Raw genomic sequence first — 144,179 nt, 5'->3', positions numbered from 1 at the left:
AACTGGCATATCACGCTTTTTTCCTTCTTTTCCTGTAGCACAGCACAATCTGACAACCCTTTGAAACCACCCTGTTTGTCGGGCCCTCTCTGGATTGTATGTGAGGACTTGGCATACAGTCAGTGGGGTGGGCCTCAAAGCTGGAAACTCAAAAAATGAACTTGAGGAGCATAAGGCTGGAAACCTCTCAGGTCATTAGGAAGTTGTCTTTAAAAACATCTCAATCTATTTGGACTTGATTCTGACTATCAATATAATGATTGATGGGAAAGGAAGTGCATACATTTTTATTTTAAAAAAATATTTTTCTACATCTTAACTGATTTTTCTAATTTAGTCAGAATTGAACTTACTGAGATAGGAATGTTTCTTCTCAGTACAAGTTTTCTAAGCAATATATAAGAAAACTTCCCTCTGAGTCAGTTTCCCTTGCACAGTAGTTTTGCTTTAGAAATGGGAACCCATGGCTATGTTTCTAGGTGATCTGTAACTGCACTTCAAAATTATTTGAATAAAAGAAAGAAAAAACTAGAAGCACAAGAAACCAAACTACTCTTTGACTGCCTTGTGGAGGAAATGGAATTTCATGTGCTAACTTCATTCAAAATATCACCAGAACTCACGAATAAAATATCGTTGTTTATAAAGTTGTACCACTACCACGAGAGTCATTTCTTGTTTCCTCCATCATCCAATAAGGAGAAAACAAGCTACTCAGCTTAATTTTCAACTGCCTATAAAATACTAACAGTCATGATCTAACATGAGAAATCCCCAGCAGTTTAATCTCTTAGAAGTTCCTCCCCTGTAAATCCCTCCCTCTCTCAACCCTTCAATTAGAGATTTGTGAAAACAAACAATCTATGTGTTTTCTGCATCTCCCAGGGAGGTGTAATGTTGTGAAGCAGTGGCTATCAGCTTCAGCAATGGTAAGGGATGATGATGGAGTTTTATAAACAAGGGCTTTTAATGAGTGTAAATTTTAAAAAGGAAGGGAAAATCATCATGTACACAGTAGTGTTAAACTGTGTGCATCTAAATTGGCTGAATAAGAGTAATTATTCTTAAGAAATTTCATAAAAGGCAAAGTCAAGGTAAAAACAAATACTTTTAAAAAAATATTTTTATGAGTTGTTAATGGACCTTTATTTTATTTACTTATTTATATGTGATGCTGAGAATCAAACCCAGTGCCTTACACATGCTAGGCAAGTGCTCTACCACTAAGCCACAACCCCAGACTCCCAAATGAATAATTTTTGGCAGTGATTTCTTATTGAAATATTGACATCAAGGCATAAACCAAGCAAAACATGTAGTAACGTATATTATAGCAATAGAAAGATTTGAGGTTAAAATGAGTGTACACATGTTTATATGAAGAAAAATTTCTGTTAAATATTCTCACCTCCAAAGTTGGAGACAATGCTCTATTGATGAATTTGCATCTTTTTTGCAGAGTCAGCATAATTTTATCTATCATGGAATATCTGAAGAATTACATTGTTTAACATTCTTATCCTCATTACAAATCACTTACTTCTACAATCATTAGAACACCATGAGCAATCATCATTGAAATGTTTCTGAATCTATCCATCTAACCAAGAAAACTAAAAACTTATCTTTTGTCACTAGATTCTCCAAAATAGAGGTCCAAAATAAGGAGGTCTTGATTTTACAGTCAGTATCTTTGAAGTAAATTCTACCACTCAGCCAAAGAATAATAACAGATATTCAACCATTTCTGTTCCTACATAGGATTAGAGATAATTCAAGCATAGCATCAAGCTCTCATATAGGAAGAGAGTCTCCACTCATATATATACATAAAAAAAGAGTCATATCTCAATCTTTTGTGCAGATCTAGAAGTAAAAAGGCTTCATTTTACAAGTTTTGTGCTCTTCCTCCAGTGAGACAGGAATTTTCTACAAAGACATTTAAAATGCATTGCCACTTCTCTCAATCTGATTAGATATTTCTCTCCCTTTCTGGTCATTTCTTTATCCTTTATATCAATATTTCAGCCTACAAGAATATAATGTTTAACTAAGTAGACCGCATATACCAGAAAAAAAGGAAATTGTAAAAGACAGAGTATAAGGTAAAGGATCTCCTCCCCCTATGAAATTAGAAACTCCTTGAGGACATCAAACCCATCATCTTTCTTTACAATTCCATGGCTCCAACTAGAAAGCTATTATTGAACATCTTTAAGTTTTAGCCAGTGTACCAGGTGCTATAAATAAAAGGCTAATAAGGTTTAATGCCCACATAGAATAAAGGAGAATGAGCTGCAAGTAATATTTAAAGTATTACCTAGTAAGTTCAATGTGTCCTGTGGTTCTATTAAAGTTAGGTTTTCAGTTTGTTCAGCTCATTATGATCACCCGAATGCACAGCCATACAGCCATGCAGCCACATATGGTTACCTAATCAATGTCCAGTCAAAAAAGAAAAAAAAGAAAGGCCATCGTCACTTAAGGTATTTCTAAGACAAGAGACTTTAATGCCAGGAGCTCATTACAAAGAAGTTACAAGACTGTCAAAGCCAAAGAAAGAAAGAAGTGACCAGTGAAACAATATGAAGTCCAATCACTCAGAGCCCAGGAAGTTGCTCTTGCCAGGGTCTGAAATCAGCAACCACTATTGGTCTGGTGGGGGGAGTGAGGATGAGGTGCTGTGGGAATAGCACCCTGCTGAGCTGGAGAGATCAAGGAGCATATACTTGTGCTAATCTCACTGGAAGTGCTGCTGCTGCTGCTGCTGTTAGAACACTACTGCCTGAGCAGGAGCTTGGATCCCCTGCTGCTGCAGCCTCTGTGGGAAGCAGCTCCTGAAGCTGGGGACTGGGAAGGAGCAGCTGCCCCCCCCCTTTGTCTTCCAACTCCTACTAGTGCATCCCATTGGCAGAACCTAACTAGAAGCCAGCTGACAGGGAAGTCTAGAAAACTAGTTTGCAGGCTTTCAACCTTCTGAGATACTAAGAAGAACAATGAAAGGTGGAAATAGAGCTGAGAGACAATAGACAAATAACCAGCCAAGTAGCTTTTCAAATAACATGTGTTGAATAAGCAATAGAATCTACAAACTTTACAGAGAAGGAATTGGTAACTCCGCCTGGAACCGCATGTTAAACTGCAGTGATTTCCTAATATTTTGGGCAGCAAAATTAATATTTTTTTCAAGTGAAATTGTAATAAGAAGCTCTAATATATATAGTGACAAGAGCAGGCACTGAAATTTTAAGTTGAAATGCATTTTGGTACAGGTTACAGGTTATTATGGAGTTATTTAGAATAAATAAAGCTGTTTTGAAAATTAAAACATAATATATTAGGGATTCTACCTGATAATTGCAGTCAGAGTTCATAAAATTCCAAATGAATTTTAGGGGTTTTCCTAATGAAGTGTTTTTTTTTTCCCACAAACCTGTTCTAATAAATTTCTGTTCTAATAAAAACAGTGCATTTGACAATTATTCTCAAATTATTATTAAAGATATCAAAAGGGCCATAATAATAGCAGTATTTCACTATAGCAAGTCTTATTTTAATATAATTAATTATAATATAAATTTATGTATATCCAGGCAACAGTTTACCAAAACTTAACTGTATATAGTTAAATCTTTGAAACACAAAGTCACATTTTTAAAAAAAATCAATAAATAATACTTACCTACAACATTTAGGATACTCCTTCTCCCTTTTTAAGACCTGACTTGACAAAGAGTCTGGCTGTGCCCATATAGCTCCTCTGCTCAAATAATCTTAATATTTCTCCACAGCCCACAAGATAAGCAGTCAATGCCTAGCTGGCCTAGAATTCAAAGACTTTTAATGTTTGAAATGTAAATAATATTCCAATCATGTATTTCAAGATTTATTTACACGAACCCTCTGCTTCGACTCATTTGTCCCTGCACATTATTCATATTTTTCTGCCTTTTCACTTTCAATCAACTCATTCCCTGTATGAAATTATTTTCCTTATTCTATTCCCAGAAACTCCTCCAAATACCTACACCTCATGCACTTTGGTTGTCTTCTTGGTATCTGCCTGTGTGTGTGTGTGTGTGTGTGTGTGTGTGTGTGTGTATGAGAGAGAGAGAGATTTGAGAGTAAAACTTCCATAATTCAACTTTTGAATAAAGCATTCCAAAGATGAAAAACCCATGAGACAATCATGTTGCACGGTTTGCTCACAAGCAACCATTATGAACCTTGATTCTCAGAATTTGTGGAATATGTAAAATGAAAAAATAAAAATCTTAAGCTACAGATATCTCAAGTATTCTCACATGTGCTGGCAGGCCTGTACCGAACTCCCCTCACCCAAGGGCAGATAGCAAAAAAAAAAAAAAAAAAAAAAAAAAAAATGAGGCATTTATTTATTGAGCCCAAGTTTACTTTCAAGATCCTTCTCAACACTGTGCTCTTGAAGCCATTATTCATCACTCAGGATGGAACGGGAGATAGCTCTTAGCCATCCATGATGCTCGATCAGTGTTTTAAATATGGTAATTAGTATTTTCATTTAACATTAAATGTTATTTCAAAATTTTGTCCCGTCAATTGGACTATAATTCAGATGTTGACAGGGACAAAATGTAAACGCTGGCCTAAGCAAGTCTCAACACATAATGGGCACTAAATAAATATTTGTTCAATATGATAAAATTTATATAGAGACAGACTTGTAGTTCTAGTGTATTTGGATTCATTTATATACATTGAACCCACACCAAGGAGTGTAGCTCAGGAGAAGCTAGAAATTTCCATAAAACGTGTTTCCTTTACTGAATGTTTGGCTTCAATAGAGCATGTTCGGTTGAAATTCCTGACACAAATCTCCTGAGGATCACAGCCAAACATAAACCCATTTGAAATGGTCATAAACTCTTCTGCCACCTCCTAGTTAGAATGCCTCTTTATCAACTCTGGACTCAATCACACAGCTACTACCCACATCCAGGGTATCAGTGCCTATACTAGAGTCTGAATCATTTCCTAGTTCTAAACTTGCCTCTCTTCAATCATCCTTAACATGGACATATAAAGTTGTCTATTGAAAATCCAAATATGATAATGCCACAACTCAACTCAAAATTTTCTTATATATAAACTTGGAATAAAATGTCTTTCATAAACTGGTCCTAGTTAGACCCTCCAATGTTGTCATTTCTATTTATTTATTTATTTGTTTGTTTATTTATTTATTTATTTATTTAGTGTGGTGCTGGAGATTGTGCATGTGAGGCAAGCACTCTGCCAACTGAGATATACCCCCAGCCCTCAACATTGTCATTTTTAATTGTGGTACTTCCTATGAATATAGCTGAGGAAACCATGTGTTTATCAAAACCCATTTATTTTTTTAACTGTTCCCATAACTACACTGCATTTCCCAGCATCACTTGCCATTAGGAGTGTTCAGATGACAAAATTCTGAGCGATGGAATGTGGTCAAGAATGATACGTGTCATTTCTGAGTCAGAGTGGTTAAGAGATGGGTATGTCTTTCCCGAGATGTCTTTTTCTATCTATCTGCCTGCCAAATATACAGGACTTCCAGTAACTAGAAAAAAGATCCACAGGATTGGGTATGTAGCTCAATGGTAAAATCTATGCCTAGCATACACAAGGCCCTGGGTTGGAACCCCACCACTAAAAAAAGTTTAAAAAGAGATATATTATGCTATTCAGTATGGACCCCTGATTTATTATGTGAGATGCTACCCCACCTGAAATACTGGCAGTAGAATACAATTTATGACTGGGGGTCGGGGATGTAGCTCAATTGGTAGAGCTCTTGCCTTGCACATACAAGGCCCTGGGTTCAATTCCCAGCACTAAAAAAAAAAAAAAAAAAAAAAGCATGACCCCAGAATACAATTTATGACTTATATTTAATAGAAATTATCATCTCTGCACCTTATATATGATCCTTACCCTAGCTATCTACTTTTCCTGCAATGATTCAGATGTTTTCTCAGTTCTAAGTTTGGCACATGATATTGACAGTCTAGAATGCTCTTCATTCCCTGTTACTTTCATTTCTCTCATTCCCAATCATCTGTCAGATTTCAGGTTAAACTCAATTCTTTCCAAAGTTATCCTGATCATCCTAACCTTTCCCTAAGACCAGATATGAGCTCTTTTTATGTGGTTTTATAACACTGTGTACCTACCTTATCCCAGTGCTTATCACACATACATTGTATTAAAATTTCCTATTGATCTGTCTTTTCCAGCACTCAAAAAGTGGGATCATGACCTCATATGGTTATTAAGTAGCAGCTTGCACAAGTACTGGCACATAGTAAACATCTCAACCCTGTTTTGAAATACTTCTGTAAATCTACCTTCATCTATTCTTTAAAGGAAAAATTTCCATTATTTACTCTTGTAGTCCTTTATACATAAGGAACTAATATCTCTTGATCTGTGTTTGTATTTTTATTGGTATTTTATTGATTCTTGTTTGCTCATTGATTACAAACTTTGAAGTTATATAATTTCATGAAACTGTGAAAATTGCAAGTGATCTGTCCGAAACCTCTCCTCTGATATGCCCTGTTATTCTGTAAACTTTCTGGGATAAAAGAAACCTGCATTTCATGTTATTATAGAAACTCCTATTTGTCTGATCCTGCTTATCCTTGTTAAACTGCCTCCATGGAGTTTCCTCTGAAAATTAATAGATGCCCTGCTCTTCTTGCCAAACACCAAATCATGGGCATGTCATTTGGTTACATCTGTGCACAGAAAACCTGTCCAAAAACTACTCATCTAACTGCGAACTTAGCCACTCCACCCAACTTGGCAAGAGTTTTCTGCACAAGGCATTTCAAACTGTATGTACTGTCACTAACAGAAATGAAATGTGGAGAAGACAATTCACTTATCATCTTGCAGTGACAGAGCTCTTTTCCTTGGTTTCTTTGTCACACTAGGTAATGCCACTATATCAGCAGCCAGCCACATAGGAAATCTTGGAGTAATTGTCAACTCATCACTGTCCTTTGTTCTACAGATCTACTTTCCTCAACTCTAGCTGTAATTGTTCTGATACTTTCCAAATATGGCCCTTCATTAGGCTTTCACTTTAGGACCTTCTCACATATATCATGTTAAAATCCTCTCATCACAAGACTTTCTGTGCCCAGTAATACTGTAACATAGGAAAATGCATGACTTTGGGGGCCAGAAAGATATGCATCAAAATCTTTGCTTTGCTGAGACCTAGTACAGATTAGTCAACCTGTCTGAATCTCTGGGTTTTTTTTCCATTGGCAAAATGGTAATAATAATGTTAACGTGTTCAGTTGCAATGACTTTTTAACAATTACATATACATCAAAATAATCTATCCAAAGCTCAAATAATCAAACTAATAAATAAACTATTGTATAAATATCTAATGAAAGCCTGAAAATGTCAATATTATATTTTAAAGATTTTGCAAGCTATTAAAATAGACTGAAAGCCAAGCACAGAAAATAGATCACTGCAATCTGTACATCTGATAAAGGGTTATTATCCAAAATAACAAGCTATTCAAACAACTCAACAGCAGGACAATTTGTAACCCAATTAAAATATAGGTAAAGGGCCTAAATAGACATTTTCTCAAAGAACAACAACAAAAAGTGACCAGCAGGTGTATGAAAAAAATGCACAATGTCCCTGGTCACCAGGAGAATTCAATCAATTTTGATTGAAATATCTCCTTACATCTATTAGAATCCTTATCTTCAAAAAGACAAAAGATAATAAGTGTTGGTATGAATATGGAGAAAAGGGAACACTTGCACACTGTTACTGAGAATATAAATTTGTATAGCCATACAGAAAACTGTATGAAGGTTCCTCAAAAACATTAAAAATTGAACTACCATGTGACCCAGCAAGCATATTACCTTGGATATATGCACAAGAAGTGAAATTGGTATATGAAAGAAGCACCTGCACTACCCTATTTACTGCAGTATTATATACAGTAGCCAATATATGGTATCAAACTAAGTGTTGATCAGTAGATGAGTGGATTAAAAAAATGTAGTACATACATACAATGGAATACTATTCAGCCATAAAACAGAAGAAAACCCTGTAATTTTTTATAAGATGAATGAACCCAGAGGACATTAAGTGAAATAAGATCAACACAGAAAGACAAATGTAGTATAACGTCACTCCACCCAAAATGGAGTGGAATACAAAAGAATTAATCTCATAGATATAAAGAGCAAAACAATGATTACCAGGGCTAAGAGAGTTGGGTGAAGTGAGGAGGTTGGCAAGCTTTTGGTTAAAGGATACAAAATCCCAGCAGAAATCAGGACTAGAGATGTATGTGCATTGTGACGATAGCTAATAACATCAAATTGCACTCTCAAAATATGCTAAGAGTGACTGTAAAGGGTTTTTTTACCATTAAAAATGATAATTATGTGAGATAACGCCTATGTTAGTTAGATTTAGTCATTCCACAATGTGCATATATTTCAGAACACCATGCTATATGTGATAAATGTGTTTATGTCAATTTTAAAAAGAGAAAACTACAGCCTGCTGGGTATATTTCTTTTCCTTGAGAAATTTTACATTTGACAGTTAAATGGAAATATTTTTGTAGGCCAAAAAATTATTACTCAGAACAATTGTTGAATAAACAAAAATGGAAGAAGGAAGAAGTCTCACTTGATTGTTACCTTTGTCACATCTGCAAAGACTATTAAACCTTGGATTTTCTGTAACAGGCTTTACCCAATCTGATGGATCCTCCTTGGAGTGGGCAGACTTCATGGAAGGACCCCTGGCTCTACAGGTGGAGTACCTTCACTAACACTCAACTTTATTACTAGTTATTGATCTTAGTCAAGTACTGAACTTTTTGAGTTCAATATATAAATTGCAAAAAAAATTAATTTTCAGGATTACTTAAGCAGGGTAATCACAAACAGCAAGGCAGTTTGTAATTACACATTCACATGAGAGAATAAGTAGACTTAAAAGAGTCTATTGGTCAGATTGTGAGTGCTGGTGTAGGGTTCCCTTCACCATGAGAAAAGAGGGTGTTTCCTTTCCAAAATTTCTTTTACTTATTAAACTCTCAGGGGGGTATATCTACAAAGAGAATGTAGTTTCCTAATTTATCCAAAGTTATAATGATAGGCTTGCTGAGGTCCTGGTTGTAAAAACAAAAACAAGAAAGAAAATTTAACTAAAGAATTCTACACAGGTGAAAAGTATTATTAATTAAGAGAAAAATACAAAATGGACCAAAGAAATAATATATGTGACAAACTATATGATACTAAAATCATGGAAATACTTAATCATACTAGTAATCAGACAAATGCCAATTAAAGTAACTGAAATACTCTTTTCTCATAAAAATAGTGAATAACAAATTAATAATACTCAACAGTGAGATGAAGATGTACTGAACAGAGACTATTTGAGCTTAATTGACACAGACTGTCTTATAATCCTTTTCACACACACACACACACACACACACACACACACACACACACACAAAATTATCAGAGCCTTTTAAAAATAATCCAACTTAGGAAATTTCCAGAAAGCCTATACCACTTACAGTCTTCAATTTCTCTTTTTGTAGGAAACCAAATAAAATATATTGCAAAGAAATTATGACAAGTAATTGTGAAGAAATTGGTATTAACAAAGTCAGAAAGCTTTCTACCTAGCACCCTTCAAAAATAAGAGCAATGTAAATAGAGATGTCACATGGTTTGGTGCCTTTGTAAGTGACAGGTTTACTACATACAAATCAACTAGAATCTGTGAAAACTGAAAAAAAAAAAAAAAAAGCTCTTTTTTTTTCAAATATTTACTTTAACCTGTCTAGTAAAAGAAGAAAATATCCCATATGTCTATGTCCATTCCCTTTTGTTACATACAATACTCAGATAAAGTATGAACAGCAAGAATATTTGCTCTTCTGCTTTTTTCTAGTATAAATTCTTGTTTTGTAGCTTTAAAATCTGTGATCCTTTTCTAATCTTTCTCATTTGCTAGGGAAGTCCCATAGCAATGACTCTTTGAATTCATCACCTATGGAATCCATTGACCCTTTCTATTTTTACTTTTCACGATATCTTCATATTCTCTTTTCCCTTTCCCAGTTTAAACTCCACATCACATCATCATAGCCACCACATTACACAAACAGCTTCTTTGCCCCTCTGTCTTCCCACAGTTCTTTCCCCTTAAACCGGTTTGTTTACATTAGTTCACACTCCTGTTGGTGAACATGGATGGAGAACAAGTCACAGCCCTGTTGACAGGTTTGGCTTTTTAATCAATGACCACAAACTTCAAGGTGCTCTTACCCCACCCCACCCTGATAAGCTTAGCACACACACTTGCCCTGTTCTCTTCAACTTCTATTTATTTGCATAATAAATAGAAGAATAAATAGAAGAATCCTTTCCCCTTTCATGGTTAATACCTTCTCACAGCCCCCGCAACTCAGTTAATGACCTTTTCTATTTCATTAAGAAAGAATTGGAAAAAAAGAGCTCTGTATCCTCTGCCACCAAACTGTCAAAAGCTATGTCTAATTTGGTGATGAGGCATTCTGTGTGATTCATTTCTTCTCTTCTGAACAGTGAATCAGGTCCACATGATAGGTATTTTTTTTACTCAGTCTGTCTTTGAATCTAACATTAGGGTCTCAGCAAGTTACTCAGAAATTGGCATTGGAGTTTGTGTAAGGGTTTTTCTGACAAACTCTTTAGTAAGTCATGAATCTATCCAATGATTCTTCTGAACATCAGCATAAATTATTATATGGTGATATTTATTTTAAAAGAATATTCTAGTTTATGTGTTATATTGCATAATGTACAGCATTAACATTAATCTAAGAACTCTTATTTTTGCATTTTTCTTCACAAGGCATTTCTGATTCATAGCCTTGGATTACAATTCAGGAAACCACTACAGAAGTATGAAGCAGAAACCTGGTACAATTGCCCTTTCCTATTTCCAAATTGGTTTTAAGATCTATATCTGTGTGAAATACTATAAGTGAAAATTGTGGCAATTCCAAAAGAAAGATGTGCCAGTCTTCAGAGCCCTAATTCTTTTAACTCATTGATAATGAGTTTTTATATGAAAGATAGTCAAATGATAGTGAGGAAATGCTATGGTGGTCAGGATGAGTGGAGAAAGGATAAAGTAGGTTTATTAAAACATCACATTGTGATGATAATTATTTGTAAACAAAATGAAATAAAAGTTTCAAAAAATGAAAATAATTAAAAATTAAATCTGTACTTAAATCTCAACCTGGAGGGGAAAAAAAAACATAAAAAGATAAATGAATGGAATCTGAAGCCCAGTTTCTAAGCTTGTAAAATAAATAAGATTGCATTTTTCAAAATAAAATTTGTTAACTAGTGACACATTTTTGAGTATGGGCAAGCATTGCTATCACTGAAGAAATTTCTTATGGAGCACAAGCATCCTTTGTCTATATTTTTGCCTAATTCTTTATTCCTTGTCCTAGTATATAAATACTGTTAAAATAAGGAGCCAATATGATATACTGAAAAAGAGTTAAAAGGTATGAATTCTAATCTCATTATTACTAATTTGTGGTGGTGTGAACTTTGCTCACCTAAGTCAGTTTCATTTGTGAGATTAAAAACATTATATGCTTACAACCTGAGGATATGATAAAAATCTAATAAGTGTATGAGTGATTATTGAAATGCCAAGAATAGTTTTTTTTATTTGATCACTATTTATTTATAGTTTTTTGGTACCAGGGATTAAACTCTGGGGCAGTTGACCACTGAGCCACATGACCAGCCCTTTTTTATATTTTATTTAGAGGCAGGGTCTCACTGAGTTGCCTAGGGCTTTGCTTTTTGCTGAGGCTGGCTTTGAATTCATGCCTTAGCCTTCTTCAGCATCCCCAGCTGCTGGGATTACAGGCATGCACCATCACCATCGCGCCCAGCTGATGACTATTTATTTCTAAATTATTTTTTAATTTTGGTGGAATTATCCTTGTCTTTCGTATTGAGTAAATATTCTTCCTGAGAAATTCCACTTATTTCGACAGCAGCTACATGTATTCAGGGGTGATGCTCAAATCTATACCATTAGTCCAGAACTTTCTTCTGACCTTCTGTATATGAGTGTTCCCCCAAAATTGGGACCCCAAACTGAACTACCATTTTTCCCCCATTTTACTTAAAACCGATTGTTCCCTGGTACTGTAGGTTTCACGAAAATATGCTACCAATCACCAAGCCAGAAAGCTGGGATCACTGTAGGGTTCTTTTTCTTTCATTTCTAATAGATGGACAAGTTTTATCAGTTCTACCTTCGTAAAGTCCCTCTATATCACCATTGCTTTAACAAGCTTCTACTTTCCTGTTTCTTTGTCCTTCTCCCTTCCCCATATCTCCCTTCTTTTTCTTTCAAATTCCTCGTCAACACAGCAATTTGTTTAAAGACTTATTTTTCTACTTTTCAGAATACAATCTTCTGTGTCCCCAGGGCATATAGTAAAACATATTTAACCTTCTAGGATCCAAAGACTTTTCTTTTCTGGACTTGTATGTCCCTTTTTTTGCAGGGTGGGGGGCAGGTACTAGGAATTAAACCTAAGAGTTTTACCACTGAGCCATCTTGCCAGCCCTTTTAACTTTTATTTTCAGACTAGGTCTCAGTTGTTAGGCCTCACTAAGTTGCTGAGGCTGGCTTTGAACTTTGATCCTCCTGCCTCAGCATCCCTAGCCACTGGTATTTCAGATGTGGGCAACCACACCCAGCCTCATCTGTCCCTTCTTCAACTGTGAACTCTGGCTATTATGAATCGCAGTTGTCTACACATGTGATAATGTCTCATGTTTTCTTGCTTCGCCAGTTCTTCCCTCATCCCAGAATTCCTCTCTGCCCTAGGCAAAGCCTAGTCTTTTCACCAATCGGTTGATAACCAGTTCCTTTCTAAGCATCATTCAAGTATTACTCTAAGAAGCCCTCTCTTACACCCTCTTCCCCATGAAACCAATCACCTTCTTTTGTGTGGCCCCTCTGTACCTTATATCTGATTTTATCACAGGTTCTATAACCTCCAATTCATTTATGAGTTTACATGGTTGACTTCATTCCTACAGCGCAAGGTCCTTAAAGGCAATGACTGTATCTAATCCCTCCTGGTGCACTCAGTTTCAGCATCAGTCAGTTCAGGTGATAATTCAAACTTTATCATCTGAGAAGTATTCAATAACAAGACCTATTTCAAAGAGTATGGGCAGAATTTGGGCAAACCAATAGGGGATACATCAAGATTTGGGAAAATACCATAGAAAAACACAATACTGAAGCATAAGGGGAGAAGTAATTTCACAATCCTAAAAGGGTGGATGTATGGAAATTTTTGTGTGGCCTAAGACCTGTGACCAGCATAAATCAAAAATCACAGTGGCGGGGGGGAAATTACTATTATTTTACTTTGGAGTCCTCCCACTCTGCTACTACTATCCATATTCTGAACCCAACTCAGAAACCAGATGAAAATGCACACAGGCCATCGATTTTAGTCCATTGCAGTTAGCTTTGGGAGTCCCAAAGTACCTTGGAACCACACTGAAAAACACATAGTGCAGAATCTAAAGGAGCTGAGAGATGCTAATTACTTAAAAGATGTATGTTGAGTGAAAATTCCTTGAAAAATTATTTGTGAGTCTTGGGAACCTGTACAAAATGGACAGTAAAGAGTTAACCACAAACGCTCTGAAATAGCATTTCTGCCAGCTTTATACAGGATTATGTTGTGCAGCCACTTAGCTGCTTCAGCAGAGAAATGCTTTAAAGAGAAAGAACAGGAAGCACTGAAGAGAAAGGTTTTGTCATATTTCCTGGGGGAGAAATGTATTCCTGGTGGTGTTACTCAGAAGGTGGTCTTTTTCCCCCAAAATGGTGATGTCTATAGAGGATGAATGCAAAAAAAAAAAATTTAGGAAGACCTGCATACAACACAAATAAATAGGCAGATATAACAAGAGTGATGTCTAAGTGAGAATGCCAAGAGCACAGGGAGAAAGGGAAGTGAGTTTCAGTGATAGGTAGAGAGAAGGAGCAGCAGCATGACTAGAAAGGACAGAGAAAACGAAGAAATAAAGTGAGATAATAAGGATTTACTGCAAGGAAAGCAAGCAGTAGCATCAGCAGGAAAATGAGATATCTGCAGAAGGAATCTGTAAATCTCCCACAAAACTCATAACAACTGTGAGAGCCTTGGAATAGTGTGTCTGCCAGCTTGGAAAGATTGTCCAGGAAATGACAGCCTGCTCAGCCAGCAGGATGTGCAAGGACGATGTAGGCTCTTAAGGAAGCAAGGAAATAAGACCCAAAGATGAGAAGAAATGGCTTGGGACCCACACCATCCAAATTGAGACTAATGAATTCCTAACAATTAGATAGAGATGTCTTTCATTAACTGTAAATGTACAAATTAATTCTTTGCTAAACTGATTATCATTTGAACATTCTGTGTATGTGGAACTAGTTACAAGTAAATCAAAGAGTTGATTAAGCTTCTAATCATGGGGTGTCAAAATATCATAGCCAGTTATTGTCTATAAAGGAAATACATGACTTCAGAGAAGCTAGTGAGGAAGAATTGGGTAAAATAGTATGACACAGAGCTCAAGAATGTGGACTTCAGTATCAGACATACCTTTATGTCAATTCCTGCTCTATCGCCCAACAGTTACATTAACCAGTCTTCAGTCTTAGTTCCTTCCTCTGTAAAATAAGTTAAAGCTGGTCCTTTCTTCAGAGGCCTCTTATGAGAATTAGAAAAGCTTAGACATTTGGGAATGGGAAGTACCAGGGACTGAACCTAGAGGCACTCAACCAGTAAATCTCACCCCCAATTCTTTTTTTTATTATTATTTTTACTTTGTGATAGGGTCTCCCTAAATTGCTTAGGACCTTGCTAAGCTGCTGAGGCTTGCTTGGAACTTGTGATTCTCCTGCCTCAGCCTTCCCAGCTGCTGGGAATACAGGCATGTGTCGCTGTGCTCTGCAAGACATTTTAAATTATAAGTAGTTAACGTATGTTAACACAGTGCCTGGCACACATTATGAGCTCAAATTCTAAACATTTCTTTCTACTAGAACCTACTTTTTTATTTTTACATTTGCATGAGGTTGAAAGAAAACATGAAAATTATTTTTAATTTTTTTCAATTTTATACAGATTAAGATATAATTATTACATAAATTTATTAAAAAGTAGTTTGAAAATGCAAGTTTTAATGCTTCAAGAAACCCTACCTACCTCGGATGGTTGGATCATCGCATAATTAGAATGATGGACAAATGAAGGGTATTATTTATTCATTAAGCATATATTAGTCAAAAAATTATAATGTCATAAATTGTCCAGATATTTCAGCTTTTAAATTATATTTTCTCAAGTTTCATAGTTTCAAAAATATAATACAAAGAAGACTACCACATTTGTATAACCTAAATCATAATTTCAAGAGTTATTTCAATTTATAAACAAAGTTGCTTTAAAGTCTTGAATACATAGTGGGTACTTAATGAATATTGACATTTTCTGATTAAATAGGTGAGACTTGTTTTGATCAAATTTATGGTATAAGGAACAAACCCATGGAAATAAAATCTTGATGATTAATCATTTTTAACTAGATGAAGATCTTTGCAAATGTAACTGATGCACCTACCTAAAAAAAAAAAATGCTCAGGTTTTAAATATTGAGTTAATGAGTTTGAGCCAAGAAAAAAATTATTACATGTTTCATGTTTGCATACCATGCTACTTCCCAACTACCTACAACAAATGAAAATTAAAATTAAGCCAAAATCTATTCTTGCATAAAGTAGTACTAACTTCTGTGGAATTTCTTTGCTTTAACTTTTAAAAGTATCATTTCTGACTCAGAACATTGAATATTTTTTCTATTCCTTATGTCTATTTTCTCTAGTCATTGTAGAAAAACATCTGAGAAATACCTCCTTTTCATCTGAAAGAGAGAGAGAGAGAGAGAGAGAGAGAGAGAGAGAGAGAGAGAGCGAGAGAGAGAGAGAGAGAGAGAGCGAGAGAGAGCGCATAGGATTGAATTGATTCTGAAACACCTAACAGGAGCTGCAGTGTGTTCAGGAAATCAGATGTGACGCATTGGTGATTTTCCTACTCTTTGCAACAATACAAACAATAAAATTATATAAAGAGACAGAGGTCAAATATTTGAGCTATTTTAATCTGGAGCTAAAGTTTCTCTATTATTATCTAGAGCATTCTTAAAACTGAATTCAAAGCCATTCTTCTACCCCAGCGTCCCTGTATAAAGTGGCCTAAAGTAGTTTCCCTTCACTAGCAGTTTCTAATGATGGCAGCGACAGTACTTTTAATATTGAGGTGTAAGAGGAAAGTCAACAGAATAAGAAATTCAATGATTCTACTGAGTCATCCTAGAAGGATAGACATTTCTTCCTACTGTCTCCCTTCTGAGAGTCTCAAATAAGGATCTCAAAAATGTTAAGTGGAAAATATTTGTGAAAAGTAAAAAACCCAACTTAATATATAAATTTTTAAAAAGGAAAAAAAATTACATTCAATCTTCACAAACTAAAATTACTGATAAAATTCCTTCATTAAACATAATTTTGAACACTTTGAATGTGTTGCCTCATTGAGCTTCAAAACAACACTATGAGGTATGATTTCCAAATTTTCAAACTATTATTGCCTTAAAAACTATGGTTTCTTTACAAATTAAAGAAACAAACAAATAAACCATAGTTTCTTAAGCTAAGAGAAAGTAAAATATTCCTCTAACACTGTAGAAAAAGTAGAATTCTAGGATGGAAGTACAACCTAGACTGTCTGACTTAGGAGCATGCATTCCAAATCATATTGTTAGGTTGCTCAGAAAATGCATTTTAGTTAAAATATAAACAAATCTGATTTTTAACATAAAATATACAATTTTGCGGTTTTATACCACTAATTTCTTGCTTCTGCTGCCAAACTTATCCTACTTTTTCTTTCCTTGCTTGACTCGTATCCATCCCCCAAGACCTATCCTATTCATAGCCTACCTCACAACTTCTATGAGATAAACAAAAGGAATCTCTACTCCCAAGTGAAGCCAAGCCTCACTCCATCAGAGTCCTTTATCCACTCCTCCTCCAGAGTGATCTCAGCTACCATGTGCCAGGCTTTGCACTAGGCCTACACATCACTTAAATTGATCCCCGTCTTTGAAGGTGAACATAATTCAATCTTATATATCCCGAGTCTAGCCAAATGGCAGACACATAGCAAGCTTAATATTTTTAACTTCAGTAAAGGGTAATATGCTATCTCTTGTTACACCAATGTTAGTTTTCTATAGTAATAGATAAACCCTGATCAAAAGACCAAGAAAACGTAGTTAGAGATTCTTACAGAACTGGAATCCTCTTCCATCCCCAGTTTCCTCTGTCACTGTTAGGCACTGAAGGGTATATAGGTTCTAAAAACAAAATAGTTCATCTCCAGCCTACAAGGAACAGATAGACGAGTGGGGAAAAAATAGGGCAGTAAAATCCATTTTAAGGCTATTGAAAATGAATGTGATAAGGACCATCATAATAAAGTTTGAAAAAGAAAGCACTTTGGACTGGAATGATTGAACACTACCAAGAAGAGGAGGCACCTGAATTTCTGCTTGAATATACAGGACTCTGTCAAAAATAATTTCAGGAATACAGTGGAGCCTGAACAGAAACATTGCACAGAAATAATATTTTGAGATATTAGCTAAGATGTGACTCCTGTAACATTATTTCTATTACTCTGTCTCCTGTCCTACTCTCCTTCTCACATGAGGGAGAGATACCATATCACAACATGCAAAGAAAAACATTTTGATTTTCAAAAAGTATTTAAAATCTTAAAAGGCCAAGCTTTTCTTTTTTCTTCTTTTCAGTGAATGAAGGGAAGCCCTCAAACATTTGAGGCAAAAAGTTTATGTTATAAACAAGGAATAAACCACCAGATCTCCCTACTCAGACCACACAAAGATTCCACTGACTAAGGGAAATGGAAAATAACCCAGGAGGAAGCTAGGGCTTAGATGCTGTGAAGTTCCTAAAAAGAATTCTGTATTCTGCTCCTCCCTAAATTTGAAAGGTATAATTAATTAAAACCTTAGGTAAGACTGAGATTCCACAAACAGGATGAGACCTATTCAAACCCCAGGACAAGAACATTAAGAGCTATCCTCCATCAAGTACTTAAGTGGGCCAGGCATTATTCTTACCAAATTTTATTTGAGTAATAACCAGATTATGAGAGACTAACTTTGATAGTATCACCATTTTATACATGACAAAACTAGGTCACAGAGAAGTTAAGTAATGCATCCGAAGGCATTCAATTAGAAGTGGCAGTTGGTATTTGAATCCCAGTTGGCTGATTATAGATAGTGTTCATAATCATTGTGCTGCTCAAGGAAGACTCAGAATTGCCTAAGACTTAGTGTCTAAGGCAAAAGATATGGAGATAGAACCAAGGATCAACATGTAAACAACAAATTCAGTTATAGAAAGAAGAAGTTACAATTTTTTTTCCAGTGGTGACCTGTGGATATGATTATTAATAACAAATAGCTCTAATGTGTATGATTTCTATTAATCCCTCTAAGCTGTTCTGTAACCAAAAATATGTTTTAAAATGAAAAAGTTCATAAAGGAAGGTCACAGATATGTTTACTTGTCCAAGATTCCATAGTTAATAGGTGGCCTGACAGTATTTGAACCCAGGAAATTGAACTCCCAAGTGATGATTCTAATCATTCATATTCCAAATTTATTATGCCACTCACAGTTTCTGGTAATGACAGAACTGCACTGTCTGTCCATGAAGATGCACAGCTTCAATCTTCTGCTCTAAGGAATCATTTTGACTAATGTCCCCCAATGCCCCTGGGTCCTCCTTTACACTCACTCTAGTATTACGGTTTCTACTAGTTGCCTCTCAATCACTGAGTGTGGCAAGGCAACACGTGGGACTCCTCCAATGTGGACTTTGACCCAAGGAGGCTTCCCATTGGCCCAAATCCCTATCAGACTGTTTTGAAATCCAAGGTTCTTCCTACCCAGGTTCCCTTCCTTCTCTCTTTCCTACCATATCTATCAAATTATAGGTTGGAGCCTGCTTTCAACTTCTGCCACTTCTCTCCCCAATAAATCTCTTGCATATCTGAGCACCCCCCACCTTTTTTCTCCCCTTCGCTCTTTGGTTCTTTGTGGGCCCCAACTAATGGGAGTGTGTGAGTGTTATGAGCGATAAGAGTGGTCTAAGAAATCAAGTGGTAGATGGGGATTTGGTTATGGCTCACAAACCACCCTTTCTTTACTTGCTTTCTTTTGTTTTGTAGATGGGGGGATACTGGGGATTGAATTCAGCATTCAACCACTGAGGCACATTGCCAGCCCAATTTTGTATTTTATTAGAAATAGGGTCTCACTGAGTTGCTGAGCACCTCGCCGTTGTTGAGGCTGGCAGTGAACTTGTGAACCTACTCTCTGAGCCTCCCCAGTCTCTTTCTTTCTTTTTCCTGTATTGGATTGAACTAAGGGCCTCAATCATGCTACACAAGTGCTCTTACTACTGAGCCATACTCTCCACCCTATAAACCACCTATTCTGAGTAGGGATTATGCTGTAAAGAATCCCTGGCACAAGGTCCAATTGCTATGTTTTCAGTGTTGATGACCTACTTTTCAAGTATCATGGTTTAGGCATTTGAAAGACAGAAGAATTGGCTGATTAATGATAAATTGTATTGATATTGACCCTGCAGAGGGTGAGAAACAGAACCTGCAGCAAGCAGTGAGGTGTGAGAACCAGGACCCTTGGTAGTCTATAAAAAAGTGTTCATCGCCCAGAAAGAACTGCAGAACTAAGTAGTAGACCAAAGATCTGATGCAGACCCAGAGCTCTATAGATTTTAGGATACCCAGCAATGTCATGTTTGTCATGCTAAACTAAGGGACCTGATATGGAAAACATGGGATCCTGAAATATGAGGGAAAAGCAAATGGCTGGCTCTAAGGTGGTTGGCTCTACAAAAATTCCCCGTCCCTCACAAGGAGGCCTACAACACTCTGCCATGTTGGAACATGTTACAGAGAACACCACTCTGCAGGGCAACAGGGGTCCCCCTCAGGACCTATTGGCACTTTCTCTCCTGACTTCTAGGACCATGACTATTTTATATATATATTTTTAAATTTTTATTATTGGTTGTTCAAAACATTACAAAGCTCTTGACATATCGTATTTCATACATTTGATTCAAGTGGGTTATGAACTCCCATTTTTACCCCAAATACAGATTACAGCATCACATTGGTTACATATCCACTTTTTTACATATTGCCATACTAGTGTCTGTTGTGTTCTGCTGCCTTTCCTATCCTCTACTATCCCCCTCCCCTCCCCTCCCCTCTTCTCTCTCTACCCCATCTACTGTACTTCATTTCTCCCCTTTGTTTTTTTTCCCTTTCCCCTAACTTCCTCTTATATGTAATTTTCTATAACAATGAGGGTCTCCTTCCATTTCCATGCAATTTCCCTTCTCTCTCCCTTTTCCTCCCACCTCTCAAAGGACCATGACTACTTTAGTCACCTTTTTTGCCGCTGCAACCAAAAGTTCCACCCCAAACGACCATAGAGAAGGAAAAGTTTTTTTGAGGGCTCACAATTTCAGAGGTCTTAGTCCATAGAAAGCTGGCTGCATTGTTCAGGGCTTAAGGTCAGGTGGAACATCATGGTGGAAGAGTGTGGCAGAAGGAAGGGGTTCACATGATACATGATGATCAGGAAGCAGAGGGAGAGACTCCACTTGCCAGGTACTAATATATACCCCAAATCCACACCCCAAATGCCTTACTTCCTCCAGCCACACCCCAGCTGCCTCTAGTTCCCAATCAGTTAATCCCATCAGAGATTAATCCACTGATTAGTTTAAGGCTCTCACAACCCAATCATTTCTTCTCTGAACTTTCTTGCATTGTCTCACACATGAGCTTTTGGCGGACACCTCAGACCCAAACCACAACAATAACTAAGTCAAATTTCACCATTATCCAGTTAAATATTGTTGGGCTGGATAAAAGAAGGAAAAGATTGCTGGGGATATAGCTCAGTTGGTTGAGTGCCTGCCTTGCATGCACAAGGTCCTGGGTTCAATCCCCAACAACAACAACCAAAAAAAAAAAAAAAAAGGAAAAGACTATATTCCAATTGCAAGAATTAGTAAGCACAAATCAGCAAGAACATGGAAAAGTAGTCCTGGGGTTAATTTAGAAAGTGCTTAATTAAGATAGCCAGAAAATAAGACTAGAAAAGGAATAATTGATTTGGGAGCATCTCCTTCAGATTTTTTTCCGGATTTAACATGCTGACAAAGGCTCTTATGTAATAGGCAAGCTTGCATGGATCAGCCTAGGCAGTTCTTTCTTAAAACCCTGCTACTATGTCTGACAGTCATCCTACCCAACCTTCCACCCTGAATGCTTTCCTTACACAGGTGTGGAACATCTATCTTGTTCTGAAGATTCTTCCCACCTCCTGCTACTTCCTATAAGATTTCTCTTGCATCTCGAATCCTGTTATATTGTATTGTCTGCTTGTAGCTGCATCTACACAAACACAAAAAGTAAACATAGCCATAAGTTTTATAGTAACAAAAAGAGTAACTGAAGCTGAAACTAAGATCTGGATATGATCACATTTCTTAAAAGCTGGAGGAAGAAATCTCATCTTAACCAGTGAGAAAACTGATGAAGATATATGTATCATTAGTTTTTAATATAAACAATGTTCTTTGTCAGTAAAATTATTTAGGGCTGGAAGTAGGAAAAAAAAAAGATTAGGTGTCTAACATTTGAATGTTTGTGTAAAAGTTCAGAAATCTGAAGTACTAATCATTCCTTAAGTGGATGTATGCAAGTTATATGAAAAGACAAAGCAATGATGCATATAAATGCTCAACAACTCTCTCTCTCTCTCTCTCTCTTTCTCTTTTTTTTTTTTTTTTCATTTTGTCTTGGAGCAGTCTGAGAAATCTGAAGGCCCAGTTAGAAGACTCTGTGACTTATCCATGTTAGCAGTGCTCTGGTAAAATGGGAGAGACTAGAGTTGCCTGATTACATGGAAATGGTTGATGCATTAGCAAATGAATGCTCTTAACAGCACCAAGCTGTTGATGCCTGGTGAAATGTCATTAAGTAACAATTAAAGAAGAACTACTTGCTCCTGGAAGAGAGAGTATTTCTAGTGCCAAATTCTAGGTGGCAGTGGAGGGAAGGAGCAGGGTAGGTTTCTTTGAGAGTTGATAAAATTTGTTTAAATTCCCCCCTCATCCCCAGTACATTCTTTTTCTTGAAATATCTTCTCACTTAAAAAATAGAAAATGTATAAGGATATCAATCATTCTATTATAAAAGCAAAATAAACTAAAATTAAGTTATGCCAATATGAAAACATCTAATATAGAGCAGTTTTTTCAAATATGTGTTTTGAGTCTACTTTTTTGAGGGAGTTCTTTTAAGAAATATAATGCTTTATGTAAGTGCCTAAGTTTGCAAACTACCTAAGTTAGTTAGCTCTAAGGAATTACCTTTTAATGAATAGAACAGTCAACCCACTTAACTGATTTTCTCATCCTAAAAAAGAGTCATGCAAATGAATGACTGAAGGTGAAATTATGCTAAATGTTATGGACCAGTAAAAAATAGTTGTACCTAAACCAGATGTGTTGCAGCCTGTAATCCCAGCCCCTCTGGAGCCTGAGGCAGGAGCATCGAAAGTTCAAACCTAGCCTCAGCAATTTAGCAAGGTCCCAAGAAACTCAGTGAGGTCCTGACTCTAAATGAAATAACAGAAGGGGGGCGGGGCTAGGAATGTGGCACAGGGTTTAAGTGCCTCTGCATTCAATCCCTGGTACCCCAATAAAAAAATACCTGTACCTGTATTTGAACTATCTGATCTCAAATATTATCAGAATGTTTTTTGTCAATTAATCAGGCTTTTAAATGTGATTTTTATCATTGTTACAAATGCTTTGTAAATGCAAAAGTCTTGATTTTGGATTAATACCATTTCTTTTTAAAACCAATGTTCCTATGGGTATATTTGTATGCAGGTATTTTACTAACAACTCAGGAATGATAAATAATTTGAAAAATAACAAATATGGATATAGACACTAGTATGTCTAACAACTTATTTCAAATAAGATGTGCCATTTAAATTGAAAAAAAACTATTTGTGACAAATAAATAAAAGCATAAATTTTCTACAAGCATATTTATGTGCCAAATAAAACAATAAATCAAAATATCACATCTTAGATTTCATAGTAATATCCCAGGGTCAACCTTTTCACATAAATATAGATAATAAACTCTGCCTATTTTAATCACCCAAATTGTCTCTACTATTCAAATATACAAAGAGAATCTTAATTCAGGATTTTGTAAATTATTCTTTCTTAGCATTATGTGTTCATGATATTTTATTTTTATACATATATATATACCTCAATCCCTCTATATGTCTATTTTAATACAAAATGCCAAATTATCTAAAATTTTATAGTTCTTTTCTTCTAAATTGGAGAATAAGAAGAAAAAAATATTTTTATGTACATAAGAGCCAAATATAAATCATAGCTTCATAAAGCAAATTCATACATTAGTTACTTAAATCATATTTTTCATGTTGACTATTTTCTCCCTTGGGCAACAGAGTATGAATTCAAACAATTGAGAATGTTACTTTGTTTCTGTAACAATATCTCAGGCCCTTCTTACTGTGCACTTACTTCCTCCTTCTCTACTGAAGAGTTTTAAGTGCTGGCAACCTTGTGAGTTTCCATTTCCCCATGGAGTTGACAGGTACCTTGTCTGCTGGCTCTGCCTCTCCACTTTGCTCTAGACATTGACCTTCTTTCTTCTCCTTTCAAGCCCCAGGATTCAGATGGCTGACTGCACACCCATAGGTCTGTGTGTGTATGTGTGTGTGTGTGTGTGGGGGGTCCTTTTCATTCACCTGTCCTAAGGTATCTCATCTTCTTGGATGAGTGTTTCAGGGATAGGTGCAAGATCACTGCTGAGCCAAACCAGGACTTCCCCACTCCCTCAGAAATCACTGGAATATGGGAGCTGGGGATATAGCTCAGTTGGTAGAGTTTGTGCCTCACATGCACAAGGTCCTGGGTTCAATCCCACCGCCCCCCCAAAAAAAAAATCACTGGAAAAAGAAAAACTGCTGAGTTGCCAAAATGCAATTTGGTTTGACAAAAACTACTCCCAACCAAGTTGCCACTAAAATTGAGAACTGATCTGAAAATGAACCTCAAGAGAGTAAAGTTAGAGGAAAAACAGAGGGAAGGACACTCCATCACCTAACCTGAACATCCAGACTCAACCATGCCTATCACTGAGATGTTTTTGGTTACACGGGCCAATAAAATCCTATGATTTAGTAAGCCAAATTAGGCTGAAGTTTGTCATTTGCCACTAAATGAGTTAATTTCAATTAGATTATCCTATAGAGAAACAGGGGGAAAGACAAGGAAATGATATCTAAACAAACTTTAGTGGAACCACAGGTATCTGCTAAAGCTCTTCAAGCCATGGGTTTACTCATATTGTAAGGGAGCATGAATTCAAATACTTCCCTTGCTTCTTTATGGCTCAGTGGAAGTTGATAGCTGTCAGTCAAATAAACCATACATACCTGAATGACCACACATTAAGTAAAATCGACCTGAACTAAAGAAATTCATGTTTTTATTTTTTAAGGAGATTCTGACTTCTGTCTTATAAGTTAGAGGCAGAGCATTCAAATATCTGAATATGGTCTTTCATTTTACATAAGTGAGGTTGTTGCACCCATTCTTGCATATCAAATATATACTATTACCTAAAAACATATTTTGTATATGGAATTTCTCAGACCCCCCACTTCTTACTTCAGTTTGTGTAATTTTTATAGACTTATATTCATTTTATGGATTCTTCTTTTCTAAGCTGTCAAATCTACTTATGACCCTACTGAAGGCATTCTTAATCTGTGACTCTGTGTTTTATTTCTGGGATTTGTATCTGATCCTTTCTTATGGCTTCTGTCACTAGTCAGATGTTGTAGGTCACCCACCTTTTCAATTACAACCAGTGTTCAGTTACAGCTTGTCTTGGTAAATTGTGGTGTGTATCTCTTCCCTCTGTAGGTGGCTCTCCTTAAATTTGGGGCCAATTAGTTGTCATGTGACATCTCTGATCGATTTAAGAAATATCATGAGCTTGCTGCTTGTCCAAGTTCTTTTGATTTAAACATGAGAGTAATACTCATTCTGGCTCTCTGGATCCCTAAATGAAAAACAGAAATTTTATGTGCAAAATTTAGATTTTGACCTTTTCAACAAAGATCAAACATTAACCAGCTGGCACTACCTGCCAACCATGATTCAGCTTCTTTAATTTTGCCATCTCTTTGTCTTACACTGATATTGATAAACTAATTTAAGTATTGCATTACATGTGGTTTTGTTATTTGATAAAATAATAGCATAAAATGTGAAAAATGGCTTTGCTGTTCCAGAAATAATAAATAAGGATTTTCTCATAAGCATAAAGTAATTGAGTTCAAGATGAAAAGCACAAAGTGTACCCAAACTAGTAAGCCTTTGGCTTCGATTCTACTCATTGGGCTGAGTCAAATGAACCAGAGGTTCAATGATGAGGCAACAAACAATAAAAGACTCTATATAAAATGCATGTTAAAGTTGGTGGCTGAAGTCTAACTTTTATTTTGGGATTTAGAGACCTTCTCTTAGTTTTCCGAAAATAAAGCAAGCATGTTTCTGATATGAGCCTATTGCTCATCTTCTACACAATCAATATTTGCACATATTTCTGTAAGGCAATTGTGTGAATATAAAAGATAGAATTTTGCTATAAATCTATCAAACACGTTGTTAATCATTTTGTTAATCTCATAAACAGTGCTGTTCGTTTTCATGCAGACCCAGTTCCAGGTAAAAAGGTGTTGTATATGCCTGTGGTTGTATGTGTGTTTATGCCTATACGTGACTCATTAATAAAAATAGATCTTCCAAGTTAACCAAATAGAGTTATCACACAATTATATGGAATTAATGATCCTATTAGAATTCCAGCTAAGATCTCAGTTTCCCTGCTTCTCTCCTCCTCCTGGTTTCTTATCCATTAACCCCTTAGTAAAATATACTGCAAGAGCTGTTCATTATCATTTCTCCTTCCTCTTCCCCCTTTCCTTCCTTCCCCTTATTCTTTCTTTCTCTCCTTTTTCCCTTTGTTAATCCATTATTTCTCCTTTTCCTCTTTTCATACTTTTTTCTGCCCTCCATCAATTTTTAATAATTATTCCCTATTTTTCCCCTGAAGAATTTCTTCATTCTCACGAAATGAGACATACCGCAACTCTGATCTTGGGGTAGGCTAAGATTAACCAAAACCTTGCTCAACCTTCTTTACAGCTGTTTAAATATTGGGCATATGATCCAGGTCAACTGGATCTACCAAGAATTAATTCTGGGATTTTCATTGAACTTATCTGGAAATAACATGTTTGCTGGTTCAGGAATTCCTAGCAATGGAAAATAAACATTAGAGATGCTAGAGGGCACAACTAGAAAGTTCAAGTCTCAGGATGACGCCAGCTGAGGGAACTGTAGAGACAATGACAGCAAGACAAAAAACAGCCTTAGCCTTTCATCAGGACTTTTCAGTCATATGAGATAAAAATTATATAATTTGTGGTCAGAATTTATACTTCCTAGTTTTCTGTTTTGTTTTTGTTACTGGGGGTTGAACCCAGAGGTGCTTAACCACTCAGCCACATCCCTAGCCCTTTTTTCTTATATTTTATTTAGATACAGGGTCTCACTGAGTTGCTAAGTCATCTCTAAGTTGCTGAGGCTGGCTTCAGATCCTGATCCCCTGCCTCAGGCTCCCTAGCTGCTAGCCTTATTGGCATTTTTCACAGTACCCAGCTCTTTCTACATTTTTTTACAGAGTAACTAACTGAAATAAAAGATTCAAAACTGTTGAGGATGGGACTGGTTATGTAGCTCAGTCGCAGAGTGCTTGCCTAGCATGTGCAAGGCACTGGATGTAATCCTTAGCACCACATAAAAATAAACAAATAAAATAAAGGCATTCTGTCCATCTACAATTACGAAAAAATAAAAAATAAAATTACAAACTACTCTATTTTCATAGAAAGCATTTACTCTTTTAGAAAGCAAGAAGGCTAATTACATTGAATTAATGATATATGATTTGGAGGTTCCATTTTAGCAACTCAAGAAATGATTGGTAAAGTTGCAAGAATAAAGATAAGATCATTTTTATATTATCTGTTACTTTTTTTTTCATTCATTCACTGTGCAACTCTTTTGGAAATTGTAATTTGACCATAGGCATCAAAGTTAGGAGAGATGCATTTTATTTCCGTTTAAATACTTTTAAAACTACTAATGAAATGCTCTCTCGAACTACAGCCTGTCATTTAAAAACCTATTTACTTCACTATTCCTGGAACAAATCATAAGAAATTTACTAAGTTAGGCTCACCTAGAAGTCAATTGTTACTTCTCTCTCCTTCTTTTTTCCCAAGTAATAAGAAGAGATAGTCAACTACAATATAAGTACCAACGTTATCAAAAAATGACTATTCAAAGACACTCCAGCAGCATTATTCAACTATGCTACTGAAAATGCTATGGCATAGTCTCACTGTCTTAAAGTTCATAAAGTAAGACATATTAACTTCATGCCAAGAATCCAATGCAAATTTGTCTTCCAATTACAGTTGATATTTTAGAGTTTACTATGGGTGGCAGCTTTAGGCACAATTAAAGAATTCTAATTAAAGCTACTTGAAGCAGATGAAGACTATAGAAGGCTCCCCAATGTAGTGCAGATTCCATCTTTTAAAGACAGAAGAGGAGGATCAACAGTTATCTCTATCTAAATCAAGAACAGGTTTATTTACCTATTACATGCTATTTCCACTAATGACATAAGGAATGTATACATAGATTATGAATTGGAGGATATAAATGCACAACATTGGCAGTGTGTGTGATGATTACCGACAAGAATTAATCAGCATTCCTCATGCCATACACAATGCAGTGAGAATAGAAACAGCAAATCTGTTCAAGCAATGCAAACAAGCCGCATAAAAGGCTAAACAAGTAAAAGTATATCATCAGCCATGACTCAAATTACATCTTTAAATTGTTTGCCAGCTTCCTTGAAATTAGCCATTTTAAGAACTCCGTCTTCGATAGACTTTATAAACTGGAGCATCCTACATCTTCTCACGCTCACAATTTTGTTACAGCATCAGTGTGGGAATGCATTTAATAATTTAGCTTATAAATTGACCCTTACTTGATGGAACTGATATGTTGCCTGTGGATATTTATGTGACATTTTTCTTAATGGTGGAATCTGTTGATGAGCCTCAGAAGTTTTACAACCAACTACAACGATGCTATTGCCTCAGAAAAGTATAGATTTTAGTTTTATTGTTAAGTTCTTTCCAACTCAGCATTTTTTATTCTTGACAGTTTCATAAGATGCTCAACAATTTTCTACCAAATTGTTAAATTAAGCATTTTAGGGTTTTTTTGTTATTGTTGTGCTTGGCTCATTGTTCTAAATATATTGGGGTCCTTAGGATTTAAAAGAACTTTAGTAGTTACCATTCAGTTCTTTCAGATTTGGAGTATGTCGTCTTTTAGTCCCCAGAATCCTGGTGGTAAGGATTCCAGTGAGATGCTGTGGTATGTAAAGAGTTCTGCCAGATGGTATGTTTGAGACTGAAGAGTCTCAAACTGAGGAAGAGTCTCAAACCTGAAGAAGGTCTAAGGAAATTTTGGTTTAAAACGCTTTCTCTTTTTCATTCAAAACATAAGAAACACTTCTATACTAACTGCTCTCTGGATCGCATTTTAGCTATTAGTAAAAACATTTTTTGATTAACATAAATGAAGGACAGAGGAACGAAATGACAATTAATGAAAATCCCCACTCTAATATTTAGTCACAAGCCAATTTCTCCTCTTGGGATGGATAGTTGATGTGAATATGAAAATTGTATCCCTTTTTTGTGAGTAGGAATCAAACAAAATTAATCTTGATTCTCAATACCTACCCAGTTATCTGTGAGCAGCCTTGTACCCAGAGATGTCAAATAAACAATAACAATCATATCTCCCTTAAGGAATTGCCAACAAAGAAAAGACAATCAAATTGTTAAACTGAGTTCAACAGGATTGTGCTTAATTTTTTTTTAATACACTAGTTATGATCATCATTAAACTATTAATTCAACATATTTTTATGTGTGCCAAGGGGAAATATTGTCATATACAATTATTGCATTAGACTGTTGTGTGAGAATAAAAATGACTAATATTGTGAACTCATGTATGCAGTGGAAAAGGGATAAGTTGATGGGGAGGAATAGCTACCACCTGTGAATGGAGAATAAGGATTGGGGAAACTGAAGAGCCAAAATATAAGGGAAGAGAAGAACTGGAAGAGTTCACTTACACAAATCTTCCTTAGGTTTCTATTTATTCTCTATCTTGGTCAGTGTGAGAAATGAGTACCAATTAAAAAATGGTTACAATGAAGGTAAATGTATAGTTCTTATGGGCAAGTCACAGATCTCAGTATTGGAATCTCCTCTCCCGTATCTATCCACACATGCTCCTTTAATGATCTCATCCAGACTCATTACTTTTAAATAGCATGTATCCCAGCAATAAATCTGCTTCTGTATTCCTGCCCATAAATCTGTAATCACATGCATCCAATTGTAAAAATGCCACATTTCACTAGGATGTTAGAGAAGCAGCTTAAAGTTACTATTTCCAAAAGTAAAATTCAGTTCTCCACATCTCTGTAAATGACAACGTCATTTTTCTAATTATTTACCTTGAAAACTCTGGAATAATTACTAATTCTTCTTCCTAGATGTCTACAAAAACACTGCCTTTATTTTACAGTATATGCTGAATTCAACCTATATTAGCAACTTTTACTACCAGTCTGGCTCCACTTGGACTACAACAATGGCCTCCCCAAACTGGTCTGCCTTTCTTCATCCTTGATCTTCTCTAGTCTATTCTTAACACAGTGTCCGAAGCAGTTGTTTTATGATATACACTGGATCATGTCTTCTTCCAATCAAACCCTCTAAGGATTCCCTTTTTCACACCGATTAAAAGTCCAAGTCCTTAACACACTACACAATCTTCTCTCTCTCTTCTCTGACCATGTTTTTATGATTCTCTTAACTGCACTCTAGACACAATAGGTGTCTTGCTGGTCTTCAACGACATCAAGCTTATTTTTGTCCCAAGGTTATTTACTTCCTGTTTTATTTGCCCAGGAGGGCTATTTCCAAGACACCAAGTGGCTTATTTCCTAGACTCTTTGGAATGTTAGCTCCACCAACTGTTAGGTTTCCCCTAACTACTCATTTAAAATGTCAGTACTCTTTCTCATTTTCTTATCTCACAGAGATTTCAAATCTCAGTTCTCCTCCTAAAGTTTATTCATAGCATATACAATATAATCATATATAAATATATCACGTATAAATGTAGCATTTTTATATATGTTTACTTCTTTGTTAATCACCTCTTTCCTTCTGCTAGAGAACATGCTCTGTGAGGGCAGGGATATATTGTAGTTGCTTAGATGAGTGGAGAGTGCATAGGAAATATTTATTGAATGAAATAATTTATCACTAAGTGCAATGAAAAGTTACAGGTCCTTGAGAACCTATAATACATAAATGTGACACAGTCACGGAAGTTAGGGAGGACTTCCTTCAGAAAATTGCATCTTTATTTCTGAAGAATAAAGATGAATTGTGCAGGAGAATAGAAAAGGAAAGGGGTAGTAAGAACAAATGAATGTAACAGGGGAGTTGAGCAGAAAAACACACCTGAGGTGTGTAAGAACTGTAAGAAAGTCTAAGTGGCTGGAGCTTAGAATAAAAGGTTGACTTGATCTGTCATGAGATTGAAGGATCCAGCTGCAAAGGACCTTGCATATCACACTTTGAAGTTCTTACCAAGAGACATTAGAAGGGATTGATCATAAGCATGGAATCACACAAATTCTCTCTCTCTTTCTCTCTCTCTCTCTCTCTCTCTCTCTCTCTCTTCTCTCTCTCTCTCTCTCTCTCTCTCTCTCTCTCTCTCTCTCTCTCTCTCTCTGTGTGTGTGTGTGTGTGTTTTAGGACTATCCATGTTGTAGAACATAAACTGTATTGAAGGCAGTCATGAATGAAGGAGAATATTGTGGTGTCTACTAAAACCATCTCCACAACGTGGTTTTAGCTGGACTAGAGTGGTAGTCTATCTCAGCTGTTGGAACCCATCCTCCTTCTCTTTCCTGCCACCCCAATCTGTTTGCTTTCACTACTTTAATCTCAGGCTTTATATCCTAGGAGTAATCAAGTCTTGTCCTCTTCCCTCAGCTGGGAAGAATTTGAAATGAAAGTGTTTCACCCTACCATCTTCAGCCACTCTGCCACATGATGACAGGTACTTTCACACCAAACTTTGTCTATGGTTTTTATCTATTTGAATATTTATTTCAGCCACTTGATTAAGTTCCAAGGTGATGATGAATGTCAGGAGCCATGTTTTCTCATTTTGATATCCCTAGTAGCTGGCACCTTGAAGATACACAAGAACACTTGTTGAATAAATGAGAAATTAAATCAATTGTTTCTGCCAATGCAAAAATATTGACAATGTCTTTCCATTGCTGCTCTGCATACACCAGGTATTCTTTTGACATGAAACTTTTTTCTGTATAGTCCAAGCGTATAAGCTACAGAACAAGTCATCTATTACTGGTTGTGTATTTAAATTTCAAATATATAAATAGCCCAATAGAATATAAATATACATGAAATGTTCAAACTGTATGAAGATAAATAATGCATTTGGGTAACAAATTGAATACATAATTTGCAACATATTTTCTTAAGTGACTGAAAGTAGGACATAGTGAATTGAAGTGGGAACTCGTTAAAGAACACTTAAAAAGTCCCCAAAGAGCCCATGTAGATTCCAAAATTTTACTGATTCTCAAAGAATAGGTTAACTATTATAAGTTGTTGAATCATCAAATTCAATTACAACTGTATAATATTTAAGAGAATCCTTTCCAATAGATTCGTAATAGCCTACACTTTCTGGGGCACAACCTAAAATATTGTACCAAAAAACATGTATGCATACATATATTGATCTATCTATACACACATACATGCATATAAAAATAAATACATACATTAATTCAATATTAATGTTATAAAATTATAGTATCAAAGGTTAACTAGTAAAATTTAAGTGTTTCACTTTCCAGCCACCCTTCCAACTGTGCAGTTTTCCCAAAGCCATAGAATTTTAAATAGAAGATCACTTTTCAGAAAAACTGTAAACAGAAGATCATAATTCAAACCAGGCAACCAGATTTCTCCTACAATCTAACTATTAAAGAAGTCATTTAATTTTCTTGTATATTCTTTACACTTAGATATAAAAGAGTAATTTTAAAGGTAATGTTTTAGAAGGAAGTATGTACACTGCTTCCAATTTGTGAAATTTTTAACATCTGTAAATGAGAATTACATTTGCCATAATACACTTGTAAACAAGGCAAAGACTTGACTAAAAGATAATTTGGCGGATAAATATATACACACATTTATGTGTGTGTATATATGTGTGTGTTTATGTATATGTATATATATATGTGTGTGTATGTGTATATATATATGTATATATATACATATATATTATATATCTATATAAAAATTAAGAAACACTGATTTTAAAACAGACTAAAATATCTGAATTTTAAAGAACACAACAATGGCTCTATATTAGAATAATAGATCAGAAGCAAAACTTTCAAATCAGCAAGACTTTCATGTTATTTATGTAGTATATGCAAATAAAATATTAAGTTTGTTTTCTTAAAATAACATTTTTTTTTCATAAAATCGACATGAAACAAAGAGAAGAGTTGAGGGGAAAGAAAGTAGTTTTTTCATAAAGTACAGAAATAAGAACCTTTCCCAATGAAAATACTTGGGAAGCATAGGCTATAAGTGTAAAAACTATAAAACTAGTATTTGAACTCAATGTCTAAGTAAGTTACAGATATTCCACTAATTTATCCCCTTGCCCTCTAAATTTTTGGTTTATTTAGGCTCTCTTAAAGAATTATTCTTATACTACATATAAACCTCCAGATCTTTGCATTCTTGGCAATTTCAAGGAAAGAAAGAATTGTTGGTAACAATCTAGTTACATATATTTAGCATATTTTTGTTGAAATAGTATCAAAATATAATAAAGAAGCATAGCAACTTACCTGAGAAATTGCTGAGTATTTTGGAGTTCTCATTAACTGAAATTATTAAATTCTTCTTTCTGACCCTGTGTCATCCAATTTGTTTGCCCTCACCCAGATATTTTATATTTGCAGTGGAGGAACACATGTTAATGTTTAATACATTTATAAAAGTCTTCTAGTATATTCTGTGGATATGAACTCTTTCAATTGTATGAATTCCCATGTTTGTAATCATATTAAGGATTTTCAAGTTTTAAAACCATGTTCTACATTTTCTTGCATTTCATAAGGCATCCAAAAATTAGAACTTTGTTGAGAAGCAGTGAAATGAGGGTTAAGAACATTCACTACCAACTAATAAGCAGCATAGATGAACCACAATATTCCATAATAAGAAAAAATAAAAATTTCATCTCAGAGTATTTCTGTGGAGTGACTGACGACAGAATTCCAGGTAGCCTGCTACTTCATGCACATTCAGGTTTTCAAGTACTATTGCCAGGACTTTTCATTTATGATACAAAGAATGCCTGGGATGCTTTCTCCTGGCACACTTATGATGGAGAAGGAAGGAAGAAAAATTGGGGTCTATAGATATTATAAAATTTTCAACAAAAACATCTTTTTGAGAAATGTACAAAGATCATGTCTTTTTTTCCTTTCTTCACTCAAAAAGGAAATAATATATTAAAAAAGCAAAAAAAATGAACATCACTGGCATATCTTATAAAAGACTTATACACAGCATTCATTTCACTGACATAAGAGCAAGTGTAGAATTATGAACTTTTTTGTCATAAACAAAAACTAGATCTTCAAGATCGTATGTTCATTGCTTAAAATCCCACAAATAAAAATTTGTTCATGGAAAATAGAGATATTTTGAATACTAAAGTCCTTTATTCAACAACACAGAAATTTCACAAAAACAACTTTACTGGGCAAATTGAAGTGATTTTTTTAAGTCTTTTTTTTTTTTTTACAGTTTTGTACATGCCCCATAAGTGATTTTCTTTAATAAATACACTGTTTTCCAAAACTGCTTTTTAAATAATTGCACAAGCATACATACACCTTACACAAATATCTATTAGAAAATTTAATAGATAACTGCACAGTTCAGAATAGGAGAACACTGTGAAAGGAGTACATTTTGTGGCCCATGTTCCTGAAATATCTATTTTGCAATTGTGAAAATGGAATCCCTCCTAACACAGTAGCTGTCTTTTATTCACTAGGAATACAGATCTCAGTGTGAAATGCCAAATTTAATAAAAACAAAATCTGAAACATTTAGCTGTTACATGAGAACCAACTGTTTGATATCACTATGAATCTAACCATGATCAAAGACCCACTACAGCTTTTTGCTGAACATATTTGACCCTGAATAGTGAGTTCATTTAACTGCTTTCCTTTTTTCATTATTTGATTACAGATACTTTCAGCTTAAAGACTTTATATGCTTTAGCATTAATTGCACAACTTGCATGCCGGGGTTCTCAAAGAAAAGAAGGGAATATTCTATTCTTTTAGTGATTACTTAATTCATAATAAGCCCATCATCTCTTACTCCCTATGAACGTGTTTAGAAGAAGAAAGTTGAGTGTTAGAGATTAGGCAACCAGGAGATATTTTTATATATGCTTACACTGGGGTTAAAGGCTACTACTATTTTGTCTCCCAAGGATGGCTATATTACTGCTTTCTGAATATGCCACCACTTGTACACAGACAAGCAGAGTCCCTTAGAAACTGTCACTTTGGCCTGAAGGTCTGGGATAAGAGAGGTTCACATTATGACATTCTCGGATATTTGGTTACCCAGTGACAGTTGAAAAGGACATCTGCTCACTACACCATGTACCCAAGTATTTTCCATGATCCCCCAGGATGCTGCCAGGGTATGGCATCTCCTTAAGAAGACAAGACCCTGTGTCTGTGTACCTCTCTTACAAAGTGTTTTTAGCTTTATCTGATATGTTATTTTAAAGTTTTATAATCTACACAATCTATATTCTGATTGCAATGTTCTGAATTTTCTTGATACTGAATAGGAAACACAGAGTGAGAAAATTTTAAAAGTTACATTTCATTGGTATTTTAGGATAATGAAAAGTGTAAACCTTCAAGTCACTGCCTTAAGATTATAATGATATGTTCTACAAGTTCTTGGTATGTGGACACAGGGAGAGGAATGCTAGAGGGAGTCCAGAGAATAATACCTTTTCTTCAACATCACCAATGAGAACTTTATATGCATCCTACATCATATAAATAGAGATTACAAAAAACAGAAAGTAGGTGATTGAAAGAACAATATCAAGAATAAAAATATAAAGAAATTAAAGAAAAGCTACACTGTTCCATTTCAGTAATCAACAGATTTTCTTTCATTAAAAAAGTGAACTGACATGTAAAACACCACACTTTACGATATACAGATTCATTAGTTCTTTAAAAAAGCAGACAAATAAAAACACATCAGGACATGCAATACAGAATGTATTTTAGACTGTTATTACATTGCTATGAGATCTTTATGTTATTGTATGCCTAATAAAACCTGAATAGAAGTTTGTTTCATTTTTATAATAGTCATTTTACAAAAAACAAGGCAAGTTTCCCTTCAAGTGTGAAAGTAAGTTCTTACTTACTTGTAGTTAATTAGCAAATTGGTAAACAAAAATACTGTAAAAGAAAATAACATAAAAATGGAACAAGAAAGAACTCATATAGCTCCCATTGGTCCTACAGCAGAAATATAAATTCTAACTAGAAACCATCAAAGGAATATACATTAAGTAGAAAGTTATCGTGAAATTAATATACAGCATATTTTAGCTTGTGATTATTTAATTCTCTTCTCTAAACATAAGTGGGTGTAACACATAATGAATTGTCCTCAAAAAGGCATTGTGGCCACAACTGCAGACCATGTATTGGTACTCTAGGCAAGTTAAGTCACATTTGTTTTTCACATTGGCATTTGTATGTGCCTTAGCCACTCTTCCTCAAAGTGTTCTAATAGTGAAGTGCTCCTTCTGCTTTTTTAAAAACATCTTCTCTGTGTTATCTTTTCCCATTCAAAACTACAACTAGATTTTTAAAAATATTCACCTGCTAGTCCTTCCAACACTTTACACGTTAAACTCCTTACTTCTCCATTACTCTCTCAAGTTATTTTTCTTCTTCTGATTCATTTTCTAACATGTTTCAACAGGCTCATGGATATAGTGGGCTAAAATAACCAGCTAGTGTGTGAAGAACAAAGAAGTTGCAATAACATGGCAATTACATATTCTATATATTTTTACTAAACTAAGTTTTATTCCTGAAAATGAAAATAACTTTTGCTGTCTAGCCAAAAAAGTAAAATGCAAATAATGTTTGTCCTAATGAGACAGCCATAAGAAGTCTGTCACAAGAAAACCAAATCTTACATTCAAAGGTAGCCCAGATATTAGGAAGCATTCAATCTTTTTGATGGGAGTTGTAGGGGCTGGCTTGCATTTATGAAATTCCCCAGACCCTGCCATCTCAGGAATGAAAGGATCCAGTAACAGGAATGGGAATGGTAGCAATGAAGCATTCCACTGTGTGACCAGAGAAAGACCACTGGTCCAACTGGGAGACTATGAGACAGGAAGATAGAGACAAAATGCCTCATTTCATAAATGTGTCTCTTTCTAACTTAAACCCAGCTATGCCTCAAGGCTGGCCTCAATGTATTCGACTGTTAAGACAAAACTCCCCGTTCGGTATCACACATGGACTTAAAACATGTGGGTATTCTTTATTAAGTTTTTTATTTTTCCTAGCATTTTTTTTTAAAGAGCAAAAAATAAACAAGGACAAAAACATACACAGCCCATGTTAGGCTGGTTAAAAATATCAGTCATGGATTTCTCCACCTAAGATCTGACACTTTGTACTTTAGCCTAGAAAACACTGGGTGTTCTTTTTTTTTAATAAAAAAATTATACAACTGATTCTGCATTTTTCCAACTACTCTGAGTACTCCGCTTTACAGTGCAACCCAAGACAAGTCAACTACACTAAGTATTTGGGAGGTATACCCTTCTGTACAGCTCGTTTGTAAGCAATGCAAGTGCATAACCACTACTCTAATATAGTGCTCAAAAGATTAATTGAAACTTTCATAACATCTTCCCCTCTTAACAACAATACAACTGAAGGTCATTGCTGGATGCATCGTTCTCTTAGTCTTGTAAAACTTGGCATCGAGTCTCTACGGAAAGATGCATGGCAAAACAGTGCCAGTGATGTTGCTGCTTCTAGAAACAACTGGCAAAAAATATTTAAAGCTAAAATTTATTGCTCCAGATTTAACTTGCAGAACCATACTGTTGTGTACAAACTGTTAATCTCCATAGATGCTCAGACATGATTGTCTCCTTGTGTCTAAACACACAAAATACAAGCTGCTATCTGTACAGTTTACAGTACTGAAACACATATATTTGAAAATGAAGTATAGATATGTACTTTGCAAAGATACATGATTTTACAGCAGGGGTTTACCCAAACTTATTTTTTACAGCCACTTTCAAAATAGACAACAACTTCACTAGTATATCTAAATTACATCAAAGAAAGAATCAGTGTATTGAAAGGAAATAAACTGGCCAATTCCCCAAGCTCCCACATTATTTTTATGTCTTTTTTTTCTTTTTCTTTTCCTCTTTTTTATTTTTTGAAGAAACCCCTATACATAAAATGAAAATAATTTCTGGATATTTTCTTCAATGATGGACTAAGCAGTTTCTTAAAACAAGACATTAGTTTGCCCTTCATTTCCAAATGCCTTGAAAATAAGATATACTACTGCTTTAAAAGAACCATCGGAATGCTTCAGCGCTGGGAACAGGTGTTCTCTATAAAAAAAAGAGCAAGAAAACAAGTTAAGCTTTCTTTCTATGCCAATATAAAATTAGATTTTTCTCCTTTACACTCCAGCAATATTTTTAGTCAGCAATATACACAACATAATGACTTGTATATTTCAACATCTAATAAAAAAGAAATGTTCAATCTTAGCACATTAGGAAAATCAGAATATTAAACTTAATGCTAATTAACTGAAATAATGATTAAAACATGTTGGTCTTTAGAAATATAGGAAATAATGCCTGGAATACGTATAGCAATTAAAATAAAGGGAAAGTTCAAGCTATTAACCAATAATAGAAAGACTGGCCAACACATGTACTTAAAATCTTCATCTACCTTGCAGGATTCCTATATAATTTTGAGTGGATCATCCTAGTGTCAGGATAACATACATGCAGATGGCACAAACCCATCATGGAATAGGAAAGGATTCATTTTTGTTAGTTAACCTTTGACATTAATCATTTTTCTTGATGGCTCTTCATTTAATTATTTTTCTATTTCAAAAGATAATCAGCTGTGCATGTGGTCTTTAATGTGTGACAAATACACATTAAAAGCAGATAAAATGACTATAATTGAATTACTCTACCTTTAACCATACTAGTAAAGATGTGACCAAAAATTTAAATTTAAATCACTGTTTTTTTTAATGTACAAAATCACAATATATACATATGTATGCAATCTATATAAGGCTAATGTCAGAATTCAGTGAAGTAACTCTTTATTCTGGATAATTTCTTTTACAGTTGGATAACAAAAATTATCACAACAGTATTACCTGTATCATTATCAATTACTAAATGCTAAAAATATATCTGTAAATAATCTAATGATAACTATACTGACATATCACTGAAGTGAGTGAGTCTATACTTTCAACAAATTAATGTATATGAAGCAAACAGATACTGACCAATGATACTCACTGGAACTTGACTACACTTTTGTACCATAAAAAAAAAAGAAAAAAACAAGAATAGATTGTGCAAAAGAATAACAATCTTGCACTGAAAGTATAAACAATCCTTCCAACCAAAGATTATCTGTAATATGAGTTGTGGGTTTTTTTGTTAAATAAATGGGTAGTTGAACCTAGTTTTCTTCTGCATGTTAATATTTCCATAATTAATCTTTAAAATGCCTTAACCTATTCTATTTGCATGCATTCTAATGATATACATAAAATAATCACATTAGTAATGAAGGTATATAAGGAACAAGCCAAGGGTATATTTTCCTATAGAGGCAAATGAAACAGTTGGTTTATTCCTCAGACCAGTCTGACAAGTCTATAAAAAATTATAAGATGGCTGTTAAAAAGAAGAATATAAACTGATATATTAAATGTTGCCAAATATTGAGAGAATATATAAACTATTGAGAGAATATATATAAAATCATGACAATACACACATATACACACCTTGCAGAGACATCTTAATGTTAATAGCACTTGATCTTGTATTTCAGAAACTACATGAAAAATTCTACTACAAATGCTTTGATAATTGCTTTTATTTACTGTCTCATATGAGTTGCTTGGTTAACATTTGCCTATTGTAATAATGTCATCTAAAACTAAAGTATATTAATTAAGATGTAATTAGAAATTTAAACAAATTAAATAAGCATTTTGGAAAGTAAATCTGCTTTTCACTATATGCACAAAAAACAATTAAAAAAAACCTGTCCTCATGACCAAAACAAATTTCAAAATGCATGTATTAAGAATAAATTAATAAAGGACTGAGATTGTGACTCAGTGACAGAATGCTTGTCTAGAACGTGTGAGGTACTGGTTTCGATCCTGGGCACCACATAAAAAATATATAAATAAAATAAGAGTATTGTGTTCATTTACAACTAAAAACATTTTTAAAAAAGAATAAATTAATGATATGCAATTTATTGAGCTCAAGTTTAAGTTTGCAAATATATGAAAACTTCAACTTGTGAAGTGTCTTTTCAAAGCACAGAAATGTCTACTATTCTTGTGAAAGTAAGGTAGATTTTATTAACATTTTATTCTTTATCCTGATGATTTAATTGATTTTTGCCCCCCCACTTCACTGTGTACACCTGGATTCTCATCACTGGATATGGTTGGTAGAAAAATTTCTTTACTACTTTCCCAAATTAACCTTTTAATTAAAAAGTCACAATTATATATTGTGATTATATTTATTTAATCATTACTAAAGAGTTACACAAAGTAATAAGAAACATAACATACCCACTCTAATATTCGTATTTTATACACACACACACACACACACACACACATACACATATGTAGTAAATGAAAACTTCAAAGTTTATACCAGATGCTAACTTGCTGGCTGATGCCAACTAAGAATAAATTTTGTATAAGTATGCACACTTATATAAATGTAGTCATTTTTAACAAGATAAATCAGATCCAAGTATATCCATGCAATTATAGATCTATGGTTTCACATATGAAAAATAAACATGTGCATATATATTCATATATATTCACATTTATGTGTATATATATATATATCAGTGATGCCAACTTACTCTCAGATGCCAACTGGAAACATGATTATAAATATATACTTATGTAATCTTGTATCTTGATAAACATATATGTTTATGAAGACAAACAGAAAAAATATATGAAGTAGATTTTTTAAATGAGTTGAAGTCCTTATGTTTAGATACACTAGATTTAAAAAACATAGGATATTTAAAAAATCTCCTTTATGATTTTTTTGTTCTTCCTGTGCCCCTTTCTAGTACTCAATTTTATTTGCAATATTTTTTAAAAATAAGCTTATAAAATGCCACCCAGTGTCAAAGGTCATTGTTGTAAAGGAAAAGATAACTGTTTCTCAATACTTGGTATTACCAAAAAATTAAACAATGCAAGTATGAGGAAAGCAGAGCATAGGTTTTCATGCAAAAATAATGTGTCATAAAATAGTATCTCAGTGGTGCTCTTTTGTGATATAACTGTCGACTGTGATATAGTGACAATTCATTGCAGAAGTGAGAAGGTAAGTAGTGATGCACACTTAAAGAATTATTTTTCCTTTATGTTGAGATCTTTAAGGTCATAAAACCTAAAGTGATTAATTGGGAAATTACCTAAAATAAAATATGTGAGAAAAATTAGGAAAATCACCAGTGCATTAATTGGAACAAATTATCAGGGTATTCACCAGAAATGTATAAAACAGTTTCCCTAACAGTTTCATTTCAAGGTTATAAAAATAGCAAAACTCTTTAGAGTCTGAGAAGCTACACAAAACCAATGTATAACCTTCTACCCAATTTTCATTATGCTCACTAGAATTTACTTGAGGTCTGGACTGAGTTCTTTTTAGTCAAGCAGAGTAAAGCAACACTGTATTCATAGGTGAAATATTGGGTTCAATTATAAGTTACTCTACAAATTTGGGGGCACATCTTCACTAATTCTGTCAACTAATGAGGTCATCTTTGTAAGAGGACTTTTTAAAATGGTTTGGGGGCTCAGCACAACAACATGGGAGATTAAGTGGCCTGACCAGCTACCTTCAGGTTATATAAATTCAAATTCCCATTTGGGAAATCATACTCTTGATGAGATTACAGTGACTTTCTGGATCTCAGTGCTGCTTGCAGGGGATAGTTATCCTGAGTGACAGGAAAGCCAGATTTCCCTAGAAGAGAAGGGGGGAGGGAGGTAAAGAATAGAATAGAGTTGATAGGCATTGTTTAAGACAGCCTTCACTGCTCATGCAGGTGCAAACATCAAGAAACAGCAGCCTCATTCCCAGGAGGCTGTGGAGAACCTGCAGCCCCCCAACCCCCTTTCCTTTTGAGACTGCTATAAAGCATGGTAATCCACAGAATTTATCCACACACAGACCAGATACAAAATGACCTTCAAGCTTAAAAGAATATCTTCTGTTTCTCCCCTAAACAACTTTCTAAAGCAAGGGAATTTTCTTGAATGAAAGAATGCTATGATCCAAGCCCAAATATAATTTTTACATTTACTTTTTAAAAAATATACAAAAATTGTTAATGTTTTTGGTAGAAATAATTTCAGTTTGATTTTTGTTAAATCAGCATTAAATAATCAATCAGCCTAAAATCATTAAAAGTCCTTAAAACTGCCATGTTTTGTTTTGTTTTGGTGCCTGCTAACCAATCATGAGGACCGTGGTACCTTCATATCAAGTGTGCATCCACATATTCTTGTAAGTAATTTACATCACATCTAATAAGACCTCAGCTACTAACAGCTAACAATCGGGCATCTATAACTCAGTAAGTATGAGAATAAAAGGATCGGTCATTCCTATCTACATAATATGTAAAATGTAATAGAATTCACAAGACTGCACTTAAAACTAATCACTTTTAATAAAATTAGACCTATAGTTTCTAAGAACAAATTAAAGAATTCTTGATGCTGAAATTTGTCTCAGAATGCATTAAATTTTAAGTTGAGATGACTATAACATTAGAATTTCTACAACTAAATATATATATATATATATATGTAGGTGTGTGTGTGTGTGTGTGTGTGTGTATATATATATATATATATATCTCCAATATTTTTTCATATACTTTCTAATCCAAAAGTTTCAGAGAATCATCTAGACCCTCAGAATTTTATTATAAAACAGATGGCTCTAATACAATAAATTCCATGTGAAAATTAGTATTGTGGTACCATTATTACACTAATCAAAAGATAATTTTCTATTTTCCCATTTTCTATGAGTTAAAGAAACACAAATAAATCATTTTTGATTCTCAAATAACTATGAGAGGCATGATTTTTTCCAACTAAAATTATAAATATGACAAAAGGTAATAATAGGTACTATTGTTTTCCTTTAGCTGCCTGATTGTTTTTTCCTGACTTCTTATAAAACTTTCAAACTTTGGAAATTTTTTGGATAAACAAATGCCAAAAGATTTCTGATAGTGAGAAAACTACTTTTTTCCTGATTTGATTTATAAAAATGCAAAAGTATTGTTACATTGGTTCTTTGCCCTTCTTACTGACAAAATTTCAAAACCTACTTGAAGAAACTTGAGACGATGTGTTACATCTACAATTTGTGAACATGAATGTACACATTAATATAAATGAATGCACATTAATAGAAATATTTGAATAATTAATGATTATTATATAAAAACCTAGCAAAGGTGGGCATATCCTCAAAAAAAATTTAGCAGAAAAATTTTCCTAAATCTTACTTTTAAATAATGTATTATAAAAATCTTAGTCTAATAGAGTTATTAGAAAGCACTGGTATAGCATAGGTCATTAAGTATGAGAGAATTATTAATTTATGATAATCACAAAGCCAGATATGGTGTAATCCAGTAACTTGGGAGGCTGAGCAGGAGGAATGCAATTTTGAGTCCACCCTCAGCAACTCATCGAGGCCCTAAGCTACTTAGTGAGACCCTGTCTCAAAATAAATAAATAAATAAAAAGGGTTAGGGATATGACTCAGTGGTTAAATGTTCCTGGGTTCAATCCCTGGTACTAAAAACAAAAAAACCAAAACACAGCCCAATAATTTATATTATTATTATTATTTAAAAGCTTTATATTAATACTTGATTTAAAGCTTTGTTGATTGATATAAATGTAGTTTCTATCTTTTAAATTATATCTCATTTTGTTCTTCTGCCCTGTCAAATACCTATATCATGTACATGATATATATAACACCAGAATAATTTTTCCAATAATTCAGATTTGCATATCATGAAACTACAAATCCTTGGTATAAACAAACCTTATTTTGGCCATTATATAGATGTGAGCTAAAGCCAGCAATCATATCAGCACTAGCAGGAATACCATAGCACTATCTAAATACCAAGCACTAAGTAAGTAACTGGATAAATTTTTTTGACTCAATTTTTTGAAGACCTTAAATATGATTATAAGGAGCATTCCACTTTTTTGGTCTCCCATTGACATTTGTGGCCAAGATTTCTGTGATTAATTGTGAAGAAATAGCAATGGCCTTTTCATTGCGATCCATTCTCTATTGGATGTTGCTCCTGCTAATGTCAATGAATTTCGTCCCCTCTGTCCTCTCCTACACTGCTACCACCACCCTCACAATCACCACTGAAATCACAAGACTTTAGAAGGCAAAAAAGAAAGGTGAGTTTATAAATCATGCTGTGAAGGCACTGAGTCTGTATGTTAGTAGAGCCAGTTAGGAAAACAGCTGTCTAAAGGAAAATGTGTATATGGGGTGGTCCTGAATTAATAAGAAAGAGAACAACTTACTAGCACCAGGATGTACACTAGTTCAGAAAGGACCCAGAAAGCCACCCACTTTTGGTCCTAGTATCTAATGTAACCAGTTCCTTTAGATAAGTCTTCTGAGTAATGCTGTGTATAATTATGTGCCAATTAGATTTCGTAAAAATACTTCAAACAACATCATCGCAACTAATAACTCAATTTGCTGTAATATAAATGGGTAGTTTAGTGACTAAAATACTTCTGTACATATAAAAATAAACTATAATATGATCATAGCATGGTAAGCAAAAAGGAAATTTTTAACCTAATATGTAAGAGGGAGTGTGAAAGGAAATTCAAAGTAAACTTGAGATCAAAAAGCAAAAATTAGGCTTATAAAATCTATACTTACACTGTCTAGAATGACCTAAACAGGGAATATTCGTGTGTTTATATTTCATTGGTATGCACATACATATAAATACACTTGGTTACAGAATCTGAATCTGTGTGTATATGAATATCTATGTGTGTATATAAAAGTTTAGTAATTCAATCTTCCCTTGAAGTCACTCTAATAATTTCTGTTGAATGCAACACCACCTCTAAGTGAAATCATTGGTAACTAGCTACTGAAAAACAGAACAAAGTTGTTCAACAATTTTAAAAATTCTGATTAGTTCTGATTGTAGTCAGTGAGCTCTAAACTGTATTGCTCTTGTATTAAAGAGAAGAAATATTTATATAACATGAGAAAATGTGAGGTCACTTAAAAAATACTGAGGTAATAACCTGAATATTAAAGCTCTGCTTTGGATAGCCTCTAATTTTTATTCAACTAAAAAACAAGGGTTTCATGTAACACCTATAAGTAATTCAAAGTATAAGGCTTCTTGTCCTTATTACAGATTTGGGAATATTTATTGTTTAATATTATAGAAACATGAAAATGATAAGTTTAATAGAAAAATGTTCTCTCCGGCTAAGTCGAGAAACATTTTGGTTGTAGTTACTAAATTTCATTTTTTTTTCACAATGTTTTCTGATGAGTATCCAGCTACCAGGATAGACCCAGCCAAGAAAGCACTAGATGTTTTATGTTCATGAAGTACTAAGAGGAATTTAGAGAACATTAACTCCAAACATTTCAACCAATTAGATGTTATCATCAAACTAATGTACTTGTTTAAAACTACATTTCTAAGAATAATATGCAGCTGTTGGAGTCTTTCTTCTTCTTTCATTTCTTTGTTTCCTCCCTTCCTCTCTCTCTCCCCTCTTCTCTCTCTTTGAACTACTGGCCATCACACATTATGCTCCTATTCATAATCACTCTCACTTTGACTTTTTTGGATTTTTTCCTTAACAATCTTTACCAGTAATAAAATCTAAAGTCAACAATGACTTTGATTTAAAAATTTTCAAGTTTTTTCCTGTTTCTTAAGCTCTTTAGAAACACATTTTTGTTCATCTACCCTCATTAAGAGGATATGTACTGTAAAGCATTCCACTAGCAAGGTAACAGCTTATCATGTGCTAGAACACATTCTTAAATACTTAGATTCTAATTTATCCTCAGGAAATTTTCACAGCCTACCTCTTTTCCCATGAGTATCATGTGCTCCATCTCTGTGCAAACATTGTCATGTTCACTATCACATAAATTAATAAGCCTAACTTTTTTGAGACATAGAGTTTATAAGGTACAATAATTAATATTCCTTTCATCATCATTTTTTGGAATATTTTCTGTGTTCAATTTTGTATTTTTCAAGTAGTTCTCCTTATAACCACTTAAAAATTACACTAATATTTTTGAACAAGTAGTTGTTTATGAATGCGGGTTAACCTCTGTCTCCCTAAACATCCTCATTAATTTTGAGAATTAGTTTTGCCATCATGGCCTTTATATGTTTCTAAATGCAGATTTGGGAATTATTCCTAAAGATAATTTTTGTTTATTTGTTTATTTATTTTATTTTATTATTTTTTGGCACTGACTCACATCCCCAGCCCTTTTTATTTTTTATTTTTTTTTAATTTTGAGACAGGATCTCACTAAATTGCTGAGGCTGGTTTTGAACTGGTGATCCTCTTGATTCAGCTTCCTGAGCCAATGGGATTACAGGCATGTACCATATACCCAGCTGAGAACTATTATTAATTAACTTTTTTTTTTTGAGAAAAGCTGGTTAGTTGACCTGAAACTAGTCTTTCTACTACGGTAAATGAAAAGAAACAAAACAGAGTTGCTCCAGCAGATCTAAACCCAGATCCATGACATCTTTTTTATAAATTTGAGAAATTAATTATTAGTACTCATTTTATTAAAAGGAGACTCAAGACTGAAGTGGAGCATGACAATCCTATCTGCCAACATACTCCTCCTTCCTGAGTTCCCTTAAGTCTATAGCAATTCTTTTTCCTGCCCATGTTTGTTCCTTCCTCCTTCCCTCCGTTCCACCTCCCTCCTACCTCCCTCCTCCCTCCCTCCTTCATCCTCACTTCTTTCTTCCTCCCACCTATCCTTCTTTCCTCTATCCCTTCTCTTCTTTGTCTCTTCCAACATAACACTTTATTTTATTTAGGTGAAACAAAGGCTTCCAGTAGTCTGCAAAATATCCCTTGGAATACAGCAAAAACTTAATACTACAACACAGAACCACATAAGGCACCAAGGTAGGGATCATATCAGTCTATTCTACTTGTCTAGAGTTGGAGGACTAAAGCAAGAATGAATTGAAGAATCCTAAGGGTTTTTAAATAGATGTGAGATTGCTTTGGAAGTTTTCAAAAATTTTAATTATATCACCTTAAATTTGCCCATTGCTTCAACTGAGGACTGCAAATACAAATAGGGAATCAAGTACTTTGAATGAAGGCCCATCTAGAGTAGGGGGATCATAAGGGTACTGACAAAATGCAGTTAGGAATATGGAAAAGTTTAGGTTCCTTAAGCCAGACCACATAGGTCGGTGTGTACATATATATCCACAGAACTTAAAAGTCCTAGAGGATTAACAGTTCCTGATTTGTTCAATTGAATTCAATTCATCAAGGGTTCACTATGTTCTTAATAATACCATGCATTCATGAACACATAACGTGGGTATAGACCTGCCTAGCAGAAATAAAGACACGCTATTTATACCAACACATTTAAGGTTTTATCTTGTTAATGATGGTTCAAACACAACTTCATTCCTTGTACAATAGTATTGTTGCTATTACTAGTGTTTCTCAAACTTTCTGATCACAACCATTAGTGAGAAAGACATTTGACACAGCAGCCAGTACATGCACACATATATATTTGGGTCAACATACATACCTGAACCAGTAGTTTAATCCAATACACTAGTTTCACAGACCACTAATGTATTGTAGCCCGCAGCTTGAAAAATACACAACTTACTTCTACATCATTCAAAATCATATTCATATTAAGAAAATCATGCATGGAAAATCCAAAACAACTCCACCTCACAATGAGTTTAACTCTATATAGAGTAGCCTTACAGAAGGAAAGAAAACATCTATTCTAGAGTGAAGAAAACAAATCATTATTCTCTATTTTGTTTTTCATGGGACTAAAACAGGAATGCAAAATATTTATGTTTAATAGAATATTCCATTTCTTCTCATTTCCCACCCACCCACATCTCTTCTTTATCTTTTTCCTCTAACTCCATTAAAACCATCATTCACCTCATTTAATCTATAAAATGAACATTTTCCATAGAAAAGTCATTCCCTTGGAAAATTATCTTTCTATCACTGATTTACTACCACTAATTATCACTATTTCTACATAATTAAATTTATATGGTCTTCTTTTGAAAATGTATTTCATCTATTTTTACTATGTAAAGTTTTGGAGAAAATACATCTTCAGAATTTTCCAAATTTGCTGAAATGCAAAGAAATGTCCATCATGCTCCGTGAGCTAAAAGCATATATCCCTTTCTCTCCTTCTTGACCTTTATCCTTTTTATGTTTCTATCAATTATCCAGTTGTGGTGTGTTGAGCAAGAAATGGCCCTTTCAGAAGTTTTCCTGTAGTTCAAAGCTTTCATCTACTTTCTCAGGAATGTCCCCTAAAATATGAATTCAAATGCAGACGAGATACAAATGAGATATGATTTTCTACCCATCTTAAAAGTATTTTGTTTTAGTTATGCTTCATAATTAGTCTACCAAATATTTAAAAGATATAAGTAAAAATAATAATAACATCAACTATGACAATCTGCTTTTCCAGCCTAAGATCTCACTCATGAGTCAAGTCATGAAAAAATTATCGTTCCCCCTTTTTAAATTTTCCAATCTCTACAAAACTTCTATAACTACTGAAGGAAAACAGACATTCACATTCCACCTTGGCAAAGTTCCTTCTAGATACTGCATTGCGCCCTGCCTTGAATATTTTTTTTTCTTTTATTTTAATCTTCCTTGGTTAGTATTCTAAGTCTTTTAGGAATTAATGCCATTCTTTTCCATAAAAGCACAAGCCTAAATTCCTACTGGATAATAACTGTCTTCATTTCACAAACACTTCCTACTTACTAAAAAGAAAAAGAAAATCTCTGCATAGCCACTTCCCTTTCACCTCAAAATCATATTTACCTGTCTTATTTCCTACCTATGCTACTATATATATGTAAACAGATTCTGATTTTTCAACATCCGTTAAATATGTTCAATTTCCATTATTTGTTAAAGATGTTCTCCAATTCTTGAGAAGCACTTAACCATTTCTTTTTTCCAGTGATTCTCTTGAACTCATTAATCTACATTTAGAATAACTCCCTGTTTCTGTTCAAAAAAAAGAAAATACAAACCAAAGGAAGGTATTGGGTCATCAATGTGAAACATGCATACACATGTCTGTGGTGCACCTATGAGAAGATGTGGAAATTAACGTCGATGCTGTTCCTATGGTAAGGAAGGAGAAAGAGCACTGGATGATTTCAACTGGCTCTCCACATCTACTGATGTCCACTAGATAATTCTCTCATTCTCTTAGAATATTTGACAATGCAGGCATGGGAGCAAGAAAACTTGACAGTTTAGCTCTTCACAAAGAACTCAGCCAGATCTTTGCCAAGCTCAGTGATTAAAAAAAAAATCAAAATATGCACATCACAGCATACTCTAACTGAGCTTTAACATCTGAAAACTATAAGGAACCTGTTGGTGGTGAAATAGCTATAAATATAGTTCTCTTAAGGTATTTTTTATTGATGATTTTGAAACAGATCTGAGAAATTATATAGCATCTCATAGTTTGAAAAATATTACCCTACATATAATATTAAAAAGTCATATAAGGTCACTGACATCATTACTTGTATCTTACTGATGAGGCAATAAAGTTTAGAGAAATTATGCTAATGAACCTAACATCAATCAACTGGTAAATTAGATGAGAGTATTGGCTCTTTCCATAACCTCTTCCCTAATACAAAAAAAATTTTTTAAGTGAAAAGCAAGGAAACTAGTAGTGTATTTCCCAAATGCAATTTATTTAATGATTTTATATCAACTGAAGAAATACACTTTGAAAGTGAGGTATTTAAAAATTAAAGTTTTCTTTGCCACTATTTAGTAAGATATGTAGTGAAACAGATGTGTTAAATACTAAGAGGAAAGAAAAAAATCACAAGTTTAATTTCATAACTATTCACAAATTCTCATGCTCTTAAAATAAATTAAGAGAAAGCCCAGAAGTTTCACAGAGGAAAAAATATTCTTTATAATGTTTTAGAGTAGAAGTTAACAAGCCTGCTGGGATCCTTTTAGCCCCTGCAGAGCTCAGTCTTCAACATTATTAAATGGCTGTCGCATCTGAAGTATGGTGCAACATAACTCAATAAACAACAGAAAACATATGATTCTGAATGGAGGGAGGCTTTTCGATTACCCTGCAGAATAATTCAATTTCAGGACAGGTGTTTGCATGTGATAGAACAAGATATGACTCAGGGATAAAATCACCCATGCACCTTCCCTTGATACTTTGCAACTCCTAAGGATAATAGCATAATGCTAGATGAGAAAGTGTAAGAACAGGCAGAGACACTGAGAGCAAGTGAAGAAACAAAACTATTCATACAGAAAATTCTCAAATTTTACAGATTAAAAAAAAAAAAAACCTTTCCTGAAAACAAGTTTTGTAAAAGTTGTTTTCTAGAGTGTTCTACTTCCTCAGACAAAATTATCTGACATTCTAATCAGGGACTGAAAATCACAGTACTAATAAAAATTAAAGACTTTTCCATGTATTTTTGGTTCACTTTTGCTGTAATTAACCTAAGATCAGGAGGAAAACTGAAGGTACTACTTTCTCCAGTTTATATATTTAAATGAAACTTTGAATAAACATCTTAAATTAGACCTTTCACTTTAGTTAGATATTTCTACATAACAAATGCAAGATTTTCTCCTCTCTCTCTCTCTCTCTCTCTCTCTCTCTCTCTCTCTCTCATTATTTTGTATAATACAAGTAAAACTAAATATAAGAAGTTGAAGCATATCCACTTGTGTTAAATGTATTGAAGGGGAGGACATTTTGTTAAGTTTTTTCAAAGCAAACTTAAAGTGCATTGTTTATTGGTAAAAGTGAACTACATATTCAGGACAATCTGACCAATTACCAGCAATAAATCCTAAGAGCATTAATAACTTTAGAAGACTTCTTAAAAACACATCTTCAATCTATGCCCAGCAAATACTCAAATAGTTGAATATTTCACTTTGCATGCCAAACAAATATTCCAACATGTCTTCAATGTTCCAAACAGAAAATATGGATGAAATGTCCAAACTTTCTGCACATTTTTTGAAGTTTTACCCTTAAAGACTGTTTTATTAAATACTTTTCTATCAATCTATAAGTCTGACTATGTAAAACCTAACTATTCATGCAGAAAAACAGATGGCAAAGACTACTCAAAATATGCAAATCTATTCATCAAAAAATTTTAAAACCAAATCACTTTTATTACCTTTATCACCAGATAGACTTTCCTTTTTTAACCAAATATTTTTTATCTAACTAAAGTCAAACTTTTAAGTATAAAGTTTAGTTTTATTTAATTTGTCCTTATCCACCTTTTGATTGTTTGCTTTCGTTATGCTTGAAGATGTCTCAATTTCAAACAATTTTGTTATAGTATAATTTTGATCTTTTTTTATTAATTCTAATAATCATCATCTAAAAGACTTAGATTTCACGTGATGCTTGGTTGGATCAAAGTATTGATTTTATTGAGGAATTATTAAAAATGTATGCTTCTTTTAAAAAGTTATCATTATATTTAACTTACAGACAAAACTATATATTTATCATGCACAGCATGGTGCCTGATGTATACAGAAACAACTTTAAATCTCTTGGCTTAAACCTATGGATGGACTTGCCTTACAGTTCAATGCACTGGGAACACATCTGTTTTGTGGCTTACTTGAAAGCTGAACCTCTTTGAGCTTTTCTCTTATCATTTATAAATTAACAATCTTTTTGATATATTATTTGAATTCCATTAAAAAGTTCCCCTTTTCATTTTATAGCCAATTATATTTTTACATTTCTATATTAAAAACTTTTGTTTCGTATTGGCATGTTTTTAATTTTTGAAAACTGAAAACTCATTTTTAAATTATGACACATTGAAGAATGTTTCAATTTATGACAGGAAACATTTATATTTTTCCATAATATTTTTAAAAGTCCCTAACCTTCAAAAACATATGCAAGTTCAATTACTAACTAATTTTTACTAACTATACCGGTTCTGAATTTGAATGATAAACCTATTTTACATGTGGGCTACTGGTGAATTTTCTCAGGAGGGTGGTGCTACTTTCCTACACAAATTATAGAAAATGCTTTGTCCAGATTTTTACAATTGGTACATATACAGTTGGGTTCTTAGAACTTAGCATATTATAAAATATGTTCTCCCCTGCCACCATCCAAACAAAACAAAACAAAAACAAACAAAAATTACTGAATCAAATTATCAAGTTGGGGATAGTATCTGAATGTTTTTTCACCACACCCCTTAGAAGACCAACCTAACTCATGGAACTATTATTGTTAGCCTGTACCACCTTCAGCAGATCAGTTTTTAAAAGAAAGACAAGATTTTTTTTTTTTATGGGCCCATTCTTCTTCTGATTTTTCAGTTTCTTAATGTCTTCCCTATAAAGTGGTGGCAGTATGTAACTTGCAGCAAGGAGAGCCAGGAGTGGGGGCAGGGAAACCTCCTGAGGCACTGCTTACTAATGTAATTCCATAAATCAACTAATGGGAGAGAAACCAGATCTGTGTGGTCTCTAATGCTGTCCCACTGAGATCAATCATGTCACCTGAACAACGTTCAGGGACTAAGAGGCTGGGGTTGCCCATGGAATAGCTGTATCCCTTGAGCCATATTGAATTGGGATATTTTTAAAAAGTTAGATTTTCATGATCAGAAATCTAAGTGTGAGTGTAAACACTTTGCAAGAGACAAAGTGTTGTTATATTTCTATATTAAAAACTTTTGTTTCATATTGGCATGTTTTTAATTTTTGAAAACTGAAAACTCATTTTTAAATTATGACACAACTTAGGGATATAAGGATCATCCTATATAATCACATTTTTAAAAACATTTTTAAAAACATCTAGGAACTTAGTACTGAGGGGCACACATTATTTGTAATAACTGCTTTTGACAATTAGTGGCTATTTTTAATATTATAAAGGGGTGATTCTATAAGCTTATTTCTAGGACATTAATGGTGCTCTTAACATTACCCTAATATAGATTTAAATAGTTTCAAAAGGAATCATAGAGTGAGGGATTAAAAAAAAAATTGTGGGCAAGAATCCCAACACCTGCATGTGAGTTTGTCTTAATCTCAGTTTACTCATCCTGAAAGTATCTGATTATGGCTACAGTCTTTGAGATGAAAGCAAGAAGTCAAAGGGAAGGGCACATGAGGTTTGAAGTGATAACTAAGAGTAAAAGTTATGACTATGATACAGATATTAATTTGTGTCCTTATTTTTAAGCTAATGAATTTTAGCTATTGAATTTACACCTGAAATCCACAGATAATAACTGGATCGAGTCCCTCAAACAGCAATGTATCCAGTGTCCAAAACACCTTCTCAGATGGTGGACTAAATTAAAGAGGGAAACCAGGTCAGCAGGCTGACTTTTCACTGACCCCAAATCATTGCTCCAGCTTTGGTTCAGTCATGTAAGACCTGTCATTTTCCCCTGTATCCACTTTCTTACAACCACAACTTGTAGTTATACTTGGATTTAAGGCAGCCATGCTGTCATTGCCTCTTTAATGACACCGACAGAATCTTACAAAATTCTGAAAGACTCTCTCTTTTTTCTACCAAATAATATTCCACCGATAATCTTAGCCTTGAGAGAACGACAGACCATGCTACCATAGGAAGGAATCTTCACTTTGAATATCTTGAGAATTCATCAAAGGGAGAAATTTGCTCCTCTCCTATCTATGCCCCACTTTTTCAAGATCAACAGAATTTTTGTACATGAGAATTTTCAAAAAGGAAAATAGAAAGGTAATTTGCTATTGAAATGACTAAGAATTTTAAACACACAACAAGCTTGTGGGAACACCATCAAAAGAGAAAAAAGAAAGGAAGTCTATGAAAAATGTTTAGACTGACACATCAGCATAGAACCTTGTGTAGAAACCCTATTGGTGCTCATAGCAGACTCCTCCATAGTGGTTACTTAGTACAGAAATCAGAATTATCCAATGCCCTCTTCACTATATACCTAAATTTGGATGCATGAGTCTAGCTACAGATGGGACCTAAAACACTAAATTTATGGTTCCATATACATTTCAAAAGGAAATAAAAGTCATATAATCCTCATCAATTGGACATTACTATGAAACTTCAGTATGAACTGAATTTATTTCCCATGGCCTTCCAGATCTAGAGAAGTTACAATAAAATAATAAAAAATAATAATTCAAAAATTAAATTTTGCCATCTAAGAAAATATACAAATCTGTATTGTTGCTGTGATTATCTCTGCTTAAATAGCATTGCTAAGGAAAATATAATAAACCACCTACAGTAAAGTTAAACTTACAACATGATTTCTCTTATAAGAAGGAATTAGTGCTATATTTTAATGCAATTGATCATAATTGATAATGATATCCACTTAGTACCATTTTTTCAGAATCCCAAAGTGCTATCTGCCTTGACTTATGAAAGTTTTAAAAAATCTGTATCTTCTTTGTATTCAGATCAGCAACAAATATCAGCCCCCCTTATCTTTATCCTTTAAAAAAAAATCACATCACAGTTATTCATAGAGAAAACTTCTCGTTTAAACAGTGTTCACAATTTTTAAAAGAATGTATAGGGACTATTTTTACCATAACTCAGGAGACCCACTCTTACCCTACCATCCAGTCCATAAAATGCTGCCAAATTCTAAATCCAATGCCTAGATGTTTACATGAACATCTAACATTATATTCTTAAAATTTTTATCAAGGGACTCTGATTACTTGTCCATATTGTTTTTAATATAACACCAAATCATTTATCTATAATTTCCCATTTTTGCTCTTTTTCTTTTGATCAGGATAATATATGCAATTTTTGTCAAACACATCCATGTCTATTAATCATAATTAAAAGCCTAATTGAACAATTACTTATGTGGTCCTTTGTAAAATGATTGCTTTTAAGAACACATTGGTAAAAGAAACTATCATTTATCTTGTAAGGTAGCAACCAAAACTTCACTTGGTGTATGGGGCAATTTTGTAACCATAAAGTGATTACTTTGTCAATTGCAGAACCCAAGGAAATACTTTGTTTCCTTTTGTAGCCGAGTTTTAGGAATCATTCAGTTCTGAAACTATGTAAGATTTTTAAAAATGAAATCTCTTATCATCACCTGCCCCAAAATGAACCAATGGCATCCCTTTATTCTAAATCATATCTCCTTAAAAATTGAGGGTGACCATCAGCTTTTTATATTATTTCTGCTTTCTTTAAAAATACCAGAGAGACAAAAGACAAAACAAAAAAAAATTAGAAATAATCTTCGCTGTTGAGGAGAGAAACTGTTCTGTAAGAGGGCAAAAAATTCCCTTTTGACTCCAGGTATTTTGGCTTCAGTGAAAAATAAATATATAAATGCTTGTGTGCCACAAACCGTGTGCTCACTGTTGTAATTGGGCCACTAGTAAGTCTTTCTTAGCCAATGAACATATAGGATGTGATGTGTCCGATTCTTTGGGCAGAGATTTTTTTTTTTCTTTTAAGAAGGAAGAGAGGGAGCATTTCAAATCAGCCAGGTAAAATACTGACCATATTGCATCTGAAACTTCTGATTTTTTAGACCAATTGCATTCTCCCCCCACCCCTTCCAAGATAAAAAGGAGGGGCACCCTCTCTAGCAGAAGGGCGGTAACACGTGAAGTACTGCTGGGGCGGGTGGTGGAGAGGCCGTGCCCTCCGCAAACCACCTAAAACTGTATCTCACAACGTGAATGAAGCTTCAGAAAAGGGGCACTGCATCTGGAAGCCAGACAAGAAGCCCTGCAGGGGAGAGGAGAGGGGAGTCAGGAGGGAAGGGGAGACACTGGGAAACAAGAAATCATCTCCTCTGACCTCTAGTGAAGTGCCAGGTTTTTTCTTTAGCTCTTCACATTTTCTAAATTTGCAGATCTGGTGTCCCGTTTTGCGGTTCCTGCAACTGCTACAGACGCCACAGTTGATGAGCCTCTTGCAGGGCACGCAGACCCCACACCTTTTCCTCTTCTTCTTGGCCGGGTTGGCTCCGCCAGCTCCCCCTGAGGAGGACGAGGAGGAGGAGGAATGATTCTGCGGGCAGTCTGCCAGATTGGCAATTTGAAACGCACTGTCTGTGACGGCTGCTGAGGCTGCTGCGGGGGAGTGAAGGGCTGTCATGACGATGACCCCTGGAGGTAATGAGATGCCCCCTAAAGCCGGGATAGCGGAAAAAGTCCCCACGCGCTCGGGGAGATTCATTATCTCTGCTTCAGCAGCGCCGCATTTGAGCTTGTTCATGCATTCCCCCGCCAAAGGTCTGCAGTGTTCAGGGGATAAGGTGGAGAGGAAATTAGTATTTGCCATTTGCAACGACGGCTCTGGCGGGCAGCCAGCTTTCCCCAGCCTCTGGGAGTCGTTTCGGTGGTGCATGCTGGTCCTGCTGCCGCCGCCGCCGCCGCCGCCGCCACCGCCGGCGGGGAGGATCGCCGAGGAGGAGGCGGAGGAGGAGGCGGCGGCGGAGGAGGATTTCCTGCCGCCCCCGCCGCCCCCGCCACCGCCCCCACCGCCGCCGCCGCCGCCGCCGCCCCCGCCCCCGCCGCCGCCTCCGCCCCCGCCGCTGCCCCAGAGCATGGCGGTGGCGGCGGCGGCGGTGGCCGCGTTGTCGCAGTTCCAGGGGGACATGCCGATGCGCGCGGCGGCAGCGGCGGCGGCGGCGCTGCTGGGGAAGATGGGGGTGGTGATGCGCGCGATCTTGGCCGCCTGCGGGAAGGCGCCCCCGTTGGTCTTGTAGAAGGAGGTGGCAAAGGAGCGGTAGCGCTCCATCTCCGAGTTGTAATCCACAAGGCTGTTCAGGGCCCCCTCGGGCAGGTGGCTTTCCTTGGGCAAGCCCGGGGCCTCCGGGCTCGGCCCGGGCTCCACGCAGACATTGGTGTTCATGGTGCAGGGGGGGAAGAAGGGGTGCAGGGTGGAAGTGGGGACCGTCTGGTCCGACACCTGGGTGGGAAAGGGGGAAAGATGGGGGGGAGGGAAGGGGGTGATGGTGGTGTTGGGGTGGGGGCCGAGGCGGGAGGGGAAAGTGGGTCCGGGTGGGGAGAGCAAGGTGAGGGCTGCTTTATTCCTCTCTGGGGCGCATTTCCACAGACGGTGAATTCCCAGGCAGCGTCTTCTTTTGCATTATCCTCCAACTGTTACAACTAAAATAAAGAAAGTCATTCCAACGAGCTGCACGAGGAAAAAGATTAAAAATAAATAAACAGCCTCCCTCATACCCCACCGCAGACACCAAAGGCTCCCACATTCTTCTGTCAGGTCGTTTGCATAACAATCATCGAGACGTGACCCCCCATTTCTACCCCCGCAACACTCCCAACCCCTACTCCCTCCCTCCCCACAGCAAACCACAGCTCCTCCCCCCTATTCTTGTAACCCTCCTGAGAAAATGTATTAATAGCCAGAATACCCAGGGAAAGTGGGAAGACGGGGGTGACAAATGCCGAGGGAAAAGGGCAATTGGAGTGCTAAAGACATGCAAATCAGGGGTGGGAGGGCGATACTACCTATAAGCAGAGGGCATTTAAACATTATGAAATGTGTGAACAAGTGCTGCCTGGGCATGCAAATGCTGTAAAGTAGAAAACAGCAATGGCCCTATGAGGAAAATGAACAGGAAATTAGCAAATGAAGTACTGAGAAAGTCTACAATACATCCGAGTATAAACTGTAAGCAAACACAATACAACTGAGAGCTAAGAGACTGCCCACATACAATCTGAACTAAAGAGGCAGGGAAAAAAGAACTACCAGCTGCCACAGTGTCCTTCTGTGTCTGCGGTCATTAGTTTGAATCCCAGCACAGCTGGCTCTGTTAGGGTCTTAATTCAATGGACCAAGGACAGGTCTCAATTGTACAAGCCATTTGGTGGTGGGGCTTGGTGGGGGTAAAAGGGTGGTGTTTTACTTGTTTAAAAGAAAGGAAGAAAGATGGACTAGATAAAATTTAAAAAAATAAATAAATACAAGCAATGTCACAGGCTTTTAAGCAAGTGTCTGCAGCCTCTGTAAGAATATTCCCAATCATACCTAATGGAGATTGCTGTCTCTTCCCAAGACAAGAGGAAAGCATGGGACTCTTTTTTTTCCCCCCTTAATGATCTCTCACCATCACTGATTTTTACATTGAGTAAAAGGGAGGGGGTCCCTTGAGGTGTTGTTTACCCAAAGAAATAACCATTTAAATGATTTTTCCCCTTTTGCTCTTTTTGAGAGGAAAGTTTAATGTTAACTGGGTATTTGCATTCATCTCTCTGGTTACAGGCCATTATTATGCTTTAGGAAGCGGTATTTTAGTTGTTTATTACAGAGGAAGAAGTACATCACAGCCTTTTAAGAAGTAGAGCAAGGACATAAAGTGTATATTCACCTAAAAACCAGTTTCTTTGTTTCCAGATATTTTTTGCCAGAATATCTTTTTGTGACATCTTTTGAAGACCACAGATTGGTCTAGAATGTAGAGTTCAGAAAATTCTAAATGGGGGCCTAGTAGTCTGAGTCTCAAATATTCAGAGTTTAAAATGGATATCAATTATAGTAATTATGCTTATAATTAGATTAATGAACCATTTATGCCCAAACTCCAAGTGCAAAAACTTCAAGACCTACTGATGAGGCGCCCTAAAAAAGAGGGGTTTATGTAAACAAATCCCTATTAGGCAAAGTAAATCAAGATAAGGAACCTCACCCCAGGCTGGATTAGAAGCTAGCAGGCATCTTTCAATCACAGCAAGTCCCTAATCACTCAGGAACCTCCTCTGTGGTTTCACATTAGGGAAAACTGCTCCCTTCTGAGGTCTGATGGCAATACAAAGGGTGCCCCCAAAATGCTCCTGGCTAAATATTCTTGATGCTTGGAAGGGGGTGGGGGAAGACACAGCAAGAATATGCATATAGCTTCAGTTTCTGCGAATCACATTGTAACTGCAAGACCATAATAACTGCTACTCAGTTAAAAACTAGTTATGCCAACCATGCAATAGATATCATCACACTGAGTGGAGGGAAATTTTTCAACATTTCAATCTTTTGACCTTGTTCCAAAAAAAGAAAGAAAAAAAAAAGGAAAGAAATAATTTAGTGTCCCCTTTTCAGAGTCAAGAGTGGTGTTTCCAAACAGAAGCTCTCCTTGCTTTTCTGATTGCCATCACCTCCCCCCTTCCCACCTCAAGGTTTAATGCCACCAGAATCTGTAAAAAATGATTGTGCCCAGTATCCAGGTCATTATTGTTTAATCAATGCATCTCTGGAGCATGAAAAAAAGGTACCTAAGCCACAGCTATTGTTTGCATTTTATTTAAAAACAAAATAAAACACACAGAAATAACTATAGTTCTATACCAAAGCTAAATTAGACACACATACTTCATGATCCTGTTTTGCCTTTAAACAATGTGACTGTACATGCCTAAGATTGTATGTCTGGTCTACCAGAGACATAGAGATCAAAGGTCATATTTAACATTCAGGAGGAGGGGCGGGTGCAGATTAATTAATAAATTAATACAGCCACGGTTTTTAACTGCTGGAGTCCAGCATTAATAATCTACTTTTACAATCCCAACGGACAGCAAACATTTAAGAGAAAAAAGCCAGAGAAAGAGAAAGAACAATCACTTACCAGTCTCTTTTTATTTGGGGAGCCTTAGAATTTGCAGACGCTGCCAGTCTGCCTTTAATTAGTTGCACATCACCCCTAACACAAAGAAACACAAATCCAGATGTGTCTTGGCAGCTCCCAATTACAACTTTAATACTTGTAAACAAACTGTTGGGGAGGGGGGTAAATAAATATGCGGATCAAAAAAAAAATACCTGTAAATGGCTTTTTTTTTCTTGTTGCAGAGAGAAGGAGGAGGAGATGGTGTTAGTGGTGGGGGTGGAAGGAGGAGGAGGTGGGGGGAGAGGAAAGAGCCGAGTGTGAGTGTATGTGTGAGAGCGCGGGGCTGTTGTCGGTGGTCTCTCCTCTCCCAGCGCGTTGCTCTCCGTCCGTCTCCAGTCGCTGTGTGCGAGGGAGGGAGGGAGCCGGGGAGTCTCTCCTCTCTCTCTCTCTCCCTCTCTCTCTCTCTTTCTCACCCTCCCCCCTCTCGCTCTGTTTGTGTGTGTGCGTGTGTGTGGTTGCTGGGGGAGGGGAGCGGAGAGAAAGGCGAGGGAGGAGGTGTGGAGGCTGGGGGCGGGGGCGCGGGGGGGGGGGCGCGATTGGCGCCGAGGTGAGGAGGACGCAGGGACGTGGACACCTACTGATGATTGGCTGCAAATTACACGGGGAACAAGAGGCGCACGCGGGCCAGCGCTCCTTTTCACAAATCCTCTCCTCGGCAGAGGAGCCACGTTTCCCTGCTCGCCTGCCGATCGCCCTCCCTCCCCGCGCCCGGCTCCCGGGCTCCGCCGCCGAGCACACAGGGCTGTTGATTATTTTCTTTTGCTCTCGGAGATAATTGTTTGGAAGGGATGGAAAGAGGGCGTTTCCGCCACTCTCTCTCCCTCTCTCTCTTTCTGCGTGTGTGGGGTGTGTGTGTGTGTGTGTGCGTGTGCGGGTGTGTGTGTAAATAAACTTGTCTGGGTTTTCTGGCTGGGCTGAGAAGAGCTTTGCAAGAAAGAGAGAAAAGGTCGTGTGGGTTGGAAGAATGCTCTTAGTTTGCACCCTACCGCAGGCTTCTGAATCATTTTCCCGGTGTTCCCGGGAAGACTCTTTTTTAAAAAAATATATCATTTTGGATCTTAAAGTAAAGGAAAATGGATCAGTGTTCCGGTTGTTCAGACATTTTAAATATTATTATGCCAAAATGTTAAAATTAGTGATGGGATGCTTGAAAATCAATCAAAATCCCTCTCTCTCTCTCTCTCTCTCTCTCTCTCTCTCTCTCTCTCTCTCTTCTTTTTTTCTCTCTTCTCTCTCTCTCCTTTCTCACTCTCTCCCTTGCTCCCCTCCTATCATCCCTTTTTTACTATTCCATCTGGTAGTTCCAAGGATTAAATCAGATTTTTTAACTCACTGCTCTATTTTTAATTCCAAACTTTACTAAAACAAAAAAGTACTTTTCTATCTAAATTAATCTATTTTATATCAGTATGTGATTAACACTTCACTTCTTGTCACTTGGGAAAATAGTTTAATCAACTGAAAGATAAATCTTTTTACCACAGGTCAAATATAAATAAAACTCACTCATAAATGCAGCTGTGAATTAACCTTTTCACCACTGCCTTGAAGAAAATGAGATATTCCTGGATACATACAATCTTACTATTGAAGTGTACTCTACCAATAATAGTTATGAAGTATATTATAGAATTATGAATCCTTTTAAGTGATTTAAGAAAACAATGGCAAATGATAAAAAATAGGAAAGAAAAAACTTCAAATTAAGTTGGTTATAAACTAGAATAGTTTTTTTTTAAATTAAAACTATATTCTGGAGTACTGCAATAGTGTAGATTCAGAGAAGAAAAAAAATATCAATGATTAAAAAGTAGGAAAGAAAAAACTTCAAATTAACTTGGTGATAAAGTAGAATAAAGTTTTTTTTTAATTAAAACTATATTCTGGAGTTCTGCACGAAGTGTAGTTTCAGAGAAGAAAGAAAAATATCATAATGAGTTATATCTTTTGTAAGAATAAAATGCTGAAAGACATTTTAAACTGTTTCATATTTCAATTTTCAAAAGAATGACCTTGACCATATCAAGATGCCACCACTGATGGGGGATAGATTATAATAAGATGGTAGGAACTGTTGTGTACTGAAGGTGCTATATCAAGATTGGGAAAGACTGCCAAAGCGTTCAGATGTGTTTTGTGATTTGTTGATTAATACACATTTTGTCAATTAATACATGTTTTGTCATTTTTAAAGACATAGAATAAATTTGGTTATAAATGGTTGTCATTTATAGAAAAAATAATTTGATGCTTAATAATTACTTAAGTTAATAAAATATTTTATGTGAAAGCCTTATATAAACTAGGAATAATTGTTTTTAAAGAGAGAGAGAATTTTTTAATATTTATTTTTCAGTTTTCAGCGGACACAACATCTTTGTTTGTATGTGGTACTGAGGATCGAACCCTGGTCCACACGTGAGCACGCTACCCCTTGAGCCACATCCCCAGCTCAACAAGGAATAAATTTTCCATTCAGTGTTTTTGTTTGTTTTTGAATTGACCATCATAGGGAATCTATCAGCAAATTGTAGCTACTTCTTTATATATATATATAGTTTTAGATGGACACAATACCTTTATTTTGTTTATTTATTTTTATGTGGTGCTGAGAATCAAACCCAGTGTTTCACATGTGGGAGGAAAGCACTCTACCACTGAGCCACAACCCCAGCCCTGTAGCTCTTTCTTAATGAGTGAATATATTCCAGAAAGATATTAGATTCTTAACCATCTTTTCAAATACTTAAAAACTCAACCTAATGTTAGAAGATTTGAATTGTGTAAATAAGCAGTTTTTTGTTTGTTTGTTTTGTTTTAATCAAAAAAAGGCATCATGCTCTATCATGCCAAATTCCTTTCTGGAAATTTTTCTTCTTGGAAATTCCTTTTCTCATACTTTCCTTTTTGCAAGTCTTTTGAGTTCAGTTTCAAAATAAAATCTTAAACAAATGAGAGAAAATAAACTGGACATTCAAAGAATTTTATTTTTGCACTGATAAAAGAAAGCTACAAAACACTCCTAATAGTTGACAATAAGGGCTCCTATTAATGACCCATCTATGTCAGACACTGCATTAAGTAATCTGCAGAACTTGTTTGTTTTTATAATATGCCTGTGATGTAATTATTACTTCCATTTTACAAATAATAAAATTGAGACCCAGAAAAATTAAGCAACACAGATTAGCTCATGAATTTACTATGTGGTGCAGCTGAATGTTGTACCCAATCCTGTTTCTTTTGTAAACCTTATGCTTAAAAACTCTATTCTGAGTTTTATGATTAACATTAATCAATAGATCCTCTTTGGGTACCAGAACCTTAGATTTAATTATGATTTTAGCCCCCTTATTAATAGGACATTAAATGAATGTATAGAACAAATAATATACAGTATAACTCATGGCTGTGATATAGTCTCCATTGCTTTTTGTGTGTGTACATGTGTGTATGGGTGTGTGTTTTACTGGGGATTGAACCCAGGACCTTGTGCATGCAAGGTCCATTGCTTTTTAACTGGGGGATTTATTATATCTTTAGCCAACTGTGATAAAGGGGAATATCTCTTCTCTGGTCTATTTCACATCTTTTGTTACTTTGTATACAAGTTTAAACACCCACACTAGTCCATGTCCTCCATTGTCTTCTCCAACATGATGTATCTGGGCTTTGATGACAACTGTTGAGAACACATAGATCTTTGTGAATTCTCACTCAGGGTCCTTAAGTTTCATGAATAGTAAAACAAGGTTTGTTCTCTCTGTGAGATGCCTGCTATAGCTTGCAACTCTCTGGAAGTGGTATTTGCTTTGTGTGTTTTGTGATTTGAAGCAGGAATACATGGTCTTCATTGATATCTTGATGAGAAAATCAACTTCCAACTTCAAAAAGTGTCCCCACTCTCCATAAAGGTTGTATTATGCTATGAAATATGTTTAAAATCCTACTGATATTCATCATGATCATGATCCATATCATCACCATTATCCCAGAATTTCTAAAAAGGTAGCTAATCGTGTTGTAACAAATGAACCCCAAAATGCATCAGTGCAAAAAAATCACAGAAGTATATTGTTTGCTCATATAACAGTGTAGGATGGAAATTTCAGGAGAGAAAACTTCTCAACTCTAATTCAGATATCCAATTCCCTTCCATATTGGGGCTTTCCCATCAAGTATATCAAGCAGGTAGAAGGCCATGGAGACGGCATGATTGCTTTTAAAAGACCTTGGTACCAGAAACTTAGATTTAATTATGATTTTAGACCCCTTATTAATGGGACATTAAATGAATGTATAGAACACAGTTCTGCAGCTCCCATGCACTTGTCAAGAGCTTCTCCCATGCCACCCCTAAATGCACATTTGCTGAGCAGCCGCCACCTCTAGATGCAAATCTACCACAGTGGAATACAGAAAAAAAAAATTGTAAGGATGGCTGTCAGTCTGTCACCCAGAGTAATGCTATAAGGAGAATAACCTGCTGGAGAGATTAAGTAGGCCACACAACTCTGAATCTGACCTCGAGATTTCTCTTCCCCCTGGAGCTTTCCAGCTGATTGCCATCCTTAAGGGAGTAACACTGAAAGTATCTTAATTACTATGGGGAAAGTCTAGTAACTATGAACAAATTATGCTTTAAATACTAGTATTAAATACTAGTAGGACAACTAAGCCAAAATTAGAATATTTTTAAAAACTTAGTAAAGAATAAAGCGGAGGTAATACCACAAAAGGAAATACCATAAATAAATGAAATAAATTAGAGATAATCTTAGACACCATCAGGTTCTCTGCAGGTGCTTTCAAATCCATTCCTAATCCACCAAGTGGGTATTCTTTATTAGTCATGAAACATATCCAACATCTGAGCCAGGAAAGGTTTTTGGGGCTGTCCAACATCCTGGAACCCAACATCCCAATTCATGTTTATGGTCCCTAAGGACTACCTCTTTCTTCTGCAGTTCATGCTGATTATAATAACAAAATTATCATATCCTTTGTAGAAGGTCAATACCATAAATACCAAGAAAAAGACGGAAAAGTAATTTCTTCAGTTCTCCTTTACAGTATTATCTGGGACCTTTATTTATTTGACATCTTTAGCAGAGTTTGAGATTCTTGACTTCCGGGACCATGTTTGACTCTACTGTGTCCCACCTCATAAATAACCTCTGTGGCACAGGAGGTTCCTAACATTCTAAGCCAGCCACATTGAATTCAAGTGGCATATATGAAAGTTGTGGAAGTCAGTTCTCCATTTTCTATAGGATAAAAATTCACGTAACCATGTTCAAAGCCCTTCTCCAAATGACCCCATCTTTTGACCCTCCTCTTCTATTACTCTCTCCAAGAGCTTTATTCCAGCAGATCAGTTTCTCTCAGAAAACATGGTTCACCTTATTATGACCATGGGGGGGAAATTTAATTAATAAAGTACTATAGTCTAAGATTAAGTATAGTTATTTACATAAAAGAGTTTTGCACGAATTAATTATAATATCGCAATGAAATAATATTTTAAATGCCTTAATTGAACACTTTAAGGATATTTTTAGCAGTTTTCTTGGTGGTAGGTCAACAACTGGGATTTGATGAAATTAGTTCTTAAAATCAATATTCTACACACTTGTTATTTTCTTTCACTTTTAATTAAATATCCATATAACATTAACATAATGCTGACCTTCATATTTCAAGCTGGTACTATTAACTAGCCAACATGGTAGGTCACGTGCTTTGAGCTGTTTTTCTAGCTATCTTTACTTTCTTACCTTGTTTTTCTAATGATTCACAGAATTTATTTGTGGAATGGCTGGCCACTGCCAAGGATAAAGACGGTGACAATCGAGGATAATGAAGATAATGGGTTCACAGGGTAAAACACATTACCCTGGTCTCGTTAGCACCATATTCAAATCAACTAATCAGCTAATCAAGTAGTACACATTCATATATTTTTACACACATTTTGGACACTACACAGTGACATACCAAGGACTATCCTGGACATCAATTTTTAGAATCATTCTTCATAAGACCAAATTTAGGAAGCTCTATTCTTCTTTATTTATGGCATCTCTTCTTGCATATAATTTCTCATTTCTGTAAAATTATAACTCTGATACAAAAAAACACACTGACTGCCTATTTAGCCTTGAAAGGGAAGTCTCCGGAAGAAAGATCCTTTTGTAGGAAAAGAACTTGGCTTGATTTTGATTAGTTATGTTCCTCTTTATACTTTATCATAAATAGTTGGTATGGATTTGTTCATTGAATTGTTAGAAACCCAAGCAATAACATTTCAGACTTTTTTACTCATGAAAGAAATAATAGTTTGATTTTGGTGCAGAACACCATGTCACGGTAAGCAACTTCTAGATACTAACAGATCTAAACACAGCTAGACTTGTATCTAGAATCAGAGCCTGGTGTTGTCCTTTGAGATACCTCTTGTTCTCTTACCTAGCTGTATCAAAGGCCCTTACCTGGTCACTTTTCCCAGGAAAATTTGCCTTAGACCTAGGATTACCTGCGTACTTTTCTGGGGAGTGTATTCCTTAAGAAATAAATAATCAAAATATGGAATATTGTGGTAGAATCTGCAACACGGAGCTGACCAGAAAACATTGGGCACTGCCTTGTTGACAAGCATGAGTGTGACTGCTGCCCATGTTCCCCTGGCAGCAGTGAATGTGGCAGGTAAGCTCTTGCTCTCAGCCTCCTCTTTTTTTTACCCAGGTCTTATCTGAAAGGATTTAAAGGACACTGGAAATCAAGTAATAAGTGTCCATCTCTCAGTCCTCCTAACTACCAGTCAAAACTCCAATCTCAATGACTCAGGTAACTAATGTTCTCCTTAGATCCATGGGAAGAATTGGACCTTTTGTTTAAAATGAACCCTCTGAGCAGAAATTGGGCGTTTTTTAAACAGGTCTCTTCAAATTGTCAGATACAACTTTCCCCTCCCCCCCCAAAAAACAAAACGAAACCTTAAAAAATCTCCAAGACTTCTTAATAATAAATTTACACTTCTAAAATTTACTTTTTAAAAACATTAAACTAGATTTCAAAGTCAGACTGTTTCAGCTCTGCAAAACTATGAAATTGAATATATTTTCAGCCATTTTCTATTAAGTAATAATATTTCTATTAAGTAATAATAAAAAAATTATTTTTCTCTGAAATTGAGATTTTAGACTTCGAATGTAACCTAGATATTTCCATTTGCAGAAGTACACGTTCTTGGATATTAGTCTCAATGTTTTATTTTAAATCAAAACCAGTTTTTGAGCTTATGTCTTTTTTATGTGCATTTCCATTGATTAGTTTATCTTCAATTAACTCTTTTATTAATCAAAAAAATAAATAAATTGAAAGCATTTCTCTTTTTCTTTGTTGTGAAGAAGGATTCAAGATAATATCCCTGAGTTGTTAATGTTCTAGCCAGGAAGGTTTTTTTCTTCCCCCAGTGCTGACCTTTGTTATGTCGTAGTTATAGCAACAAGAAGAGTTCCTTCTGTCTGTCTACTGTGTTCTCTTTCCAAACTAATGACAGTCTTTTATATGCTGTTGTGTAGTATGGAGAATGCTTTACGTGCATTGATTTCTTGATTCCCTGATGCATCTAGCTAAACCAGCAATTCAAATCAAGAATTTTAAAATAAATACAGTTAATTGAAATGGAGTTTGCATATTATATATGTTATTTATGGACTCTGGATTGTTCATTCAGCTATTGTTCTATATTGTCCTCAAGCTTCCCTATTCAATTTGCAGTGTAACTTCTCAATGTTCAAGTTTATTTATCCTATCATCATATCTTAATCTAAACAGAGAGAGAGAGAGAGAGAGAGAGAGAGAGAGAGAGAGAGAGAGAGAGAAAAGAGAGAGAAAGGACCCTTTCTAAAAGAGTAACCCAATATAAGAATCTGTAGTTTATCTGCTAAACTGGGCCATAGATTCTTACTCTGACCTTGGACATTTTAAGTCTCATTTTACCAGCCTGGAATATCGGTTTAATTATAGTAATTACCTATCTCACAGGTTTGTGAGGTTTAATTAATGTTGGGAAAGTGTTAGAGCTATTTAGCAGAACAGTACTATAGAAGGAAAACTACCTGAAAATCACAACTTTCTCCTTCTCACATAGTACTTGATTTTACACATTCATTTTCTTTTGTCTTCAAAGTTAATATCACATTTGTTGCATTTTTCTCTCACTTAAGTATGGTCTTTCCTGCTTGAGATTTACCTTGGAGGAAAAATATGCCCTCTGCCCCTCTCCTCTCAAATTGTACCATCAGGAGCTCAACATCCAGTGTAGCAGTAGCATCCAAGCAAGTAGATACTACCCTCTTTCTTTAAGTTAGAATCATAAATTGCCAGTGCACAATTTAAATTTGCTCCCCAAACATCTTTTGTTTGGATCCATTGGAGTTAAATAAAATGAATTAGACTGGCAGTCTCTATCAAAAACTGGGGGATCTAAACCCACTATCTATATTACATTTGGAAAATAGTGGAACTACATTGAATGATGGAGCCTCTAGTTTTGTTTGGCTCTTTCTGCTTTCTAACACCTGTACACATAAGGACCGAATGTGCATATCTAGCCTCTCATGCCTCTGATTTCCACAAAGGAATTTTAGGGGCCAGAAATGGACTGGTCAGGATTACAACTATAAATCAAATAAATCCTGAAATGAACATCACAGGCACATTTAATTTTAATGTATTAAAAATTAGCATTTCACCTTTCAAATCATATCCCACAAAACTATATATGGATTAAGTATAAAATCATATTCAATTATATCTTTCCCTCTTTAAAAAAATTGTGGACTTATTTTATTAAAAATTTCCAATTAAAACTATTAGAAAGTATAAAATCTTAAACCAAGTTAACTCATTGAAACTGAAGTAGAAACTATATTTAATTGAAAATTATCAAAATGACTGAAACAGTAACGTACATTTGACCGTCATAATAATGTTGTATTTTTTCTTTGGGTTCAACCACTTTTTGAAAGAAGGGCCACTGTTCATACCCCAATCTCTTTCTGTTAACTGCTAAAATTTTATAATGTTAACTCTGTTTGAAAGAGCAGGGTTTTTTTTTTAACCTATTTCTAACTTGGCTCATTTAAAATGCATGATGATATGATGGCAATTCTTTGGAGTGTTTCTATTTTTAAATATATTCTATTCCTATAATTCTTGGCTACCTTATGTTAATGAAAAAGAAACAACTCTTATCCAATAACCATATTAATTGATTTACACTCCTTTCTTTATGAAGGTTCAAGTCCAACATTTGAACAGTGTTCAGTGAAAGCTGGCCTCTAGATATTGTACTGCTCACTATCTACTTGCAAAAGAAATCCAGATATGTATATCCTTTTGTAATACCAAACGCAGAGTAATTGCATTATTCAACCATAGACAGCAAGAAGTTTATCAGAATTCTCCTGACTACATTGAAGAGGAAATTACTCTGACTGGCTGAAAATGTGAAAGCTAGGTGTGGCAGGCTCCAGACAAGGAACAGCTGTGGCTGGGGATGCCAGATCCTCCTGTGTATTACTCCATCACCCATCATATTGGTTCTTCCCTCAAGTGGGTTTCCCTCATAGTTACTGCTGCAGCCAATCCAGGTATCACATCCAGTCATCAAAAAGCATTATGGGAAAAGAAAGGGATTTTTTTTTTATGTGTCTGTACCTTCAGAGCGAAGAACTTTCTTGGATACACTATTGTTGACTTTCTCTAAGATCCAGTTGGCCAAAATGAGGCCACATAGCCACATATAAACCAGCCATTCTCAAAGAGATTGAGATTGATGTAGTCTTATTAGTATCGACCACCCTTGGAACAAAGGATAGGACCAGCATGGCAGGGTAGAGGACCAGCACAGCAGGGTGGAGCACAAAAGATGCTTGAACATAAAGATGGCTCAGTTAAGATAGAAGGAGAGGACAGGGGTACTGGATGGTTGTTGGTGAGACAAGTATCAGTGTCTGTTGCCTCATAGAAGTATCATCACTGGATTTCCACTGTCTTGAAAAGCTAACTACCCCTAAATCTCATGAGTCACACTGGATTACACAAGAGGAAGAGAGTTTATGGATGCCAGCTTCTTATTATGGATAAATTAGTGAATTTTAATTTTAGATAATTACCAGGGCTTATTTTTAGTAACATGACTTTTTGAGCAAAGTTTCTATTTATCTACCTATCTTTATTGAATCATGTCTCATGTTCATTGCCACAGCCTTTGGTAGTGGGCTGTATAAATCAAGAGTATATCTGAGTATCTGAGATGTGAGGGATGAGGGCTAAAAACTCTGGAGAAAACAAACAGAATGGGGAAGTTAAAGAAAATTAAATTAAGAGAAATGATAAAAATTTTTATGGTGTAGAATATCCACTTCCATAATTCAGTCCATTTTAAACATTTTCTTCTTTTGCCACCTTCTGGCCCTTAAAACTATTACCTTAACACATTTGCAAGGTATCATAGGCAAAATAAATAGCCAGTCTTTAAAATTTCAAGTTGATCCCCAAACTGACTCAAATTTGCAAAAATCTGGCATAATTTAAAAGTAAATAAATAGAAGCAACACTTAGCAGAAGGTTCCTAACATAAACAAAGCTGTGCACGTTTTGTTTATTTATGGGATCCATGCAAAGTGTCATATTCACTTAAAAATATTCAGCATGTGAGTGATTGATTTTAAAAATTGAAACAAATTAGGGAGCACATGTATTCTTTAAAATTTAAAGTTTGATGAAAGTAAGAAGCACTTTTTTTGTAATATTCTTGGAAAAACATTTTTAAAAAATCTTTTATGTCTGTTCAGATTTTTTTAAAGGTTGACTGTGAGAAAAATAGCCACCATTTTTCTCAAAAGTTCATTTGAATTGGGATGTGACAAAACCTTACCAATCATGTAACACCTCTGTGTTTCCCAAGGTTAGGTGTTATAATGTTAGTGTGAAATCTTCCACCATAATCTTTTTTTATTCAATGAATTTTTACATCATCCCAAGGAGATAAAACAGATTTAAATCCCTATACTAGTGTAACTAACATTCTACTATCATCTCTTTATTCAGCTAATAATCACTCACCCTCCTTTCCAGCCTAGATTGTCCCCTATCACATTTTCATTGAATAAATACTTCTTTAACACTAGCTAGGTATAGTGTCAAGTACTGGAGAACAGAAAGATTGCCCTTGAGAAACTGTAGTTGAATAGAGAATACAGAAACAGCAACAAAATTCACACACACACACACACACACACACACACACACACACACACACACGCATAATCCCAAAACAATTATCTCACCTCTTTTTATAAAAAAAAAATTTAAGTGAATATTTTAAAAAGTAACAAAAACAACTCAAAACTTCCATAAATAAGAGTGTGATTAAAATGAACAGGAAGGTTAAACAATTTGGAGGGCTGAGATGCTCCTGAGGAGGACCTCATGAAAGAGTTATTTTTAAACTTGAAAGACTACCAGGTGTAGAAGAGGAGTAGTAACATGAAAATGTAAAGGAAAGAGTATAAGCAAAAACTGAGGGAACACTAATATGTAGCATGAATGGTGGGTTGTTGAAAATGGCTGCAATAATTGAACCATTCAAGAAATGAAGAAGTGGTGGGAAATGAGACCCATGGAGAAGAACAGTTTCATATGTCCTTTAATGTTATGCTGAAGAGATTTACTTTCCTTGAAGTAAAAGGAAGCCATTGCTTATTCAGGATGTCTACAATAGGGTTTTTTTGTTGTTGTTGTTTGGTGGTGGTGGTGGTGGTGGTTTGTTGTTTGTTTGTTTAAAATATTTTTTTAGTTGTCAATGGACCTTTATTTCATTTATTGATACGTGGTGCTGAGAATCAAACCCATTGCCTCACACATGATAGGCAAGTGCTCTGCCACTGAGCCACAATCCCAGCCCTGTTTCTGTTTTGAAAGGACCCCTCTGACGTATATTGGAAACAATGGTTTGGAAGGAAGACAGACAGTCCATCTCTCAGGGGTATTTTAGATTCAGATCCCAGCCAGAAAATGGAACGGGAAAGGAAACCCTGCTGACAATGTGATGAATTCCTACAGTTTATTTAAGGGACAGATGAGCTTCAGAAGACCAGGGAGGTGACTTAGAAAGAGTCATCAGAAAGAGAGATGGAGACAGGAATTTCCAAAAGGAAGGGTGATCCTGAATTGAGGAGTGGTCCACAGAAATGGTGACAGAAAGGCCCAGAAAGTCTTGAAAGTAGCTGCCAGGGGTAATCCTGATGTACTCAGAGCAATTTTATTTTCACCACTAATTGGCTGGGGATGGAATGACAAACTCCTTGCCTATTGCTGTTCTGAGGACAACACCATATTCCAAAACTATGTTTATTTTGTAATATATGTTATAGATAAGTATTATTTACTTTATGTGAAAATCAGAAACTCAAAGATTTTGCTACATATATGAGCTTGCCCCATGTAAGACAGAAAAAAAAATTGCTAATGGGAAGGGTTTCAAAGATATTATAGTTACATGGATAACTATGTAGTCAGAGCATCCCTCCTCTGGTCTCTAATCTCCATCAAGAAGATGAAGATAGGTGCATAAACTAACCCTCACATACATCTCCTCATACTCAGCTCCTCCACCATGGACCAGAAACCATTGAGACTCATCTTTTTAAACACTTTTCCAATATTATTGGAACTCATGACCAGAAGCCCGAGATTCCTAGGCCATTTGGGGTCACTGCATGCCCTTGATGCTCTCTTACATGGTGACAGTGGAAATAGTTCATCCTTGTTCCTTATCACCACTTACAGATTATTCCATACTCCCCAAATCTCTTCTACCCCTGGTTTAAAATCAAGGTCATCCCAGCACCATCTTCCCCCCCTTGTTAAGATCACCTAAAGGTCTGTGGGCTTCTCATCAATATTTGACAAATTGACCTTCAGCTCCTAGCTTATTCCACCACAACTCTTCTTGATTCTTAGTGCTTTCAGTGTTTAGGTATATGACTCTTTCAGTACACTTGCTCCTTCACCATCTCCCTTCAATTACCATTTCTTCTTACTTCTAACTTATGTCAATTATTAGGGTCTCTGGTCCCACCGTTGATTCATCACCTCCTATCTTTCTAGAACACTTCCTCAAATCCTTGGTTCTTAAGTACCCTTCAACCCTCCTACCTACTAGACCTATACTCCATTGATCTATGTCCATTCCATTATCCCTTCATGCCTTTGTTTCTCTGGCATACTCAGCTTGGTGAATCTTTGTAAATAATTCCTTTTAAACATTGTCAATTTTCTGTGCTTGATCATTTTGAGAACTGTCTTAATAGACCTTAATTTACCTGGTCTTCTGTTACACAAACTTGCAAGGAAAACCTCTAACCCTAGTTAAATACAGCTCTATGTCTCCATCATTCCTGTATCTGAACATCCAAAATATGGCTGAAGAAAATTTAAACATCTAAGTCTCACTTTAACTTCATAACAATTCCTCAAGTGGACCTTATACGTTACAGAGCAATTATGTAATTTTGTTCTTTTTCTTCACTCTCTTCTGTTTACTATCTTCTCTCCTCATGCTTATAATGCCATCTCCCTGTTCTTCATTCCAATTTTTACTTCAATGAATTCATAGAAGCTACTGGAAGAAAAATTCCATGACCTTCCACCATCACATCCTATTTGCTTTTAAAATCTTTACATAGATGTTCTTTCTTCTTATTAGAATAAACTCTGAGTGCTCCTATTTAAGGTCAAACCTTTATAGTCTCACTATGCCCATTTGTTATAGCCCTGTTTAAGAACCTCACTTTAGAACTTCTCCCACTCCTCATCAAATTACTCCTCTTACCCATATTATCACTGTCAGTATACAAACACATTGTTTTGTTTTTTCCATTTTAATTATATTTTGTCCCCCATCTTCAGCTCCACTTACTCCTGTAACAGTAAAATTTCTCAAAAGAATATATGCAATACTGTAATGCCTTTCTCCCTTCATCTGGTGAAATCTTTCATTTAGGCTCTTGCAGAGATTGTCAATGATTGTACCTTTATTAAATTCATAGATAATTTCAGTCTCCTTTCCTTTGAACATCAACAGCATTTGGCATTTTCTTTCCATAGCTTTTAGGAAGCTACTCCCCTGATCTATCTCCTGCTTTGCTAACCTCCTAACACTGAAGTGACCCATGATTTGGAATTTAGACCACTCTTTCTTATTTGTATATACTCACTACCTTCCTATCTCATCCAGTCTCATTATTTTAAATTTCTTCTCTAGTCTATAGAATCCAGAATGAAAAATCCTAAGTCTGGGCATTTATATTTATCAACTTAAATTTTCATTTAAATTGCCTAAAATGAATATAATTCTCCCCCAACATCCCAAAGCTAATCTTTAGTTGATGGCAACTCCATTATTCCAGTTGCTCAGATAAGAAAGCCTTGTGTCATACTCAACTCCTCTCTGTCTGTGATGGTTAATTTTATGTGTCAACATGACTGAGTTAGGGGATGATAGCTGATAAAATATTATTTTGGAGTCTATCTGTGAGGGCATTTCTGAAAGAAATTAGCATTTTAATACATAAACTGAGTAAAGATATACTGTTGGTGGTACTGTAAATCAGTACAACCACTATGGAAATCAGCGTGGAGGCTCCCCAAAGAGTAGGCATGGAACCATATGATCCCAGTATGCCACTCCTTGGTGTATAATCCTGAAGAATTAAAGTCAGCACACTGCACTGATACATGCATAGCCGTGTTTATAGCAGCACAACTCACAAGAGCCAAACTATGGAACCAGCCTAGGTGTCCATCAGTAGATAAATGGATAAAGAAAATGTGGTATATACACAATGGAGTTTTATTAAGCCATAAAAATTATGGCATTTCCAGGGAAATGGATGGAACTAGAGACTATCATGTTAAGTGAAATAAGCTAAACTCAGAAGGTAAAGGGTTGAATGTTTCCTCACATATGTGGAAGTTAGAGAGGAAAAAAGAAAAGAAAGGTGGGCTTCAATCTCCCCAAAATCAAAGGGTGATTAGTAGAGAAAAGGACCAAGGAGTGGGAGGCAGGGAGGGAATGAGTGGGGAAGTGCTGGGAGTGATATTGGCAAATTATATCATTATATCATTTGTGCATGTATGAATAGATAACAACTCTCGTCATTGTGTATAACTAGAATGCACCAATAAAAATGTGGAAAAAAATAAAATGAGTAAAGACCACTACCAATATAGGTGGGCATCATCCAATCTGTGGAGGACCCGAATAGAATGAAAAGGTGGAAGAAGGAAGATTCTTCCCTTTTCTTGAACTGGGCCAACGATTTCCTCTTGCCTTTTAATTTTAGTTCTCCTAGCTCTTGGTCTTCAGACACAGACTGGGACTTATACCACTGGCACCCTTGGTTCTGCAACTTTGAGGAATTTCACTGATAGTGATAAATTTTATGCATTTATTTACTTTTTTGGTACTGAGGATTGGACCCAGGGGTACTTCGCCTCTGAGCTACATCCCCAGCCCCTTTTATTTTTTATTTTGTGATAGGTCCTACTAACTTGCTGTGGTTGGTCCTGAACTTGCAGTCCTCCTGATTCAGCCTCCCAAATTGCTGGGATTACAGATATGTGCCACTGAGTCTGGTGACACAGTAATTTAATGATATTTGTAATGGGATTGGCTATTTCTGGGGGCCCCTGAGGCACTGGAGAATAGGGAGGTAAGTCTGATGGTGATTAATCCCTAATATAATGACTGTCTCCTCTGGCCAGGGGAGAGCAACTGTTGAAGATTCAGTCATTATTTATTTTTTATCTTTATTTTGTTTATTTATTTCTATATGGTGCTGAAGATCAGACCCAGTGCCTCACATGTGTGAGGCAAGTGCTCTGCCACTGAGCCACAACCCCAGCCCAGATTCAGTATTTATTAAAAACGAGCAGAGCTCTTTAGATAATGGGATTCTCAACTCCCAGAGCTCTGCTATGTCAAAGTCAAGGGAGAGATTAAGAAATAGAACTCTGAATTCTATTGTGTGGCTATCTAGACTGAAACACTTCCAAACTTTGCATCTCCAGATTCTCCTGAACCCTCTGAGACTGTCAAAGTCATATAATCTTTCTTGTTGATCAACATACTAGTCCACTTATGTGGAATTCTCTTCCTTGCAAGAACAAATATGCTCTCTTTAGGATATGTTGCCACATTCCTCCACCAATCCTCACCTACCCCTTCCCTGACACCAAGCCAATAACTAGGATTAAGTCACAACCTAACCCATCAAGGGAGTCTGCTAAAGTAGCAAAGGCATTATGTACAATTACAAATATGGCATAATCAATCCCACTATTATCTATAATTATAATACATCAATAATTTTTTAAGAGATAAAAAGCACCCATTGGAAAAAAAAAAGCAGCAAAGGGATTGAAACTTGAGGCAAAAGCTAGCCAAATGAATTTCATGATTGCTTTATCTATTTCTACAAGAAATGCCATTGGGATTTTGATTGGCATTGCATTAAACCTATAGAGAACTTTTGGTAATATCGCCATTTTGATAATGTTAGTTCTGCCTATCCATGAACAGGGTATATTTTTCCATCTTCTAAGATCTTCTTCTACTTCTCTTTTTAGGGTTCTGTAGTTTTCATTGTATAAATCTTTCACCTCTTTTGTTAGGTTGATTCCCAAGTATTTTATTTTTTTGGAGGATATTGTGAATGGAGTGTTTTTCCTCATTTCCGTTTCAGAAGTTTTGTCGCTGATATACAGAAATGCCTTTGATTTATGTGTGTTGATTTTATATCCTGCCACTTTGCTGAATTCATTTATTAGTTCTAGTAGTTTCTTTGTAGACCCTTTTGGGTCTTCTAAGCATAGAATCATGTGGCATCTATACACAATGGAGTACTATGCAGCAATAAAAAATGACAAAATCATAGAATTTGCAGGGAAATGGATGGCACTTGAGCAGATTATGCTTAGTGAAGCTAGTCAATCCCTAAAAAACAAATGCCAAATGTCTTCTTCGATATAATGAGAGCAACTATGAACAGAGCAAGAAGGAAGAGCAGGAAGAAAAGACTAACATTAAACAGAGTCATGAGATGGGAGGGAAAGGAAGAGTAAAGGGAAATTGCATGGAAATGAAGGGAGACCCTCATTGCTATACAAAATTACATATAAGAGGTTGTGAGGGGAATGGGAAAATAAACAAGGAGAGAAATGAATTACAGTAGATGGGGTAGAGAGAGAAGATGGGAGGGGAGGGGAGGGGGGATAGTAGGGGATAGGAAAGGTAGCAGAATACAACAGTTACTAATTGGGCATTATGTAAAATTGTGGATGTGTAACCGATGTGATTCTGCAATCTGCATTTGGGGTAAAATTGGGAGTTCATAACCCACTTCAATCTAATGTATGAAATATGATATGTCAAGAGCTTTGTAATGTTGTGAACAACCAATAAAAAAATAAAAAATTTAAAAAAAAATTAAAAAAAAAATAAAATAAAACCTAAAAAAAAAAAAAAAAAAAAAAAAGCTAGCCAATACATGCTCTGAGGATCCAGAACATTACACATGGGTTCAGATTCCTTTTATGCCAATAGAAAAAAAAATAATTAATCAATAGTAGAGTGTTCTCCCAGGTCATGGGATTTAAAACCCATACAATGTCCCTGGAGGTGGGACAAACAAGATCTTTGGATATCTCCTGGAACTTTGGAGAAAGTGTGAGGTAGAATTGCCATAACTGCTTCATCTTATAAGTGTATAGGATTGAAGGGCTCACAGAGGACGACATGTTAGAGTATAGTACACTAAGTCAGAACCTACTAGATCACTGTGATCCATGAGAGTAAAATCCATTAACTAAAGAAAAAAGCAATATGTTGGTGAGGGGGCATGGGAATTCCTGAGAAAGTTGGAGATGTCTATCCTATCAGCCAGGGATGAGGGTTGGAGATACCATGGACAACAGGGCTTGCAAATACCAATGGGACTCATGGAATCACTAATGAATGGAGACAAGGCAACAGTGTCAAACTGACAGACACCAATTTAGGAAATTATTATAATGAGCAGCAACATCACACTGATGATGATGTAGCCAGTAGATGTACAGAGAGCTACAGGAGTGGTTAACAGAATATAGCACATCTAGAGGTAAGATATATGCACAGCCAATAAAGGTACAATGTATGCATCCAAATTCAAGCATGGAAGATGAGGAAACTAAGGGTAGTCGCCACCCTCCAAAAAAAAAAAAAATGGGGTTTCAGTTCCTTACCAATTCCAGACCTAAGCCATCATTCAGGCCTAGAAATTGCTGACTGAGGGCAAGACTTGTTTCTCAAAAAGAAGAAACCTACAACACTATGGAAAGAGCTCACAGGAATGATTTTACCTGTCTTTCCCAAATGGGCCTTGCCATTTACTTGGGTGATTATACACTGGAGTGAGGAAGAAAGCAAAATATTTAAAGATTTGTTAGACACAAAGTGTAAGTTGACATAGAAGCTTGGTGTTCTAAAGCATCATTTTGACCCTTCTGTTTGAGTCAAGTCCCACATGTGGCCCACAGTGGCTTTGTAGACTCACTTGGTCCCTGAATGCATAACAGAAAGAGACACAATTAGCCTTTGAAAATATTCCAGTTTGGTTCTTTGACTTGTCAGATTATCATAGAGGGAAACACAAAGTCAAAAAGCTCTGAACTTGCCATTCACAGTGGTCAAAGGTATATCAATACTGAAACCAGGAGAGAATAAGCAGAGATTATTGTCATTATTAAAGAAAGACGTAATAGTTTCAGTAGTAATGTCCCATATTATTTTTCCATTTAACTCTCCAGTAAGGTTTTGACAAAACCCAGATGGATCCTGGATCTACAGTTTACTGAAAACTCAGTCTAATAAAAACCCCAAATGCATTTGCTCTGCTCGATGTGGTACCTTTATCAGAGCTAGGTAACAATATCTCAGGTACATGGCATATAGTAATTTATCTGGCATGGTGTTATTTTCCAACTTTTCAAAAAAGAGGGCAAGAAACAATTTATACTCACTCCAATGGACAATGGTATGTTTTTAGTCTTGATTCTGCACTAACTGAACTCTCCTGTCCTAAATCAAGATACAGTCTAAAGGCACCTCAACTATAGATTCCATAGGTCTATAGGTCATGTTTCCAGAGGGAGAACACTTCCAATGGCTATCACAGTGAGTCTTTCTTAATCTTTAAACTATGGATGACAATAGGTCACACTGGACTACTTGTGTCCCCTCTTAGCTGTTCTTCCAAGAGCATTCTTCAAAAGACTCCTGAATGCAAATCACAGAGTCTGGCAACCTGTATCCCTGGGAACTGACTCACAACTTTTAGCCTACCAAAGTATTTACTCATTTACTGTTCTTATTGTTTATTTTCTCTTTTTCAATATAGAATATGACACCCATAAGAGTGGAATTTTTCATTTTCATTCTAGATATGACCCATCCTAAATCAGATCTCGCTTATGAAAAACACTCAAGAAATATTTGAATAAATGCATGTTGCATCTGAATGCTTTACTTATTAACTTTAAATTTTAGAGGTTATGATTGGTTTTGCAATACTTCAATGCCTCTAAAACTATCTTGTCTTTCAGGGCATCTTGCTATGTGATTTACAGCATTTTGAAATCTACTTTTTTAAAAAAATAAAGGCCTTGTTTTAAGTATATTCAGTTATTGCCTCATTTGCTATTAATTTGTAAATAGCCTTATTTTTAAAAAAATTATGAGCAATGCTTATCTACTTTCATTTGAATATTATAGAGAATAATGGGAAGGCAATGTCAAAACCCAGAAATAAATACTATCTGATGACCAATCTTCAATTCCTCTAAGCATTTCACTGACACCTTTTAAATTTTCCTAAATAAGATATAAAACCTTCTTTTTTGTTATCAATATTTCTACCTTTTGTTTGTTTTGGTTACCTATACTACCTCTAGCCCACTTGCTTTCCCTAGGACCAAGATTTTACTCTACTTCTCTCTCTCTCTCTCTCTCTCTCTCTACATATAAATATATATATATGTATACACAAATGTATATATGTATATGTATAAATATATATGTAAATGACCATATATATATGCATATATATATTTACAAATATATTTATACCTTTTGGGATTGGGCACAATTTGTTTTAGTTATTGTTTTAGTTATTGGGATGAACAGAGGTACTGGCCAAATCTTCTCTCCACAAAGCGCTAGAAGCTGGGAGTGCCAGCAGCAGATCCCTTCAGCTCTTGGTCTCTTTGGTGATTATCTTACCTGCAAAAAACTGCCTCACACAAGGTCACACTGTTTCCCCAGCAACCCAAATGAATGATCTAAGTCAGGATGTGACTCAGTGGCCATTTTGGTCCAATGCAAAATCATTCTCATGGCCATTTTATCCCTACATCTCCCTGCTGAGTCTGCCAAGGTTCTCATCAGGCCTACTTCACAGCTCAGCTCTACCCTCTGTCCAGTCTTGTTCCCCTCATACCTTTTCATAGGAGTTGATTGCAAGATACTCCCTGATAAATACCCTAAAGTCTAAATTCCATCTCAGAGTCTGTGTCCTAGAGAATCCAACCTGCACAAGGAATATATTATGTATTCATTTCTGCATCTTGCTTTTCTTTCTCACTATAATCACTGACTCTGTCCCAGACAATTGACATAGATCTAATGCTTTCTTTTCAATGACTATGTAATTTTCCAGGATTTCATGTATCACAATTTGTTCAACTTTCCAAACAAGGAAACATTTTAGTAGTTTCCAAATTTTATTTTTAACCATACAAAAAGTTCTGAAATAAACACCCCATCACAGAACCAATTTAAACTCAAAATTACATGATTAGTTCCAAAGTTCCTATTAATATTTCTCTCTAATCAGTTCTCCCTTATTTTTGGTGAAATGCTGAGTAGTCTGCTTATTGCTTTTGGTACTTTCTGAGTTCCAATACTATCAACACAAATCGATAATGCAAGGAATTCCTGGTTGGTAGATACTGAATTAGAGCCCTCCATAATTTTTCAGTCATTTCTCTTTTCCTAATTTTATGAAATGAATAAAAAAGAATGTTGTATCAATATTTTTCTTCACCTGGGATAAATAATAACTGGGATAAATCATTCCTTTAAAAGTAAAATATTCCACATTTGCTCCACTATTAATCTGATCAGCATGCACTGGAAAAATATTTAAAATTTTAAAACTTACAATCACAAAGAGTAGATTGAATCTTGGCTATACCAAATATTTCATTTCCAACATCCAAGTTACTCAAACTTTCTCAATTTGAGTTTTCTTATTTGTAAGACATACGTAGCTTGCTGAGCTTTAGTAAGAACTGAAGACTCTGTAAGTTCACTGTCTGGCAAAGTGTTTGGCATAGAGAAGACAATCCATAAATCATTATAATTATTTTCTTTGCAGGTGTGTGATATGTATGTGGGTATATCATTGTTATACTCACATTTTTTCCCCCTAAAAGTTGTTTTGTGAAAGTAAAAAATACTATCTTAAGTGGGCTTTGTGACAATTACATGCATTTACCTCCGTATAAAATTTTAGTTTTCCTGTGTCTCCCAAGTTATCAGAATATAGTTCTCTGCCCACATTTAAAAAAAAAAATACTAGAAAAGGCCGGGCATGGTGGCACTCACCTGAAATCCCAGCACTTGGGAGGCTGAAACAGGAGGATCAAAGCCAGCCTCAGCAACAGCGAGGCACTAAGCAATTCAGTGGGACCCTGTCTCTAATAAAATACAAAATTGGGCTGGGGATGTGGTTCAGTGGTTAAGTACTCCTAAATTCAATCCCTGGTGCCCCCCCACACACAAAAAAAAAATAGAAAAAATGAAAAAACTAGAAATGAACAGAAAAACTTCATGAATTCTGGAAGTTAATTCAGACTTTCAACTTCAAAAATGAAAAATGAAAACAAATGACAAAAACCTTACAGCCTCTAAGGATCAGTACAGATCCACAGAGGCCTCAACATGGAGTCAACCAGTTTCACTACTCTGCTCTACTCCCTGGGTCAGAAGCCTGTTTCCTCAGTTGTTGGTACTCACAAGTCCTCCACATTGCTGTGGAAAGAAGAGGAAGCTGTTTCCCACTCCCCAGATGATCCTCATTTACCTGCTAAACAGGTTCAGCAGTTCAAATTTTCCCTTCCTCTGCTATTTCGTTATATATTGCCTATTGGGCAACATGGTGATAGATATTTGGTTTCTATTTCCTTTGACCTCCTAGCTTTTTTCTTGGATTATTTCTTCCATCCTGTCTAACAGCTCTCCTAATCCAGGCATATGGAAATATGACTCATGATCTTCCATCTCTTCTGTAGGTGAAAGTTGAATCTCTTATTTGCTGGAGCTTGGTACCTAAACATGAATTGAAGAGCAGTGAATCATATGGAAGAAACAGAAAGTCTCTGAAAGAAAAAAACAAAAGAGACAAATAATTCTCCTTTAGAGAAATGTCTGTCTCCAAATCTTTACCTAAAGTTTATGGCTGCAGAGAGTGAATTCTAGTGAGAGCCAGAATTGAGAAAAGATCCAAACCCTATTTTGATGTAGTATCTTGTGAAACATTACACAACAAAAGTTGTAATACATTTTAGGTAGCCTTACAAGTAACATTTCAGGATGAGCTAGTAGAAGATCTTAGAGTAAAATGGGTATTCACTTAGGAGCAGTTTAGTAACTGTATGATGCTATAATATCTTTATGAAATCTCCTGTTCAGTCATTTACAATATGAGCGTTATTTGACCCCTATATTGCCTTTAGAAATATGTAGGAATATTTTTTATTATTAGGATGACCGAGAGCTATTCCTTGCATATTGATAGCACTGACCAAGGATGCAGACATTCTGAGCATATTCCTGGATATTCAGTCCAGTAAAGAATTGGTTTTTACAAAATACCATAGAGGTTCCAACCAAGAAATACAGCAATATGGCTACAGATACACTGTCAAACCCAAAATCATGACACCCTGTTTTACATGTTACTGAGTATAATTCATCCTTTAACAAACACCTCTGGCTACATATATGAATTCTATAGTTTCAAAGTTGTGTATTCAGAATCAAAGACAGAAAGTCAAAATAGTTTCTTACTATAGTAAGTCAGAAAGAAAAAAATGCCTTGCAGTAAGAATCTGGTCCTTTCTACTTCTTCATCAGCTGAGGATTCTTGTTTCCAACAAAATATTTACAACTAAGGAAGTAAACTGCTCAGACTCAGAAAATAAAGCGCCACAGATGCCAAAGGTTTTGAAGTATACACGGACATATCTGTGCATACAAACACACTCAGATATGCACACATATGTTGTTATGCAAATTGGCAAAGACCAAGGCAGGCTATGTTTACTAAAAGAAAAATTCTCTGAGAAGGAGAAGTTTAATAAAAATGTAAATGATAATCTACAGGAATGACATTGGGCATCCTCAAGATAGAGATTCTGAGGTCTAGGAGATACATAATCATTACCACATTGTAAACAGGAGAACTAGTGAAAATTTCCTATGCTGGTAAAAACTTTTTCCAGCTGAAAATGCTTTGGGCTATTTGTTAAAATACTATTGTGCTTTTTGTTAGTGAACAGGGATTTTGACACTTACATGATTGTGTGGAGAGTTAAACTTGATGAGTCAGCAGCTGCAACATAACTTCTTGATTAGCATTGGGTGGACTTTAAAACTACCCAGGAAGTTCAAAAGTTCCACTCTTCTTTTTGATGTGCATATTTGAATGAATACAATTTTTACTTTGTACCACCTGATTCAATAGTTCTCTTAAACGTCTTGTTTCAAAGTGCCTGGTTAATTAGAAAATGCACTCAGGATCTGAATAGTTTTCATCTTTTTTTGAGATCCACATAAATAGAAAAAGTGCCTCTTTGTTCCTAGGACCATATTCTAACCTCTATGTGCTAGTTTCTACATGCTAAAATTTGTCAAAAAATATTTAGTAGGAAAAAAGTAATTCACCAAAGTCAAAATTCATATCTCTAATGAAATTATGAATAAATGCACTAGATTGCCTGAAATGCCCATCATTTTCCTTTATCCTCCAATTCCCCATGTTTTCATGGGGAAAATCTAGGAGGTCAAAGGAAATAGAAACCAAATGTCATGTATTCTATAATTTCAATTTCTTCTCAACCTCTACAGCCACTCTTCCTTTTGCACCCAGTCTACCTCCCAGTTAAAATTATGTCTTCTCACTCTTCATTGAGGAAAAACAGTAATTAGACACACACTCCCCCAATACCACAGCGTTAAATCTGTATATCTACCTGTATTTATTCCTATGTTCTCTATCTTGCTATTACAACTTTTGGAGTTTGGCTATTGAATTGTTCAGAGAAACTCTGGACTTTTCCTCTGAATCCCACATACCACTTCCCTTTCTTGTATAGTCAAGGTCCAGCTTTCTCCAGAATTATTCCACTGTCCTAAAGAGTTGCTTATACTAGCACACACCTTAAAATAAAATAAAATCTATTGCTGTAATTTTCTTGTCTTTACTAACAGTCAGACACCTTGCTAAATGACCCCATCAGCTTCATCCCCTCCACTTGATATATTCTTCCATTTGCTGAAATCCAATTTCCAAACCCACATCCCACAGAATATGCTCTTATCAACTTCAAAGACCACATCCACTTTGCTATTCTAATGACGACTTCTCTGCTCTCATTTAACTGACTCTCTTAGCATTCCTCCCAGTGATGATTCCTAAAATGTTTTCCTCTTTTGGCTCAGGGGTACCTCACTCACCTAGTTTCCTCTTCGTTCTCCTATGTCAGCTCCTCTTTCAACCTAAGGTGTAAAGCCATAGTTAACTTCATTTCAGATCTAGACCTCTTCGTGTTATGATCTCTACACCTAGGCGATCTCATACACAGTCATGACATTAAATTTTATCAAAATGCCAATGAATTTCAGATTTTCAAATTCACATATCTTCCTGTCAATCAGTACCTCCACTTCTATAGTCCTAAAAACTCAAGCATAAAAGATCCAAAACAAACTTCTTATTTTGGTGCTGCTCTCTGCCTGTTTCTTTCAAAGACATTCCATCTTTGTAAATGACATCAGCAACCATCAGATTGCTCAAGACAAAACCTAGGAATGGGGACTCCTTGATATCTTTGTAAGCATAACCTCCTTGTGAAATCCAAAGTAAATCCAAATGATGCAATCCAAAATGGCAGCACCATCATATCTCAAGTGGTACATGGAAACAAACGATCATGGTATCAGGTTAACAACCCCTGTCACTTCATCCCTCCCTTCTGTTAGTTAATGGGATAACCTCTGTCACTTCATCCCTGCCTTCTGTTAGTCAGTGGTATCCTATAATGTCCAACACAAAGTCTGCTTAAAACTTCCCAAAGGCTTCTGACTGTACATCTAATAAAATCCCAACACCACCTTAAAACTTGAAAAGTTCTGGATTGACCCAGTCCTTTTCTCACTTTCTAGTCTTATGTCATTGGACTCTCTTCTAATTTATTATACTTTCTCCTCATTAACCTATTTATGTTTCATTAATACCAAGTTTGTTTCTATCTCAGGACTTTCACTCTTTCCCTTATCTCTGCCTGACATGTATCACTTCTCATTATCAAACAAATGGTCTACTCTTTAGACCTTGTATCTAAGTTATTTCTTCAGAAACAATATTTCTTGACTACACATTTATAATGATTCTATATTCAATTTGGGCAGTTGCTCTTTCAACACATCACTATATTATATTTTCTTATCACTATTTGAAATGATTTGTATTTTCTATAATATTATTTTTTGTATTTTTTTATTATTTCTCCTCCTACATAATAAGCTTCCAAAGGACTAGATATTCACTGTTTCACATATAACTTCATATCAGTTACCAGAAATATGGAGCATGTGTTTGTTAAATTAGTGAATTTAAATAACTTCAAATATCACAGGAATAGGGTAATGAATTGTGTTTAAAATTCTTACAGAAATATTAAACGTAGTATTGCCCCATTATATAACTGACATTTCCCTGAGTTCCAAATTCACATGTAAAAACTGCTTCCTCAGTTTTTTTACTTGAGCATCTCATAGAAGCTCAAACTCTATCAAATCTAAAGCAGAATATTTGATTTAACCCCCCACCCCATTAATTTGTTTGGTCCATTGTTTCCCATCTTCTCTGTGGTACTCAAATAAAACTAAGAAATGAAAATGTTTGTTTAGGTAAGAGTAAAAAAAAAATCCAATTAAAGTTATGTGTTCTTCAATATGTATTTGTATTTCTCTTTGGTTAGTAGCTATCTCTATGTGACCAATCTATATTTTAAATAGCATATTTTGTTTTTCTACCTAGGATTTTGTTTTGTTTCACATGATCATATATGACTTTTAAAAGAAGAAAGTGAAAACATTAAAAACCAACTTGAGGATTCTATCAATTTATGGACTATGATGGGATACAAAGGACTACCAAAACTTTTTCATTGTTGTTCAAAAGCAGATCCTGGTAAGTATATAATAGTATAGAAATCAGGAGAAATGATAAAATTCTTAGGCCATAATTTTGGTTTTAGTCTTTATTTTGTATCTAAAGAAAAGCAAATCAGTAGTTGTAAGCCTTAAGGGTGGATTTATAAAAAAAAATAAAAAGATAAGACTTTTAGAAAAATGTATATTATTACAACTCCTAGAAGAAAATGTAGGGTCAACACTCCAGCATATCAGCACAGGCAACAATTTGCTCAATAGAACCCCTAAAACTCAGGAAATAATGCCAAGAGTTCATAAATGGGAAGGCATCAAGTTAAAAACCTTTTGGATATCAAAGGAAACAATGAAGGATGTGAGGAGAGAATTTAGACAATGGGAGAAAATTTTTGCTAACTATTCTTCTGACAGAGGATTAATATCCATAATATACAAGAGCTCAAAAACACCAAACAAAAAAACCAAACAAACCAATTAATAAATGGGCATATGAACTAGATAGATAGTTCACAAAAGAAGAAATACAAATGGCCAACAAATATATGAAAAAGTTTTCAACATAATTAGCAATTAGGAAAATTTAAGTCAAACTACACTGAGATTTTATATCACACCAGTCAGAATGAGAGTAGTCAAGAATTCAAATAATAATAAATGCTGGGGAGGATGTGGAGGAAAAAAACACTTTGAAACTGTTGATGGGATTGTAAATTAGCACTGGAAATAAGTACGGTGATTCCTCAAAAGACTAGGCATGGAACTACCTTATTACCCAACTATAACACTCCTTGGTATTTATCCTAAAGAATTAAAGTCATCTTACTATAGTAATACATACGTATCCATGTTTATAGCAACACAATTCACAATAGCCAAACTATGGAACCAGCCTAGGTGTCCATCAAAGGATGAATGGATAAAGAAAGTGTGTTATATACACAAAATGAAATTTTATTCAGCTACAAAGAAAAATAAAATTATGGCATTTTCAGAAAAATGGATGGAACTAGAGACCATGATGTTGAGTGAAATAAGCCAAACTCATAAGGCCAAGAGCCATGTTTTCTCTCATATGTAGAAGTTTGAAAAAAATAAAAAAATGGAGGGGGATGAGATCTCATGAATATCAAAGGGAGATCAGTAAAGGAAGGGGAGTGACCAGGGAATGGGAGGAGGGAAGTGCTGGGGAATGATACTGGCCACATTATATTGTTATATTGTATCCATGTACAAATATGTGACCATAAAATCTCATCATTGTGTACAACCATATGCACCAATAAGATTTCTATAAAAAGTGTATATTATTTCTAATATAATATTGATATCATTACCAGTTTGTAAGAAAAACAAACAAAAACAGTACCATTAGACTACATATTCTAAAATGTTAGTCAACTATCTTGAATGGGTAGTTTGTTGGGGTGTTTGCTGGTGGCTTCTTAGTATGCAAGTAGATACAGAAATTGGGATTAAATCAAAAACTTTTTTTTATAACATCTCTGTTTTATTTTAAAATCAATTCAAAATATATTTTAGAATAATTGGTGATAAATAACAAAAAAGTTTATTGTTTTGAATAGCTTGTACTTTATTAGGGATATAGTTTCTGGGAAATAAGCATCAAATTGCTTGCTATGAATGAATATACTGATATTTGTAATACTTCTACATCACTGGAGACCAGAAGTTTCGGGTAAAAGTAACAAAAGATGAGGTGCATAGCTTTATATAAAGATTTGATCACCTATGCAATGCTGAGAAGTTTATCCACAAGGTTAATGGCTTTCAACCTGTGCTTCCTTGGACAATTAGCTATCACCTTATGGGGAGCGTCACCTAAGATCAGCTCAAAGTAGACAGTGCACACCACCTCTGTCAGGGCTGGTCCTTTGACAAGCACTGACAAGCTGGGAAAGATTTTGAGGAGAGAGACACCTATGAAGAATTAAGGGAGGGCTGGGGATGTGGCTCAAGCGGTAGCGTGCTCGCCTGGCATTCGTGGGGCGCTGGGTTCGATCCTCGGCACGACATAAAAATAAAGATGTTGTGTCCACCGAACCGGACAGCATGAATACTGTGCTCACTCATTGCCTGGGATCAGATTGGTCTTAGGACAAAAATGATGGATTTGATGTATCCAGAGTCAACCATGCGCCCCCAACATGGTTTTAGAAAGGGATTCAAACATAACAAATAATCTTTAAATTCAGCAGCTTAAAACAATAAGTATTAGTCATCTTCTTCACAAGACTGTAGGTTGACAGGGACTGCTAGACTTCAGTCTTCTGCACATCTATAGGATCCAGGGAACTAGATTTGCTCCATCAGATTTATTCCAGGCTCAAGGCTTAAAGGGGCACTAGTTTTCCAGGGGAAAATTTTCTAATGCCAGATGCTGAAATCTCCCAGAAGGGAAGGCAGAACATATGATGTCTCTTGTGATGAGATTTGGATCTGAAATACTTCCACTTCTGTCATATTGCATTGGCCAATGCTAGTCACACAAAGTCCAATATCAATGTGTTGGGAAACTATATTATCTCTAAAAGAGGGAATACAAAGTCACCTTTGTAAATGCTTATAATGTAATTGGAAATGAATTCAATAAAGGGCATAGAATTGAAAAGAGAAATGCAGTCTACCATAGCTAGATAGTTCAAAGGTATGGACAAGGAACTCATGATTTTGATCCCTAGAGAAATTAGCATAGTAGAGACATTAAATTATAAGTAAGGAAGTGTGATCAATAGATCTATGTTAAATTTGATAATAATAAGTAGTGGATACATAAATTCATTTTCAAGTGTGAGTTCTATAAGAGGGAATAAGAATGAGAAAGAAAACATCTAAGGCTAGTATCACATATGTAAATCCCATAATTAAGATAGTAAAGGATTAAGAGCTCTGAAAAGAGGTGGCAATAGAAGTTCCAGATCAACCACAAAAACTGGAATTTATACTGCATGTATATATGGTATGTCAAAATACATTCTACCATCATGTATAACTAAAAAGAACAAAAAAGTTTTTTTTAAAAAAAATGTCCATAAAGTAAAAACAAAACCATGAGAGTGAAAGAAGTAAGTGAAATCAAGAGAGAAGTGATCTTCCAGAAGGTAAGGCATACAGCAAAATCTTGCAGACAGTTCAAAACGATGAGCTGACAAGTGTCCACTTAATGTGCTCATTAATCAGTTGTTGGTGATACTGATGATGATAATGTTGGATGAATGCTGGGGCTAGATGCAGACTGAAGTGGGTGGAGAAGGCAGAAACAGGAAACAGGCTTTTTAAGTTCAGAAACTTAGTTATGAGAGGAATGAAAATGACAAGAAAGCTAAAGGCTTGAATAGATCCAGAGATGAAGGGACAAGGTAAAATACTAGATAAGACCCTCTGAACAAATCACTGTTTTCTTCTCAATTTTCATCTCCTCTTTTGTTTTGTTATCCTTTTTCAAACTGCATAGACACTTCGAGCGCCTCCAACAGGTCATATTGTTTTGCTTGGACAAACCATTGTGTGTGTGTGTGTGTGTGTGTGTGTGTGTGTGTGTGTGTGCGCGCGCGCGCGCGCGTGTGCCCTATTGCCTGTTTGAAATAACTTTTCACGGCAAGGCATTCTCTTGTATTCTCAGATTTCTTTTGGGACAAGTACTACCATTTAGCTTACCTACTATGCTCTAGGCTCTGTGTTGGAGTACAAGATCAATTGTCTCAATGATGTCATGAAAACTGTGTTATAAGCATAAAAATCTCCATTTTAGAGGTGAAAAGCTGGACTTAGAAAAATATGAAGACTTGCCCAGATACATATTATTGGTGATAGGTCATAAATTTGAATTTCTGACTGTCTGCAAAGCCTGTGTTCTAATCTGAGTTTAATTAAGAATCTACTTTTGTAGATTGAGGAGAGAGACACCTTTGATGAATTAAGGGAGGCAGTGAAGGATTAGGGGGTAAGATCCTTCCTATAATCAGTGGAGAGACAAAGGAGGTTTTGCATTATAAACTTAGTGTTGATTTTACCCACCTTTGCAACACAAATACATCTTGCATATGTCCACACTAGCACTAATGAGAATATTTTGTACCATTAAGTAGAATATGGAGTACTCTTATAGACAACAAGGAGCCATACACCTATCTACGTAGGGAATGGCATATCACTTAGACTTTGAGAGAGAAAATACTGTGTTAATAGGGATGATGAATTGGAAAAGAAAAAACTAGAACTAGAGGTAAACAATTTTCTAACCCAAGTGAGAGAGATTAGGGACTAATTGAAAATGTCACAGACAGCCTAAAAATAAAAGAAAATCAGTGAGAGAGGTTTAAGAAGCAGAATCACTAGGACTTGGACAGTTGGATGGGAGGAGAGTGATACACACAGCTTTCTAGCTGAATGTATTCAATGGATTGGATGGATTGAATGGATTGATGTATCTCAATGAAAATGGAAATATGAGAGAGAGAACAGATTTGAGGAGGAAGTGTGGAGCCAACTATGAAATATGTGTGAGATATGGAGGAGGGGGAAGAGACAACAACAAAGAGATCTTGAGTCAGTAGACTTACAACCAAGTCTGAGACATTTTATATCCAATACTCATTTGATCTACATCGAGTTTTGGTTCCTAATTATCTGTGGATTTTGACTCAGAATGAGCTGGTAGCCAAATGAATTTATTTGCAAAACTTCTCAAAAGAACACTGTTTCTCAGTTTCCTATAGCAAAATAAATACATATTCTGCAAAAATATTTTATTTTAGTTAAAAAAGAAACTTTTATGGCTATTTTAAGTTGGTGTTGCAGAAATGCTATATAATGCCCACCGGCATAACTTCTACCCATTGGTTTCATGCTTCTATGATGATAGTGACTGTACAATCTGGGTGTTACTTCCTGGATTACTTTTGCTCCTACAAATGGGGAGAGTCCATCAGGATTGACTGTGAGCCTCAGGGAACATACAATTGCTATTTGGTAAAGGAGAAAGCACAGCATAATTCTGGACGACATTGTGCCAGTGTGTGAGCAGTGAAACGATACCACATTCCACGTAGTCGTATTTATCATATTCCCTCTCTCAGTGCTGACATTGTCTGCAACTTTAAAGCCCTTTGGTGGTATGCTGGAGTTTAGAATAAAAAGACAAAGAGGTTGTATTAATGATTTTGCAGTCTACTTCTATATTTCTTTCTTGGTCAGATATTATCATGATGCAGAACATTAAAGTCTTTCTCTGTTAAAGAGGCTATATTCATCACCATATGTATTGGTAGAACTTTTGCCTCTTTGGGGAGGTTTGTTAAGATGTACAGAGATTCACAAACAGTGAAATTGTCTGCCAAAGTTTTAGCAATAAGAGTTTGGTCATTAGTGCTCTCTAGTGGAGCAGGAATTTTGTGCTTAACTCTGCAGATATGTTTCAGAAGCCTGTTTCCAGCAAATCTCTTACATCATTCAGCATGTCCTATGCTCAGGTCTTTACAGGCTGTACTATGATGCTAACTACAGGGTCATCGTGTTGGCACTGAGTTTTTCATCACTCTGGACACTGGATGAAATCACTTCATTTTTATCTAATCTGTTTTGGAAGTCAGTTATATTTCATTCTGTGTCTTTGTTCAGGACCATGCATCTGCATACTCATTAAAATGCTTTAGGAAACAATGAATCGATATAACTTTAACACTAGACCTTATTGCTTTAGCATCCTAGATCCTCTTATTTTATTACTCTTAAATTATAGATAATTATTATCCTAAATTTATTCAATTATAGACATTCATTACTCAAATGAGAAATAAGGAAAACATCACAGGCAAGAAAGAATAACTTCTGAGTTCCAAGAATTTAGTGTGCCAAATTATGTTTCTTAGATTCATCTGAGTCTGAACTGAGAAAAACAATGTAAATATTTTCTGGCAAATGAGTATTGAGAAAATTATCTGGAAGAATACCACTCTGACTAATTTTATAAAATTTTTCCAAAATGAGATGACATTCCCAAATCAGCAGATTGGTGGAAAACCTCAAAAGAAAGATACGAAAACAAAACTGCAAAGGTAACTTTTGAAATACAAAGACATTTTGCAAGGAGAAATCCCAGTAGAGCAACTTATATTTTGGGTACATTAGATCATTTTACATTATAAAACAAGTGGAGACTGACTCTCTCTCTCTCTCTCTCTCTCTCTCTTTCTATCTCTGTTTCTTTCTCTCTCTTAGGCAGATTTCCTCATGCACACTCGCATTCATGAACTTCTGTCTCCATTCTGCTATTGAAGTTTCTAATAATAGCTCTGAGCTTATCTCGAAGAGTGTAATAGTCCATCCCCTTTCTCACCACTGGTCACCCTCCATATCTCTAAGAAGCTACTTTAGTTTTTCTCTTTTTTTTTTTGGCAAATAAATGAATGCTGTGGAACAATGTTTGTAAAATAGAAAGCAATGGGTGAATGATGGATGTGAAAGGCAAGGCAGATTTTTAACATAAAGAAAAAGAAGCTGATGGTTGGAGAACTAAGATACAGAAGAGTGGAAGGCAGACTTGGGTTAGACCTTTCAAAGGATAAGAGCCAACAAGGGACAGGGACAGCAGGCAAATGGAAAGCAGTCTGAATGCAGAAGAGTAGTGGGGGTGCTGTTTCAAGCAACACTGTATACCCTAGGATATAACTTTAAAAAATTGGTTTTCATCCACATCAGCTGACAGACCAAGCTTCCTGGACCTTGGACCTCTAGTGATCTCTGTTTTTCAACAACCTCATATCAAAGTGCTTCTGCTGTTTGAATAGCAATCTCCATGTAAAGATCAGCTTCACTATACAAATAGCAAGCAAGAGCAGTTCCTGTGGTGCTATATTTCATAATGACAGAATGGTTAGGCTACCTTGCCAACTACCATGGTTATATTTTATCCACACCACCTATATCTCCACTCAGAATATCCGTTTCTATTATTTCAATGGTTTCTGGCCCAGGTAATTCACTTTACTCACTTCTATAATTGTACTATAAATACCTGTAGGAACATGGTTCAAATCAACCCTCAGATCACACCAAATACTATTTTAAAGTCACAATCAATAGTTGAATCCTTAGAGATCTCTTCTTCGTAAGAAGTTTTCTTGTCTCTTTCTCAGTTGTATGATGACAGAAAATTATTAATTCTGTGGCTTTCACCTACAACTCCTGCCATCTGGAAAGATTTGCTCCTAGTTATAAGTAGAACCACAAAAGACACCATAAAGAACAGGGAGTCCCTCACCCCACACCTATGAAGAACAAATTTTACCTTGGACACAATATCCTAAGTGAAAAAAATGTTTTCCATCATGTTCCAAAATATAATTTGACTGGGTTTTATAGATCAGTACTATTTTATGGCAGCCAATTCTGGGTCCAATTTCTCTAGACCATAATGGATTAGGGGTATATTTATCCAACAAGTAGACCTGCAATATGGGCACAGTGCCAGGAAATATCCCTAACTCCAAGTTTACTTTCAGTACTGCCTCCTTATGACTGGCACAGACAGAGGTCATAGTCTCAGAGATAAAGTAGTACCTTTAAAAACCACAGGGAAAACGTTTGTACATATTGTAAAGCATCAAAAAATGTACTAAGTGAAAAGAATGATATATAGGATCTGTCGCCTGATAATTATTTTCTTCCGTAGCCACTGATCTTTTTCCCTCTCAGATCAGATGGCACAATTGCTGATCCAGGAAGTCCATTCTCTTCTTTCTGCCTACCCTTGAGTCTTCTTCATGAATTGAGCTCTTTTGCCCATGGCCTCTCTGGTTTTTACATTTTAGTTTTAGATTTCTGTCTCTGTCTTATTCCCTTACCATGAAGGAAGTAGGAGTCCTTTTTGTAGAGAGATTCTGTCAATTCAATATAGGCTGTTTAGAAAAATAAATGATAGTAAGTTCAGGTGAGTTAGGTAAAATGAGTTAGATATTAAAATATATAATTGGACTATAGGAAGTAAAATTGTTTTCATTATACAAAAAAAGCACAAGTGAAATTTTTTTGATGTTGCTAAGGTTTCCCCCCACCCAATATGTGTAAGTCTGGCGTAAGTACAAATTTAGAATTGCTGAAATAGTAGCTATGAGATATATTGGTAGAATTTTGCTAATGAGCATCATATTATTAGTAGTATACTTGATAGTATGCTCTTGTCTAAACTCCATAAGATGGTAGAACTTATTGATACCAATATTTAAGCATAAATATTTTTAAAAATGCATATAGAATACAAATAAGTTAGTAGGACCAGAAAATAAATAAAACACATGTAAAGACATGTCAAAGCATGGTCAAACCATTCATGCTTTTCATGATTGAGTTTTACATACACAGAATTGGGGGTTTCATTCATTGGCCATGATGCAAATTCAGAAATTGATATTATCTTCATATATATAAGACATGCTAATCTCGGGAAGAGATAATACTCATACAATTGATTAGCACAAGCTGGTTAAAAAAAAAAGCACATGAAGATGAGTATATGTCTGAGATTCAAATGCAACAACAGTAACAAGGACCCTAACATCAGTTTTTTTCTAATAATCTTGAAATACTTTATTATAATATAATTTCATGTTAACATACAAATGCAGTGTTAATGTAGAATTGCTACCTAGCTAAATCTTCCCTGTCTCAAAGCCTCCAGTCATCCTCTGATTTAAGGAAAAGCAGGGGAATTGAACTGTAATTAAATGCTAATGTTTTTGTGATCTGTGTAAATGTTATTGTGAAGGAACAATTCCCAGAGATGAGGGAGTACCTAAGAAGAGAAATGCCTGATGAGGGTTGGGGGCTCCAGATTGTCCAGGCAGCCTGATAATTACAAATGGCAGAGTATCTCCTAAAGATAAAAGGGAGGCCCCTGTAAAGAGGAAGCAATGAAGAAGGGGAACAGGCAAGTATCCAGGGAGATGTGGATTGCATTGGGGCATTCTACTCGCAGGAACTGAGAAAGAAGCTTGGTATTATAAGTGAAGCTAGTCCGGCATTCATTTAGAAAAGCCCGAAAAATTGCAATGGCTCAGCTATTAAGTGGTTAGAAACAAATAGATCATTATAGACCTGAAGTGGCAGTAAGGGGGAGCATTGAGTATTCAGACAGAATAGAACTAAGGAAAGTCTACCCTGAATTGCCAGTCTCTCTCCAAAAAGGGCTCTTATACTTCCATGATGGGGAAATTGTACAGAGATAGAAATCTGGTACATGCAACCCAGAAACTTGCTAAACCACAGGCAAAAGAGCTAATTCATGGAGGAAAGAGATTTCAAGAGTAGGCAGAAAGAAGAGGCTGCTAGGAACCTTTGTCAAGGGATGTCCCTGTATCATTTATTTTAAAGGTAGTGAGAGAAAGAGGAATTGTCAGCCTGGGTCTGGAAATAGAAGTAATTAGGAGGAAAAAGCAATGATACAAGAAAAGAGTCTGAAATATACTTAATAAATCTGGGTCATTAGAATTAATTAACCTGAGGGGAGGGGGAAGCAAACAAACAAATTATATATATGTTAACTCTCTGTAAGACATGACCAATGTATGGTGATTTGTTTCTAGCCCTCTGCTAATTATGTTTATATTATTATTTTCTTGAATAAAAAATGAAGTATTTTTTCTGATTATAAAACTAATATATACTTGTATTGAAAAAAAACTGTAAAAAATACATAAACACCTTTAAAAAAATCAAACTCATATGAAACAATGTCATATCCCTTAGCTGTAACTACTGTACATCTTAGAATATTTTCTGGATTTTCTCATGTACATTTTTCTGAACTGAAAACATTCTGATTATAGATTTAAATTTTGCTATTAAGATTATTACATATATTTGGATATTAAACCCTCTTTCTAAACTATCATTTCTAATAGATGCACAATTCTCCATGCTGTGAGTCCATAAATTGTCTTTTTTTTTCCTTCTACTTTTGTAAAGTTGGGTTTTCTTTTCACCAATTTTTGCTTTGAGGAAATTACTACTGTATAATCATCATATATAAAAAGACTTCTATGTATTTCAAACTGTTATTTTCTTTTGAAATCCACATGATCCCCAGAAGTTAAATTATTGTTTCAAAAGGATAGAAATACTTTTTAAAATTTAGTCGGTGCATTAGTCAGCTTTTCCTTACAAGGATCAAAATACCCAACAAGAACAACTTAGAGAAGGAAAAGTTTATTTTTGGCCCAGGATTAGATAGGTTCAATCTGTGGTCAGCTCACTCCATCACTCTGAGTCTCATGTGAGGCAGAACATCACGACAGAAGAGTGTGTGGAGTAGCACTGCTTTGCTCATGGCAGTGAGGAAGGGTGGGGGTGCTAGAGAAGAGGAACCCTTCCACGCACACTCCCAGTGACCCACTTCCTCCAGTCACACCCCACCTGCCTACAGTTACCACCCACTTAGTCCATTCAAAGTAGCAGGGGCTGATAAGATTACAGCTCTCACACTCCAATCATTTCACCTCTTGAATTAAGATGGAAGTTTTATGAGGACACCTCATAAACAAACTATAAGGAAATGACAAATTTTCAATTCACTACAACCCTAGTCTTTAAATTATTCTTATATTAAGTTTTAAATTAAATTTACTAGTTTACTTTATTACTTAGTTATTAAATGTGATGTTAAAACTTTAAAATTTTTATTATTTTACTCTGCTAATTTGAAAGAAGATCCTAATGTATAAATCTAGATTTCTCAAATTCATAGATCTAGCATTTTCTATAATTCTATAAGCTTTTTATAACTTTTTTTGCTCTGTTCTGTTATTTTATGATTACATGATTTGGATATTAATTCCTTGTAGCTCTTCTTGTGATAAATAGTTTTTACTTCTGTGTGTTTGTTTTAAATTGTATTTATAATGTCAAGCATTTTAGAAGTTTTGATTTTTCTGTGATCTCATCTCTCTGGGATTTTTTTTTTTATGTGTGAGTGAGTGTGTGTGTGTGTGTGTGTGTGTGTGTGTGTGTGTGTGAGAATTTTCCACCGTATTGTTTTTAAATTTAGAAAATTTGAGTTTAGAAAATTGTCACCTACACCCAGAATCAAATCATACGTACTTCTATTTTCTTTAGTATTCAAAAATTTTAATTTTTATGAAAACATTTAATGATCTAAATCTAAAATTTACTATGGAGTGAAACATGTTTTCTAAAGTACTTCTCGTATCTCCCATCTTTTAGTTCATTTAATAATTATTTATTTGAATTTCCTGGGAACAACAATTGTATGTTTTCTTCAACCACTTTCAGCTGCATGGGTATAAGTGTAAAGTGGGCAGGGAGTTGAATTTATGCAGGTTTGTGTTTTCTTCCATGTGAGCACAATTAAGCCAGAGAGGGTCAAGGGAACAGAGAGTGTATTTGCAAGTGAACAATCATGATGATGGTCCATGAAATTAAAAATGGTAATGAAGAAAGTGAAGGCATCAAAGGGGAAAGGAACAATCAAGTTAGAAGGAATGAACATTGGTGTGGTTGAGAGAGTATTGGAGGAGGAGGTCTAAAAGGATTGGGTGAAAACATAGGACATTGAGGTCATTAAGGGGGTGCAGTTACTGGCAATGACACGACACTGCATCTTGAGAGTGAATACCTCCTTAAATTTTGTTCTTGCCTTACCCTAGACTCAGCCCTGCTGTCTACATGAATATTGAAATGGTCTAAAATAAGAAGGCAGTATTATTGGATAGAATAACAACAATCCAACAGATAAACTTATTGAAATATGAGAAACGATGTCTTGGAGAATAGCAGATGACAGTTAATGTGAGGGGAAGAAGATGATTTCTGTGATGACCTGAGGAAGAAAGGAAAGACAAAAGGAGACCAGACTGTAAAGAGCAGTGAGCACAAACTCCATCTCCATCAGACTCAGGGGGATGATCCCAGAAAAAGGAAGTACATGCCATAGAAAACAGGAATGTTGTAATGATGCTAAATGTTCAGGAGACTGGAAACTGGCCCTTGAGCCCCATCCCTCCATCTGTCTCAGCCTGATCTCTTTTTGTCTCAGCAATCTGCTGCCTGCTCTAGATTTCCCAGTTTGGCAAACTAACCGTTCAGTTTCTCTGGCTCTCTGCTGTTTCTCTCCTTCCCCCAGATGATGGCTTAATTTCCCCTCTGACCTAACACTTCTTTTGGAAAATGCTTTTGGGAACTGACCTCTATGTCTTGGCTAAGAGACCTGCTTTGTGTACATGCTTCAGCAGGAATGTACAGGAATGTGTAGAAGAATCATGAGACCCAGATCCCACCTTTTTTGCCTAAATACTTATAACAAGAGAGCATGCTAATGGGACAATTTTAAGAAATTAAACTTGATTTCAATCAGAGTAGAAAATTATACAACTTCATCTCTATTGCCTATTTTGGCTTCATAGAAATTTACAATGTGAGTTGAAAGTAGAAAAACAACTAAGCTTCTACACCAGTTACTCAAAATTGCCAAGGAATCTAATTCTTAATTGTTATCTTTAAAGATTCATCTTAAAATTATATCTCTTCAACCTGAAGCCAAAGAAATAATCCAAAATTCCTTTTCTTATGAAATAAATATTTATTGCAAAAATATTTCAATCTCTGGTTAATATAGTTACAAGTTTTATAAAAAATCTTTTTAAACTTTGAGAGATCTCATTGGATACAGTTATGTATGATTTACAGTTCATTATAATATATTTTATTTTTTTACTGTTGGACCCTTGATTAAAAAAATACATATATATCACCTCTGTTATTTATCTTTCAATGTATAATTTTATTTTTTCAGGATTAGCACTTTGTTCTATTGTTCATTCACTTTGGTGAAAATGTGAACTTACAGTAGAATCTCAACACACCTTTACTTAATCAACATTCCATTCCTTTCTAAAACTCATTAAATAATATTGTGTCCTTCCCAGTGTTCCCAGCTGGTCAGCCACCCTCCTGAGCTCTTCCATACCACCTCCATTTGAGTTACTGTGTTACCGAGAGTTAGTTAGTTGAGCTTGCTCTCCAAGTTACTTTACCCAATTTCATTTGTTGTCATTTTAAATATAAATAAGTATCCCATAAGCTATTTTGAGGGTTAAAGGAAAAAAAACAGTTTATTTCTAAGAAAATTAAATCAAATGATTTGAAAAGTCTTGATAAAATTAAATAATAAATCGTAGTTAAATTAGATGTGGGTAAAAACAATGTATACAAGTTTGAGAAAACTTTTTGATCTCTTAGAGCTTTAAATTTTAATTCTATCTTTAAAGAATTCAAAACTGAAAATTATAAATGATGCATTATTAGTGTTATATGTTCAAAAAAGACAATGAAGAACCAAGGCTTTGCTTTATTTCATTTGCTTAATAAATATGACTTTATGTGCTTTAAATTTTTAAAATATGTGTTTTATTTCATGAGTTCCCATTTAAATCTATAATTCAGAATAACAGAACAACTAAAGTTTCCAGTAACACAGGATAGAATGGCATCTACTCTATGTTCTGTATACCAGAATCTCCCTTGGAACCTAAATTTAAATATAGACTTCAGGTCCTTTGCTTTCACCACTATGGTAACATCATGAATTTTTTGCTCACTTTTCATACCATAAAACAAAGGATAACAATGATCTTTTGATCATTTAGTTTTCTATCCATCAGACAAAACCCAACTTTTCTTTTCAAAGCAAACTTCTCAGAAGAATGTGCTATGAGTTCCTCCATTCATTTTTCAGGTTATAGCAGCCAAGAGATTGGCAAAGAGCTCTGGCCCAGTCTGAACTTGCTGTGGAGAAGCCCACCTGTCACTCTTTCAATTAGACTTTCCTAAAGGCTTCTTTTCATCCCGTCTTATCTGATCTCCCTACATTATTTCAGACTGTTGTTTGTTTCCTTCTTGGATTTCTCTTTTCTTGGCAACTCATCTTATACCCCTGTTTTTTTTTTTCCCCTCAATTTCTTGCAGACCTGCTCTTCATATGCTTACTGCATGCAGAATTTGTCAATGGATCTCTTTTGGCCATTTCTTTAATTAATTTTACTGCTTATAAAAGTAAAATATGGCCATTATAGAATTTTAGAAATTAACATTATCTTGAAAATAACACAAAATTAAAATCAGGCCTAATTATGCTATTTGGCAATTACAGCTTTCATCAGACTGGTAAGAAGACAGGAAAAAAATCCTGCCATTTTTAAGACTCTATGTTTAATGGAAATGAAACAATATCCACATTGGTTTTGATATTCACATTTTTTCTACATATTTGATTAAATACAATTTATAGTTTCCAATGTTATCAAATATTTTTGAGTATTTTTCTAGTTGGTAATGTTCAAGTATGTGGATTTGTAGCTGGATGTGGTGACACATGCCTGTAATCCCAGTGACTGGAAATGCTGAGGCAGGAGAATTGCAAGTTCAAGGCCAGCCTCAGCAACTTATGAGTCCCTAAGCAACTTAGTGAGATCTTGTCTCAAAATTAAAAATAAAAAGGGCCAGGGATGTGGTTAATGGGTTCAGTGCTCCTCATTTCAATTTCCAATACCAAAGGTGGGGGGAAAGTAAATTACATGGATTTTTGCTAGTTTAAAACTTACTTTTATATATATATATATATTAAATGAAAATAAGAATTTTAACTATAATATAATTTAATTCATTCGTATTTATTGTCATAATTAATATTATCACTATTCTCCACTCCCTTTTTAGTAAAGGTAAGAATTGTTTTCCCAAACAGACATTAAAGAATGCATTTCTAGTTTATCCACTTGGCTTTGGTATAGAATTCTTAGGTCATATTTTTGCCTATGTAAACTTTGTATTTCAAATTACATTCTGAAATTCAGTATTGTGAAGCAGATATATCAAGGTGAGTTGATACATGTTTTAATTGTTTTTCTATCTGGTCGTGAATAAAAATTTTCCCTTATCTATGAATTCAACAACTTTTATTATGCTATTTCTAGGACTGATTGTCCAAAATTAACTTAGATAGAGTAAGTTTATCAAGGGTCAGCCAGGAAGAGTAATCAGGCAGGGTTTTCTTAATGTAGAACTGGCTAAACATCAAATAATGGAACTATTCAATGTGTAGATGCTGATAAGCATTCTTCAGACTTATGAGGCAATATAAACTTAGATGTTGGCAACAGTTTTCAGGCGCACACATTACTCAATTTTGCTTCAAGAGTCTTTATTTACTCATTTTATATTCCAAGTTATAATATGTTTGTACATAACTTAATAATTTATAAGTGCATTCAGGCATATCATTTAATTTGATCCTCATCACAGGTATGAGATGGAAGTTTGCTTATTGTTTACCTATTTTATAAATAGGGAGAAAAATCCACAAATTTAATTCAGTGACTCTCTCAAGTTTATCCAACTACTAATTCTTAGAGTAAGATTTGAAGCCAGGTATTTTGATTCCAAATATTATTTGCTATATTCATTATGTTAAATTAAAAGAAGTAATTTATATGATTATGAGCCCAAGAGATATATAAGTAGCTTCTGTGGATTGAGGTAGAAATGGATGTGAGTTTAAATACATAGTGAAAGGTTTCTTGCAACCTACATGGAATTCCACTGTCCTGTATTGATAAAACAGGCCTTTAAATACGTTTTTAAAATTTCTTTAGAAAAAAAGCATAAAAAAGAAAATCACAACTTGTTTTTCCTTAAGGAAAAAAATCTTGAGCATGTATTTGAAACTATGGAAGAAAATAATAAGAGCCAGTGTGAAAAATAGGTTGACCAAAGGAAAAGGAAAGAAGTACTCACTGAAAGAAAAGGCTAACATTCTTCATTATGTAACCTCATATCACTTGTCTTTGAAGGCACTAAAAGGTTATCAATACTCTATAATTCACACGTTTGAATTGTTACCTGCTACAGAGTAGATTGGTTATCATTTAACTATATTTTAAATTTAATAGGCATTATAAAATAAGCTTCTAAAATATATGTTTCAGATTTTTATGTTAAATATTTTATAGCAATGCTAAACATTAGAAATTTTCTCTATTTTACACAGTTTCTGATACTTTCAAGTTATTAAAAATTAGAATACAATATATAGTAACAAGCGCTATTTGACTACTGTGTGGTACCCATTATGATTAAACATTCTGGCAATAAAAGTTCTCTCTACTTGTGTTCTTTGCACTTTCTCTTGCTGGGTCCTTAAGCCCCATTTTCTACTTAGTGATGCTAAAAAAAATCAGGTAGCAACTTCACACTCAGTGAGTTACAGGACCAAAGAGGAACTCTGAACTTGCAGATCTTGAATTCTGAGTAAAGAGCAGATACCATGTCCTTCCTCATTCTGGAGGAAGACACTGTCTTCCAAAGATGTTTACTCTACAAAAAATTCTTAAAAGATTTAGTTTAAAACAAAGAGTAGTTAGTACTTCACCCCTAAAATGTGCAGAAATGCAAAACACTCTTGGAGAATTGTCACCTGACAATCATTTATAATACATTTAATGTTTTTCTCTGAGATAATTTCTAAATATAGAAAACAAATATTATATATTCATGTTAACTTTATTGAAATATATGACCATTCCTTTCTTCTCCAGCTATCAGTATTTTATGTCTAGTGATGATCTCTGTTTCACGATTGGGAACCTGTCCTGATTCTCAAATCTACAAATTAAATAGGTATGTGATGCAGAAATGGTGTAGGGCATGATTAGAACTCTCTTGTGCCTTTGTTTTTATCTCGTCATGGAGTGCTCAATGTTTCTAAAAATTAAATCAACAAATAAGTTTGTCAAACATCTATCTCAGCAAAATACTAAAAAAAAGAAAAGAAATTTATATATTCCTGTCATACAAAAACTAACACAAAATTATTTTATGCTACTTATAAAAATCTTGGATAATATTGTTTGCAAAGCAAAATTAAAATCCATATCTAATAAATGTTTGCTACTGATAGGCACACATGCATATATATAAAATAATTACTATTTTTGAGAATGTTTGTATTTCAAAAAAAGAAAAATAGCATTGGTATTTCACTATTAAATGAATGTGGTCCATCAATGTACATTTTTATGTACACTATATATAATATTAATGTATGTTATACACATTGTATAATATACAATTCTGTAATGTAATATTAATCTTTGTTACATATATGTATACATTAATATTATATATAGTATGTATATATGTATATCTTATATATACATCTGTGTATATATAAGATATCCAGATTATGTATTTATCATAATTTTCTTAGATTCTCATTTTGATAATACCAATGATTATATAGCACATCTAATGAAAAATTCCTGCTTTCCATTCTAGTTTTGAAGGTCTTAAAATATATTCCTGCTTCTTTAAAATGAAAGCAACTGAGAGGGGGCTGGGGATAGCTAGAGAAAAAGGCTGGACAATACTTCTTCAAAACTAAATAGATCTATCCACTATTGAAGAATGATTCAAACATTCATTATCGCTCAAATAACTGCCAAGCAATTGAAATCCCTCTAATTGCAAGTACCCTAAATGTAGCTTATTGCCTTCCTCTCCCCGTCTCCTGACTTCTCTGGGTCATTTCATTCGCACCTCTCTTTCAAGCCATCTGGGATCCCCAGCACAGCCCAGCTTTAATGCCGAACACCTGGCCTGACAGTGTTTGCTGCTCTCTTTCACCTGCCAGCCCTTTGTTCCTCCCCAAGATTGAATGAGCACTACAAGTCCTGTCAAGCATGCACACAGGCAGCCTTTCTCGCCTTTCTCATGTTCAATCTCTTCCACTAGTCCTTAAGTCTGGTAAATCCTTTCATTATCTTACCTTACCCATATAGCTGTTCCATCTACTTTGTGATCTCTAGAAGCTGAAAATCCACAGGAGAATTATATCTAGATAAATGTGATACCTCTAGAACTACAGAGTGGAAGGGAGGAAAAACAGAGCTGATCGAGAAATCACATCTAAACTCCCTGCTCCTGCTAGAAAAATAGTTCTAACTCATCTGGGTCTGTGCTCCAATTTTAAAATTCAAAAGACAGGGAATTTGAAATTATGTATAATTAGTAGAAAAATATTGAATAGTTCTCCACAAAGTGGGTAAGCCCTACTTACCACCCAAGGCTTGATTTTTCATTCTTTGTCTAGTACCTCCCAGGATTTGTATCCCAGCTCTTGGGCTCCTCCTACACACAAAGCTCCTTTTACACTTCCAAAAATAATTTCTGATCTGACATTCCCAGTGATATTGAGTCTATACCTCAACTTCCATCTGTTTCCTACTCTCAATTTCTATAGACTATACAACCAAGAATATGGTGACTTGGCTTAGCATTCATTCCTCTTAATTATTCCGAAGTCTTTCCAAACTTTAGCCTTTTTCAAGTTCCTTCTTTCAGTCAATACAGACAACTTTCCCAGTTTAACTCAGACACAAGTATACTTTTCAGAAGCTTCTGTTAAAATGATGTCACTCCAGTGCCCAATAAAACAAATCCAGCAGAATACTTGCCATTCTAATTGTATAGAAAAAGATAATAAAAATAATAATAACAATACAATTATGTATATATATAACATATATGTATATATATGTATATATATAAAAGCAACAAAGATGCAAATAAGCCAGAATATCAAGGACTCTTATAGCAACCCTTTAATCAAATTAGAATATTAAAAAACAAACAAACAACTATGAAGCAGCCGACTTTGGGAATGAGGTAAGTGGAGTGATGTAAATTTCATTGAGATCATGAGCATAAGGGTCCTATTAGAGATGGCCTGAGAACTTAGAACGTGAGGCTTAGTTTTTAGATGATTTACATTTGATTAACCAGTTCCAGGGAAAATTTTCACAAAGGAAGTACAGGGATCAAGAGAACACAAACTCAGGTGACTATGGAGAAATTTTAAACATTGACTCTCTGTTATCCCTGCTCTCACCTTCCTGCCTGCTGTGTTCCCCATTCCATGTCCTTATAACTGAATTTCACAGCAAAACAAAAATCAGAATTAAGTCATCTACTAGTTATACAGCCTGAGAATGTAGGTACTTTTTTTAATCATTAGGGAAAAGAGGGAGATGCTAACCTGAGAATTGAGGAAGAAAGAGGAAATATTTTAAGTATTATCTATGTATGTACTATGGTATCTATCTGTTAAAACATAGGTAAGGACCATTAGAGGTGAAAGTGACTTACAATTCATGGGAAAAAAAACACTTACAGCCTCATGTACAAATATGTGGTATACGGAGCAATCTTAGTTAACTAGAGGTTTTAAACTGAGGAAGTAAATGAGGCCGTCCACTGAACTGAACTTTTGTGATGCCATACATGGAAAGTGGAAGTACAATGATTCTTGGTTTACCAAATAAAGATTGGAAAGAAATAAAAAGCCTAGTAGCACAGAGTGCTATGGAGCTCTATAACTGTGCAGAAAGAAGCTCATGAGGATGGACGTGTGAATTTAAATTGAGGACAAAGGAGTCATAGACACAAATATATCATAGGTCACTCAATTAGACTGAGAAAGAGAAATTTCAATACAAAAAAATTAGTATTGAAACAAGATACGTATGGATATTTTAACAGTGATTGGGAACGTCTGAAAGAGGTCTTCCAAGACATGTGTCACAAATCTTTTACTATCTGTGCTAATGGATAATTTTATCAGTGATTGGGTGAGATCATTCATGATAAATTGATATACCTGTAGGAAAGAAAAAAAATGGACATGCACCCAACAATTGGTTTATCAGTTTTCAGCTCTTCAACTTGTCCCTCAGTTTTCTCTCATATTGATCTTACTCTCACCTACACTGCTTTCCTTTTTCATTCTCATACAAACATCCTGAACAGTTTTCCTATCTCAGACCTTTCAAATTTGGCTACCACCCTCACCATCCACTGGAACTTCCTTCACTATGTCCTTATAATGATGTCCAATTTGTCCAATCTGATGGAGTTATCCCAGATCTCATCTCATTAGCCTCTTATACATACATCCTATGACAAACTTATGCTTGTTACTTTGTTACCTCCTTTAGGTTCTTCCCCTTTGATTTCTTTAAAACACTGGAATTTCTTGTAGTTTCGTTTGTATTGTGTGCTCTGCTGCCTATTCTCACATAAGTTCACAATTTAAACAAACTTCTGTGCCAGTCATCTAACTCTAAGTCCCAGACCAAATATTTTCTCCTGAATGTTCTAGATGATGTTCTACAAAACTAACAAAATTATACTATCTTCCTAGTCTTAATCTAACCTCCTCCAGAAGGCATGGGTTCAAAAATAGAACCAGCAAGCACACAGTCACCAATGCTAAATGACAAATTCCTTTGCAACCTTATGCTCTATGTTCAGTGACGTGCTAGAATTTTGACGACTATAGTTAACCAGCTATAGGATGTGTAGCAACAAGAAAGGAAATTTGATTATGGGGTTTTTTTTTGAATTCTTATAAAGTCTTTGTTAAAATATCATTTCAAAGAAATACAAAATGGCCTATTTCAAAACCTGAGCATTAATTTTCTTATTGAATTACCCCTTTACATTGCATTATCTTTACTTGGATTTTGTCAAAAAGTTGACAGACCTACCTTCTCCCATTGTATCACTCTTGTTCAAGGATAGAAAGTTTGGTTATATAAGGACATCTTCCTACATGAGGAAATTACTGATTATTTCTGTTTATAAAAGTGAGAGGTTAGCCTGTTAAGGAAAATGATATATTTTAATTTAAAAATAAATGCTCTCAAAAACAATATATTTAACTCTTCCTGAAATTTGGTTGCTATCAAATTTGCAACATACATGAATTATTATTATTATTATTTGATTATTACTTGAAAGGAAACCACAAAGGATTCATCTTCAACTGCATGAAACTTCCTTTTCCCTCTTGTATGCAACCCTTCTAAAATAGGAGAGAAAAGTAGCTGGTTTTCCAGATTCTAAGCACGCATGAAAATCATTACATCTAAATTTAGAATTCTTAAAAATCTTTTTTTGTATTTCAATTTGGCTTTGATAAAATTTGAATTCCAAGCTACCTTTAAAAGTTATTCTCCCCTTCCCCAATCAGGCTTAACAAGGTAGCACTGTTCACAAAGCACTGTATGTCATCATGGGTTGAGTCCGGTCCTCCAGAGGAAGTGATATATCCAGTCAAGATATATAGGTCAGATGTGATGTAAGGTGTAGAATGGTAGAGTAAGAAGTAAAATGCTTATTTTATCCCATTCATACATGACATAAAAGAAATAGTCCCTCTTGCACATCTTCTTATACTATGAGTAAAGCATAGATATGAGGAATGGGAATAATTTAATTTGTTGACCACAAATAAGCAGTAATTCTTATTTCCAATATTCCAACCACAGTTTTTCCCATTCAAAAACTATGAGTCTAGTCATCTGAAAGATCTTTCTCCCTTTGTATCATTGAACTATTGCTATGAGACAGCTCACCAATAAGTCTCCTGCCAAATTACAGTGGCTTAAAACAATAATCACTAATTATTTCTTATGATCCCACTGGTCAGTGAGATGTTTCTTTTTTTCTGGTCACAACTGGGATCAGTTGTGTGATCAGTTGTGTGGTCAGTTTCAAGTCAAGTAGGTACTTCTAATAATCCAGGCAAAACTCTCTCACATGACTGGCTGTAAGCCAATCTAGGTCACTAATCTTCTATCAGCCTAGCTCAAGTTTAAGAAGGGGCAGGGTTCCAACTGCACAAGTTCATAAGGTCCCTTGAGGCCTAGCCTTTGAACAGGCACATTCTTGGTCTGGATTTTAAGTGCTACAGTTTAAATATGGTTTGTTCCCTCTAAAATTCATGGTGAAATTTGATTGCCACAGTGTTTGGATGTGGGGCTTTTGTGCAGTGATTAGGTCACCAAGAGGGATTAATGCCTTTCAGGACTGGATTAAGCATGGCAAGAGGAGGTTGTTAAAAAGTGAAGTCATCTATTGTGGGTTTATTTTTTTTTTCTTTTGCATGTGTCTGATTGCCCTTCCATTTTTTTCCCCCTAATGTTATAATGTAGCACAAGGTGCTTGCCGGATATGATCACCTAATCTTGAACTTCCTGGCTCCAGAATCATGAGCTAAATAAATTTCTTGCCTTTATAAATTACCTAGTCACAGGTATTCTGTTGTAGCAACAGAAAAAAGACTAAGGCACATGGGATGAGAAATAGCCTCTTTTTTTTTTTCCTTTGGTACTTGGATTGAACTCAGGGAAGCTTAATCATTGAGCCACATCCCCAGTCTTTTTTTATATATATATTTTATCTAGAGACAGGGTCTTGCTGAGTTGCTAAGTGCCTCACTAAATTGCTGAGACTGGCTTTGAACTCATGATCCACTTGCCTCAGCCTCCCAAACCAGTGGGATTAATAGACGTACCATTCCCAGCTAGCCTCCATTGATTTATGGAAGCAGCTACAAAGACACATTTATAAAGAGATTTGTTCCAGTTATTATTGCAGAAGACAATATATCCCAAAACATAGTGGTTTAAAACAACTATTTAATGTTTGTCACAGATATTGTTGGTCAGAAATTTAGACAGGATGCACTGGGTACTCTTTCCTGTTTAAGAAGACTTGAAGCACAGGAATGACTTGGCAGTTGTGGGTTAGAATCATGTGAAGGTTCATTCACTCCCATATGTGGATCCTGGCTGATGTGATTCAAAGGCTAGTAGTTCTGGAGAGTGGATGTACATGTGCCTTCTCCATGTGGTTTGGCTTCCACACAGTATGGCAGCCACATGGCAGTCAGACTCCATATGTTGTAGTTCAGGTCTCTTAAGTACAGAATTCCAAGGCAGAAGCTGCATTGTCTTTTATGACAGACTTGGAAATCATGCAGCATCTATTTCTCCATACTTAGTCAAGACAAACACAAGCCCACCCATACCTTCTAATAAAGTTATTGACATCCTTCTTTAACAACTACTTATAGATCTTCTGTGTTCCAGGTACAGTTCCAAACACTAGGTACAAAGCTGTGAATAAGGCAGACAGATACTCTACCTTCAGAGTTCTTTACACAAGAGGGAGAGATAATAAATATTAAGCAACACAAATCGTATATATTAGCCAGTGGTAAGTGCAGAGGAGGAGAGAGGCACAAGGAGGAAGTTAAAAAGTAAATGTTTTGGGTTAAAAGCTAAAAATTTAGACAGAGTCACTAGGAAAGACCTCACTGTGAAAATAATATTTTCATAAAGATCCAAAAGATGTGAGAGAGGGACCATACCGATATTGGGGAAGAGGCATCTGGGAAGAAGTTACAGCAAAAAGAAGATTTCTAAGGCAGTAGTATGCCTGGTATGTGTTGAAGGACTTGCCACAGAGTGAGCAAGTGGTAGAAAATGAGATCACAGAGCTAATGAGAGACGGGTCGTGTAGGGGTTTATTGGCCATTGGAAGTAGTTAGGCATTTACTCTGAATAAAATGGGAAGCAATGAATGGGTTTTTAGCTTGTGAATGAAATGGATTAACCTTCCTTTTAATAGAATCACTCCAGCTCCTTTGTTGAAAATTGACTGAAAGAGGCCAGGGCAGAGAGGCATAACTCTTTGGGAAATGATTGAATTGATACCAATTAAATGGTTTAAGGTGGTAGCAGTGGTAGTGATAAGAGGAGGTCTGATTCCACCCATATGTGAAAGTTGGGGATAATGGAACCTGGTGAGGTTTTGGATGTAGATTACAGAAAAAGTTAAGGATAATGCCAACATATGTAGCTTAAGCAACTGGATGGATTTATTGGCAAGATGAATTTGAGAAGACAGGAGGATTGTGAGTTCAAAGCCAGCTTCAGCAATTTAGAGAGGCCCTAAGCAACTAAGCAAGACTCTATCTCTAAATAAAACATTAAAAAAGGGTTGGGGATGTGGTTCAGTAGGCTCAATCCCTGGTACCAGGAAAAAAAAAAAGAAAGAAAAGAAGAAGAAAAAAGATATGATGTCAATAAAGATATCAAAATAAGGTTATTGAGTTCTTCTTAAAGCTAACCATAGGAGCAAAACTTCTTGTTTCCCATTTGCCTACCCTTGGATTGATTCTGGAGTCAGCCTAGTGGATTACCTATGGGTTCTGTGAACAGCAATCTGATTTACACACATTTGCTCTTGCTGCATCGCTCTGTGAATGTCCATCCCATGGTTCTTTACCTAGTTCAAATTCTCTCTGTGCCTTAAGGCTCATTTCTAAAGCTTCTCCTCCTTGAAGAGTCCTCAAACCACTCCAACCAGTATTTATTTTTTCTCTCACTTCTTATTTCCTATGAATTTTTTTCCTCCCTGTTTGAATTATATACTTACTTTAAGGAGGCAATATATCTCATGCTAGAAATCAATGCATCCAATGCATTGATACATTTTTTTATTTGATAATAACTTTTGGTCAGAAACCATGGGTTTACATGTCTTAGCTTAAACCGTCCTTGCTATTAATCAAGTAACATTTAGCAAAAAACCTCCAATAGCCTCACTTTCCTCATTTATGTTATGAGTGAAATATGATCTTCTTCCCAGCATTATGGGGAGGGTTGGATGAAGTGCTCTGCCAATTATGGGCTGGACCAGGACTGCATAGGAGTGATTCAGACATCTAACTTTTTCCCAACAATCACAGTTCCTTTGCAAATGGCTTCCATCTGGGTTCTCATTGCTTTTTACCCTGAATATTTTTAGCTTCCAAATAGCTAGGGTTCTTAAGATGTCAAAAAGCTTTCTGGATGAGCATGAAATTGTCTCAAAAGGGGTACTTTGAGGTATAAATGCTGAAAGGGACAACTCTTCTTTAATTGTATTGATTACTATCAGCTGCCAGTCAGGAAGTACTTACCACACCTGTTAATCCTAAAGCATGCTTATCCATGCTTATCCTTGGCAAAAGCAAAGGTGAAACACAAAAGGCTTGAGTTTTTACTGTTAACAATAGTCATTAACTAACTGTTTGCAGAAGAGCTTCTAGTTATTCATTGACCCTTAAATATTACTTCAAATACATTCATTGAGCACTTACCAAATGCTAGAATTCCAAAAGTGGTATACAATACAGTCAATACTCTTGCATAATGTACCAATCCCTTAAAGTCCACACAATTTTGTTCAGAGTTCTATATTTGTTCACGGTTCTTGTGTATATCTAACTGTGTTAAGGCAATGGGGTCTCCCAAGGCAAGACAGTAACAAACAGAAGGAAAAGAATAGTTCCCAATGTTACATAGAGAACATGTTTACCTAAGGGGTTCTAAGTGATGTTTTGATAAAATGATTTGTCAATGAGATCCAATTCTACCAATGAGAGCTCTTTCCTCCAAACATGGTGTTGCTTGCATCTCTCTACAAGGGTTACTTTTGATATGCAGAATGGGTATTAATGTATTTTCTAATGACAGAAACAGAAACTTAGAGTGATATGAGAAGCAGCAGAAAGAAGTAGAATGAAAGACCATGAATGTAGGGAGTAAGACTCTTCTGAAAATTCCCAGGGCTAAGGAGGGGAGTTGATGCACAGTGGCTACTCCACAATAAATATTTCCTAAAAGAATGGGTGGATAGATGGATGTAAAGGTGGAGAGGTTGAATGAAGGCATTCAAAATTGTAGTTGTTAAATCCAGGCCCCAAATCTTCATTTGGGATGTAGAAATGGGGACTTTTCCTAATCACTTAGTGAAAGGACTGTGAATCTTGCTATCTGGTTCACAATTTCCGCATTACTTAAAAAAGATGACTGGATATTTAAGGTCATTTCTAGGTCTAAAATAAGATATCTTTATAATAATGATGACTTTTAATTTTTTTCAGTCTCATATTTAGCTATGACTCATCTCTGAGCCAGTAATTTAGGAATCTGCCTTTGATAATATTAGTACTAATATTTCATGCATTAATTAGTTAAAAATATTGAAAATACTATTGCCACAAGGTAAGACTTATTATATGCTTCATTATGCACATAAGGAGATTGAGGTTTAGATAGATAAGTAACTTACTCAAAGGTACAAGAATGGGCATTTAGAGCCCGGCTCCAAATCAGTTCTAATTCCAACTCCCATGCCCGTAACTGCCATCTAGTATTCTATAAAACTTCTTTCCTTGGGGTAAAAAAAAAAAAAAAATGTGTGCAAGCCTCATAACTTGAGGACAGCTGCAAATTTGCTTCCTTACAGCTATGCTGGTCACCAGTGCTACTGGGCTGGACCCAGGGTTAGCATTAGGAAATTCCATCAAGCATGAAACAAGACAAAGATAAATACCCTGTGTCAATGTGTTCCAGAGTCAGCCACAGGCGAGAGAGCTGACATCAGGCCAGAGGGAATGAAGAGTATGGGGCATCTGAAGGGGTTGTGGATGAGGAGAGTTTGAAATTCTGTACAGAAATAGAAATCAGGAAATTTATAAGAAGAGAAAGGGTCAGAACAATAGCAAACAGGAGAGCAGAGCACATTATGGTGTCCGTCAGCCTTAATCACTGAAGCAGATCCCTCCTCATGGGAGTTTTTACCATTGCATATAACAGGAGCCAATTCTGGATTGCAGGCCTAGGCACAGCATGAAGAAATGGAATTGGCAGCTCTAGGCTGAGGGGGCAGAGGATCAGTAGCAGCTGCTGGTGAGCAGCTCCTGACACCTTAGCATGCTTTCTTAGCTCTTGAGACTTTTCACTATCTGTTCAGTCCCTTTTGCAAGGGGAAATTGGTTCTGCAGCATATATCGTAGCTTCTCAGCTGGAAGAGTGCAATTATGGATTGCTGGAGTCCACCACGGCTGACAGGTTCTTTCTTTTTTTTTCACCTGTCAGGAAAAAGTGACTCATAGCAACTATCTATCGGTGTCACATACATGACTCTCTCCTCCTGTACCTCTATCCCCCTCCCCACACACTAACTCACCATTGGCATAAATCTACTTTTGTGATTCTACATTGCAAGTTACTGGCTTTTGCAAGACACTGTGCTAGCTGGAGAAGATGAAGAGATGAATGAGATATGATTCCTGCCTTTGAGGAGTTCACAATCTAGATGAGAAAGAGGTTCATGAACCATACAGATCTGGAATACTTATAACCAAGAAGGTGTTGTTATAATTATTATACATATTAACTCATTGAATTCTCAAAACCTCCCTATGAGGTAATAATCATTCTTACTTCACAGATGAAGAATCCAATACATGGAGGGGATACGAAATAGCTCACAGTCACTTAATTAATGATTTAAAATCTAGGATTCAGAAGCCAACAATGTGGCTATGGAACCTGGTTGCTAAAGATAATGATATACTACTTTATTGTAAACAAAAAATTACTGAATGCAATTACAAGGGCAAGACTTGAGACATACAAAAGAGACGAGGCAATCGTGTGAAAAGAGTACAGATTTGAAGTAAGTGAAGTTATGTAAACTGGCAAATGACTTCGGGTACACTTCTCAGTTTTTCTGGGTCTCAGGTTATTCACAGAACAATGTTATTTTGGGGTGTTATTGACAAGCTAAAGACTATAGAAAATACCCCCTCTAGTGCATGACACATATTAGGTAACTAGTAAATGATACCTGCAATTGGAGTTGTGTTTGTAGGTACTGTTGCATTACCAGTGTAACAGTGTATGTAAGTGTTGTGAAGCCACAAAGGAAATGGTGACCGCTTCTCTCTGAGTGAGCTGGGAAGTTGATTAAGAAAAGGTGCTGTAAGGTTTGGCACAGGAGGTAACGTTTGAACCGCGTCTTGAATGATCATCAGAAATTTTCTAGGGAGGAAAAATGTAATTCTAAATAAAGATAACATGTGCATAATAGGTTTAAGAAATGTAATTTTTCTTGGTTATAAATCATGATGTGAGTGTTTGTGTATTTGTGTGCTGGGAAAGAGTGGCTGGAGATGACACTATAAAAGATCAGAGAAGACAAATTATGCAAGTCTTGCAAGTCATTGAATTTAACCCCGAAGACATAAAATACTAAAGATTATATGTTAACCAAGTTAGAAGTTTCCAGGATCTTTCCAAGTTAGTTTATAATGGAAAGCTGCCATTTCTTCCTTCTAAATATAATACAACTGCTTTGTAACACAGGTGTACTGTGTTCCACAGTTGGGTAAATGTAGGTCCACTGAACCCTGGAGTTAATGTGTTTCTATCTACAGTTCATGGGCAAATCGGGTAAGATTCAGAGAGAGATGATGCAGAACAACTGTGGCAGAATTAGTCCCTTTAGACAATGGTGGGAACTCTTGCCTTATTGCCCTGCTTTTGATAGAGACATAGAATACAAAACCTCATTACCCCCAAATTTGAGTAAGAATTGATCGTTTATTGTTGTTAAAATTGGTGAAAGTAAAGAACAGCTGCTATATAAAGAACAAGATTCTTGTTTCTGTAACCATTGCACAGATTTGTTTGAAATCACTTGAGGTCTTTCCTTCTCAGGACTAAAAAAAAAAAAAAAAGAAGCAAAATCACACCCAAAACTCAATGAGTACTTTGCCAATAAGATGCTGCTTCTTGGGATAATCACTGAGTAAATAAACATTCATTTTTTTTTTAAGAATGTAGAAATAGAAAAACAACATGCCATTGTTTACTTTGGCCTTCAGTCAGAGAGAGGACTCCAACTGCAGTGGTTTGGGGCCCTTTTCTAAAACCAAGGAGGAAACCTCTATCTGCCATCATCAGCAGAGCAGTATTGTTATGATTCCTTTTGGACACTTATTTGACTCTTCAGCAGATATCACTGTTGTAGCTGATTCTTATTTCATTATTTTCCTTCACTCACATGGTCCCTGGAATATGCAAATGATTTCACAGTAGATAATTGTATACAACTGTTTACTTACCATTCCATCAGAAATATCACTGTGGTTGTTATTTTAATGAAAATTACAAAATAATCAATCTGGATTACTCAAAGGAATGCCTTTTGCTTTGAATGAATGGAGTTTTACTATTCTTTGGGGGAAGAAAATTATTACATATGTCCCCTGTGCTTCTTTTGCCTGGGTTTGCAGACTACAAGATTAATTATTTTAATCTTTCCTTAGAAGTTCATCAGGCTAACTCCTTAATCATTTTTATTGCCCATCTCATCTCAGACATATTTAATTTCATTTTCTTATATTTGGTGCAATGGTTAACATCAAATTGTTTTCAATATTTAAAGATTGGTCTTGTCAGAATTATATAGAGAATCAGCCTTTCTTTCATTGTAAAATGAAAATTTAACAAATCTAGTATTCAAATACCGCATTAATTTGTCTAGGTTACATTATTGACAAAGTCAAATCTGCTGTAAATCTGCTGTAAATAGGTGTTAAATTCTTTGCAACTGTTATTTATGCCTTGTTTTTCCTAATAGTGAATTTTTAGAGCTGATTTATATCCATTGTATTAGCCTGATTTTTTAAATAAAGGGTCATTTTTGCTTACATATATGACATCAAAATTATTTATTTATCTTGTCATTGTGCATGCCAACAGCACTCTTCAATTTGGTATCATCTGCAAATTTCATTAACATATTGTTTACTCTCATTTCCAGGTGATTAATGTAAATATTAAACATGACTATAGCTAACATCAATCCCTTCATGTCTTGGTTGGGTATTTCTTCAAAATAAAATAGCAGTTTCATCATTACTCCTAATTTGTAGTTCTTCTATCCATTTTCTTTTCTGATGGTATGAGAGTGTTCAGTGCAACTTAATTTTAACTTTTAAGGGTCTAGCTCAGATTACTAAAATCAAATATGTTCTGCCTGCTGCATTTCACACATTCGTTAATGATAATTCTATAAAAAATGTGGACAACTTCATTGACCTATAAAATTAATTTATAAATCCAAGTTATCTTTGAAACATGGCACAATCATCTTAGAGGGTTTAAAGATCTACAAAACTTTTCTAGGGTTTTATAACAATGTGGTGTTCTTAAAATTGTCTGTTTGCAAATGTTAATTCTGAGGCATCTAAAATATGCTTGAATTTTTTTTTTGTAATATGAATATGAACACACCTCAATGGAATTCAGTTAGATTTTTCATTCTAATTTTACTTCCCTCTTAATTTGAATGATTATGTAAAGTATTTTTTTCTGGTTTATGTAGATGAAAGCAGGAAATGGGTATTACTTACTTACAAGTACTTTTTGTTTTGTTTTTTTAAATTGACCTTCTTTTTACTATTCACCTATTAATAGGCAATTGATACTTTTTCCAATCTCCCCTGCAATCCAGATATTAAAATTACCTAAACGCATGTCCATATAAAAATAATTTAAATGAAAAATTTTCCTACATTGCATTTAAGAGATTCTCAGCACATAACCTGAATCATATAATTCACATGATTCATAGTGACAAAATATATTTTATTTAAAATATAAATAAGCCTCTTATTTCCTGATAAGTTTTTTTTCCATTACAAATGAAGCAATTCAGCATGGTAGTAGTTATTTTTCTACATTCCATTCCCCTTCCACAAACAGATTAGGTTAATTACATGCAAATATCATCCCTTGTTAGGAGTTCTTGGACAAGGTGGGCCAATGAGAGAGCAGAGAGATTTGATAGTTGTTCTGGAAAAGGCACTGCTTCTCAAAAATTATCTATTTTTCTCTTGACATGCTGGACTCTTCCCTCTGCCACTACCACCCAGCCTACCCAGGCCATGTGAATAAACACAAAGCTCAGATTGCCCCTGGTAGAAAACTAGCCAGTGGGAAGGAAACCACCTAAGAATGAAGACTGGCTGTAGATAGCTGAGTAGACAGAAAGAACCTGTCCTTGTGACCTAACTGAGCCAGCAGAATAACCCAGAACCTACCTAAGGCCTATCTCTTGGCTTGCTCATTAACAAACACACAAATGCCTCTTCTCTATAAATCTGTCCAAAGAGGATTTCTGTTTCATGAAGTCAAAGCATCCCAATTAGTTGCTGAATATACATTTTGTAAACTTAAATTTTAGCAAGTGTGAAAATTTTGGTTTGGGTTCAGTTATTATCTAGATCCAATGTTAAACTTTTCAATCTCAATGTATTTTCTATATCACAAATGTCAATTAAGGGGAGATTTTTGTAATAGGCCCAAAGTCACAGAGCTCCTAAGTGGGTGAGTCAGAGTTCAAACCTAGGCAATCTGGCTCCAGAGTCTATGCTCTTGACCCCAATACCACACTGACTCTAAGCAGATTGAGAAAGGACATTCCAGGGGAATTTGACAAGCATGCTCAAGATGCTTTGGAGGATACTCCAAAGTTGCCAGTGTTCAAAACTAAGAGGGCAAGGAATGCAGCAGTTATTGATGTGAAACACAGAAAAAACAAATATGAGAGTATATAAAATTAAGTCCTGATGTGAATTGAATTTTATTGCTGGACTCTGAAAAGCCAGGTACTTAAGTGCATTACATACTTAACTTCTGAGCAACTAAAGCTGTAATTATTATTGTTATTTTATTTGCATCACATCCCCAATATGGAATCCTTATTATGCCTAAGTCTCCAACATGTGTTCTCTAGAAATCTCTTAATCTCATTCCTCTCTCTCTGTATGGTAAGAATATGCATGTTGGAAGAAATCTATCAGTAGGTCTGGAACTACAATGCGAATTTCCCTTAACAAACTGTTCTCACCAAACTTTGCTTCAGACAAATGTGTTTGGCCTCAGTATGGGAGGTTCTTAGCCAACTCACTATTATATGTATAGCCATAGGATTGTGTTACACAATCCTATCACCCTGCCTTCTAAATAATAAGTTCAATTAGGAGATAGTTATTTCTAATCTCCCCAACCCTTCTCTTCCTCTGTTTCCGACTGTTTTTCAGCAACAGCTGTATTTCTTATGGGTCCAGCACTTGAAGCAGTCACAGCCTTCTACAACACTATCCTGTTTCTCTCCATTCAAGTCTTAATATTAGTTTTTTGTTTGTTTGTTTGTTTTTGTTTTTTTTGTTTTGTTTTTTTTTTTTACTGTGTCAATCCCTAATTTATTCTGTAGTTCTCTGTAATTCTCTCATTTGGTCCATCTGCTGTAACTGGTTCCCTAGATTATAAACCTGGGTAGATTCTGATAAATTTTCCAAGTTTATACAGAATATTCTAGGAAATGTTAGGAAGCTGTAGGAAACTTTTGGTCACCTAGTTCTCACCCACAGCCAATTGGTCATTGTGGGAACATGGACATGGGGTGGTAAACTCCTCCAAATTTTCAAGATGCCAAATATTCAGATTGTATGTGATTTTTTTGAGGGGGATACTGGGGATTAAACTCAGGGGCACTCAGCTATTGAGTCATATCCCTAGCCCTATTTTGTGTTTTATTGTGTCAGGGTCTCACTGATTTGCTCAGCACCTCACTTTTGCTAAGGCTGGCTTTGAACTTGCAATCTTTCTGTCTCAGTCTCCTGAAGCGTTGGTGTTACAGGTATGTGCCACTGCACCCAGTGATTGTATGTGATTTTAAAACCATTTGCAGTTAACTCAATATTTTTTTAACATTGCAGTCCAGATTAAAAACTTCTCCTCCTCACTTCCCCTATAATCTGAAGGCAGGAATTTGATTACTTCCACTTACTACTTAACACATATATAGTCCTTTTCTGTATAGAATCCTCTGCCAGGTTTATATGCAGAGGACACATATGCCATTTAAAGAAAAACGATTTTTCTATAGTATTAGAGTAATGCTAGGTGCTACAACAAATAAATCTTCATGTTTTAGTGGCTTAACACAATAGATGTTTCCTCCTCATTCATCTAATAATTTGGTTGCACTTGATCTTTTTCAGCCAGGGGCTTTTCTGTACAAGTGACTCAGTATTATGTACTGCCTTTTCCTGGGATCTTGAAGTCCTCTGCATCTAGAAGGGAAGGAAAGAATAGAAAATGCCCGCCATTTAATTATCTTGGCACACATTCCTTTGTAAAGAAGTAGTCACATGGCCACATCTAAATGCACATTACCATGACTGTGCAATTGTTTTCCTGTCCTAATATCCTACTGCAGGAAGAACTTTAAATTTTAGGGTACAGTTAGCTAACTGCCATAACCACACTGTCTGTCCAAAAGAATGGAAACTCTCATAGGAGGAAATTCAAAACAGAAGCAATAAGAACAATCAAAATGTCCTTAATACTGGGATATCATATATTGAATAAAAAGAAAGAACTGGTGAAAGAGTTAGAAATGCAAACCAATCTCACCACCAAACAGTTTAGTGAGTATTATCTTTTCTATTAAACAAATGTAAAATCTGTGGCCTGAAATTATTTTAAACAACTTATTTCAAGATAATAACCAATAAGCATTTTCATTCTAACACATTCTATTAGGAATTCTCTCAGAAGTTTCTTCAGATGAATTATTCCACTGCAATAAAATAATTTTTACTGTGTTCATGGAAAGAAGGAAAACAGAATAGGTTAAAAAAATCTTGAGGAAAATTCAAAAGTATTCTTAGAATTTCCTATCTCATATAGTTTTGTTTGTTAGTTGAACTAACCCAAAGAGTAATCCAGTATTTAATTAATGTACTATGAAGTGACCTGCATTGTTTCCATTGTGTAGAAAAAGTTGAGGAAAGCCAAGGCTCAGTGGTTTGGAGCTACTGAACATACTGATTTCTAGTCTGGAATTATTTAACATGAAGAATGAAGCACTACCAAGATCTTGAATTTATACCTCAATTATTTCAAGGAATATTTTCAACAAGTACCTTTACTGTATTACTCACCAAGGTTGATGCCAAAAATAAAAGAAAGTATTTAACTACTATTAATATAATATCTTTTTTGAGCCAAGTGCATACATTATCAAATGTCATCTTTACTATGACACTTCATGGTAAGTGATGCTATCTACATATTTCATGATATTCTACTCTGAAAGCAAAGACTAAAAGACATTGCTGAATTTTCCCAATGTCACATAGCTGGTTTGAAGATCTCATTGAAATCCATAGGGGTCTGACTCTAAAAATTATGTTCTTTCTGCCATGACATGCACATTCTTCCTGGCTTATAGAAAGTAAAATTTTTATGATTTTAATAAGGTAGTGTTAGCAAGGAGGAGAGATAAGTAAATAGTTACAAAGCAATAAAGAAAATGTTAGCATGATGAGTATATTTTATATGTTCCACTCATTATATTTATATATAAATTTGCTCAATATTCACAACTGTACATGCTTGATCATATCCCAAAACCACTTTTTATAAATTGTAAAAAGGCTCAACTCAGGAAAGCTCTTTTAAAAAATAGTATGTATCATGGTGAAGGAAGGATGATGAATCAACGTCAGTACTGGGCAGCCAACATAAATTTGAAAGAGATGTAAACATTTACAACTTTTTGAATATGTGATGATAGTTAGCATACAACTTGTTTTGTGTGAACATAGAACCCAGAAAAAAATTAAAAACTTTATTTTGTAATACTTAAAAATAACTGTAGTTTAGTAAAGAATTTAATATTGTTTTAATATTCAACTTTTATTCTTTTAAAATTATCAGTCTTTCTCCCAGGAGAAATGATACAATGTATTCAATATTAATAACTAACACATATGTGGTTCTATTATGTGGAAAGCACCCTTCCAACTGCTTTACATATTGTGCCTCATTTAATACAATGACCCTCTGAGAAAGCTACTATTGTTATTTCCAGTTTAAATAAGAGGACACTAATAAAGGATGAGGCCAAGTAACTTGTGTAATCTCACTCAGATTCTAAGTACCAGAGCTACAAGTCAAACTGAGGTACTGGATATCAGACCTTGACTATCCATTCTAACACTCCATTGTTTCTTCATAGAGAACCATAAGGTGCTTACTATATTAAATAATATGGAGCCATGCTTCCTCTCCGAGTGGCTTGGAACCTGACTGGAGACCTGTGCTATACCACCATTTGAATTTATATCAGTGCTAAGTTGATTTTAAAGAAGAACCATATTTCAGACACTGAATTAATATTGTTAATTGAAAAATTAAAATAGATCAGAGAATGAGAAGATGAGCCAATTAATTTTTATGCTTACTATAAATCAAACACAGAATACATTTTGATTCCTGTAAATGCAAGAGAGTCCAATGAGATAGATGCTGTTAACATCTCCATTCTAAAGGCAGATACTGCATAATATGCTCAAACCCAGGAAGTTCAGAAGTTGTACTCAAAGTGTATCCACAGAAAGGTAGTACCAGCATCACCTGGAAGTTGGTCAGACATATAAACTCTGAGGCCCCAACTCAATCCTATTAAATTAGATCTCTGGAAAATCTGTTTATTGATCAGCTTTCTAGATGATTCTCTATACATTTCAATTTCAGAAGCACCAAGTTAAGGGATGAATTTTGTAATGATTGTGAGATGTTTGATGTCAAACTTTCTATTCTAGTCACTCAATTATGTTGTGACCGGAGGTAGTAGGGAAAGTTTCAAGAAGGAAACAAAAACAAAAGTTGTTCTTTGAAGGATCAATAGAAAGGATAGTAGAGGCATGACGGGGGACCATTTCCTGGACATATCACTCATGATGGCTGTCATGTTCATCTTCCTATTATAGTTATAATTATTTCACCCCAACCTCTTCATTAGGCTCACTTATTGGTCTGAGTGGGCTCTTGATACAAAGGTGGGCCATCTGCAATCTAGTCAGCAATTCATGGAGAGGCTTTGCATGAAGTGCTCTGCCAATGATTGATACTGGTAATTAAGATGATTGCTTGTATTTGGACTATGGACTACGAAGAGGGAATCATCAGTGGAAGTAGCAAGAGGAAAATGCAACAAACATTCAGGAAATGGAAGTACAACATAAGAAAAACAAAAAGACAAGCTCTTTTTAAACTCCTTCTCTAGCCTAAAACTCAAAGACTAACCAGTCCTTCACGTAGCATGATGAGAAAGGCAAGGAAACCTGAAGGAGGAAGATGTTTGTAGGGAAGAGCTACAAGCTCAATCTCAATGGTCAGGGGTCTTTTTTCCTGCTGTAACAGGAAAGAGGGTTGGTGAGAAGGAAGTTGCAGGAGAGTGAAAGAAAGTTATTAGGATGGTAAGTCATCCCCAAATCCTCTTCCTAACTCCCATTTCTCTTCCTGTAATGAATTTCATCTTCTCCCATGTACCAACAGCAGGAGCCATGAAAACATTATATAGCCCAGCTGGGGATGCAGCTCACTGGTGAAGTACTTGCCTCGTGTTCTCACTGCCCTGGGTTCAATCCCTGGTATCACAAACCAAAAATCTTGCAGTACTAACTTTTTTTCTGGTGTATTACAAATCACAGGTAACAGCAGCAGTTTTTTCTCTGAAGGGGCCAATGTGGCCTGAGGAATTCAACCATTTGCTTCTCTCATTCTTCAAGAAGCCAAGAAGTAAACTCCTTTGCTGACACAGGCCTGGCCTCCACCGCAGGCCACTTTGCAAAGCCTGCCTCTACCCTGCTTTTCTTTGCCATTTTCCTTTCACATTCCTCCCCTCACCCCAAGACAATGCAGGAAAAGATACAAACCATTTGTGCTGATGTCCCCAAACATGGTAATAATGATAATATTAGTAAACATCACCTTCCTACCAGTTTTTTTTAGAGGATCTAATGAGATTGTGTGCATAAACACCATTTGTAAACTGTTAAGCAGATCTAAGTTTTAGTGGTTGTAAAATATTATTTCTATTCATGGCTCCATAAGGTTTTAAAGTTTAAGTTGTGCTGGATTTGAATGCCAAATAAAAGAGTTGGGTTTTACTATCTAGCATCCTTAAAGATTTAGAGCAAAGTCATGACAGGTTGAAAGGTGGGTTTTTCTAGTAATTAATCTAATCATGGTGTGGGAAGTGGGAAGAGGAAATACCAGGATTAGAGGATTAATTTAGGAGCTTATTACCCAATACCAAAGTATTTGGCTGAAAGATTGAGTAGTGGGCATGGAAATGGGAGAGGAGGGGCAGTTTGATGAGGTGTTTGGTCTACTAAAACTGGAAGTTCTTGACAACTTACTGAAATAAATGGAAACAAAGAAAAAGAGTCAGAGATGACTATGCTTTGGAGCTTGTGTCCTTGGAAAAGCTGAATTATTCTTAATTTTACTCTCACGTCTAAGCAAAACTGGTAGATTTTCTTCAAGAATGGACAATGAGAAATTTTAAACATTCACACGTCATTTTAAATGAAGATTTTGGGGTATCTTTATTATTGAATGGGCCTTGCTTTCAAAATCTGCATCCAGATCTCTTCTCCAGGTTAAAGTCATGATAGGGTCCTGAGATCTTGGGTGTCTTCTTGTGTCCTTGAAGTCTGATTGCACTAGTGACCTCCCTCAGTCAGACTCTGTGTGGGGTCTATGCAGAAGGGAAAAAAACTAGCTCATCTCCCATCCTAAGCTTTTCAGTTTTGCACTGCTATTATTCTCCTATGACTTAGCTTATTGGAATTCATGTTTTACTTGCCCTGAAGCATACCATGCAGAGCGACTATAGCCCAGGCCTCTGAAATAAGTTTAACCAAAGATTTCAATGGAAAGAACAGAATGATTTATGTCTTAGGAAAAAACTACCACCACACTTGCACATGTACATGCCTATGTGTGTGTATGTGTGTCCCCATTGTTTACTCAACAAAAACATTTTAGCTTCTTTTATCTCAAAGGGAAACAAAGAATTTCTCTAATTCTTAAGGGCAGAAATCATCATTTCATCATAAAATGACAGTGAATTCTTCACAAACATTTCCACTTTTCTAAGTTGTCAATTTGGTTTTATACTCTTTAATCTTTACCTTAGGAAAGAAAAGTGTTAATGTGTTATCAAGTAAAATGTGGATTTTATGCTGAAGTCTCCATGTCAGTGAATTTAGGTTTTATAAAATACCATAAGGGAATTTCCAGTTCTTTCCTTGGAAAGCTAGGTGAAACCATGTCAGTCATGCAACCAGAGCTTCATGTTCTGACATGACCAGATTGTCAGGGCGCCCACATAAGCCATGGATTTCTGGTGATCATATACATCTATACTTTTCCAATATTGGCTGAGAATCAGACTCAATAAGCAATCGTACATAAATTATTAATAATGAATAACTTAAATGCCCAACCTCCAACCAATGAATTCTGCTAACCTTTGAATATATAATGTTTTTCAAACTTATACATCTTCTAAGATAACATGACTAACTTTCTACAGAAGAAATACTTCAGCTCTATAATATATGAAAAGCTATCCCTAAAGGTAGAAAATCAAAGCATGCTATCAAAAATAAAAATATTAGTTCTCTAAAATATGTCACTATTTATTTTGAAAAATTTAAAATGTATATTGAAAATTTAGTTTACCTGATTAAAAAAAAAAAAAACGAAACTACTCTAAGATTTCATCTAACTCCAGTCAGAATGGCAGCTATTATGAGGACAAACAACAATAAGTGTTGGTGAGAATGTGGGGAAAAGGTATACTCATTCACTGCTGGTGGGACTGCCAATTGGTATAGCCAATATGGTAAGCAGTATGGAGATTTCTTGGAAAATTGGGAATGGAACCACTATTTGACCCAGCTATCCCTCTCCTCAGTCTTAAGACTTAAAGACTTAAAAACAGCATACTACAGGGACACAGCCACATTAATGTTTATAGCAGCACAACTCACAATAGCTAAACTGTGGAACCAACCTAGATGCCCTTCAATAGATGAATGGATAAAAAAAATGTGACACATATACACAGTGGAATATTACTCATCAATAAAAGAATAAAATCATGGCATTTGCAGGTAAATGGATGGCACTGGAGAAGACAATGCTAATGTTTTCTCTGATATAAGGAGGCTGATTCATAGTAGGGTAGGAAGGGGGAAGAAGGGAGGAACAGATGAACTCTTGATAAGATAGAGCCATGAGAAGGGAAGGGAGGGGGCACGGGGTTAGAAATGATGGTGGAATGTAATAGCCATTATTATCCAAAGTACATGTATGTAGACACAAATTGGTGTGAATATACTTTGTACACAACCATAGACATGAAAAAATTGTGTTCTATATGTGTAATAAGAATTGTAATTCATTCTTTTGTCATATATAAATAAAAAAAGTTTAAAAAAGAAAATTTAGTGTGCCTGATTTAAAAAAAATCTTATTGATATTAGTTTTAAATATCATAAATGAAAATTTGAGATATCAAGTACATCTAATTAATAGTTATGTAACTTTATTTCTTTTGTATAATTTAAATCTGTCTTGAAAATTAAACATGCCTGATTTATAAAACTATTATCAATGTAGAATTTTATATATCATAACTTAAAAGTTGAGACAGTAAGTATTTCTATTTAATGATTATATCATGAGAATGTGCATATAAATGCTGAGTGCCATCAATTTTAAGAAATGTGTTGCCTTTATACGCTATTGCTTTCTTATTATTTCAGATGAAACTGAATAGCCATGATTCATATTCTATAAATCTTATTATTTATGTCTTCATCAAAATTCTAGCATACTACATTGAACTGTCTATAAAGGGTAGGATTTAGAAAAATCACAAGTGAAAGGATTGTCCCCGAGATTGGGAATGGAGATATTACCACCCTAGGTGTAAGGTCCTTGCTTAGCATCTGGACAGCCATCTTAAGTGACAGCCGCCATTTTACGAAAAATTTCACTTCCCCGCCCAAGGGCGTTTCTGAGAAAGGCTCACCACTCCCTCATAACCACCCCACCCTTCACCACCTGCATTAGGCCCTGCTGAGCTCTAATCCCTGAACCTCCCCCATAAAAGTCTGGAACCTCAAGCCTGTTTTGCCTCTCTCCGTCTATGGAGAGATGTGCCTTTATTGGTGAGCTCTGACAAATAAACTCTCTCATGTGTATCTCTGCCTGGTCTCCATCTTTCATTTCTCATTTGCCCATCTCCCAGCTCCTTGCTTTCCTTTCACTAGGGACCTGAGGAAAGGAGTCCTTTACCCAAACACAGCAGGACAATGCCCTGTTGGGAACAAAGATGGTCAGTGATTGACCTAGAGAAAGAGCCAGCCCATGGTGACCCAGGTGGGAGGAATTTAGGAGATACAGGTGAATATGCACCCTTGTCTCAGTCACACCTAGCTCTGATCTCCTGTTAGGGCTCCCCATTGGTGGAACATTACAGAAACCAGAGAGGTAGAGGTTCCACTGACTAGCACACAAATGGCAGCCTCCCTGGGGTAGAAAGTATGGTGGAGAAGGGTACAGAGCTGAGTTGGATGCCAAACATGAAACAGATTGCAGTGTAGCCCTCAAAAATGAATTCTGTCTATTTAATGCCTCATTTAAGAATAACTTTCTAATCCTAGGAGAAACAACAATAAAACAATCACCTGTCCATTATTCAGAATGCTTTCTAGAAGATAAGTAGTGTCTTCTTACCCAGGGGACTTTGTTGGTCTACTTCAGCCTGTACCTCTGTAGCATATGACACTGTTAACTTCAGTCTTTGAATCTGATAAAGGGTTTTGAAGGGTTAGGATGAACGAGGACAGGGACCCAGTGTCAACTGGTCTACACCGGATGCTGATAGGTAGCTCTGCTTCAAGTTGTGGATCTCTCTCAGTCCCTTCTGGGTTTTAGGGAAGATTTCTTCATGGAAATCTTTAATGATGCCACTAAGGATTTAGGCTTAGAACAGTTACAACTGCCACTTCTGTCTATCTGAACTCAGACAATGCACATGGAAAAGGTCAGAATCAAGGAATCTGAAAGATCTATAAACCAAAATATTCTACCATTATTCTTCCAATCAACATATGATGAGGATGTGGATGTAGAAAGGAATTAAAAACTGGAGACAAAATTTCAGTCTATGACAATCTACAGTCTTGGCCACAATTAATAAATTGTAAGCCCTCTTCCATGAAAAACCAAAACAAACTGTTCATGCTGATCTCAGAACCTTTAAAAATCTAATGCCACAGGACACTGGGCTCAAAGCCCAGGATCTTGGAATCAAGATCAGTCCCAATAAGGTTTTGTTGTTGGGTTTTTTTGTTTGTTTGTTTGTTTTGTTTTTTAAATATTTTTAGTTGTTGATGGATCTTTATAGTGTTTGTATATGGTGCTGAGAATCAAACCCAGTGCTTCACACATGCTAGGCACGTGTTCTTCCACTGAGCTACAAACCCAGCCCCTAATGAGGTTATTTTTGAACTAGAAACCTGTACCTTAAAATGGAAAGTTATTTTGCCCAAACACAACATACATTGTTAGAACAAAGCAAGAGAAAAAAATAATCAGTACCCTTATTTGAAAAACCAAAGAGAGAAAAATGGGATTCAGTCATATAATAGCTATTGTTCTATAGTAAATTTGAAATCTTAATTGAAAATATTTCTAGATTTCCTTCCTCTAAGACTAGGGAATGGTCCTTGACAAGATTTTATGTGGGAGAGGGGGGATACTAGGGATTGAACCCAGGGGCACTTTACCACTAAGCCACATCCCCAGTCCTTTCTATTTTTTTATTTTTAAGACAGGGTCTCACTGGGTTGCTTAGCACCTATCTGTGGCTGAGGTTAACTTTGAACTAGGGATCTTCCTCCTCAGGGCCCCCAACAGCTGGGATTACAAGCCTAGCCCACTGCACTGGATCTAAATTCTGTTTCCTAGGAGTGGTTCTCCAGTCCGTTATCGTCAGGGCTCACTGTTCCATCCTTTTGATTGTTCTTTATTCCTAATCATTCTTCCTAGCCATTTCTGAAAAGGACTTTGCTTAAAATGCTTTTTCTAAAGTTAAGCAACGACCTTGGGCTGCCTTCCACTTGTAGGTAGTTAGGAAGTCTTACATGTCCAGCAAGCCTGGTCCCTCCTAGTCCTGTACTTTTGCCCTTCAGATCTCTCAAAAGTATTATGGATCTTCTCTATCTTTTTTTTGTTGTTGTGTGCTTCATTGGCCAAATACCATACCCACATTTTCTCTGTTGTTTGCTTATCTTTCTACACTTAATCTTGGACACATTAGATTTCTGTGAGGCTATGCCAAGAAACTTTTACTATATCATTTTCTTATATAAGAAATACTTCATTTGAGAGATAAAAATTTGTTCCTGAGATTTTTACACCAAAATATTCTACCAAAAATAAAATACCAATTTTCTGAATTATAGCATCTGTTTCTTTTATATAAATCAAAATGGATATATTAAACTTGTCTGATTTTTTAAAAAATTTATCAATGTTAGACTTTTACATTGTCAATAAAAAGTTAAAAAGTTATCTAGCTCTACTCTAGAGCCCTTTTTAGAGTTGGAGGGAATCTACTAGGTACTACTTTAATTCTTTCAGATATCTTAACAAATGGTTATGAGGGCTGAATCTTGATTTGTTCTATGCCCCTAGGCTGTATACTAATGTTGATTTAATCTTTGCTTCCATTTTACATCTTAATCTGAGAAGCGGGCTGGGGAAGCTGAAGATGAGGAATAGTTTAATTTTCAAAGCCAGCATTTCTACATTCATAACATTCTGCTTGCAAACTTGTAAATTCTTTTCTGATCCCATCTCTTTCCTATAGAAATACATTATATGTACCTAAAAGTTATAGCTCATACTTTTCATAGTTTGCTTAAAAACCCTCTTACCCAAATCTACAAGCTTGCAAGATAACAAATTTTTATCTTCCAAGTTAAAGAAGTGAAAGTTTAACAAAATGTTTTCCTTCTATACAATATATATATATTTTTTTCCTTAGTATTTTTCAACCTTCACTCACTGTTTTATTTACAGCTGTACCCACTTTCAACACAAATTCTGTATCAGCTAGTTACTGTCATTGTGAGATTACCAAATAACTTTAAATCTTAAATAAAAATGATCACTTATTCTCAGAGATCTGAGGTTGATCATTTAGACTGGGCTTGACTTTGTAGTTTTGTGGATTTGCACCAAGTGGTAGGTCCAGTTGGGCCTTGCTTTATGGTGCTTCATGTGATTATTCCAGGGCTCTGGCTGAAAGACTGCTATCACCCTGGGTAATTTTTCTTATGATGGTGGGAGAATACACAGAGAGTAAGTGCAAATACTTGGAGTTCTTAAGATCTAAACTTGGAGTTAGCACTTGGTAATTTATTCCCCCCAAATGCCATTGACCAGTAAGTCCCAAATTACAATTGTGGAAACAAACATACCACCCTTGATGAAAAAAATAAGGGGTAACAATTTACTCTACTACTCTTCGAGAATTCAAAACAGCCCTGACTGCCACAATGTAGATAGTTTTAAGAATTTATAAGCAGAGCAACAAAAACAGCATCTGCTCTGTTATTTCTAAATCCTTACATAGTACTAGACTTAATCAGCTAGTACATTCACTGATTATTGTTCTATAGTCTTTCTGTTTAACACTAATGAACATGTATATGTTGTCAATTCACTTTTTAAAAAAATTTAAAATGCATTTTTAATTGACACATAATAATTGTACATATTTATAAGGCATAGTGTGATGATTTGATATGTATATATAATAGTTGAATTAGGGTAATTAGCATTTCCATGACCTTAAAGATTTATCATTTCTTTGTGTTTGCAGTCTACAAATTCCCTTCCTCTACTTCCCTAAAAATTATATAATAAGTTGTTGTAAATTACAGTTACACTACCATGCTGTAACAAACTAGAACATATTTCTCCTACTTAACCGTATTTTTGTACTCATTATCTAACCTTGTTCTATTCTTCTGTTTCCTTACCTTTTAGCTTCTTCTAATCATATTTTTCTCTCTAATTCTATGAGATCCACACGTAAGTGAGAACATGTGGTATTTGTCTTTCTGTGCCTGATTCATTTCACTTAACATAATGTCCTCCAGTTCTATACATGTTGCCACAAATGCCAGGATTTCATTTTATGGCTAAATAATTTTCCATTATATACATATATTTTCCTTATCCATTCACCTTCTAATGGGCACTTTGGTTAATATCATATTTTATCTATCATGAGTAATGCTGCAAAAACCATGGGAATTCAAATCTCTTTGATGCTGACTTCCTTTCCTTTGGATATACACCCTAAAATGCAATAGCTGAATTATTTGAGAATTCTATTTTTAATTTTTTGAAGAAACTCTATATTGTTTTCCTTAACGTTTGTACTAATTTACATTCCCACCAACCGTTTATATGAGTTTCTCTGAATCTTCTCCCAGCCTATGTTATTTTTGCTCTTTTAATAATAGCCATTCTGACTGGGGTGAGATGATATCTCAGTGTAGTTTTAATTTACATTTCTCTGATGATTAGTGCAGTCTTAAAAATGCCTTCCATTAGCTGCCCATTTTCATGCTAAAAACTCTAATTTGAATGAACAGAACATTAAGGCTCATGAGGAAGGTCATTACATACTTACTTTTTTTTTTCCTTATTGCCATTATAGATATAAGCTTCCCCTATATTAAGTCGCTGTTTGTCCCACATTGGTTCCCCCAAATTCTGAGAGGATAAAGCACTGCATATTTCCATAAGAACTTATTTCCATAAGTTCTTAAAACTTTCTCGAGCCTTGATTTATGAATCCTATTTAGGTCGTTGAATGTCTGGCAATCTCGGTCATCTTAATTGAACAACTAGGAAATCAATTTTTTTTTTGTCCCTATTAGAATTTCCCAATTTTTTTCAGTGAAGATGAAATCACTTTTCTTTAATATTTTGTTTCTTTTTCTTTTTCTTTTTTTTTTAAATTTATTTATTATTTTTGCATTACAATTCTTAATACACCATTATATCATAAATTATCATATCTCTGATAATGTATAAGGTATGTTGACACCAAATTCCCATCTTCATACATGTATTTTGTATAGTGATGAAGGTCTCCTTTCACCATCCATGCTATCAGAATTTCCCAATTTTTACTCCTCAATCTAGTACCAAAATCTAGTGTCTTCCTAAGCAATAGTTCTAAATTTGGAATACAATCTAATGATATACTTTTATATACCTATTCAGGGCATAATGATCTAGACTTTTCTATATTTTAGCCAATATGTTTAAATTACCACAATGAATTTGCCAAGGGGTCACTGAATTTGAAACTTTTTTTGCTACCATTTGTTTTACTACTTTATCTAATTTACCAAACTCTTTATGATTGGGAGAGGTAATTCAAATGATAAGAATAAAATATTTAAGAATAAACTTACCAAGTTTTTCAAAACCTCTATACTTAAAAATACAAAAATTTATAAGATAGTAAAGACAGCTTACACAAATGGAGAAATATACCAGGTTTATAGAGTGATAAGTTGTCAATTCTCCCCAAATGTATCAATATATTCAATATACTATCCCAATTAAAATTCAAGAAGACTTACAGAGAATGACAAGCTGATCCAAATAATATGTTGCTGAAATGTGATATTGTACAGTATTGGTTACCCACTCAGATTCTAGATCCAGGTCTTTGATTCTACCATTTTCTAATCCTTTATCTTTAACCAAATAAAGTCCAACTAGTAACTAGTAACCGGATCTTCTTCAGTACTGACCTTTGCTCTTTTTGCATTTTGGTATGTACTGATAAATAACACTTCTAGTTTTCTGTAAACTGATGTGTTAGCATTTTTTAACATGAGCTACAAAATCTGGTTCAGTTACACAGAGACAATAACAAAAACTGGTCATCTCTGAAATTTCCTTTTCTCATTTCTAAAGAGGTTAATAAGAGTAACCTACTTCATGAAAGTTCTTCAAAATTAAATGAGATAATGCAAGCTATTTAGCATAGTCCCTGGGAGATACTAAGAACTCAAAAATGTGAAATCTCTAAAGAATAAAGAAAGAATAATACATGTGAATAGGATGCAAATGATCTTTTTGTAGCTCATACAATATCAACTGTGAAATGATCAGTTATTGGGCTTTGAATACAAAGCAGATTAATTATGCAAATGCCCCCCAAATCAGTATTTTGGAGAAGGTAACCCATTTAACTTATGGCATATCAGTTAAATTCAATCAGGCAAAAATAACCGTTATAATCAATAAGGAATTAGGGATTTATTGTAGAACTTAGTTAAGGAAGGGAAACTGGTAATGACATCTAGGGAAAGCTGTTGTCTCTGTGGTGAGCCTAAATTCATGGAATGTAAACAGGGGATGCATTTGAGATAAAATGCTGGGCATGAAATAGTGAGAGTAAAGGCAAATTGGAATCAGCAAGGATAAACAGGACCTCACAAGACACCCATAGCTATCTTTCTTTGTGTCTTTCCTTGGCAGTGTGGGTGGCCTGTAGGGAAAGCTGACACACTTGCCCTCAGATTTGTATATATGCCTGACCCACGATGGAAGAAAGTCATTCAGTGGGAGCCAAAGGAGCTGCAGACACTGCTGCTGCCTGCCAACAACAAAGTGAGTCAGTAGATCAAGGACAACATGTACAAGCCGCAGCCATGTTTGAGGTCTTGCCCAGACCTTCTGAGCATGCCTGTTGTTTCACTTCTGTCTTTCACGTCTTTAAAAAAAAATGTTCTAGTGGCCAAACTGGAACTCTACAGGGAAGAGAATTCTGGGAAATATATTGCAGTTTAACTAAACTGTCATAAATGGAAAGAGAGTGGTAGGGTTTTTATTTTTCAATAAGGTCATTCATTCTCCTGAGGTAAATCATTATGTCTTACTTATATCACTAATTAATAAATCCTGTGGTAAATATATAAAAATAAATTCTTTTCATGAATTTGAGACACTAAGAGTCATCATGTTTTGCCAGGCATGGTGGCACACACCTGTAATCCTGGAGATTTGGGAAGCTGAGGTAGGAGGATCGCAAGTTTGAAGACAGCCTCAGACACTTAATGGGGCCCTAAGTAACTTAATGAGACACTGTGTCAAGAAAAAAAATAAAAAATAGGATTGGGTATTTGGGTCAGTGATTAAGTACCCCTGGGTTCAATCTCCAGTACCCCCCCCAAAAAATCATGTTTTGATCAATAAATTGATCAACAAAAGGAAAATTAATTTACTTTTATCTAATGATTACTAGGCATTAGGTCTGTTTCTTAATATATTTCACATTACTGTAATAATCTTCATAATTGCACATAAGATTTTCTTTGTAATTAACCATGATTTTAATTCAAGAGTTAGGCTCCGTAGTTAAATAATCTCCATAGAACCCAAAGTAAATGGCAAACTTAGATCTGGACACAAGTCTTTCTGATGTTAAAAATTATGCATTTTCTGTATTACAGTGTGAAATAAGAAAACATCGGTGTTTAAAATGTTAAGAAAAAAGTTTCAAAAATTTTATACAAGCTTAAACATTTTCGTGGCAGAAATGCAGAATCAATGATGATTAAATGGTTTAAATATAACTCCTGAAGAAAAGACATCTATCCAGAGGAAAGGTAGCTAGCTGAAAGGTAAAATGGTCTTCAAATATCTGAGAGGTTCTTACTTGTAGAAATGCATGAAGTTGTACTTACTTGTAGGTTGTCAAAAATGTGATGACTATGTGATTGTCAGGGATCAGCACATACAGGCAAAGGAACTAAGTATCCTTCAGCAGCTAAGAGATAACATAATTTACCATACATAGACAACTATCCAAGTCAGGTAACACCTTAACACACCAGGTCAGAAAGGCAAGACAAGCCCCAAAGTGCCTTTAAGTCCTGATGGTGCCCATTTGCTTTTGTGGGATACTTTCTAATTTGAGTATGGATTCTATCACATTCTTCAAACAACTTCAATGTGTTATTCTCAAAAGTTTTGTAACCTCTGGTTATTTCTAGCTCTTCTTGACTTTCTAGCTAGCACTTACCACCAGGTTCAAGAAGTTTTTGTAAGTTTTACCATATGACTGAATTGAATTTTTGCAGACATCATTATGGTTTGGATCTGGAATGTCCTCAAATGGGTCATGCATATAAAGGTTTGGTCTCCAACACAGTAAGATCCAGGAGTGAGGCTTTTGGAAAATGTTTGAGTTATATGGGTTCTGACCTCATCAGTGGATTAAACCATTTAATGGATTAATAATTGGACTGGTCTATTGGCAGGTGGGACAAGGTTGAAGAAAGAAAGTCGGGGGTGAGCAGGGGGGGGCATGACTTTGGGAACTATACCTTGTCCTTGGCAGAGTTGACTGACCATGGACGGAACCTTTGAAACCATGAGACAAAACTGAACTTTTCCTCCTCTAAGTTGTTACTTTCAGTGCTGCAGTCTGGCTGGGCACAAATCACGAGCCACTGAAGCAGAAACAAACTTTATTTCTGAACTCCACCAGCACACTCCACACACGCTCCCCGGGAAGTCTCTCTAACACCACTTGGTTCCTCCCGGAACCACACTTCAACCCCAAATCCCTCCTCTGGCACTTCCCCAACCAATGGGAACTCTCCGGGAATCCCCGCGAGAACTCCAAAGTAGCGAGAACTCCAAAGCAGCAGGCCAAGGCGGACAGCAGGGGTCTAACATACACAACTCAACATAACCATCATCATCCCAAAGGCCTGCTGGCGTCACCTCTCAACCACTCCGTACTGGCAAAATGCCATGCATCATTCGGACTCGGCTATGGCTCTCAGCATTTCAGATATTATGATCACAACAATGAAAAATTAACTGATACACACCTCATAACTCCTAAACTGGCCATCCTCAGGCTTTCTCATGATCCATTATGCAAGTTTTAGTATCCATATCTAAAACTGAGTGGGTAGAAAAGAGGAAATGATCTCAAACTATGAAACCAAAGATTTAATTTACATATTAAAGGATATTTTATAATAGTGGGATTTTTTTTAAAAGATCACAATAAAAGTCAGAGAATCTATATGATTAAAACTTTTTAGTATAAATCAGTTCCTTTTTCTTTCTTGTTTGCTTTAATCATGATTCCGGATTTTTCAAACTGCCTTCCAAATTTTATTTTATTTTCTTATTTAATTATTTAGATATTTACTGAATACCCACTAATACCGGATACTGGGCTTGATGTGAAAAATTAGAATAGTTTGAGATTAATCCTGAACAAAGAGGACTTCTCTCAGTGAGGAAAGATAAAGCTGGAGGCATTTGGTAGTCCCTGTCATACAGCAGACACCTGAGGTATTTATTAACTGGAGATACCTGTGATACCCCTAGGCCCTGAGCCCAGTTTGGGGCACAGCCAGGTTACTACACTGATGCATTTCCTCAGAAAAAAATCCCATAATCACATTATGCCGTCTCCAACATAGACTCTTGCTGCATAGAGTCATCATGGGACTCTATTCAGATGAATTTCTGTGAATCAAAGAGCTGCCTCCAGCAGCTCCATGGACCAAGCCCTATGAACTAGTAAAGAACTCCTGCCCACTCTTATACTGCACTAAGTAGCCAGGCAGCCATTCATACCTCACCCCCTCCACTACATAATGTAAATAGGTAGCCCACCATGAGCCCCACTTGGGACCCATTGAGCAGATGAGTGGCCCTGTTCACCTATTATGATTTCAGGAAGTTGCCAAGCAGCTTTTCTTGAAAAGATCAGCAAACCTAGGCCTCCAGGAAGCAACCAGGTGGCCCATTCTCCTGTGGTCCTAAGAAGTAGATAAGCAGCCCATTTTCATAAGTTACCCCGCTGAGGTTCTGAGAATTGAAACTCATTTTCACCCTCCAGCCCCAAAAAGCAGACGGGCAGACCTCTCTGAATAGTTTGGTTCCCAGAGAACCCCAAACATTACCCATTCAGCCCTCAGACAATGACAGACGTCATGTCTGGGCCCACTCATGTATCCCAACACCTGTGTAACGTACAAATATTGACATGTATCCCACCAGGCATATTGTGCCACACCCATGAAGCCTAAAGGATGGCCCTGCCCTCATACAACCCATGGAAACTGACAGCTACCCCTTCCCCATAGTTGCATGTACCATTCTCCAAGCTTCTAATAATCTATTTCATCTAGGGGAGCTGTATCCCAGCTAGTATTGCAATATCACAAACCCTATAGCCTAGGTCACCGAGACACCTGCAGACATCACCAGTGTTGATTATAAATGAAGAAACTACATAGAAATTATTCTGGAGTGCCCATCTGGAACAAAAATCAATGCATTCTATCCAACCAACATTCTAGGACATTTCAGGAAAAAGTGCTTTGTTTCGTTTCTTTGGTTTTACTATAAAAACAACCTACAAAATTGATTTGTACCACACAAATACTAACACAGGGACACAAGAAGCACAAAAACCAGAATGTACTAAAGGAAAACACTAATTTTGTAGTAATAGGTCCCAAAGAAAAAGAAACTTATGAATTTTCTAAAAAAAAAAATTAAAAATTGATTTTTATGACACAAGACAATTCAATGAAATAAAAAATCAATTCATGAGGTGAATGCAAAGTTAAGCAAAGCAATAGAAATAATAAAATGTAACAAACCTTAGAAATATTAGAACTGAAGAGCTCAATAAATAAAATAAAGAGCACAGTTGAGAGCCTTAATAACAGAACTGATTAGACAGAAGAATATCTGCACTTTAAGTAATTCTTTAAGATTAAGAGAAAAAGAAAAATTTTTAAAATGAAGTAAGACACTGAGACTTATGGGACACCATTAAGTGAACAAAAGCTTTCATGAATGTACAGAAGGAGATGAAAAGGTAAAAGGCATAGAAAACCTTTTTAGCAACATAATTGCTATGTACTTTCCAAATCTTGGGGGACGATTTGGACATTGAGGTTCATGAAGCTCAAATGACCTTAACAAATTCAACCAAAACCCATTTTCTCTGAATCTTGTAGTCAAACCAAAAAGATACAAAACAGAGAAAGGAAAATGCTAAGTAAGGTATAAAGTTATCCTCATTAGACTAATAGCAAACTTCTCAGGAGAAATCTTATAGGTCATAAAATATGGGAAGATATATTTGAAGCCCAAAAGGAAAAAAAATAATGCCAAAGAGAAAACTGTGGCCAGTGAAGTTATCCTTTAGAGATGAGTAAGAAATAATGATTTTCTAAGACAAAAACTAAAACCAAGTAAATTTATCACCAACAGACTGACCCTTTAGGAAACACATAGGGGACTCCTACACTAAAAGCAAAAGGATGATAACTATCATCATGAAAACACACAACAGTACACAAGTCAATGGTAGAGCAAAAGAGAAACATAGAGAATCCTACTGGTATAGAAAATCACCAAACCACAAAGATGAATAACAAAAGCAGAAGAAAGAAACTAAGAATACATAAAACAACCAGAAAAAAAGTAGCAGAATGAAAAGAATATGTCCATTTATCCACAATAACCTTAAAAGTAAATGGATTAAATTCCCCAATTAAAAGATATATACTGGCTGAGTATATCAGAGTTAACACTGATTAGTGGTTACTCTGAATAATATCAAACTATACTATGAAAAAAATAAATTAAACATCCATTTAAGGGACACTTCTTCCAACAGCTATAAAACACATTCTTGTGAGCACATAGAATGTTTTCTAGGATAGACATATGTCACACCATAAAATAAGTATCAACAAATTCAAGAAATGGGAAGTAAGCATGTATCTTCTCTGACCACAATGGAATAAAACTTGAAATCAATAAAGTAAACTTGATAAATTATAAAAATGTGTTTCATACATGTGTGGGCTCTGTTTTATCCAACAAGGGGGTCCACGGAATAGGGTAGAGAAGAGTGTGGCTACAGAGTTACTAATCAAGACCTCCGGAGACCAAGCAGGAAGCAGGTCTGATTTTATTGCACAGTTACCATGTATATATACTTGGGCAGTAGCTAGGCAGATTATAGGCAGCCACCAACACAATTTCTGCTAACTGTCCTTGCAGCAACCATCTATTCGAGGAGCGGGCTGTGGAGCAAGTGCAGGGACTGCAACACATGGCCTGACATTCAGGGCTGTGCCTATGAGGTAAGTGGTTTGCCACTCATGCGCCTAGCACAAGGGGGAGTGATTTGCTACCCAGATACCCTTAACGTATGCCATGTATGCAGTACTCTATTCACTTGTCCCCACACATATAAAGAACTAATGATGTGACTCAAGGAATTAGAAAAACAAACAAACAAACAAAAACCCTCCAGAATTAATAGAAAACAGGAAAGATCAAAACCAAATTAAAACCATATTATCATCTCAATAGATGCAAAAAAAGAATTTGATAATATTCAACATCCCTTCATGATATACCCTTCAAGAAATAAGGTATGGACAGAATAAGGGATGTATATGACAAAATAAAAGATGTATATGGCAAACTCATGTCCTACATCATATTGATGTTTAGCTTTAATGGGTTAAAGCTAAAACAATTTTTCTAAGACTAGGAACATGACAAGGTTATTCATTCTCACTACTCTTATTCAATATAGTATTGGAAGTTTTAGGCAAAGACAAAGAGAAAGAAATAAAAATTCAAATATGAAAGTAGGAAGTCAAGTATTCCTCTTTGCAAATGACATGATTTTATATAGAGAAAAACCTAAATTCCTCACCAGAAAACTATTAGGACTAATAAATTCAGTAAGTTGTAGAATAGAAAAATCAACCTACAAAATTCAGCAGCTTTAAAGTATGTGGAGGATTCAGTCCCCTGGTCCAAGAGTAGAATTCTTGAGAGTCTCCTGAGACCCAGACTCTCAGCAGAGATCAGCATCAGCTTGTCACTAGGGGTGTGTTTATCTCATCTCTCCAGATTAGATACCATCCAACAAAGTTCCTAAGTCCTGATTAGACCTAAGCCCTAAGCCCTAGCCACAAGTACTCCCCTTATAGAACTCTGCAACAGCTCCACCCTGGGAGTCTGGTCGTTGCAGATAAAACTCCAATTGACAGTATTGCCCATTCCATCCTACCTTATACTAGTGAGAAGATGAGCTGAGAGCTATTTTAATCAGCTTCACTCTTAGGACACTCCAACTGGAAGCTCAGAGAGTAACAAAAAGTGGAAGGGGGTAACAACTCACCAAACCCTCAGTATATAGTGCAAAAAGAAATAGAAAGAGAAACAGCTAGGCGTGGACAGTCACCATCCATTCTTGTCAAATGTTTTGACCATCTCACTAACCTCAGTGGAGACTATTCTTTCATTTTTAATTAAGAATGTGTGTGTGTGTGTGTGTGTGTGTGTGTGTGTATTCTTGCTGTGCTGATTCATTCATAGACATGTACACATATATATATTTATTTCTATTTTTCGTTTTCTCATTTTTAACATTTTAAATGCAGTTAGAATTCCTTGCTTTGTTTTTTGAGGATTAGAGGCTTTTCTGTTTGTTTGTTTGTTTGTTTTTCTTTATGTCCTTTTTTTCTGCTGCTAATAGCCAAATTCTCTTTTTTTTGTCTTTCTCTCTCTTTACTTTCTTTTTTCCTATTGTTTTCTCCTGCCTTATAATTATCACATCCTACATCTCCTCTGCATTCTCTTTGTTCATATTTTTAACATCAGAAACTCTCTTCTCCTTTATTTCAAATTTTCCTTTCTCTTAATGAACTATATTTTTATCATCTTTTAAAATTAACTGGTTTATATAATTCCTGCCCCCATATTCAATAGTCACCATTGTGACTATTACCACTGTGAATGACATAGTTGACATCTGATGTTGGCTTTAATGCCAGATCTACTTCATGGTTATTTACTGGTTTTTTGTTTGTTTGTTTTTTCTGTTGGCAATGGTTTACCCTGCCACTCCTGTTTATGAGGTAAAAATTAATGTTGTTGATGTCATAGTAGGAACAGCATATTTGTTTTAATGTTATATATTATTCACACCAATTGTTACTATTGTTTATTTTCTTCCTTTCTGTGAAGTATTGGGAATCTACAGAGACCCTACAAGTTCACAGGCTAGAGACTCTATTGCTGAACTAAACTCAGCCAAGAGAGCACACCTTGCTCCATACCCAATTAGTGACACTCAACTTCAGCTACATATTGATAAAAAGAACAGAAAAGACAAAAATCCAAACTAATGACTAGTCCCCAAGTAGGAATTTCTAGGGTTGGGTCCTGAGATTCCAATTATAGACATTCACTGCTATGGCAAAATCGGAGAGAACTAATACAATGACTATGGATACCACACCTACTAGGAGGGGTCTAAAACTGGATCACCCTAGTACATTTTGACAAGGGAAGGTTGTACCCTAAAATGGCCCACACATAACAGTGGAACAGAAATACATCCAAACATGCATAAAACACAACACAGGAATACAAGAAATATGAAAAAAACAAGGTAACATATACCACCAAAAGTTCATAATTAACCAGCAATTGGCCCCAAAGTTATTGAAGTGAATGAACTATCAAATAAAGAATTCAAAAGAGTGATTACGAAAATGATCAATGAATTCCAAGAATGAACAGAAAAAATTTGGATGAATTAAGAAAATGAGTACAGAATATAAATAAACAAATGAAAATCTTGTAAATGAAAGACACAATAAATCAAATAAAATGTTCAGTTGAAAGTCTTCCTAATGGAATAGGTCATGCTGAAGACAGATTCACAGACCTGGAAAAAAAAAGTGGCTAGTTTTGAACATTCAAACAGTATTAAAGAAAACAAAATAAGTTGTCATGACTAGAATACTCAAAAGCTCTGAGACAACATTAACAGATCAAATTCAAGATTCATTGGAATTAAGGAGGGTGTGAAATTCAAGCTAATGGAATGGATAGCCTCTTCAGGGAAATTATAACAGGAAAATTGCCAAACCTTGGAAATGAAATGGACATCCATGTACAGAAAGCATTCAGAATCCCAAATAGACAAGATCAAAGAAGAACATCTCCACAACACATTAAAATGAAGAAGATAAAAAACAAAGATAAAATTTTAATAGCCTCAAGAGAAAAACGTCAAGTGATATTTAGATATAAGGCAGTCAGAATTACTTTTGATTTCTCAGTACAACCTCTAAAAGCCAGAATGGCTTAAAATGAAGTATTACAAGTCCTGAAAAAAAAAATAACAAGCTTTCAACCAAGATTACTATATCAAGAAAAGTTATCTTTCAAAATGGATGATGGATGGAGAAATTCCCAAAATAAGAACTCCAAAATAAGCAGAAACGTGAAGAATACCTCACTACTATGCTAGCATCTCAGAACTTAAAGAAATACTTCACAGAGTAGAAATCTAAAAAAACCCCTAGAACTCACAAAATGAACAAATCTCATTTGAATAGTAGCTAAGCAAATGAGAAATAGAACCAAATTAGATGTTAGAAATAAATCAAAATGGCAAGAAGTAATAAACATTTCTCTAAAACACTGGATGTTAATAACCTCAACTATCCAATAGAAAAAAAAAGACCCAACTATATGTTGTTTGCAAGAGATTTACCTTACAGGCAAAGACATTCACAGACAGAAAGCAAAAGAGTAGAAATTGATATACCAAGCAAATGGAAACCAAAAATAAGCAGAAGTAGTTACTCTCATATCTGACAAACCAGACTTCAAATCAAAATTAATAAAAAAGAGCAAAAAACAGTCACTTTATTCTACTAAGGGAACAATTTAACAAGAAGATATAGTAAACATTCATGCCCCAAATGTGGATGGAATTAATTACATAAAAGAGGCACTAATGGAATTAAAGCCTGAGATAGACTCCAATACAATAATACTGGATGACTTCAACACCTCTCTCACCATTGGATGGGTCATTCAGACATAAAGATAGTAAAGATTCTTTGGACCTAATATATATATTAACAATCAAAAACTTAACGGACACTCATTCAAAACTAGCTTTCTTCTCAGTGGTTCATGGACCCTTCTTCAAAATAGAAAATTTTTTATACCACAGAGTAACTCTTAGCAAATACAATAAATAAATAAATACTAAAAGCATAACCAAAAAATAAAACAAACAATAAAAATTCCTAAAACCTGGTATCATTCCTTGCATCTTATCAAATCATAATGGAAAAAAATTAGAGATCAATACTAAAAAACCCTACAAAAATAATATAAATACAGAGATTGAAAAATACACTTTTGAATGGTGCATGGGTGGCAGAATAAATCAGGGGGGATTTTTTTTTAATTCTTAGAATCAAATGAGAATAATGCTATAACATACCAGAACTTCTGGGACACCATGAAGGCAGTTCCATGAGAAAAGTTGATAGCACCGAGGGCTTACATAAGAAAATGAGAAAAATCCAAAATAAGCAACTTAATGATACATCTCAATGCCCTTTAAAAAAGAACAAATCATTTTCAATACCAGTAGAAGAAAGGAAATAATTCAGAGCAGAACCAAAATCAATGAAATAGAAAATAAAAAAATAACACAAAGAATCAACAAAACAAAGAGTTGGCTGTTTGAAAAGATAAACAAGATTGATAAGCCCTAAGCCAAACTAATAAAATTAGAGACAAAATATAGAAATCATTACAGACATTATGGAAGTCCAGAGGATCATTAAGGACTATTTTGAAAATGTATACTCCAATAAATTGAAACACCTAGAAGAAATGAATAAATTTATAAACATATATGATCTACCAAAACTAAATCAAGAGGACATAGAAAACCCAAGCCAATCAATAAATAGTAATGAGATAACGGCAGTAAGAAGAAGGCTTTCAACAAAGAAAAACCCAGAAACAGATGGGTTCTCAGATGAATTCTGCCACATCTTTAAAGAAGAAGTAACCCTATCTAATGGTCTTCAAATTGATTCAAGAAATAAAAAGGGATGGAACACTTCCAAATTTATTCCAGTAAGCTGGTACCATACTCATACCAAAGCCAGATAAGGACATATCAAGGAAAGAAAAATAGAGACAAATATCTCTGATGAACTTGGATGCAAGAATCCTTAATTAAATTACTACCAAATTGTATTAAACAACAAAAATATTAAGTTTAAGAAGATTATAAATTATGACCAAGTTGTTTTTATCCCACAGATGCAAGGATCATTTAACATACATAAATCAATAAATGTAACTCATCATATAAATGGAATTAAGGACAAAAATCAGTCATCTCAATAGATGCAGAAAAGGTCTTCAACAAAATTCAGCACTCATTCATAATAAAACACTGAAAAACTAGGTAGAAAATTTTACCTCAACATAATAAAGACTATATACAAGAAAAACCAAAAACAAAAACAAAACAAAAGGGAAAAAAAAGCCAACCTCATAATACATTGGGGAAAACTGAAAGAATTTCCTTTAAATTTTAGAAAATTTAATATAATACTAGAAATTATAGTCAGAACAATTAGACAAGTGAAGGAAATAAAAGGGATAAAG

At 35.4% G+C, this 144,179-nt stretch overlaps 1 protein-coding gene and 1 long non-coding RNA gene across 3 annotated transcripts; one reads left to right on the top strand and one right to left on the bottom strand.

Annotated features, from left to right (window-relative positions):
• Window positions 1-34,420: 34,420 nt before the first annotated feature.
• Cxxc4 (CXXC finger protein 4) lies at window positions 34,421-60,731 on the bottom strand. 2 transcript variants are annotated; one of them, XM_078021853.1, is made up of 4 exons: window positions 60,374-60,731; window positions 60,180-60,254; window positions 56,387-57,702; window positions 34,421-38,440 (listed from the first exon to the last, which is right to left on the bottom strand). In XM_078021853.1, the coding sequence occupies exons 3-4, from the start codon at window positions 57,443-57,445 to the stop codon at window positions 38,396-38,398; spliced, it is 1,104 nt and encodes a 367-aa protein (XP_077877979.1). In that variant the 5' UTR covers window positions 57,446-57,702; window positions 60,180-60,254; window positions 60,374-60,731; the 3' UTR covers window positions 34,421-38,395. The 2 variants fall into 2 exon arrangements, with proteins under 2 accessions (XP_077877979.1, XP_077877980.1); XM_078021854.1 differs by lacking the exon at window positions 60,180-60,254.
• On the top strand, window positions 56,576-123,409 carry LOC120892548 (uncharacterized). Its single transcript, XR_013426045.1, has 3 exons — window positions 56,576-56,703; window positions 86,720-86,872; window positions 123,194-123,409. It is a non-coding gene; the product is annotated as an uncharacterized LOC120892548 (long non-coding RNA).
• The last annotated feature ends 20,770 nt before the right edge of the window (window positions 123,410-144,179 follow it).

This window comes from Ictidomys tridecemlineatus, chromosome 9 (genome assembly GCF_052094955.1).
Source record: "Ictidomys tridecemlineatus isolate mIctTri1 chromosome 9, mIctTri1.hap1, whole genome shotgun sequence".
NCBI lineage: Eukaryota > Metazoa > Chordata > Mammalia > Rodentia > Sciuridae > Ictidomys > Ictidomys tridecemlineatus.
The sequence above is the reverse complement of the archived record's forward strand: the minus strand, read 5'-3'. Positions and strand labels throughout refer to the sequence as shown.

Bases quoted from the DNA above. Each gene is read 5' to 3' on its own strand.
- Cxxc4 (XM_078021853.1), bottom strand. From the start codon at position 57,445: ATGAACACCAATGTCTGCGTGGAGCCCGGGCCGAGCCCGGAGGCCCCG. The intron at 38,441-56,386 runs GTCAGAGGAGAT...TTTTTTTTATAG, and splicing joins AACCTGGCACTTCACTAGAG to AGAACACCTGTTCCCAGCGC.